The following is a 113,403-nucleotide window of genomic DNA, read 5'->3' as shown; positions in this document are numbered from 1 at the left end:
TCTAAAATGCTGCACATACATCACCCTTAAATTCTTTCTCAAAGAACCAACAGTAACGATTTTAGAAGTTGAATATCTTTCAACTTCATTATGTCACAATACCTTCACCACTCAGGCTATAATAAATCTTGAAATAAAATGCTAAGTATTCTAAATCTGAGAATGTTAAGAATTATAAATTGAATAAAATCACCAGCATCTGTTTTCCATATTATCTAATCAATCTGTTCAGACATGTTTGGAATTGGAGCAGGTAGCACTTGAGCCCAGAGTTTTCTGGTCCAGAGATCAGAACACTACCATTGTGCCACAAGAGCCCACTCACCGGTAAATGCACCATTTCTAATTAAAAATAACATGATAGACTTTAAATTATGACCTAGTTAAAGAACTCAGCTGATGTCCATGACTTTGATTTCATTGTCTGATGTCATCCAAAATTACTGCCTTATTTTCATTGCCTTCCATCTATTTTTATATGTATATATAGTTAGATTAACATTGCTGTACTTTTAGAAGGGGAGGGTGGAGAGAATAATTGGGAAGACGACAAGTTACTCACAAATCAAGTTTACCTGATTGCATAGTGCAAGCATGTATGTTTTGATAGAATCTGCAAGATATAATTTTCTAACCCTGATCTTTAAAATCCTAATATGGTGAATAGTAGTCAGTCACTTGAAGGTTGTTATTAAAGATTCAGTTTTTAAACAAGTTTTTTTTTCTCCAAAGTGCTTTCAAAAGTTCTGATCAGTATAATTGGAGACGAATATTGCTTGGTGAGAAGTCAGTCTGAGACCAGCAGAGACTGAGTGACATCTGTGATTCTGCAATATCATTTTGGTGTTTAAGATGTGAGCAACAAAGTTTCAAACATCAATTTTGTGAAAGGCAATGCAGACGAACAATCTGTTACTACCTACCTCTTCAGGGAGAATGTACATTTTGGAAACTTGTAAATAGATGATTTGACTTGAAGCTTGAAGACAATAGATTGTACAAGTAATGTCACTGGGATAATAATTCAGAACTTCCAGCTAATCTTCTCAGTACATGTGGTCATATATCACCATGCAGATAATAAAACTTAAAGACAATGTTAAAAAGGAATGAAATTTAGCCAGACACCATGTCAATACTTTCAATTGTTATAAACACCAACTCGTTCACTAATCTTCCATCCTTACTTGGTCTGGGCCATATGTGATTCCAGACCCGTGACAATGGTATTGCCTCTGGTCAATTAGGTAATAAATGCTATCCTGGCCAATAATGTCAAATCCCATGAATGAATAATTAAAAACAAAGTTTGGAATAATATCACAGAAATGCTGCACCAAATCTCTGAAAAAGCCACTAAATGGTGCCATTGCCTCACAGCCCTGCATTTTTCTTCACTTTTACTGTCATTCGAAACTGCTTATGAAAATTGTTGTCCATAATTAACTGACCCACAGCAACGTCATATTGTCATCACTTAAAAGGAAATATAAACATATTCAAAATGGAAGGATGTACAACTTCAAATTCAAAATCCAAAATGTTTAGCCTTTATACCTTCCACAATAACCGTCCAAGGAATTCTGCAGCTAAGATTTATGTAACCGCATTCTCATCTGCACCTTTGAAACCCTAGTCCCCATTCATACTCTTTCACCCAAATCAATCCTCAATTACAGTTGTTATCTGTAAGTGCAAGAGTCACTGGCTTCATTTAATATGGTGGACAATTGATAGAGTCCTGCTCTCCTCTGTCAGGACTGATCAGATTCAAAGATCACCTGAGAATTAATAGACAACTCTAGACTTATTTCCCCATTTCAAACTACTTTCTTAAAATTCTTTCTCCTGTCTTCTTCAGCCTCACCTCCAACAAGTGCAAGGGAATCAGTGACCTCTTTGTCAATATGATGGAGATCCAAACCTCTGTTTCCATCTTTCCCATGGCCATTTGCAGAGTTTGAGTAGCTGAGCAGACCATCGTCCTCAACTATGGTTCCAGGTTAAGCAAGGCATCGAATTTAAAATTATAACCTTATTTTCATGTTCTTCCATGGTCTAACTCACTTTAATCTCCACCAATCCTGCAATATTCCAAGGCTTTTGTACTCCTCCAATTGTAGTCTGTTGAACACTTCACATCTTCATTGACCAAGGACCTACCCTCAGCAGATTCCCCCCTAAAACTCTCCACCTCTTTTCTTTTGTCCTTTAATAGACTGCTCAAAATGTAGCCTTTTGGCTAAACTTTAATATGCCTTTTGTGACTGGCTATTTGATCCTGTTTCATAGTACCGCTGTGAAGTACCTTGTGTTATTTTCCTACGTAAAGATTTGATATTAGATAATCAGGAAATCTTCCTGCAAAGCCAGCAAAAGACATATGGCCAGACTTGAAAATCGTGCAGTGATCAGCCCATCCAGTTCCTGAGAATGTCTGTGGGTTAGAAGAGCCTAGGATCAGTTCCCATAATGAAAACCTTTATGCAGCAGTTATTCAAAAACTATCCAATGATCAGGAGAATTCCTCATTTGTCTTTCAAATATTCAGTAACCATATACTCTAAGACTCCAGCCAGTGACAACTGGAAATTTTCTGATGCAAATCCATTCCTAAGTCTACTTTCACGTTTTATTGCTATCTTCTTCTGTTGCTAAATATTGCAAGAGAAACAACAGATTTGATGGGTGCAGCTACATTGTTACAATCCTCATTGAAATTGATAACTTAAAAAAAAAAATGGTTATCTTCCAGTGACTGACTGAAAGGATCATACAAGATTTCAAGGTTCAAGATCAGTGTTTATTGTCCAGCCCTATTCGCCTTGGAAACGACGGTGGTGAGCCAGCTTTTTGAACTTCTCAAGTCTATTGCTACACTAACAATGCTTGTCACAAAGCTAGTCCCTTTCTTTCTAAAAGCAGTTCCTTGGCTCAAGGAGACTGTCCTTGGTTTTTCTCAGAGGGGCAATAAACCGGGCCAGACTCCAATCAGTCTGGTTTGATACAGATGAAAAGGACTTTGAGAGGCCTTTTGTTTGTATGTAAACAGATGAGACTTCAGGCCAAAGTGATCATGCTTTAGAAGTGACCTGTATAAAGAGAGGGGAGTGGTCAGCTCTATAGCTGAGCTGAGCAGTTTTAATTCAGTCTTGAACTGGGAAGTTCAATAGGGAGCAGTGTGGAAACTCTTTTCTGCCCTTCAACTTCAACCTGTAAGCATGTGTCCCATTTATATCTGGTTTTAAAGGGACTTTACTTATTGAGTTGTGTGTATTCGGAACAGTATAATTAAGTCTAGCTGGATAGGTTGAGTTCTGTAGGGGTTCTTTATTCTGTTCTTTGTGTTTCATTGTGTAATTTTGTGAATAAATTTTTGTGAATTTTAAAATCTAGTAGCTATCTTACTTTAGGTAATTTTCACTGTGGCAACACTGCACTAATACTGGAAGGAGTGAATGTGGAAAATAGTGGATGGAATGTCAACAAAGTGAGCTGCTTTGTCCCAGATGGTGTCAAGCCTCCTGGGTGTTGCTGGCAATGGAGTATACTTCATCACATTCCTGACTTGTTTTGTCAATGGTGGAGAAAGACTGTGGAGCCAGGTCAGATAGACACTGCAGATTTCTCAACTGCAGACCTGCTTCAGCAGCCAATGTATTTGACAGGCAAGGATTATATTTTTGGTCACTACTACAGCTTTAAATCTCAGAAATGCTCTAGCATATGTGGAGATGGTTAGATTCTCTTGTTGGAGATGAGCATTGCCAGGCACTCATGTGGTGCGAATGTTACGAGCCACATCAGGCTGGATGTTGTCCATGTTTTGTTGTAGGTGGGTTACAGACTGTGTTTAAATACAGTTATACTTGGAAGCATAGCACCTACACTTACTTATAGCAGACGTTGTGGAACAAAATTTGCTAACTGAGAATCCTGCACTCACTCCCTATCAGAACTGTGGGTATACCTGTACCACATGGACCATAGCAGTTCGAGAAAGCAGCTTACCACCACCTTCTGGTGGGCAATTAGCAATGGGCAGAAGTGTGCTGGCCTAGCCAGTGATACCCATGTCCCATTTGTGAATTTTTAAAAACGTGATAGACTAAGCATGAGTGAGCCACATTTTTAGTAAGGATCCTATTTCAAAATTCTTACTGAGAGAGAGTGTTTAACTTGTGTATAGAATGGGATCATAGTAAGAGATCACACCCATATCTGTGAAGTTGCAAACAATGCTAAACACAGTCCAGTGTTCGTCCCAACCTCTGCCCTTATAACAAAAGGGAAGGTCAATGCTAAAACAGCTCAAAGATCAGCATTTCATCCACTAGCCTAAACATTTCTCTGTTCAGCCATCAATGCACTGCAGCTGCAATGCATTCCGTCCACAGGGTGTACTGCCACAGTTCACACACACCTTTTTCATCGAGCACGGTGACTACACTCACCATGAAAAACAAAAACAGGGTCTGCAAGAAAACACCATCACTGTTCAATGTCTCTCTCAGTCAACACTGTCCTCCTAAGGAAATGTGTCATTGCCCCAATATTTGTTGGGTCAGCAACTTGAAACTCCTGTTTAACAGTATAATAAAGGGACTGACAGCAAGGTACAGAGAAATTTAAGAAGAAAACTCATCACTATTCTTTTCAGGGAGACTAGGCATTTGTAATAAATACCAGCTTTGGCAGTATGCTGAGAATGATTTTATATAAAGAAAAAAACCATACAGAAACACAGCTGAATGTCTGCAGCTGCATTGCTTAGTTGTGTCTCATTGTCAGCAGTAGCTTAGTCATGAGTGCTCTCATTTATAAGTCAATTCAAATCCAAGGAATTGAGCACAAAGTTTGGACTAACATTCAACTACAAAACTGCTGTGTTGTGGGAGCTCTGTCTTTTGGATGCCATTTAAACCAATAACCCATCTGCTTTATACTTCTGTTTGTTCACTGTTGCTGGGTCAAAATCCTAGAATTCCCTTCCTTGTGGGTCGACCTACAACACATGGACTGCAGTGGTTCAAGAAGGCAGCTCACTACCACCTTAAGGACAACTAAGCATGGGAGATAAATGCTGGCCAGCCAGAGGTGCCCACATCCATGATAGTTTAAAAAAAAGAGTAGAAGCAAATCATTCAGCACACTGAGTTTGCTCAGCCAATCAATGACATGTTGGGTGATCCGATAATCCTCAATTCTATTTTCCTGCCTTATCCCCATAACTCTTGATTGTCTCACTGATTAAAAACCTGTCTCAGACTTGAATATATTGAATGATGAAGCCTCTACAGCCCTCTTCAGTAAAGAAATTCACAGATTCAGTACTCTCAGAGGAAACTCCTAATTTTGTCTTAGATATGTAACCCCTTGCTCAGATTATGCCCTCTGGTTCTAGAGGGCCTCCCAAAAGAGGTAACAATCTTTTCATATTTACCCTCTCAAACCCTCAAATGGAAAGTTGATTGAGGTTAGTTGCTCATCCCTACTGTAATTGCCTTTGAATTGAGTGAGTGACTTGCTGAGCCATTCAAGAGAAGGGGAGGTAATCTGACCTTGAGTTGACATCCCTAATGAAGATTTCTTGCCATTGTTTCATTGTAATTTGAGAGGGAACTGGAGTCCAAATTATCTTCCATTTTTTTTTGGATGACTACATTTCAAAAATATTCATTAACTGTAAAGTGCTCTGGGAAGTCATTATTTCAATGAAAGGTGCTATATAAATACAATATTCTCTTTCTTTCTCACTTTGCAATTCTAGCACCTGCTTGACAAATATCAAAAGTTAATATTTCCATAGAAGGCAGTCACAGCAAAACAAAAAAGGATATTGCAAAACAATTTCCAATAAAATACTTTTAAAGATAACTATGATAAGACCTTTTACATTTGATACAGTTGAAGCTTTCTGTTCACTCAAAGCCTGGTCTGAATATTTAGTCCAATGCTTCATTACCAGGAGAGAGTTAGTGAGCGCTGCAGTGACATCAACAGCACGGATTCAATTCCCATACTGGTTGAGGTTACCACAAAGGTCTCTCCTTTTCAACTTCTCCACTTGCTGGAGGTGTGGAGAGTCTCAGATCAAACCACTACCCAGTCATATAAATCAGATTATGGTAATTTTACTTTTCACTCTAATAAGAGTTTTAAAATGCACTGTCCAATCAAAGCAGGAGTTTTCAGACTGAAATTTTCTGAATACTTGCTTATATGATTGTATTTCCATTTAGTAACAGGTAAATTCATTACCAGCCCCACAGCTTTAAAATTCCCATTACAGATTCACTTGATTCTAGAGTAGCAGCATAATCATCAGTTTGAACAAATTAGTGCCTACACAGAGGTAAAAACAATGACTGCAGATGCTGGAAACCAGATTCTGGATTAGTGGTGCTGGAAATAGCTTCGAAATCGACGTTTCGGGCTCACCTTCCACCCTACCAACCTTCGCATAAACCAAATCATCCGCCGACATTTCCGCCACCTCCAAACAGACCCCACCACCAGGGATATATTTCCCTCCCCATCCCTTTCCGCCTTCCGCAAAGACCGTGACTACCTGGTCAGGTCCACGCCCCCCTACAACCCACCTCCCATCCTGGCACTTTCCCCTGCCACCGCAGGAACTGTAAAACCTGCACCCACACCTCCTCCCTCACCTCTATCCAAGGCCCGAAAGGAGCCTTCCACATCCATCAAAGTTTACTTGCACATCCACTAATATCATTTATTGCTCCCGATGCGGTCTCCTCTACATTGGGGAGACTGGACGCCTCCTAGCAGAGCGCTTTAGGGAACATCTCCGGGACACCTGCACCAATCAACCACACCGCCCCGTGGCCCAACATTTCAACTCCCCCTCCCACTCCCACTCTGCAAAGGACATGGAGGTCCTGGGCCTCCTTCACCACCACTCCCTCACCACCAGACGCCTCATCTTCCACCTCGGAACACTTCAACCCCAGGGCATCAATGTGGACTTCAACAGTTTCCTCATTTCCCCTTCCCCCACCTCACCCGAGTTCTAAACTTCCAGCTCAGCAGTATCCCCATGACTTGTCTGGACTTGTCCTACCTGCCTATCTCCTTTTCCACCTATCCACTCCACCCTCTCCTCCCTGACCTATCACCTTCATCCCCTCCCCCACTCACCATTGTACTCTATGCTACTTTCTCCCCACCCCCACCCTCCTCTAGCTTATCTCTCCTCGCTTCAGGCTCACTGCCTTTATTCCTGATGAAGGGCTTTTGCCCGAAACATCGATTTTGAAGCTCCTTGGATGCTGCCTGAACTGCTGTTCCAGGACCACTAATCCAGAATAATGTCTACACAGAGTTCATCTCTTACTAGATAGATAGCAAAGTTACAATGATTTCTCATCTTGCTTGGGAAGAATCTGAGAGATAGTCTTGTAAAAATATGTTCAGAGAGTAAACAACAAGAATAGGCCCATGTAAAAGAAGGGCTTATGCCCAAAACGTCGATGCTCCTGCTCCTTGGATGCTGCCTGGCCTGCTGTGTTTTTCCAGCACCACATTTTTCAACTCTGGTCTCCAGCATCTGCAGTCCTCACTTTCTCCTCCATGTAAAAGAGAGACAAGGAACATGGATTCAAATTAATAAATGGTAAACTCAGTCTTGATACCAAAATTTTTTCACAAAAGAATAATAAATAAATGCAATAGACTCCCAGATCTAGACATAGAGCCAAAATTCCAAATCATTTAAAAACTAGTTGGGTGCTATAATGGACAGATGAACTATAAGATTGACATGCTTCAGTAAATCCCTAATAACATTAAACCACTATAATTGTGTTAAAGACAGTTATATTTAGAGGCACAGCATCTACACATCTTGTGTAGCATAGACATGGACACAGACAGTAGAACAAGATTTTTGGTTCCTTTGCTATCATTAGTTCAAAATCCTACACTCACTACTTGTCAGCACAACTGGTGTATTTGTACCACACAGACAAGAGCAGCTGACCATCACCTTCTCCAGGTGAATTAAGGATGGGCAAATAAATGCTGGCCTAATCAGTGACACCTAAACTTTTTTTAAAAATATGGTTTATATTAATTATGAATGAATGAATGAATGAATGAATGAATGAATGAATGAATGAATGAATGAACGAACCATATTTTCAGTAAGGTCTATTTTAAAATGCTTACACAGATGAAACCTTACTTGCAAATAAAATTGGCCATTGTGGGAAATTAGAATATGTTTGCTTTTAAAAGTTCTGATCCCCAGCACTTGGAAGTCCCTTTCCACGTGGCTCACAATATTTCTCACCTTCCAGCACTGACCTGTATATACACGACATAGAGCGTAGCTATGTAATAGAGCTGTTCAATAGCATAATCTTAGATGCAATTAGGATGTGCAATATATACTAGTCTTGTTCACACCACCTCAAACCCAATTAAGATGAAAGAACAACTCCACCCATAAACCTTTCATCTGCTCCCATGACAAATCAACAACCCTTGTTATTAGGTCGTTGGCTAATAAGGAAACTTGCCATAGGCTAATCGGTCTAATTTTATCCAATGGTATCGATCATAGTTTTACGTATGTATGTATGTATTTGGAGCGATGCTGTGTAAACGGATGTAGAGGCGGTGCTAGATTGTATTTGCGTAAACTGCATGTTACGGTTTCCCGTATTGCATTTGGTGAAACTCAGTCCCTTGATAAAGTAGCATGGCGTGGAAAGCCTGTTTCCTTGTAATTGTTGTATTCTGTCTCTTCATAGATGGTACGTATTTAAATGTAAAATGAACGTTCAAGGCTGTTGGGTTGGTACATGATTTAGCCCCTCTGCAATATTTAAAATGAAAGTAGGCGTACAGATCCCAAATACTGCAAAAGTGTTCATGCCAACAGCCGGGTGAGAGTGTCCGAACGGAAAATGTGTGTTCTCCAAAGCTATAGGAAATCGGTACTTTTTGCCCAATTATCGGAATTAGGAAGTTGGGTTTACACCGACCGGAACAAGCCGTTTTCTTTCATTAAGATACCAAAAAAAAGGTGACTTGAATAGTGAGTGGGTGAAATTATTAACCTGCTCTGTGAATAATGAACTTGTTAACTGGGTCAAACATGATATGGAGATGCCGGTGTTGGACTGAGGTGTACAAAGTTAAAAATCACACCCCATCAGGTTATAGTCCAACAGGTTTAATTGGAAGCACACTAGCTTTCGGAGCGGTCAAACGTAATGCAGTTCCGACCTTTGCCTTGGTCATGTGAGAGGCCAGTTAGTGCGGTCAGGCACTAGCTCAGATACTGAAACATTGGTGTTTATTTCACTTTCCATTTATTATCTCTTTCATTGGGAGGGAAAGACTTCATGGGCTTTTGAATTGTGTATTTGTATCCAGAAACTCGTGTTATAACCCATCAAATATTCTAAAAGATTGATGATGATGAGTGCAATATTTCCCCATCTCAGTCTTACGATCGAATCACTGACTCCGCCCCTAAATTATAAACCACCTTATTCTTTCCGAAATATACTGCAACTGTGCCCTTCAAGTAAACACCCAGATTCTCGGATGTTATGGAACATTACCGTTTTTTTTCATACTTATAGAGTCATAGAGATGTATAGCCCGGAAACAGACCCTTCGATCCAACTCATCCATGCTGACCAGATATCCCACCTAATCGAGTCCCATTTGTCAGCACTTTTTAAATGCTGTAATTGTACCAGCCTCCATCACTTCCTCTGGCAGCTCATTCCATACATGCACCATCCTCTGCATGAAAAAGTTACCCCTTAGATCCCTCTTATACCTTTACCCTCTCGCCCTAAATCTATGCCCTCGAGTTCTGAACTCCCTCACCACAGGGAAAACACTTTGTCTATTTATCCTATCCATGCCCTTCATGATTTTATAAACCTCTAAGTTCACCCCTCAGCTTCCGAAGTTCCAGGGAAAACAGCCCATCCTATTCAGCCTCTCCTTATAGCTCAAATCCTCCAATACTGGCAACATCCTTGTAAATCTTTTCTGAACCCTTTCAAGTTTCACAACATCCTTTCGATAGGAAGGAAACCAGAATCTTTTACCTACTTTTTTTTTCCAAGCCCTGTTGCTGATTCATGATTAATTTCTCCCAGACTTCAGGCGTGCTATCATCCTTTTCTACTACTCAGGCAAAATAATTATTCAATATGAGAGGGGAAAGATATAAAAGAGACCTAAGGGGCAACATTTTCATGCAGAGGGTGTTACATGTATGGAATGAGCTGCCAGAGGAAGTGGTGGAGGCTGGTACAATTGCAACATTTAAATGGCATCTGGATGGGTATATGAATAGGAAGGGTTTGGAGGGATATGGGCTGGGTGCTGGCAGGTGGGACTAAATTGGTTGGTCGGCATGGACGGGTTGGACTGACGGGTCAGTTTCCTTGCTGTACATCTCTATGACTGCAATCATTGGCAATATCCCCACTTTCAGTCTTTAGTGGATGAACATTGCTCCTGATTACCTACTTTCCCTTGTATAACTATAAAATTTCTTATTGATTTTGATGTCTCTGGCAAATTTCCTTTCATAATCCCTTTTAGTTACTCTTGGAAACTGCTTTGTGGCCCTTTGCTGGTCTTTGTATCTTTTTTATTCAGCAGGATCAGTGCTGGCTTTTGTATTTTTGTAAGCCCTCTCTGTCAGTTTGATGCTGTCCCATATTGGTTTAGTTGTTTGTTTTTGGGAAGTGGAGCTTTTCCCTCTCTGAGTTACCGTGGAGATTATTCGGTTGACCCAAACTCTGGCAGATCTCCCAGCTCTATTTTTAAAAAAAAAACTCTCAAACACGGCCAGTGTATCTGACCAGGGACAGGATTTGCCTCCAGTCCCACATACTCCACTGTTTGTTATCAAACTATCCCCAAAGTTCAAACATTTATAATTGTCACATTTATAACAGTGTAGTAAATCCCAACAATTCTGAACTAGTAGACCTGGCTTCTAGTCTCAACCCATTCACATTAACTCAACATGTTCGTGGTCCCTTAGTAACAGAGTGCTGAGTGGAGCCATTAATGTAGACCAAATAAAAACCAAAATAAGTGAAGATGCTGGAAATTCAAAATAAAAACAGAAATGGTTGGAAAATCTCAGCAGCTTTGGCAGCATCTGCAGAGAGAAATCAGAGTTAATGTTTCGGGTCTAGTGACCACCCTTCAGATCTGAAGGGTTCTGAAGAAGGGTCACTGGACCCAAAACCAAATCTCTGTTTATATTTTATGTAATTAACCTCATACTGTGCAAGTTCTGGGAATGCTTGATGGGGGACAGTGTAGAGAGAGCTTTACCCTGTATCTAACCCCATGCTGTGTTTGTCCTGGGAGTGTTTGACAGGGACAGTATGGAGGGAGCTTATTGTGGATTTTTGTTCTGCCTGAATCATCCTCACTTGAGACCTGAACAGAAACAATAGAGGACAATATCACTTCAGGGAACCATTTTTACAATGGTTAGAAATTAATCTCATTTGATTAAAATATTTTTAAATGACATGGCCCTGACTTGAAGACTGCTTCTGTTTATTAAACTTGTCTAAATCCTGACTTGGGGAGGCTAGAGAAAGTTTATGCCATAAACTTACACTTGCCTTAAATTTCGGGTAATTTGAAAATGGGAGATGAATTTAATGCCATGGCTGAAATTAAAGTGGCAGCTTCATTAACTATACCTCATGAAAAACAAAACCTATTAAGGGAAGATTTTCCATTTTTACTATGGTTTATAGAAGTAAGTGCATTGCTTTTTATTTAATGATGGTGAGAACTGCAGCTGAAGTGAAAGGGTGGGTTAGTAAGTTTGCCAATGACACGAAGTTTGGTGGAGTTATGGATAGTGTGGAGGGGTGTTGTATGATATAACGGGACATTGACAGGATGCAGAACTGGTCTGATAAGTGGCAGATGGAGTTCAACTTGGAAAGTGAGAAGTGATTTAATTTGGAAGGTCAAATTTGAATGCAGATTACAGGGCTAAAGGCAGGATTCTTGGCAGTGTGGAGGAACAGAGGGATCTTGGGGTTCACTTCCATAGATCCCTCAAAGATGCCACCCAAGTTGATAGGGCTGTTAAGATGTTTGGTGTGTTTAATTTCATTAGTTGGAGGATTCAGTTAAAGAGTCACGAGGTTATGCTGCTGCTCTGTAGACCCCTGGTTAGACCACACTTGGAAAATTGTGTTCAGTTCTGGTCGCCACATTATAGGTACAATGTGGAAGCTTTAGAGAGGGTGCAGAGGAAATTTACAGGAGATATGCCCTTCAGTGCAGGCAGTCTTATGAAGAAAGGTTGAGGGAGCTAGGGCTTTTCTCATTGGAGTGAAGAAGGATGAGAGGTGACTTGATAGAGGTGTACAAGATGATGCAAGGCATAGATAGAGTGGATAGCCCAGAGACTTTTTCTCAGGGTGGAACTGTCTGTCACGGGGGGGCATAATTTTAAGGTGATTGGAGGAATGCTTAGGGAAGATGTCAGAGGTAGGTTCTTTACATAGTGGCTTGTGAAATGCACTGGTATTAGAGTCAGATATATTAGGGATATCTAAGTGACTCTTGGATAGACATGGATGATAGTACAATGAAGGGTATGTAGGTTAATCTGATCTTAGTGGGATAAAAGGTCGCACAACATCGAAGGCTGGAGGGCCTGTACCGTGTTGTACTCAGAGTCAGAGAATCCCTACAGTGTGGAAACAGGCCCAACAAGTCCATACCGATGCTCTGAAGAATAACCCACCTAGATCCATTTTCCTACCCTGTTATCCTATATTTACCCCTAACCAATGCACCTAACCTACACATCCCTGAACACTATGGACAATTTAGCATGGTCAATTCACCTAATCTACATATCTTTAGATTGTGGGAGGAAACCAGAGCACCCAGAGGAAACCAACGCAGACACTGGGAGCATGTGCGAATTCTACACAGACAAGTCATGCAAGGCTGGAATTGAACCCAGGTTCCTGGCGCTGAGGGGCAGCAGTGCCTCGCCATTATCAGGACTGGGTTAAGCCTGAAGCATCGACTCTCTTGCTCTTCAGATGCTGCCCGACCTGCTGTGCTTTTTCCAGCACCACGCCTTGTCTGCCCATTACTTTTTTATTTTGCCAATCTTTAAGAATTTCTGATTTAATGTTGAAAGGAGAACCTCTTTTGCATAAGAACTTGGCCTTTACTTATCAAATTCTCATATCGCTAGCAAGATTCTTAATCTGTTGAAACAGAAAAAGTGCTGGAGAGACTCAGCGGGTCTGGCAGCAGAAGGGGAAAGAAAGCAGAATTAATGTTTCAGGTTTACTCTGTTTTGTCTCCATAGACACAGCATGACCTGCTGAGTCTCTCCAGCAATATTTTTGTTTTTTTTTCCCCCAGATTGCCAGCATCACCAATTCTTTAATTTCATTTCTTAATGTGCTGAGATTAAGAGGGCTGTAGTAATTGTAATGTGATCGCTGCCCCTTCTGTTATTATTTAATTGACATGGAAACAGGCAGCCAAATCAAATCAGCCTTTCCCTACCTCTGTATTTGCAACACAATAAAATTTAAACCGTCAACATTGAACCCCAATGGTTCCTAACCAGACTTTTTGAATAACCAATTTCTGATTGTGAAAAATCAATTCTAGATACTGATTCGCAGCTTAAACAAAAGATTTAGCAATTTACTGGCAATACACTAAACAGCACAGTGAAGTTAAACAGGTCATCAAATTGATGTCTGTTTAAACACAACCTTTGTTTTCAATCCCATTCACACAAAAGCCAGATAAACAGTTAAGAAATACGTAAAAGATTACTTAAATGGATTTCATGATGTGTTGTTCTACAGGCATAGATGCGTATTTCTTGGTTAATTTTCTAAAGGGACACTTTTTCCATTCACTCTGAAGAAGCTGAATTTCTATTCTCTAAATTTGCACTATGATTAGATTAGATTAGATTAGATTCCCTACAGTGTGGAAACAGGCCTTTCGGCCCAACTAGTCCACACCGACCCATTTCCCATATTTACTCCTGACTAGTGCACCTAACTCCATGGACAATTTTAACATTGCCAATTCACCTAACCTGCACATCTTTGGATTGTAGCTGATGAGACATTAGGCAGGGAGCTTTAAAAGTTTACTGCTGTAGTATCAACAGCCAAACTCTCCTCTCCATACAGTTCAAAACCAAATTCAAACTCTGATAAGTTCCTGACAAATTGGCAGTCTTCACACAATGTTCCAGTTACCATTTAACATTTAACATCTACTTGAGTGTAAGGTCTTTTCTGGTCTTGCTGGAACCAGTTTCCAGGTACTGACCTAGTTTATGGTCAAACGTCTACTGTCTGGTTAAACAAACTGTTCTTTGGTGTCAAGGAAATCTTTTGATTAAGAATCAACTGGCAATTAACTTCCAGGCCTGTCCCCTCAAACTACAACATGTTAGTGTTCTCTTCCTTATTTATTAACACAAACTGCTGCTCACAGATCAATTGTCATTTACAGTTCATTGTTCAAAGCACCGAGCCACAAGAATAAAATAAAAATGAAAAAGCAGTATCAGTTTAATAGTGTGGATAGTTAGACTAAATTTATGACCTGACACTTCCAATTTGGACCATCTTTACTCAGGGGGAAAAGTCTAAACATATTGCTGGCTAGTACACTAAACCGCATCAGAAAGTTTTAGGCATAACTCAAGCTTGGCCCACTTACCTTGGGGCAAGTCCCATATGGAGAATTGCTCCTCTCCATGAAGGATTTTGTGATTTCCTAAGCTTGTGAAACACAGTATTCAATGCAAATTTGTATTGCCATTAAGGGAACTGTAGCTTTTTAAAGAGGCAATGATTTACTTTGCACTTAATTTACTCCCATCAAGCAACGGATCTTTGAATTTTTAACAGGCCAGGCTCAGCAAATTTCAACACTGAAGATGCTGACCAGGGCAAACAACGACACCGACGGAGGGAAGACACCGTCCGGGGTAAACAATGACGCTGACAGAGGGAAGACACCGTCCAGGGTAAACAACGACACCGCCGACAGAGGGAAGGCACCGTCCGGGGTAAACAGCGACACCGCCGACGGAGGGAAGACACCGTCCGGGATAAACAGCGACACCGCTGACAGAAGGAAGACACCGTCCGGGGTAAACAATGACGCTGACAGAAGGAAGACACCGTCCGGGGTAAACAATGACGCTGACAGAAGGAAGACACCGTCCGGGGTAAACAGCGACACCGCCGACAGAGGGAAGACACCGTCCGGGGTAAACAGCGACACCGCCGACGGAGGGAAGACACCGTCCGGGGTAAACAGCGACACCGCCGACGGAGGGAAGACACCGTCCGGGGTAAACAGCGACACCGCCGACGGAGGGAAGGCACCGTCCGGGGTAAACAGCGACACCGCCGACGGAGGGAAGACACCGTCCGGGGTAAACAACGACACCGCCGACGGAGGGAAGACACCGTCCGGGGTAAACAGCGACACCGCCGACGGAGGGAAGACACCGTCCGGGGTAAACAGCGACACCGCCGACGGAGGGAAGACACCGTCCGGGGTAAACAGCGACACCGCCGACGGAGGGAAGGCACCGTCCGGGGTAAACAGCGACACCGCCGACAGAGGGAAGGCACCGTCCGGGGTAAACAGCGACACCGCCGACAGAGGGAAGACACCGTCCGGGGTAAACAGCGACACCGCCGACGGAGGGAAGACACCGTCCGGGGTAAACAGCGACACCGCCGACGGAGGGAAGACACCGTCCGGGGTAAACAGCGACACCGCCGACAGAGGGACGACACCGTCAGTCACACCGACTGAGGCGAGCAGTCACTTTGTAATTTACCTGATAAGTGGCTCTTTGTTTGTAGCAGTAATGTATATTCTCTACCACAACAAAAGCAAGGTAAGCTTGGCTTTTTATTTATTGTGGCTGTGAAATTTTAGTTTTCAAGATATGAAGTTAGTAATTTGCATTATGTCCAAGTTTTACTGCAGATGCTCGGGCTGATAATGCTGTAGAGTGAAAGTAATAATCAGATAGCATGGAACCTGGCCAACTTGTCCATAATGACCAGCTTTTGCCAATTAAATTAGCCCCACTTACCTGCATTTGACCCATTTCTTATTCATGTACTTATCCAAATGCCTTATGATTAGTAAGTGTAACTGTACCTGCATCTATCACTTCATCTGGCAGTTCATTCCACACATGAAACATCCACAGGAAAACGTTGCCCCTCAGGTCCCTTTAAAATCTTTTTTCCTCTCACCTTAAAAAAAAAATGTCTCCTGGTTTTGAAGTCCCATAGCCTAAGGAAAAGACCTTGCTATTCATATCTATACTCCTGATTTTGTAAACCTCTGTAGGATCATCTCTCAACTTTCTACACTCCAGTGAAAAGGTCCAGCCTCCCCTTGTAACTCAAATCCTTCAGTCCCAGCAACATCCTGGTAAATCTTCTCTGAGCCCTCTCCAATTTAATAATATCCTTTTTATAGCAGAGTGACCAGAACTATACACAGTACTCAAAGTGTCCTCACCAATGTCGTGTAGAACCTCAATATGATGTCCTAACTCCTACATTCAATGAACAATGAAGACAAGCATGCTAACTGCTTTCTTGACCACTCTGTCCAGTTGTGACACAACTTTCAAGGAACTGTGTACCTGAGTTGCTAGATATCTGTTTCACAACACTACCTAGAACCCTACCATAACTGTATAAGTCCTGCCCTTGTTTGTTTACCAAAATGAAATATCATGCATTTATCCAAATTAAATTCCATCTGCCACTCCTAGCCCATTGACCAAAAAAATTCCACATTTCAGAAAATAAAAACAGTTGGCTCCAGAACTAATGGTAGAAGCAAGAGTTTTAATGAGGCACTAAAAATATTTGAATTGGCTGCTTTGAACAGCATCACCATTATTCTGGTGAAATGCTAATCTGAAAATAAAATTGGCAAAGGATTTAAAAATGTTAGCTTAATTGTGGAGGTGGGGAGCATATTATGGGCATCACTTGTACACCTACAAGTTTGTGTACTTTAAAAGTGGCGATCATTATTTTAATTCTGCAGAGTGTGGTGCTGGAAAAGCAGAGCTGGTCAGGCAGCATCCAAGAAGCAGGAGAATAAATGTTTCGAGCATAAGCCCTTCATCAGGAATGACTGGGTGGCCCAAGGGGGCTGAGAGATAAATGGGAGGGGGCTTGGGGCTGGGGGAAGGTAACTGAGAAGGTGATAGGAAGGTGGAGTGGATTGGTGGGAAAGAAAATGGGCAGGTCGGACAGTCTTAGAGGGCAATGCTGAGTTGGAAGGTTTGATCTGGGATAAGGTTGGGGGAGGGGAAATGAGGAAACTGGTGAAATCCACATTGATCCTGTGTGGTTGGAGGGTCCCAAGGCGGAAGATGAGGCGTTCTTCCTCCAGGCGCAGGTGGTAAGGGTTTGGTGGTGGAGGCGGTCCAGGAACTGCATGTCCTTGGAGTGGGAGGGGGGAGTTGAAGTGTTCAGCCACAGGCCAGTGAGGTTTTTGCGTGTTTGTGTCCCGGAGATGTTCTCTGAAGCGTTCCGCCTTAGGTGCCATGTCTCCGCAGTGTAGAAGAGACCACATAGAGAGCTACGGATATAGTAGATGACATGGGTGGATGTGCAGGCAAATCTCTGATTGATGTGGAAGGCTTCTTTGGGGCCTTGGGTGGAGGTGAGGGGGGAGGTGTGGGTGCAGGGTTTGCAGTTCTTTCTCACTTCCTCGCAGTTGCTCTTTGACTCTGATCTCCAGCATCTGCAGTACTCACTTTCTCCCAGTTGATTATAATCTTACTGCAAAGCCTCTTCCAAGAATGCCAACCTTGGAGAAGTTCTCTTCCTCCCTCTACAAGGATCCCCTTGCTCCCCATCCACCTATGTTGTATAATTTGTTAAAATTGTGAAGAAATTCCTGAGATCAAATACTCTTGCATTCAAAGTAATTTACTCCAAACTATTATCAGATTTTCATTCTGCATCTTAGATGGATTTAGAATTATTACATTAAAAAATTACATTAGCGCTGATAGCAGGTTCAATTAAGAACATACCTGCCATAGACTATGTGAAATAACAATGAATCAAAAAGCTCTTTATAGTATGCAACATGACCGTGATTAGTTGCTAGACCATAAAATGTTTGATCAGAAGCAGACCGTTTGATCCATCAAGTCTACTCTCATTCAGTGGGATCATTGCTAATCTGATAACCCACACCTCCATTTTCCTGCCTGAGCCAAAGCTCTTGATTCCCTACTAGATTTGTGATTAATTTTAGCTTTGAATGTACTTAAGGACCCAACTTTGACACGCTTTCTGGTAAAGTAGTCCGCTGATTTGCTATTTTTTTTTAAAAATGTCCTCCTCTTCCTGGGTGACTTTAAATGGGTGACCCCTTTATTCTGAAATTATGCCCTCTGCTCTAGATTCTACTGCAAGAGAAATGTCTGAGCATTTACTCTGTCAAGTTCCCTAAGAATCATTTATATTCCAATGTGTCCAAGACCATCCTACTTAACCTGTTTTATAAGACAGTCCTTTACACCTGGTATTAGCCTACTGAGCCTTCTCTGGACTGCCTCCATTGCCACTATACCTTCCATTAATAAAGGGCCCAAAACAATTTCCATTATTTTAGCTGTGGTCTGAGTAGAACTTTGTGTGGTTTTCATAAGATCTCCTTATTTCTATACGCCATTCTCTTTGAAATAGAAGTCAACATTACTTTCTATACTGAGATGCTAGCTTTTTTGTGATTCGTGCACTAGCATCCTCCAAGCCCTCTGTAATCTTTTGCCATTTCAATAATATTTAGCTCCTTTATACTCCTTCTATCAAACTTTCCTACCAATTCCGTTCACATAATTTGTCTATAACACTCTTCATCCTCACCACTTGCCTTCCTCCCTATGTGTGTCATCTGCAAACTTGGCTAAAGTACACTCACTTTTCACATCCAAGTCATTCATGCATATTGTAAATACTTATGGCCCAGTACCCATCATCCTCATTGGCGGTCCCCCATAGGCTAGCATAACTCTCTTCTACTATCATGGTGGCTGTACAGTCCAATGCGGCTTTCACAGATGCTGCCAGGCTGGGAGCAGAAAGTGGTTGTGGGAAGGGGTGGGAGGGGCTTTGGTCTGGCAGTGTGCTTCTTACACTGTTTTACCTGGCTTCTACTTTTTCGTAATGGCAAGTCTCGAGGGGCTCGACACCTTCCCATATGCTGCTCCTCCATTTTGGTCTTGAGCCGGTGATTCTGAAGTGTCAGTGGGAATTCTGCACTTCCCCACTGAAGACTTGAGGATATCCCTGAAGCATTTTCCCTACCCACCTGGGGTTTGCCTGTCATTTTGGAACTGGAAGTAGAGCACCTGCTTGGGCAGTCTTGTGTCGGTCATGTGGACAATGTACCCAGTCCATTGTAGCTGATTAAGGGTAGTCAGTGTCTTGATGCTGCACGTGTTGGTGTGTCTTTCCCTGTGGGTTTGTAAGTTTAACTGTTTTTTTGTCATTTTATATAAATGATTTGGATGTGAACATACGAGGTATAGTTAGTAAGTTTGCAGATGACACCAAATATGGAGGTGTAGTGAACAGTGAAGAAGGTTACCTGAGAGTACAACGGGATCTTGATCAGATGGGCCAATGGGCCGAGGAGTGGCAGATGGAGTTTAATTTAGATAAATGTGAGGCACTGGAAAGGCAAATCAGGCAGGACTTATATACTTAATGGTAAGGTCTTAGTGTGTTGTGAACAAAGAGACCTTGGAGTGGAGGTTCATAGCTCCTTGAAAGTGAAGTTGTAGATAGATAGGATAGTGAAGGAGGCATTTGGTATGCTTTCCTTTATTGGTCAGAGCATTGAGTATAGGAGTTGGGAGGTCATGTTGCAGCTGTACAGGACATTGGTTAGGCCACTTTTGGAATACTGTGTGCAATTCTGGTCTCCTATCGGAAGGATGTTGTGAAACCTGAAAGGAGAGATTGACAAGGATGTTGCCAGGGTTGAAGGGTTTGAGCTAGAGGGAGAGGCTGAATAGATTGGGGCTATTTTCCCTGGAGTGTCAGAGGCTGTGAGGCATGACCTTAGAGGTTATAAAATCATGAGGACCATGGATAGAGTAAAAAAACAAGGATTTTTCCCTGGGGAGGGAGAGTCCAGAACTGGAGGGCATAGGTTTAGGATGAGAGGGGAAAAATTTAAAAGGGACTTAAGGGGCAAATTTTTCACGCAGAGGGTGGTGCATGTACGGAATGAGCTGTCAGAGTAAGTGGTGAAGGCTGGTACAATTACAGCAGTTAAAAGGTAGTTGGATGCATATATGAAGAGGAAGGGATATGGGCTGGGTGCTGGCAAATAGGACTAGATTAGTTTAGGATATCTGGTTGGCATGGACGAGTTCGTCCGAAGAGTGTGTTTTTGTGCTGTAAATCTCTATGACTCTATGTGCAGACAATCTTGGTGGTACTGCTCCAGCATCTTGAGTCCATGTCTTAGAGCCATATAGGAGGGCAGGATCCGACACAGCTCTGTAGACCATGAGCTTCGTGTCAAATCTGATGTACTTGAATATCCTTTTCCCCAAACGACTGAGGGCTGCCCTAGCATACCGAGGTGATGCTGGGTCTCTTCTTCAATAACTGCTTTGGCTGACAAGACACTACCAAGGTATTGGAAGTAGTCCTTGTGGTGCTTCACTCGTTACAGATTGCCATGTTGAAAATGCCCTCTTAACCCGATGCTGTCTTCTATTGTTAGCCAGACCACTGTCGATGCTAATCTTCAACCTCCATTACCATGGGCATTGTTTTAAATAGCCTTTGGTGGTATCTTATTAAATACCTCATGGAAATCCAAATGTTTGCATCTACTGATTCCTTTTATCTATTCTGCTTGTTACCTCTTAAAAACTGTGACAAATTTGTCAGTTATAATTTCTCCTCCATGAAATCTTGCTGACTCAGATTACATTTTTTTTCTAGAAGCTCTGCTGTTACATCCTTTGTAATAGACTCTAATAATTTCCTAATGGCATTTAGTTTAAAACCTGGCCTCTGATCTACTCTTAACCCTCCTTTTTCAAATATGGTTATTACATTATTAACTTCACGATCCTCCAGAAAGTTTTCCCAGAATCTTAATGATTCTTAGTAAATGCACTGGTTGTCATCTTCCATCTCTGTAGCTATTTCCTGCAATATCCTAGAATGTATCTCAGCAGCTCTTAGGGTTTTATTAACCTTTAGCCCCATTAGTTTCCCCAATGACTTTTTTTTTTCTCTAGTGATTGTTATTGTCTATTTCCTGTTGCCCCTCTTGACCCTTTAGCCACTTGTTTAATTGCTAATGGAGTGCTGTTAGTATTTCCTATTGGTGAAGACCGATGCAAAGTATTTGTTTAACTACTCTGCCATTTCAGAGTGTGTTATTTCTTGGGTCTCGTCCTCTAAGGGGGCCTATGTTGTGCCCCTCTCTTTATAGATAAAAAGAAACTCTTACTGTCTTCTTTTTTACTTGCTAGGTTATCCCCACAATTTATCAATTTTGATCATCTCTTGTTGGCTTTTACAACTTTCATATTCCTCTGATTTACCACTGATCTTTGCCACATTTTTTTTCCAATTTGATATTGTTCTCACCATCCCTGATTTTACGAAATGGTCAATTTATCCCCCTTCCTAGAATCCTCCTCTTTCACAGGATATAGCTCTGATTCACGAACTCCTTTTTTTAAACACCTATTATTCATCAACTTTTGTTTTTGCTATACTCCCTTCTCAGTTCACCCCTGCCAACTCTATCATTCCTACATGATTATCCTTATTTGCATTTACCCTAGATGTTTAAAATCCATGCTTCTCACACTCAGTGAATGCTAAATTGTTACCATTGGGAACAAGACCATAACTGGGCTTTTCAAGAATAATTTATTAAAACTACTTCATTACACATTACCATATATAAAATAGCCTGATCTCTGGTAGGGATCCACAACATATTGTAGGAACCATCCTGGATGCTGTCTATGAATTTTTTTTGATGCAAAGTTGCTCATTAAGTATTTAGTCTCACTAGGCTTGAGTTAAGAGGGTATTTTTTTAACCAGACTGTCAGTGAAATCACTATCAGCTATGACAATGGCTTTACGCTATTGGAATCCAAAGAGGTATAAAAATGTTGACCGGATGTAGCCAGTGTGCACCTGATGAGAGGTAAAAGTGTTCCCTTGGTCAGTTTTCAGATTTTAAAAATTACTGTCTTTAAATTGTGTACTCAGCAGGTTATTTCAATATTGGCTGAGCTTTTAAAGGAATCATGTACAGCATTTGGTTTATCTCCAGATCAGTGGATTGTGCCAGAAAAATGGGCCCAGTAGAAGTAAACGTCCAAACGTATCTGAATATCAACGTCTTGATCAGAATTTAAGTGAAGTAATTACTAGTCTGCAAAAGAGAAACCTTGACTAAAGAAATTTTGTTATAAAACCTCAGGTATGTGTTTTTCAAATGTTGTCTTCCATAAAGCTTTGAAGTTTTTTTTAGCCTAATGATTAATTTGTTCAATGGATGCATTGTAGTTCATTTTATTCGTTACCAGTATTTGGGATTTTGGGACTTAATTATTTTGCATTTTTGTAGTGGTGCATTTAGAAAGCTTATTGTTTGTCTGAGATTGGTTTAACATCCTGTAGGGTTTTTTTTTGTCTTTAAGTTAGTTACTTGCCTTTAGGAAACAGTAGAAAAAAAAATAGTTTGACATCAAAGCAACATTTGATATTTGGCATCAAGGAGCCCAAACAAAATAAATGTCACTTAGAATTGAGGTGAGAGAAAGCTCCCCACTGGTTGCAGTAATACCTAGCACCAAGGAAGATGACTGGTTGAAGATTAATCATCTCATTCCAGGACATCACTATAGGCATTTCTCTGAATAGTGTGTCCTAAGCTCAACGATCAGCTGCTTCATCAATGACCTTCCCTCCATCAGGTTGTGCAATTAACAAACTTTCTCACTTACAATATTCAGCACCATTCTTTGCAACTTGGATTCTGAAGCAGTCAGAGCCCATACTGGATAATACTCAGGCAGTGATCACCTCCACAAAGAGAATCTAAGCATCTTTTAATATTCAATGTAATCATGATTGCCGACTCTCTCAATATCAACATCCAGGGCTTTACCATTGTTCAGAAATGGGACTGGACCAACTTTATAAAAGCTGTGGTTGCAAGTCACATCAGAGACTGTGAATTCTGTGGCAAGTACCTCACCTCGGTTTCCCCAAAGCCTATCCACTATCTCCAAGTCAACATTCAGGCATGTGATGGAATAATTGGCACTGACCTGATGGTTGCAGCTCCGACAACATGAATTCAACACCATCCTGGATGAAGAAGCTGCTTTATTGGTAGCCAATTGATCACCTTCACTCATTTGCTTCACCCATGCACAGTTGCAACAGTGTGTCATCATCTACAAGATGCATTGCAGCAACTTACCAAGGTTCCTCTGTAGAATACCAGCTATAAGGATCAGGGCAGCAAATGCATTTGACTGCCACCTGCAGTTCTCATAGTCTCATGACATCCTTACTTCGAATTACATGACCACTCCTTTATTGTTGTGGAGTCATACTGTTGGGGCACCTTAACAGTGTGGGTGTTTCCAGTGCAGTGGTTCAAGAAGAGAGCTCACCACTTTCAAGAACAACTAATAATCAATAAATGCTAATCCATATCCCTGAACAAATTAGAAGGCATGTTTGCTTTTTCTTGACCTAGCAAAAGTGTTAAAAATGCAGTTTGCATCTAATCTAATCTGAAATATTTGTCTTGGTTTTTCTTTTGTAATTAGAAATTGTTAAACTGTCCTTTTAAGTCATCCATTGTGGCAAACTGCAACAGCTGCTATGGTGGTAATAACTGAGATTAAGTAAACTTTACCATTCATGGCTGTCAATGAACTAGAAGCATGCAGTTTATGAATTTCATCTGTCCCATGGAATTGGGGTTCGTGGGTGGAAAGAGAAAATTACCTCACTGGCTGGAAAACTTTGACTTCTCAGTAATTTCTTATTAAAGTAATTCATTCACAAGTAACTTCATATGTGACTGCCTTCACGTGTATGCTTTGAAGTGGGATGAGACCACTTCTACTGACTGATGTGAGTAATGCTGATGTAGCTGGAAATGTGTTGCTGGAAAAGCGCAGCAGGTCAGGCAGCATCCAGGGAACAGGAGAATCGATGTTTCGGGCATAAGCCCTTCTTCAGGAATCTTTCGGGCATAAGCCCTTCTTCTGAAGAAGGGCTTATGCCCGAAACGTCGATTCTCCTGTTCCCTGGATGCAGCCTGACCTGCTGCGCTTTTCCAGCAACACATTTCCAGCTCTGATCTCCAGCATCTGCAGACCTCACTTTCTCCCTAATGCTGATGTAGCCCCATACTAACATGCTTTTAGAAGTTTCACATTCTGAAGTGAGATAGCCAGGATTCTGAGTTAGATGGCTTGGAAAATGTTTATATTTAAGCAGGGTTCTGAGAGCAGTTTTTTAAAAACCAGTTTTGAAGGCAAGGATGGAATGGAGTGAAATTAATCTAATGCTTAGCTATGTCTTGTCTTCCATTAGGTTTACAACATTGTTTCAAAATACTTTGAAGTCCCTGCCTTAAAACTGAATTGTGAGGAATAAAGAAGTCAAAGCAGTTTTTTTTTAAATGTCTCATTCCATGTTGGAGATTTCAGATTTCACCTGTTCCTGCTAGTGAACTAGATGGAAGAAATGCACATTATCATAGTTCACATCTAATATCAGAAGTGCCTCTTATCCTGTACTTTAAAGCTTGATCTACTTAGTTTTGTACAAAATAATCCTGAAACAATGTCAAATTCATTGTAAAATGTTGAAATGTAATTTTGTTTGCAGAGCTGATGCATTTTGTACAAGCACTTATAAAACAGATTCTTTCAGATGCAGTAAGTTTTTAATGATTAAAGTAAGCTTGATGTATCCGAGACTACAAGAGTTTTCTGTGATCTGATTTAAGTGTACACTGGGTCCAAAGCCACAGTATAACTTAGCAATAACATCTACAAATGAAAACTGAAATCATCCTACTTATGCCCAATTCCCTTTGAAATAAAGGCTAACATTCCATTTTCCTCCCCTCTAACCCACAGAACTTGAATGCAAACTTACGATTCCTAGACAACTCCCAAGTAGATTTACTCTGTAGCTTTCTATGGTCTTTTTCAATTTAAATAATGTTCAGCTCCCCTATTCTTTCTACATAACTTCACTTTTGCACATTGTTTTCTCTCGGTCAAGTAATGTCTGCCTACTTGACATGTCTGTGTTTCCTCTGGAGACTGTGCTTTGTCTTAGATGGTGTCAAGTTTGTGTGTTGTTGGAGCTGCACCCATCCAGGCAGGTGAGGAGAATTCCATCACACTCCTGACTTGTGCCATGTAGATGGTAGACCAGCTTTGAGAGTAAGCAAATGTTTTACTTGCCGCATAATTCAAAACCTTAGCCAAGGATCCTCTACATGTTTTTTTTTAAAACAGCATTTTTAATCTGCCCTGCTACATTCAGGGCTTTATGAAAACACATCCCCATGTGCTGATGATGTTATATACAGCAATTTAACTTACTTTTTTCACAAATGTCTGATAAAATAAGTTGCTTCACTTTCTCGAAAGGGAAATTTAGTGTAGGCCCACCACTTATGCAATTATGACCCTCTTTCGTGCTGATAGATTCTGCATAGTCTTATTTCCAAATGTAGTTGTAACCACAGAGAAGCAGTTTGTTCTGCCTTGTGATCAGTTGGATATGGGGAAAGACAGACAATGACACAACTTCTAAAAGGAATTACTATAAATCTTTCTTGGGGATGGGGAAGAAGAGCAGCATAATATGGAAATATTTGCCAGGCCATACTATATACGGGCGGCCCGGTGGCACAGCGGTTAGCACTGCTGCCTCGCAGCGTCAGAGACCTGGGTTCAATTCCCGCCTCAGGCTGTGTGAAGTTTGCACGTTCTCCCTGTGTCTGCGTGGGTTTCCTCCGGGTGCTCCAGTTTCCTCCCACAGTCCAAAAAAAAATGTGCAGGTTAGGTGAATTGGCCATGCTAAATTGCCCGTAGTGTTAGGTGAAGGGGTAAATGTAGGGGAATGGGTCTGGGTGGGTTGCGCTTCGGCAGGTTGGTGTGGACTTGTTGGGCCGAAGGGCCTGTTTCCACACTGTAAGTAATCTAATCTATAATAATATAAGTAAGAAGGTGTGCTGCTTGGCTCAATAGGCAAGGTCTTGAATTAAAATCTGTTCATTAAGTTCCCCTTTTCCAGAATGGGTTAGAATGAGGAGAGGAAGAATAATTAACTTGGAGCCCACTATAGATGTGCTGATTTGGCAAAAGTCAGCAAAACCCAGTAGCTGAAAGACGACAAAGGCCAGATGCAAAGCATTATACTGCATTTTATGGAGCTGCTTGTGTACCCTGAGGAGCAGGAATGGTTTCTCACTACTGTGCCTCAAGCTAATCTCCCCTCCTCTGTTCATGTCTCTAGACAGGATTCTACTTGCTCTGTTGTTCTGCTCCTCTCCCCTTTCAGTCCTTTATAGAAACTATGATGTCTCAGTATCCAGAGAGTTGCTTGAGAAAGATCAGGAATGGTAGAACAGTTTTTAACTTTTTTTTAAAAACGGGTTATTATTCCATATATCAGGGTAGCACAGTGGCTCAGTGGTTAGCACTGCAGCCTCACAGCACCAGGGTCCCAGGTTCGATTCCAGCCTCTCGTAACTGTCTGTGGAGTTTGCACATTCTCCCCGTGTCTGCGTGGGTTTCCTCCGGGTGCTCTGGTTTCCTCCCACTGTCCAAAGATGTACAGGTCAGGTGGATTGGCTATGCTAAATTGCCCATAGTGGTAAAAACAATGACTACAGATGCTGGAAACCTGATGAAGGGTTTTTGCCCGAAACGTCGATTTTGAAGCTCCTTGGATGCTGCCTGAACTGCTGTGCTTTTCCAGCACCACTAATCCATAAATTGCCCATAGTGTTAGGTGCATTAGTCAGAGGGAAACTGGTCTAGGTGGGTTACTCTTCGGAGGGTCGGTGTGGACTTGTTGGGCCGAAGGGCCTGTTTCCAAACTCTAGGGAATCTAATCTAATCATATAGTGGGTATGTATAAACATGTGGCCAGCATAGTGTGATGAGTAATTTGGAACAGTTACATCAATATGAAAAGTCCAGTGACTGGAACAACGTTCCTTTCAAAAGGAATATAGACATGGACTGGTGGTGTGGTATACCAGGACGTTGTTGCCCATTATTTGTGACAATTGAAATAGAGATCAGTTCACTGGCAGAATTGATTGACTTTCCACAAAACTAGATAGGACTGTTCATATAGTTGGAGATGTGAAGAGAGGATAATGAGAATCAAAATGGTGCTTAAAATTGCTGAGAACAAGGATTCACTTGGTACAGAGACTGGAAGGAATGGTGAAAGAATCTGCACTAGGGAGTAGTAAGGAATAATTTTAAAGGAAACAAATTGACTGGAGGAAATGCTGAAAGGGGGAAGATGATGTTGGGATTAGGGCAAGGAGCTGGGACGTGACCTTGTGGTAAAGTTCACAGCCAGTGTTGCAGTTTGGGGCAGGAAGATGTACATTATAGCCAGGGGTCCCTATCACTACCTGCAATTGCAAATTTCAGTTAAATCCAAAATGACAATGCAATCACACATAGTAGCGTTTGGTGTAAGGTTTGAGTGTGTGAATACTCTGGAAGGAAGTACAGCATAGCTGATTATTTTCAATTCTCTGGCAAAGTGCAAAGCAGTAGATGAGGTGGCAGGAGGTTGGTGGAGCTGCTATGGCATACTGCGAGGGAAGAGCAAACAACTGTGGTTGTATTGAGTCAGCAATGGATGCCCAACTGGGCCCTGGGGCAGATGGTAAGAAAAGCTAGAAGCTTGTCTGTAGTGTTGGGAAGAGAGAGGAACTAGTAGAGTGGTGATAGAGTCAAGGACAAAGTAATGGAAGGAAAACAACTGAAAAGGGGTACAGCCAGGTGATGGAAATAAAGACTAGAGAGAAGGGTCATGGGGGGGGGGGGGGGAAGATGGCCAGAGAAGAAAAGAGTTTGGGTCTTTTGCAGCAGCCAGAATGTGTACAACAATGGACAAGGAGGGGAGTGACATCACAAAGCACAAAAATGATTAAAGACAATGTTCTGGTAAATAGATCATGTGATCTTGACAAGTTATATTGCAAAGTCAAAGACACTTCCTCTGGATTTGGCCTTGCTTCAGCATGTTGGCTATTGAAATCTTGAGGCAGAACTTTGCTGTCTGCAAACCTGTCTCTTTCCAAGTGTACATTGTTTTTCACACTCAATAAACTCCAGCTAATTCAAAGAGCAGTGCATCCTTTCCTATCTGGAACCCAAGGCTTGTTCACTCATCACCTATCTTTTCTGATATATATGGGTTCCCAGATTCCAGTTGAAAATGATAATTCTATCCAGGGAGTAGGTTGCTCGCTGAGCTGTAGGCTTGATATCCAGACATTTCATTACCTGGCTAGGTAACATCATCAGTGGCGACCTCCAAGTGAAGCAAAGCTGTTGTCTCCTGCTTTCTATTTATATCTTTCTCCTGGATGGGGTTCCTGGGGTTTGTGGTGATGTCATTTCCTGTTCGTTTTGAGGGGTTGATAGATGGTATCTAGATCTATGTGTTTGTGTTTGTAGATCTAGATGGTATCTAGATCTATGTGTTTGTTTATGGCGTTGTGGTTGGAGTGCCAGGCCTCTAGGAATTCTCTGGCATGCCTTTGCTTAGCCTGTCCCAGGATAGATGTGTTGTCCCAGTCGAAATGGTGATCTCCGCTATCAGGATTCATAGCAGAAGCAGTAATGCAAAGACTAGAACAAACAGCCCTACCACCCATCAAGCCAAAAATCTGGGTCCGCTATATAGATGACACATTTGTCAGCACAAAACGAAACAAGATAGAAGAGACATTTAACATCATCAACAACACCCTCACAGGCATACAGTTAACCAAGGAGGAAGAAACCGACAACAAACTCGCATTCCTGAACGTTACAGTCGAAAGAAAGGACAACAGAGAACAACAAACACTGACCAAATACTTAACTACACCAGCAACCATCCCAACACACACAAACAAAGTTGTATCAGAACACTATTCCAACAAGCCACCTCACACTGCAGCACAGACAAACTACGCAAAACAGAGGAGAACCACCTATACAACCTATTCAAGAAGAACGGATACTCAAAAAATACAGTGTGCAGATTCCTCAAGAACAAACCACGACAAGCAGACCAAACACAGCCAGAAACCCTAACCACCTTACCATACATCAAAGAAGTTTCAGAAATGGCAGCCAGACTACTAAGACCCCTCGGAATCCTAGTAGCACACAAACCCACCAACACTCTCAAACAAAAACTAACAAACTTAAAAGACCCAGTACATCCCATGGACAAAACCAACATCATCTACAAAGTTCCATGCAAGGACTGCCACAAACACTACGTAGGACAAACAAGAAGAAAGTTAGCCACCAGGATACACGAACACCAGCTAGCCACAAAAAGACATGACCCTCTCTCCCTCGTAGCCCTACACAGGACGAAAAAAGCCACCATTTCGACTGGGACAACACATCTGTCCTGGGACAGGCTAAGCAAAGGCATGCCAGAGAATTCCTAGAGGCCTGGCACTCCAACTACAACGCCATAAACAAACACATAGATCTAGATACCATCTATCAACCCCTCAAAACGAACAGGAAATGACATCACCACAAACCCCAGGATCCCCATCCAGGAGAAAGATATAAATAGAAAGCAGGAGACAACAGCTTTGCTTCACTTGGAGGTCGCCACTGATGATGTTACCTAGCCGGGTAACAAAACGTTGGATATCAAACCTACACCCTAAAGCTCAACCTGAGCTACAAACCTTGGATCATTATATCCTTTATTGCCTCACCCTCCCTGTGTGATAACCTTCAACGGGACAGTCTCTGTTGTAGCTGGTCCTTAAATCACCCAACACCCAAGTGAACTTCTCATTTAAGCTTTAAACCCACCTCCTAGTCGTCCAATGAGTCTGAGATAATTTGTGACTAATTTGGCAGCATTTAGAAACTAAATTGAAACAAATTGCATACTTCTGAAGAAGTCATACTGGGTCTCAAAACATTAACTGTTTGTCTTTCCACAATGCTACCAGATCTCCTAAGTTTATTTTAAATTGTGTTTATTTAATTCATACATTATGCACGTGACACTTGGATATCTGATAATAAATGTAGTCTTCTTTATAAGGTAGCAGCTTTTAGGTTTGCAAAAATATACTTTATTCATAAAAGAAATTATCAACATTCACAAGTACTCTAGCAGTTCTGTACAGTCTTTGGCATGAAGAAAACATTGGAATTTGACATTTCCCAAACCAAAGGCATTTCTTGCTCATGCAGAACGCTACTTACATACAGTGAAATAAATGAGGGTTTTGAGAACTGAACACACCCTCGTTATAGTTTGGAAGAAAGACCTTAGAGGTGGGTCTTTCTCTACTGAGCCTTGGCAGTTGCTGACCCAAGCTTTAATGCGCCCCTCAGCATCTAGACCCGGAACCTTGGAAGGTACCAGTCTGCAACTGAAAGTTTGAGTGAAAATCCTAATCGTGTCAAACCTGCGCTCTGAGCACTGTGCAGCACAACAGAATGCTTCATCGTCCCAGAGGATGATTGTATTCCCTGTTGGCAGGGAAAGGGGGGGGAGGGGGAATTGGATTTTCTGCAAGTAGATTGTTGGTGATGAATTGGAAAATCCCTGATCGCCATGGATGTGTTCGGGACAATCCCGCACGGAAATGCACAGTGGAAACACCCTCTGAGCCCACAGTAACTTGATCCGTTCCGGGAACTCAGGGTGGGGAGAAAGAAGGGACTTAGCCACCGAGTCCTGAAATCGGAGTTGATGCTAATGCCGCAACTTTTTATTTTTGCCGAAGAATTTTCAAATCTCTGGATATTTCAGTGGGCGGGACTGGTCACTTGGAGCCTTCAGTTTCAGATCCAATCATTTCCTGGTCGCTTGATCTCGATACAATTTGTAGCATTTTCACCGGCCAACCAACTCTGAAGGGAGTTGCTTCCTGTTCCTTCGCTCTTGTGCCGCCTGTAATCGCTTAGGCCGAAGGTACGAGCAAAAGTTTTCTCTTTCTTTCCAGTGTTTAACTCGAGCTTGTATAAACAAAACACATTTTGTTTTTTAAAAAGAAGCAGATGAGAATTGTGCCAGTGCGTCCCACAGATGTTAATTCAGCCCTTAGACCATCATTTTCCGTTTGACGTGTTGATCTGTGAAAACAAATTCTTTCAAAATATATAACTGTGTAAAGAACGGAAACATTTTCGCAAGTAAATACAACACTGGAGCAATCATATGTTTTCTACAACGGGAGTTGGAAAACTCGGTGAAATTAATCTCCATCGATTTCTAACGTGCTTTCGGTTTCTAATCTTGTTTTCAGAGAAGTGTTCTGAGTATAGCTGTTTATTTAAATAACTGATTATGGAAGAATGGCTCATTGGAGCTGACCGATTGAGAGATGTGATTTAATTGAGTGGCGATTAGGGATGCACTCCTTTGGTTTTGGATTCATGTTTGTTAACCACAACATACTCCCCACTCCTAAAAGTTGGTTACACAACTTCTCCATCTCCTCCAAATAAAACTGAAAGAACACCGGATGATGTAAATCAGAAACAAAAACAGAAGTTGCTGGAAAAGTTCAGCAGGAACTCAGTTCTGAGGAAGGGTCAAGAGTGTGGTGCTGGAAAAGCACAGCGAGTCAGGCAGCATCTGAGGAGCAGGATATTCAATGTTTCGGGCAAAAGCCCTTCATCCGAAATGAGGCTGGGTGCCTTGCGGGTGGAGAGATAAATGGGTGGAGGGGAGAAGGTAGGTGAGAGTGCAGAAGGTGGCTAAAGGTGGGGATAAAAGTGATAGGTTCGAGGGGATGGTGGAGCGGATAGATGGGAAGGAAGATGGACAGATGATGAGGACGGTGCTGAGTTAGAAGGTTGGAACTGGGGTAAGGTGGGAGAGGGAGGGGAAATGAAGAAACTGAAGTCCACACTGATGCCATGGGGTTGGAGGGTCCCGAGGCAGGAGATGAGGTGTCCTTCCTCCAGGCATTGGGTGGTGAGGGAGTGGTGATGGAGGAGGCCCAGGACCTGCATGTCCTCGGCAGAGTGGGCAGGGGAGTTGTAATGTTCGGCCACAGGGTGATGGGTTTGGTTGGTGTAGGTGTCCCAGAGATGTTCTCTGGAGTGCTTTGCAAGAAGGCTTCTAGTGTCCCCAATGTAGAGGAGACCGCATTGGGAGCAATGGACACAGAAAATGACGTGTGGAAGTGCAGTGAAACTTTGATGGATGTGAAAGGCTCTCTTGTGCCTTAGGCAGAAGTGAATGAGGAGGTGTGGGCACAGGTTTTGCAATTCCTGCTGTGGCAGGGATAGATGCTGGGAGGAGAGGGTGGGTTGTTAGGGGACATGGCCCTAACAAGGTAGTCGCGGAGGGAGCAGATTTTACGGAAAGCTGATGGGATGGGGACGGAAACTTATCCCTGATGGTGGGGTCTGTTTGTAGGTGGCAGAAATGTCGGAGGATGATGCGATGTATACGAAGGTTGGGGAGGTGGAAGGTGAGGACTAGGGGGCTTCTCTGAGGAAGGGTCACCAGACCCAAAACGATAACTTTGATTTCTCTTCACAGATGCTGCCAGACCTGCTGAGCTTTTCCAAAAGTTTCTGTTTTTGTTTCTCCATCTACAGATCATTGCACTAAATATTAATAGAAAACAACTGTCCCCTTTAAGTATTAAAGTAAATTCCTTTTTTTTAAAAGAAAAACCCTCAGATGGCACTGATGAATTCCTGTTGCCTAACATACTCATTTTTGTAACTTGCAACTGAGTCCTAACGTAAATGAAATAAAAGTAAAATACTGCAGGTGTTGGAAACCTGATACAAATCAAGAATGCTGGAGAAACTCAGGTCTGGCTGTGTCTGTTGGCAGAGAAACACTCTTCTTCAGAACTGCAGTCAAAATATTAACTTTCTCTCCCAACTGATGTTGCCTGACCTGCTTATAAAGTCATAGAGACTTATCATGGAGACAGACCCTTTGGCCTAATATGTCCATGCTTCCCAGTTTTCCACAATTAATTTAGTCCCATTTGCCTGTGTTTGATTCATATCCTTCCATACTTATCCCATCCATATATCTGTCTAAATGTTTCTTAAAATACAAAATTGTACTCTCCTCCATCACCACCCCTAACAGCCTGTTCCAGGCACTCATCACCCTCTGTATGCCAAATTGCCCCTCTGGATCCTTTTGTATCTCTCATCTTAAACCTATTCCCTCTAGTCTTAGAGTCCCCTGCAATGGGGAAAAGCTATTGGCTATCTACCTTATCTATGCCTCTCATGTTATAAACCTCAAGGAAGGTCATCCCTCAGTCTCCTTCACTCCAGGTACAAAAAAAGTCCCAGCCTATTCAACCTCTTCTTATAATTCAAACCTTCCAGTCCAGTTAGCATCCTATTAAACCTTTTCTGTGCATTTTCTAGCTTAATAATATCCTTTCTATAGTAGGGCAACCAGAATTGCTCACAGTACTCCAAATGTGGCCTTACCAATGTCTTGTACAACTGCAACAAGATGTCCCAACTCCTGTACTCAGTGCTCTGATCAATGGAAGCAAGCATGCTGAAAGCCTCCTTCACCACCCTATCTACCTTTAACTCCACTTTCAAGGAGTTATGAACTTGGCCCCTTGGTCTCTTTGTTCTATAAGACTCCCCAGTGCTCTACCATTGACTGTGTATCTCCTGTCCTGGTTAGACCTATCAAAATGTAACATCTCGCATTTATCTAAATTAAACTGCATCTGCCTTTCCTCAGTCCGATGGCCCAGTTGATCAAGATCTCGCTGTATTCCCAGATAACCTCCTTTGCTGTCCAATTGTGGTGTCATCTGCAAACTTATTAACCATGCCTACTAAATTGTCATCCAAATCATTTATATAAGTGACGAATAACAGTGGACCCTGTACCAATCGCTGTTGCACAATGCTGGTCACAGGCCTCCAGTCTGAAAAGCAATCCTCTACCACCACCATCTGTCTTCTACCTTCAAGCCAATTTTGTTTCCAATTGGCTAGCTCTCCCAGAATCCCATGAGATTTAACCTTAGCAACCTACCATGCAGTACCTTTTCCAAGGCCTTGCTAAAGTCCATGTATGCAATGTCTACTGCACTGCCCTCATCTACTTTCTTGGTCACCTCTTCAAAAAAATTCAGTCAAATTTGAGAGATACAATTTCCCATGCGCAAAACCATGCTGACTATCCCAAATGCCTATAGCTCCTGTCTCTCAGAAACCTCTCTGACAACTTATCCCACCACAGATGTCAGGCTCACTGGTTGTAGTCCCCAGGCATTTCCCTGCAATCTTTCTTAAATAATGGCACAACATGAGCCACACTCCAATCTTTGGCCACTTTACCCTTGGCTGTCAATGATGCAAGTATCTCTGCTAGGGATCCCACGATTTCCTCCCTCGCTTCCCACAAAGTCCTGGAATACTTGAGTACACGTGACAATAAAACCTTATTCTAATTCTAATTTGTCAAGTCAAAGGGATTTATCTACCTTAATATGTTTTAAGACTTCCAGCACCTCCTCTTCTGTAATGTGGAGTTTCTCCTGCTGAGTTTCTCCAATGTTCTGTGTTTGTCATAGCACATGAGTATTGTAGAGTGTAAATTGAGTGTGTGGCACTGGAAAAGCACAGGAATGATGAAGAGCTTACGCTCAAAACGTCGATTCTCCTCCTCAGATGCTGCCTGACCAGCTGTGCTTTTCCAGCACCACACTCTCGACTCTGCATCTGCAGTCCCCACTTTCTCCTGTTGTAGAGTGTGGACATCTTGAAGCAGTCAAGTGTTGAAGACAACTTCATAATTAGTTTTTCAGCAGTCATTAAGTATTACAAGTTATTAATATGCTTTTTTTAAGGTCTCATAATGTTAAATAGCATATTTAAATTGGAACATGTGAGATGTAAGTTATTCAGTTCCATAGTGCTGTCTGTAATTATGATATTAGAAAATATGTTGTTGTGGTTCTGTTCGCCGAGCTGGGAATTTGTGTAGCAGACGTTTCGTCCCCTGTCTAGGTGACATCCTCAGTGCTTGGGAGCCTCCTGTGAAGCGCTTCTGTGATCTTTCCTCCGGCATTTATAGTGGTTTGAATCTGTCGCTTCCGGTTGTCATTTCCAGCTGTCAGCTGCAGTGGTCGGTATATTGGGTCCAGGTCGATGTGCTTATTGATTGAATCTGTGGATGAGTGCCATGCCTCTCGGAATTCCCTGGCTGTTCTTTGTTTGGCTTGTCCTATAATAGTAGTGGATGAGTGTTGACACTACTATTATAGGACAATATATAGGGGCATGATCATAGTTTGCACATGACAGAAGCATTGGCAGCATGTTTGTTAGCGAGGAAGATAACTGTAGATTGCAGGAAATTATCAATGGTTACTGCAGTGGACAGAAGAGTGATAAATGAAGTTCACTCTGGAGAAGTGAGTAAGAGTCACTGCCCTTGACATAGAAGCAACGTTTAACCAAGTATGGCATGAACAGCCTGAAGGAGAAAGTGAGGACTGCAGATGCTGGAGATCAGAGCTGAAAATGTGTTGCTGGAAAAGTGCAGCAGGTCAGGCAGCATCCTGGGAACAGGAGAATCGACGTTTCGGGCACAAGCCCTTCTTCAGGAATGAGGAAAGTTTGTCCAGCAGGCTAAGATAAAAGGTAGGGAGGAGGGACTTGGGGGAGGGGCGTCGGAAATGTGATAGGTGGAAAGAGGTCAAGGTGAGGGTGATAGGTCAGACTGGGGTGGGGGCGGAGAGGTCAGGAAGAAGATTGCAGGTTAGGAAGGCGGTGCTGAATTCGATGGATTTGACTGAGACAAGGTGGGGGGAGGGGAAATGAGGAAACTGGTGAAATCCGAGTTCATCCCTTGTGGTTGGAGGGTTCCTAGGCGGAAGATGAGGCGCTCTTCCTCCAACCGTCGTGTTGTTGTGGTCTGGCGATGGAGGAGTCCAAAGACCTGCATATCCTTGGTGGAGTGGGAGGGGGAGTTGAAGTGTTGAGCCACAGGGTGGTTGGGTTGGTTGGTTCGGGTGTCCCAGAGGTGTTCTCTGAAACACTCCACAAGTAGCCGGCCTGTCTCCCCGATATAGAGGAGGCCACATCGGGTGCAGAGGATGCAATAGATGATTGTATCGGCGTCGCCTCGTGCTCCCACGAGGAGGTTGAACAGTTCATCCACTTCACCAACACCTTCCACCCCGACCTCAAATTCACCTGGACAGTCTCAGATTCCTCCCTCCCTTTCCTCAACCTTTCTATTTCTATCTCAGACGACCAAATCAACACGGACATCTACTACAAACCGACCGACTCCCACAGCTACCTGGACTACACCTCCTCCCACCCTGCCCCCTGTAAAAACGCCATCCCATTCTCCCAATTCCTTCGACTCCGCCGCATCTGCTCCCAGGAGAACCAGTTCCAAAAACGTACAACCCAGATGGCCTCCTTCTTCAAGGACCGCAATTTCCCCCCCGACGTGGTCGGCGATGCCCTCCACCGCATCTCTTCCACTTCCCGCTCCTCCGCCCTTGAGCCCTGCCCCTCCAACTGCCACCAGGACAGAACCCCACTGGTCCTCACCTACCACCCCACCAATCTCCATGTACAGCGCATCATCCGCCGTCATTTCCGCCACCTCCAAACGGACCCCACCACCAAGGATATATTTCCCTCCCCTCCCCTATCAGCATTCCGTAAAGACCACTCCCTCCGTGACTCCCTCATCAGATCCACACCCCCCACCAACCCAACCTCCACTCCCGGCACCTTCCCCTGCAACCGCAGGAGGTGCAAGACCTCCTCCCCCCTCACCTCCCTCCAAGGCCCCAAAGGAAACTTCCATATCCGCCACAGATTCACCTGCACCTCCACACACATCGGTGTTGGACTGGGGTGGACAAAGTTTAAAAATCTCACAACACCAGGTTGTAGTCCAACAGGTTTATTTGGAAGCACTAGCTTTGAGAGCACGGCTCCAAATTCTGTGTCCTATGATCCAACACCACAAACTACCCTACGAAGGAGCAGCACTGCGAAAGCTTGTACTTCCAAATAAACCTGTTTATACTATAACCTAGTGTCGTGTAAAGTAATATTTGGACCACACAAGTGCCAGGCAATGACCATGTACAATAAGAGAATTTAAACATTGCCCCTTGTTATTCAATGGCATTGCAATCACTGAATCCCCTACCATTAACATCAGTGGTAATTCTGAAGTTAGACCAGTCATGTAAATACTGTTTCAATAACAGTATGACTGAGACTAGGAATCCTGTAACAACTACTTTGTCCCCTATCTGCCACATGCCTGTCCATCATCTACAAGAGACATGCCAAGAATTTGATGGAATACTCTTCATTTGCCCTGGTACCATACAAGACAAACATGCCTGCTTGATACCCTATCCATTCACTCCCTTCACTATGGATACACAATGGCAGCAATGTGTACATTCTGTAGCTTTCACTGCAGCAACTCACTCAGGTTCCTCCGACAGCAAACTGTTCAAACCTGCAAACCCCATACCTAGAAGGTCCAGTGCAGCAGATACATGGGAACATCACCATGTGCATGTTCCCCTTCAAGCCACACATAATCCTGACTTGGAAATATATCGCTGCTCTGTCACTGCTGGGCGAATTGCTAAAACAGCCATCCTAACAGCACTGTGCATGTCCTCACTCCCCAAGGACTTCTGTGGCTTAAGAAGACAGTTCATTGTCATCATCTCAAGGGCATTAGGATGGACAATAAATGTTAGCCTAGTTACTGCCCACATTCCACGAACAATCTTTTTTAGAAGTATAACCACGCATCCCTGTGAGGTCAAAGAAGGCAAAGGAGTACATACAATACTGAGAGGTGTAGAAAAAGTGCTAGATTATGGGATAAATGCAGCTCCTTGAAGGTAGCAGAATAGGATAGTAAGGTGGCTTAGAAGGCAGATGGAACCTTGTCCTTTTATCAGTCAAGGTTTGAATATAAGGGATGTTATGCTGGAACTATAGAACTTATTAATGAGGCTGTGACTTAACTAATAAATGTAGTTCTGATCATCTCATGATAGAAAGGATGTAATTACATGAGAGAGAGAGGGAACGGGGAGGTTTACAAGACTGTTCCCAGGACCAGAAAAATGCAGCAATGTGGAATGATTGGATCAGTTCCTTGGAACAGGGGAAGGCTGAGGAGAGATGTATTTGTGTTGTACCTAATTGTAAATGGTCTAAATAGAATGGATGGGGAGGGTCAATGACTTGAGGCATAGATTCAAATTGATTGGTAGAAAGATTAGAAAGAAACTCCTTTCACAAGATGGTTGTAAGGAAGTTGGAACTCATTTCCAGAAAGGGTCATTGAGGCCAAAACCAACATATCATTTAAAAGATTTCTGGGCATGCACTTATGGTGTTGTAATCCTGTAGGGCTACCAGCCAAGTGCTAGAAAGTGAGATTGAGCTGGATTTCTTGTAGTTTGGTCAGCACAGACTCAATGGACCGAGTGATTTTGTCCAGTGTCATAAACCTTCTGATTCTACAGTTTGGTGTATATGCATGCCAGCAAGATTGTAGGAATGACATTGCACAAACAAGAAGTGATTTCCAGAAGCATTGGGCTTCCTCTTGATAATCATTCATTTTGTTTGAGCTAAGGTATAAAGATTAAGAATATTACAATTTCACAAGGTAAATGTAGCAAGCTTTTCATCTCACCTCAGTTAATCCATTCAGAAGGAGTTCTTGTGGTGCTGTGGTAGCGTCCTGTCTCTGACCCAGAATCTACAAGAAACTGAGAGAAAACAGAGAGACGGGGCAGCAAGTCTCTTACGCTACTCGGAATGTGGGTGGGAGCTCTTACTTGGATTGACTGTCAGTAAAAGTTAACCCAGCAAAGATGTATTGCCATCAGGCAAATTGGAGAAGGAAGTAATTGATGGAAAAAATGTTTTAAAACTGTTTGAATTTATATAATAAACATGTGTGTTCTTCACACACCAGAGGTTAGGGTCAGAAATTAAATGTGTCATTATGGTGTTGGTATTATTCACAGACTCAGTCCAGCAAAAGGAGTTATATTTTCTGGCTACATGTTGCACTCTATCCAGTGACCAAGAAGCATGAGAGTAAATGGTCTGTGTACATTAAAATAATGATCATTAAGTTTATTTAAATATCAATTAAGCTCTGTTTTGTCATGGACCAAGTCCTGGAAGTAGTTTTGGATCAATTGACTTTAAAGTACTTTGGAACCAATTTATTTTAATGACTTCTAAGTTTTAGATCATTGCATATCCAAAAACAAGCTGCATCAATTTTTTTTAACATTATTGGTTGCATCTTATTGTACATATTAGCCTTTTTGATTTTTTAAAATTACTTCCGGCTTGTGGCTGTGCACTGCAGATTTATTCTCAAATTATAGTACGTGAAACTGCAAGTTTCACAAACATGTTTTAAAGACAGCATATTCACATTGTAATGACAAAGATGAAGAAGAAATGGTATTTGGTGTGATTATTCCTCAGTTTATTAAATACATAGCTCTTTGTAAGGTAAATCAAGTACATTAGACCTCGTAACTGCAAGATATTTGCAGTAAATTTCTTAGCTGAAGCATTCTACAGAACTGTCTTCCCATCTTTATTACATGAAATTAATATAAAGAAAGAACCTCCATACAAGAAAGCAAAGAATAACTAATCATATTTTAAACAGACTCTGTAGCAGTTTAAATCTACCATAAAACAGCACTTGCCACAAAGAACAAATGCCCTGAATTGCTACTTAATTTGTTTTGCTTCGGTGGGTTAAAACAAATATAAATCAAGATATGGAAAAAGTCCCAGCTTTGACTAATCCTATTAGATCGCTTACAGGCAGATTAACACCTCAACCATGAAACAAAATCTGCCATTGCAACATATGCACAGAATTTGCACTGTAGTGTGTGCCTAGATTAAGCTCACAGAGTGGAGTTTGAGTTAATTGATAAAGTAGTTCAAGTGCTATTGACCAGGCCAAGCTGTGCCAATAGCTGCACTGTGGATCAGGGAGTGATGGGGAATTTGATTAGGATTCCAATTGTTTGCCATTGTATTGATCCCTGCTGTAAGTAGGTGAGTGGGTGTTGAGTCAAAATAAAATCAGACTTAAGGATTTTGCAAATATGTTGGGAATTAAACTTCATAAAATTATCCAAATTTTATTTGAAGAGACAATATTGTAAGTAGTGTATACAATTCTCCGCATCTGCATTATACATTTATTTGATTCAGATTTTGCTAATACTTATTGAATTGAGTTGAACAATTATTAGTTGGATATTTATTTATTTTAATTATTAACTGTTAGTATGGGGTACGGATGTTATTGAATTTCTCAGATTTAAATATTAGTATTACCAGCTTCTGTGATCACATGCCTTTCTGGATATTTACATTAAGTTCAGAGTATTCTGGTATGCTCAAAACTTACATTAATAACTCTTGTCATGCTTTAGATATGTCTGAAATGGAAGATGAATCCTCTCCCATGCCAGGAACAGAGGAAGATGACAAAGCATCAGGGGGGGATGTTGTTGATGCAAAGCCAGACAGATCATCAAGATTCCTAAATTTCAAGTAAGCTTTAAATGTGTAGGTGGTAAACTTGTCTTCACCAATGTTTCACTGCACTTTGTGAAATGCCTCATATAATGTACCTGCCTGCTAGTTATGGTGTCTGACATTCAGAAATCTCTGGCTATGTCTTTCCGAAGCTGTGCAGATGAGATGCTGATATCTATTTGGTTTCTCTGGCTTACCTCAAATTCTTCAAAATTCAAAGTTCAAATAGGATAGTTCAAATAGGATGATTTAAATCCTGACAACAGGGTTACAAATTGTTTGATTTAAGCTTTATCAAGCACTGCATATTTCCGAGAGTGATAAATAGAGATGTTAATTGAAGATTCTACTCTTTTGAAGTTTCTCTGATTTACTGAAAGAGTCATTTCATTAACTCAGTTCTCTCTCCACAAATGCTGACAGACCTATTGAGATTCTCCAGCATTCTGAATCCTAGAATCATACAGTACAGAAGACACCCTGAAGCGAATTGAGTCTGTATTGCCAAAACTACACTAAATCTATATTAGTACTGTTTTCCAGCACTCGGCCCATAGCCTTGAAAGTTATGACATTTCAAGTCCTAATTCAAGTACGTTTTACTGATTGAGGTTACCAACTTTCACTGCCTTCCTAGGCAAGGGGTCCAGATCCCCACCACCCTCTGGCTGATAAAGAATTTCCTCAAATCGTTGCTAAATCTTCTGCCTTTCACCTTAAAATTGTATCCTCTTGTTACTGATCCTCCAACTAAGGGGAACAAACCCCTAACCTTACACACCTGTATCAGGTCCCCTCTCAACCTTCTCTGCTCCAGAGAAAACAACCTGAGCTTATCCAGCCTATCTTCATTGTTGAAAAGCTGTATACCAAGCACCATTCTGGTGAATCTTCTCTGCACCCCCATCAGTGCAATCACATTCTTCTTATTGTGTGGTGACCAGAACTGCACACAGTACTGCAGCTGTGCCCTAAGTAAGATTCTGTACAGTTTCAACATAATCTCCTGCTCTTATAATCTCTGCCTCAATTTACAAAGACAAGTATCCCATATGCTGCCTTAACTACCCTATTAACCTGCCCTGGCACCTTCAAGTGTCCCACAATTCCTCTGTTCCTCCTGAACTTCCTACAGAATCCACTATATTTTGTTTTGCTTATTACTGATTTTCTTTGTTTTGTTCTGGGTGTTGCCAAACCAAAAAACTCTGTGTAAAAGGTTGCTGAACTGAAGTGGGTGAGAAATTCAGGAGGAGTTCATTCAGCCAATTGTGCTGGTGCCAACTTATTACTCTGGGAAATTCAAAACTAATCCTATTGCCCTACTCTCTCTTCCCTTTGCTGGATATCTTCCCCAGTTTCAAATATTTATCCAATATTTTTCTTTAAAGGATATGACAGCCTTAACTCCGCTCTGTTACAAAACCTTCTCAAACAATGTTCTGTGTAAAGTAATTATGCCTCACTTTTCGATTCAGTTCTTTGTTACTTGTTTTAAAATTTATTCTCTGATCATCGAATGTCTGGCAGTAGAGGTAGTTTTTGTTATTATGGATATTAGAATTCCTCAGATTTTTTTTCTTAATAGCCTTCCCTCCTGCAGTTGAAACTGTCCTACTTATCCTAAGTCTCTCTCACCTATAATTTTACTTTCCTTGATATCATCCTCCCTTTGTATTGCCTTAATGTCCACTACCGCTTGTAAAAGCTCCTAGGCCTGTATTTTCTCGAAGCAACACGTAGGCAATGGCAGAGTGGTATTGTCAATAGACTGTTAATCCAAGTCCCCAGAACAGTACCTGGGTTTGAATTCCACCATGGCTGATGGGATCGACTTTAGACAAGAAAACTGCCATGCTTACCTGGTCTGGCCCTATGTTTGATTCCAGTCCCACAACAATGTGGTTGACCCTTAGGAAACCTCTGGGCTGGAATACACAATAAAAGCCAGCCCAGTGATGCCCTCATTCTACCAGTGAATAAGAAAGGATCCTGACATCAGACAGTGTTGGGGTGTGTCAGGGATGGGGGGGGATTGCTGCTGGATTGTGGTGAATTTTAAAACTACAAACATTTGGAATTCATATTACAAATATATAAAAGCTTGTCAGACAGAAAAGAATCATATTTTGGCTAAATATTTTTCACGTCTGAGTTGGATGATTATTGGAATGTATCATTAGAAATTCGAGCAATGTATTTGCATTCTCACGAACGTCAGTCTTACTATTAGAAATCTGTAGTCACATTTTACGTTTTAATGGCCTCTTGCCTTTTCCAGAATGCCTCTACTTTTATATTTTCGCTGTCACATTTTTCTTTTTAAACTTATCCACCTTATGCTCAGGTATTCTCTTTTCTAATCAACCTGTTTAGAGATGTTGGTACACACCTCTGGAGCAGGTGGGACTTGAACCTGGGCCTCCCGGTCCAGGGCTAGGGATCCTGCCACTGTGCCACAAGAGGGCCCCCTTATGCACAAGCAAAACCATTTTTGAAAATCTGTTAACTTGAGTCATAAGAACATTAGAAACAAACAGAAACAGAAGTAGGCCATTTAGAGCTTTGAACCCACTCTACCATTCAATGAGTTCATGTCTGTCTCGTGACATGCTGACCACACTCTGCAGTAGGTCATGTTTGACGCAACGTATCCTGCCTGTGGTCAGCATTTAGACTAATTAATAAATTATGTATGAATGGATGAAGCCAGTATGGCTGATTCTTCCTGGTGCAGAGGTTAATGGAGATTAAACAAATTGCCACACCATGTGAAATGCACTTATCTATCCCTGCACTGAGCCAAATTGAGTGAGGACACTTTGCCTGGATTGACTTTTCGGATGCTTTGCTTCACCTGAGGCAATTGGCCATTTCAGCCACATGACCTTGTTTCATTTTCCTTTGATCCCTGGCCCCTCCAGGTATTGTTTGCTTTGAATCACCTCTATTAATTATACAAGAGTAGGTTAGACAGATAACTTATTGTAACTTTGATTCTATTGTGTCAAAAAAACCAAGTAAGTAATATTACTGTTGAATTACTGTTAGCAATTTTCACTAACTTTATTCAAAGCCATTGCATTATTTAAATGTAACTTGACTTTTTTGTTTTGGAGTTGACAAATTTAATTGGTGTAATGTGAAAGAACATCTTCTAACCTGATTTGGCCTTTTTGAATTGTTAATTTTGCTGCAAAACGTACATTTGAAAGGCTTGCTCTTTTTTAATGAAAGTAGGGAAAGTGAGATTTGTAAATTCAGTGATATCATTTGTTTGCATATGTCAGTCACATTTTGGAAGCCCCATTACCATTGTCAACCCCTTCCAATAGATTGAAGAGATTTTGCAAAATTTTGGAGTCAGGGAAGAAGCAGGATTACTGTTCTGTTGTTTTTTTTTGGTGTTGTGGAAAGCTAAAGGTCAGATGAACATAGAAACAGGAGCTGATTATCTTGTTTGACTCCATTCCCTCCTCACTGACAGTTGGATTGAGAGGTTGGCTAACAGGGCCATAGGTCTCTATAGGCTGCAGCCAGGCAGGACTTGAAGGCCTTGGTTGTAGATGGTTGGGGAAGATCGCAGTCCAGAGCCAGGTGAGGGTGAGGGAAGTAGAATAACACAGCCTTAGTGTGGTGAGAAGAGCACAGAGCCGGAAGGTCAGGCACGCTGAAGCATTGCATAAACAATACAGAGCCAAGCAATATTGGGGGTTGGTGGGGGTGGGGGGGCATTATTAGCTTAGGGCTCATCGGGGAGGGCTAGAATCGGGGGTCATTTAGGGCATTTAGGATCAGGGTTCGCTGAGAGGGGTTTTAACTTTGGCTTTGAGAGGTGTATTTTGACCTTTTTTTCACCTGAAGAAAGGTTGAGACCGAGGTGCTGATTGGCCTACTCAAAGCCAACAGAATAAATGGTTTGTGAGGCCTTGGGGTCTGTGTTTAAAAATTGGAACAATAGTAGCAACCTGAATGGGTGGGATTAAGCTCCCAAAAAAAAACAAATTTTTAATTTTAGCTTTTTAGTAGCAATTGGTGGGGTCTTGATACTGGATTTGGAAGCTGTAGTACAGCTCTCCCTGCTACTATCTCTCTGTTTTCTCTTGATGTCTTTTCCTCCTGGACTGAAGAATTGCATGTGACACAATCTATTTTACTGCTTTTGCCTTTGCCAAGGATGTGTATATGGGATATTACAATATTGGAACAGTTGCTAGTTAGTCATTAAATAATCTACTATTCTATAAAGTCTTCTAATAGAGCTACATTATTCCAATTTCTTATTTCTTTTGTTGGATTTTAACTATAGTGTATGACTGCAGTGGATTTTACTCCAGGACTGGCAGTTTGACCAGTTGAATTGCATCCAGAACACTATGCCTGGCATTTCATTTTAAAATTAAAATAAGTCTAGATTATCTTCTTAATATGTATTGAGGAGGCTTGGTCTGGTCCATAGCAGGTTAAGAGTGCAGTTTCAATTTGCAGGAGTGTTAGGTTCAGGGTTCATTTTGATGGGGGGGCTAGGCCACAGACCAGATATGATTGGAGATGGAAGCCACATGGAAAAGATCAGATGGGTCAGGTGAATCGAAAGTCGCCAGCAACCCAGAAGACTTTAAGATGCTCTCTCATTAAGAAAGACAGCAGGGGGTGAGTTTAACCTGAGGATCAAGGTTGAGAAAACATGGTGACTTCAGTCGTTACAGGATTTGAACCGTAGCTGTTGCCATTACTCTATGGCAAACCAGCAATCTGAGCTGAAGGATCAAGACAGACAGGATCGGAGATCGAGGGGAGAAGTTGGGGAGGTTTACGGATTGTTGGCCGCACGATGCTGGGAGATGGGTGATGAAGGAAAACCGATTACAACAGTTAAATGGAAAAGATATCAACCTCCTTTCGATCCGGGCTGTTCCCAAATTCTGGAAAATACAGCCATCCAGGATTAAATTTAAAATTAAACTGGAGACATGCATCCTAATTATAAAATGTGAATTGTCAACTGTCCTCCTTTGAGTAGATAGGTTGCCATCTCTATTTATCGCTGCAGTTTGTTTTAAAATATAGTGCCTCATCGCAAGAGAAAGAAAAGACAAATGTATCCTCTCCACCTGATAAAATAATGTGAATGTACATTTTATTGCTTTCTTCTCCCAGTTTACTATTGAGAAAATTGTCTCAATCAGCATTGCGATTGTCAGCAAAGGTGTAAGAGGCTTGGATGACCTCAGCAGCTTGTTAAGTCAGTGGGAGCCCTCTGAATAGTCCTATAGAAAAGTCCAGCGTGACCCGCTGCTGACTCGGGGGATTTGTACATGTTGAATGGCCTCACTTGAACCATTATTCAGTGTCACACAGAGTAATGGTAGAGCATGACCATTTTCTGGCCTGTTGCTGTTTCAGATAGCCAGATAAAGATTTGCAGATGCAGAGTGGAGTCCCAATTAATGTGGAATGCAGGTATGTGTTTGTAAACTTTCCGAGTGCTTGTACCTATGGACGTGCTTCAAGTTCATATTAAAATCCTTAAAACGGCACTGTGCAGCTAAATTCAGAGAGTGTTATGAGCTCTGGGCACACATGGATTCCTCTGAACAAAACTGAGCTGGACTGATGCCAAGAGACCGTGAGGTCTGTCTCCAAACGCCCATCTCTTTTCCTCACTTTTATTTGCAAAATGTTTTGAGCCTGGTCACATGTATTATGCAGCCATGTTGCCAGGATTTTGCCAAACTCCCATAATAATATGGCAAGCACATCAGAATAGTATCTCATATTGCTGTTCTGAATCATTGTTAATCTGCATGCTCTAATTGACAGCTTGTTTGGGTGTGTTTAATATCTTTTTGTAACAAAAATGAAAGTCGCCTATTCAAATGTGCTTACAACTGGAAAGCTCTTTGAATCCAAATTGGACATCGAGCTAATTATTATTTCTTGTTTGAAGCTACACGTTGTCACTGAATGGTGTTACTCTTGTTCAATTTTTTTTTAACTATTCCTTGCCTTTTTGGAAAATGTCAGTGCCATCATAATATTTCAGTCATTTAAATATGCCAGACTGAGCCTTTCTTTAAGAGTTAACATTTTCATTGTTCAGACTCTGGATGCCAGTTGTAAAAAGCTGAGTTTTCCCCTAATTTTAAAGGATATCTGTTACCTTTATTTAAATTTGACCCCCTGAAAATAAGTACTTCTTGTTGCTGAAGTACCACTTTCTTACCAGCAGTGGGTAATGCAGTACACAATCTAATATGCTGCTGGTGTTACCCATTTAAATGTTATTTTAAATGAGTAAAGTGTCTGGCTTTCAAAGCTTGCTTGGCTAACCACAGTAACTGTGTAGAGTTTGTCATTCAAGTACAAAGTAAATTAGAAAGTGCACTGTTTAGCAGGGAGGAGAAGGCATCATCTCTCAAATGCTGCGGAAACAGACTAACTGAACCAGCTGCTGTGAGACATTGCAGACCCATCCTGTTAAATTTGCAAAGGTCAGTGAAGAAGCTCTTAAGTTTACATTTCAGCATCAATCCACTACAGAATGTAGGGAGAGTTTGCTCAGATAACAAACCACTGATAAAGTACATGTTTCCTTATTGGGTTAAATTGTAGTTGCAGAAATCAATACATCAGGTGCATGAATAAGCAACTAAATTTAGAAAGCTCTGCATTAGTAATTCTGTGTATGGTGTTCCATGATATGTATACACAAACTAGGAGCACGCGTTCTGAACCATGCTTTACAACAGTTGTACGTTGTAGATGTGGATGCAGCAAATTTTCTGTATCTTTAATAGAGCTTTTCATATGCTTGCCACTTGAGTTTTTCTCATTTATTACTGCATTATTTCAAGATAATTTAATGTTTATCATACCATCTTCAATCTGTAATGAGTATTATTTTAAATCTGTGTTTAAAAAGTTTTACAACAGGCAGAATTTTCAGCCGCCACATCAGAGGCCCACGCTGTAAGGGAAATTGTCACCGCACTATAATCTTTATCAAATTGGTAATGCGATGGCGAGAGGCTGGACTCGTGTCTACAATGGCTCATACACTCAGAGATGGAAGATGTATAGTAGGCAGTCTAGCTGGAAAGTGGCAGAATGCTAAAATGGATGTGCCCTCTCAACTTTCTTAAATATTAAAATGAAGAAGTAGCCTTTGCAGCAGAGTCACCAGTGCAGTGTCACAAGACAGAGCTTACCACAGTGGGAGCCTGAGATGGCTGCAATGCTGGTTCAGCCAGGAAGGCCTCTCAGGAAGGCAGCAGCCTGGAAATTTCTAAGCTGCCATTAGGTAGTTCAATTCGCTGATCTCAGTTTGTGGTTACATAACCATGACACCTCAGAGGAAAAAATGATCAGTACTTAAAAATAAATGTACTGGCTCTCCATTACGAATTAAACAAGATGAGTTGGACCAGTGTTTCAGATCCACCTGTCGATAGGCATGATGGACTCAATTAAGCAGCATGTTGACCAGCAGCACTATTTTCAGTACATGCTGTACTTGTTTCTGGCCCCTTTGGGGACTCAAAAGTTCTGTCTTCTATTGCTGTAAATTTTTCCCATTTAGTTTCAAAATCCCTGTTCAGATCTGAAATTTAGAATCATGGTCGGTTCCATGTTTAACTATTCCTCAAGAAGGAAGGCACACATTTGCTCAAATAGCACAGCTCCGTAGAGGACTTGCAGTACATGTTGCGTTTAGTTGACAGGTAGCTGTATCACAGAGGTTATGATGTTTGGTTTGCTATATGGCACAAAGATTTTATTCTTTTTATATGAGATGTTACTCCTGTGATCCTGTGAGTCTATTGAGAAGAAACACTAGAGAACTTAGCAGGGAGTTATTAACCGAGACTAGAATGTCCCTCCCTCTGATGAAGAAGCCCAAAAATCTTCCCTAATCTCTTTCCTGCTTGAGAAATTTAGTTGGTGGACCATGATTGGCTGCCTTTGCCGTAAAAAGTAGCCAAATCTAACTGTTATGAAGGTCATTATGGCATTAGCGAAAAGATACTGGATAAACTGATATGCGAATGGCTTGCCTTCTTTAAAGGATCTCTCCCTATACCATTGAAAGAGACAGGGAAATATATTAATTGCAAACATTTGATTTGATTTACACTGAAAGAAAATTCTTGCAAACTATGCTATGGAGCTATTTATAATTTAAAATTACCACAAACAAAGACTTGCTCAGAGAAATCCAGGCAATGTATTGTTTTGTTTTGAAATAATTTTGCAACTGAAAAATAAGGTTTGCGCTGAACAGGGTTTACTTTGTTACCTTCACTTGAGGAATTTCCCCAAACTCATCCAGCAGCTGCAGCCAGGAATACTAGCAGCTTCCTTCTGCAAAGACTCATTGTCATAGTCAAACACCAGAGGAGTGGCTACGTTTTTAAAATCTCTTTCATTCTAGCTTAAGAAATCCTCCCCTCTGACGGTATGTTGTTGTCTGGCTGTGTAAGCCCCAGAAGAGGAGTCAAAATTTTCTGAATAAAGCATGTGTAAAGTGCAAACTCAGACTGTGTCAGCACTTTCAAGCAAAAGTGTTTTTGTGAAAAGGTTGAGGGAGTTACAAATTATAACTCTAGTTGTGACAACACGTGATGGCAGAGATTGGACATAAGTCTGTTTTATTAAACACTAATGCTACTGAAAGTAGGGGAGCTACTTCACAATTCATATGGAATTTAATGCCCTCCACTGTGCCAGGTTTGGTGGTTGAGGTCTCTGGCACCTTCCTACCTCTGTCCAGATTTAAATCTGTGGAGAAAAGGCCATGAAAGAGTTCATAAAAGGCTTAGTGTTGGGAGGGAGGGTTTATTAAGAGGCTTCAATGCACTGCTGCTGGTTCCTCTCATTCTTGGATGGGGGACTTGCCATACACAAAGCAAACATGTCTGTGGGTCTCCAAAGGGGAGCAAAGGTATCAATATCACATCAACCAAGCCAGCCCCTTCTGCACCTTCTCATGCTGCTGGGCTTGCTGTGTTCTTCCAGCCTCCTGCTTGTCTACCTTGGATTCCAGCATCTGCAGATTTTTAGTCTCTAAGCCAGCATTGCAAGACAGACCTGCTGAGAGCTTCATGCCCTACACTTACTGCTGGATATCACCAATTCCTCCAAGTCCTGGCTTGCATCCCCTATGGCTGGCCATCAGCAAAGGAGGCAAGGCAGAACAGTCTCCAGCTCTGAAGCCAGCAGAAGGGACCCTGCCATTAAATATTACCATTAAAGTGCTCGCTGCATTTGCTGCTGCCATAGGCATTAATTTTTTGCAATTCTTTAGCATTTGCACTTGTTTCAAGAATCATTTCGTAACTTTTTAACAACCTTAAATGTACTTCTGTAGAATAGAATGTAGTGATATTTTGGAATATCCCCTGCTACTACAGCTGCTGTTTGATGCAATGGTTCTTGAAGCTGACAATTCCAGTTCTAATAAGGTGATTGTATTATGCCCCTCAATCCCCATTTAATTTAATCCATTCTGTATAACCCAGAAGCAAGTTGATCATTCTGTTATTTGATTTTGGAGCTCTTCCTGTAATTACTATTTGCAAATTATTTGCAACTGATGCTTGGCAAAGATGTTGGTTAGTGAAAAAGCTTCTTTTTCTCCTCCAAAGCTATTAGCCCTACACTTCAAACAAAGGTTCTGTCCTTTGGTAGGATTTTCCCAACCGACATTTGAACTCTACTGTACATCATAAGACCAAAAAAAAAAGCCATTCGGCCCATTGAGACTGCTCCACCATTCACTCGTGGCTGATAAGTTTCTCAACCCTGTTATCCTGCCTTCTCCTCAGAAGCTTTGATTCCCTTACTAATCGAGAACCTATCTATCTCTGTCTTAAGTACACTCATTGACTTGGCCTTTACAGCCTTCTCTAGTAATGAGTTTGATAGATTCATTACCTGCTGGCTGAAGAAATTCCTCCTCATCTCAGTTCTGAAGGGTCTTCCCTTTGTTCTGAGACTGTAGCCTCGGGTCCTAGTCTCTCTTAGTGTTGAAAATACTTTCTCCACGTCCACTCTACTCGAGGCTTCTCCATATTTTGTGCTTTTCGATCAGATCTCCCATCATCCTTTTAAACTCCTTTGAGTTCAGACCTAGAGTCCTCAAGCACTCCTTCATCCCCAGGATCATCTTTGTAAACCTCCTCTAGACCCTATCCTTCCTTAGACAGGGTGCCCAAAACTGTTCTCAATATTTCAAATGAGGTCTAACCTGAGCCTTGTTCAGCCTCAGTAGTACCTTTCTGCCCTTGTACTCTAGCCTTCTCCAAATGAATGCAAAGAGTGCTTTCGCTTTCCTAGCTCCTAGCTCATTTCCTACCTCAAATGGGGGCCAGAAGCAAACTTTGAGTGTGGCATGACTACTAAACATTAGCCCCTTCTGGATGACCAATTAATGCTCAATTCAATGCAGGATAGTGGGTGGGTTCCGGTGACCAGCGGACCAGTTCCTTTTGGCACTGAAGTAGCAGCAAGATATAGGATTGTGGGTAAGTGGGAGAGGGCACTTCAGAATACAGGTACCCACTCTCCAATTTGTTTATGTTTTCATTTTAAGAAGAAAGCTAATTTGCTGCTCGCCCATTACTCCATATAAGGGAGAAGTTGCAGCAGGCAAGGGAGGGCCACTTGACTTGCCGGGAGTGCAGATCCCACAACCCAGAAGCTGCCTCCAGGAACTTGGAGATTAATTGTGAAATCCCGGTCAGCTTCCATAATGGGCCTTGAAAGACCATTAACAATTTCAATTGGATATTCGCCATTTGCAAACATACCTTGCTTCCCGTTCCATTGTACCTGCTCCCCACCCCTCTATCCCAGGAATCCAGTGTCCCTTCCTAGGGAAAGTGGCTGCTGGAGCTGTGGGAGGGAAATGGCCAATAAACTGGAATGCAAGTTGGTGCTACAAAAATTCCATGTCTGCCTCTTCCCTGTTCCTGAATAAAACTACCGATTTGTGTTTGATAACTTTAATCATCCTGTCCCAGGAGCATTGAGATGTCCATGTCAACCATGGGTCCGTACCTCAAAGCAAAAGTTAAACAGAACATTTTGGGAATGCGCGAGAGATTTGGAAGATTGGATGATCAGTTAGTGTCGAACATGCTTTGCTTAGAATCTTTTTGACTGATGAGCCATCTGTAGTTCTGTCAGAGGCAGGAGAGGAGTGATGTTAAAATGGACAAACCGATGAATATCTGTACTGTGATTAGCCGAGCATATGCTGTGTAAGATCAGTTTGTTTTGGTGTAATACTATTGTGCTGTGCCATGATGAATCATTTGACAGACAGCTTTGGATGTGTTGTAAAGGGTTAAGAGTTGATCAAGTGCAATAACCCCACCCACTGAGATGGTGCCAGGAAGATTTGTTGGGAGAGAAATTTGGTGAGAGACAGATCTGCAGTCAACAGTCTTTGTAGCAATGTAGAGCCTATTCTTATTGTCTGTAAATAATTTCAGAGAAGCAACACACTACACCATGTTTTCTGTATCAGTGTGTGTGTTGTGTTACACCTGAAGGTGGTCCTGTTCAATATTGTAAAGCTAGTAAAGAGCCACACACTGATGGAGATAACATACTCAAGAGTCTTTTTTTATTACAGGAGGCAAAGCTGCTACTAATGCAATCAAACATGCAATGTAAGCTAAGCATTAAATTGATACGTTGAAAGTGTCTAGCTTTCATTGGAAGTCAGCTGCCAGATACCATAAGGTTAACCCACTGTGTGATCCGTTCTTTATTTCTTCTGTTTTATCAGAAACTCATAGATATATTTGTTTGTGTTATCTAGAGTTTTTGTTTTCTCTTCCAGCCCTGTCATGTTACAAATTTGTATTTACACCTTGATTCTAATCATGATGGCTGGGTGTGTCTTTGGTTAAAAAAACTGGCTTTCACAAACAAGTGAAATATTTGCATATTTGGTCAAATTTCTCTTACAGTAAGTGAACAGGAAGTTGTACAGTTACTTAAATCCCAAACGCTTAAGGGATTGTTTTTCTTTACTGGCTCCTGATACTTAGAACAACAATGTCGGTACTTCTTTGTGTCAATCCCTGCTGATCGGAAATACTTTTTAATGTTCAGTTTTATTCAAGTGTCTAAGCAGCGGAAATGATATGGTCTGACATTTCTGCACACCAGTGGCTGGTCTGGTGCAGCATATAATCACTTCCTCATATCAACAGATCTGCCTCGGGCAACCTCATCTGAGTGCACAGTCTCTTCCCTCAAAATAATCGCTCCTCAATAAAGGCCAATTTTACCAAATAAAGTCAACTCCTGTTACACGACTGCTAAATTTCAACTCTGAAACTGAGGACAAAATGCCAACGTAACAAATGTGACTGGAGCAGAGTTAATGTGATGTTTCTGCTCAGGAATTGCAGCAGAATGTACTTGCATTATGTTGTTCATGCATCAGCCTATGCCCATCTTCTGTATATGTTAAATTAATTTTAGCAAGCTAGTCAGTTCTCTCTGTTGTATGGCTGCACATTGTGTTGATTTTGCCATAGACAGTGCGATGAGGTATTACATAAATGCATCTAATATTTTCTCTAACTTGGCATCATCTGTTAAGTTGTTTCAATAAAGTATAACAAGTATTTGAGCATAAGCAAATATTTAATGGTTTTCTAGAGTTCATTCCAAATTAAAATTAAAATTTGCATTTGTATGCTTTTTATAACCATTGAACAAATCAAAATGTTTTATTGCTGATTCAAGTTCATTTTTGAGAATGCAGTCACTGTTGTAGGAAATGCAGGAAATTTGAGCCGAGGCTCCTGCAAATAGCAGTGCGATGATAGCCAGATAATCTGTTTCTTAGGGCAGTGGTACCCACGCGGACTTGCAGGTTGGGTTTGTCACTGCCTGGTTTCTCTTTGCTGTGTGGGAGAATAGCAAGTTGTAGGATGAGAATAAGTAATGATGAGATGTTAATGCATGCAAATTGGACTCTCGCAGTCCACTCGTTTGGGTGCAAAATTGGACTTTTTTTTTCCTTCTTGATATTGAGAATTATTTTTAATCTCACTATATTTTCCCAACTCACTCGCTGTGGTCCAATCACTCAGAGGGTGAAATTTTCCCAGTCGATGTGCTTAACGAATACAATGTTTATTAGAATCATAGAATCCCTCCAGTGTGGAAGCAGGCCACTTGGATCATCGAGTGCACACTGCGCCTTCAAAGAGCATCCCACCCAGACCCAGTCCCTAATCTATCCCTGTAACCCCACATTCTCCATGGCTAATCCACCCACCAGGCACATCTTTGGACACTATGGGTAATTTAATATGGCCAGTCTATCCAACTCACACACCTTTGGACTGTGGGAGGAAACCAGAGCACCTGGAGGAAACCCATACAGACACGGAGAATGTGCAAATTCCACACAGTCACCTGAGGGTGGAATCGAACCTGGGTCCCTGGCGCTGTGAGGCAGCAGTGCTAACCACTGAGCCACCAGAAAATTGAATCAGTGAATAATCCCTAAGAATATGACTTATAAGTGAGATATAAGCCAAGTATCAGGATAATTGGCTGATACATTGATGAACGGTTTCTGCCCAAAACATCAGTTCTCCTGCTGCTCAGATGCTGCCTGACCTGCTGTGCTTTTCCAGCACCACACTCTCAACTGTGATACACTGAGCACATAATCCAATCCACACTCCCACATTCTTCTTGATCTGTACATTGTAGTCCACAGCATCAATGTTAAAGATGATCTTAAGGTTGATCTGTCACAGTTCAGTCAGAGCCAGTGCGAAAAGTTACAGTGAGCAACTACAGAAGATGCAAAAGGTCACTATGCTGGGGCGGCCCGACAGTAGTTAAAGAAATACCTAAGATCGGGTGTTTGTTTTGGCTGTAGGCAGATGAGCTTGGTATATCACAGCAAGTCATTTTCAAGGGCAAGCAAAATCTAATACCAAGTGTATTACACCAAGATATGATGTTCATGTTACATCAGGAACGCCGTATTCAATGCACAAAACAGCCAGCATGTGAATCCATACACCGGCCAAGGATTATTCAGGATATTCAATAACTTGTAAATGCATGTCAGGCATATCGAATGTATCAACCCAAGAAGCAGAGGGAGCCTTTACATCCACATGATGTTTCGTAAACTCCTTGAATGAAAACATCAACACACCTGCTCATTGTGCAGGGGAAGATTCATCCTTTTGGTGGATTATGTCTCTCTGAGTTTCTGATGGTTTGACACCTTAGCAACATAAGAAATATGGCCATTGCTGAGAGGACGAGGACTGTTTCAGTTGGGTCGGTGTCTGATGACAGACCACTGTTTTATCATGTGTACTAAGTACGCAATGATCCATATCGTGGTCACCTGCTATCCATACTCAAATGGTGCACACAGTCAAATCAATTACCATATTGTCAAGCAGCAAAGTAAGATTTTTGCATTGCATTACTGCACTCATATCTCATTGGGTAAGAGATTACTGTCCGCAGCACAACCTGTGCTCAGAAGACAAGTGCAAATGACTTAGCTGAGCAACCAATTGTCTAACCATTCTAAGACACCTGACCCCCTTCAATAAAAGATATCCATGATGGAGCAGGTAGGTAGAGAACTAACAGACCAGGCAGAGAGTGAGAGCTAGAAATGTAAATACTTGGCCGTTAACAAAGGTTTCCAAAGCATGTAATCACCCACATTATGCCAGATCATCACTGATCTTAGTGCTCCATTACAAAGAAACAGAAGTCATTCAGGCCAATGTATGACACACCAATGATTAAAAAATGCAAAATACTATAGATGCTTGAAATCTGAAGCAAGCATAGAAAATGCTGGAGAAACTCTAAGCTACAGCATCTGTGGAGAGAGAAACCCAGTGAATATTTCAAGTCTAGTATGACGATTCTTCAGAACATTCCAAAGGAAAGTGATTGCGACTTCAAACATTAATTCTGTTTCTCTTTCCACAGATGACGCAAGATCATCTGGAGTTTCTCAAGCATTTTCTGTTTGACTCTGATGACTGCTGAGTGCAAGCAACTAAGTTGTTAACAAAGAGAAACGCGTACTCTTCAGATGACTATCATTACTAGATCGGGATGAGTTGTCAAACCTCCAAAGTATTATTTTAAAGTTTGGAAATGTGGTCCTGCTAACTAAATTTTACTCATATAATTATTGTGGCTATGTGAAGCCACGCATGTCTGATTGAGATTATGATTTGGAACGGGGTACGATGCTCAACTCATTGACCGCCAGTTCTGACGTGCCACAGCAAGGAACCGTAATGACTTCCTCAGGAGATAGACACGTGCTGCAACCGACAGGGTACCATTCGTTGTTCAGTACTTCCCAGGAGCCTAAAAACTACGCCATGTTCTTCGCGGCCTGCAACACATTATCAATTAGGGTGGGCACCTCGCCAAGACCTTCCCCACACCTCCACTGCTTGCCTTTAAACAACCACCAAATCTCAAACAGATCAATGTGCGTAGCAAGCTGCCCGGCTTTCAGGACAACTCCATACTACTCTGTCATGGTAGGCGCTGCAAGACGTGTCAGAGTGTGGACATGGACACCACCATTACACATGGGGACACCTCCCACCATGTACATTGCAAGTACTCGTGACTCAGCCAATGTTGTCTATCTCATATGCTGCAGGCAAGGATGCCCTGAGGCATGGTACATTGGTGAAACCAAGCAGAGGCTATGGCAATGGATGAATGGGCACCGCACAACAATCAACAGACAGGAGTCTTCCCTCCCAGTTGGAGAGCACTTCAGCGGTCCAGGACATTTGACCTCGGACCTTCAGGTGACCATCCTCCAAGGCGGACTTTGGGACAGGCAGCAGCGAAAAGTGGCCGAGCAGAGGCTGATAGCTAAGTTTGGTACCCAGAGGGAGGGCCTCAACCGGGACCTTGGGTTCATGTCACATTACAGGTGACCACCATGCACTATATATACACACACACACACCTATACATACGCAGACATGCACACAGACACTCGCACACACTCCTACAGGCACACCTGCTCCCACACTCTCACATGCATCCTCTCACAGGCTTAGACCACTTTACACCTCTCTCTCTCTCTCACACTCTCTCTCTCTCTCTCTCTCTCTCACTCACTCACTCACTCACTCACTCACACACACAGACACATATACACTCTCTCACAGACTCTCACAACCCCCCACCCCAGACATACACGCACACACACTCCTACAGAGACATACACTCCCACACTCTCACATGCACACTCTCACAGACTTAGACACTTTACACTCACATACACACACACACACACAATCACTCTCTCTCACACTCACAACCCCCGACCCCAGACAGACAGAGACACACACACAGAAAAACCCACATGCACACATATACGTTTGTGGGGTGAATTTGTACTTGCAGAGTTACATTGTACTTTGCTCAAAAACTGCATGAATCCATGTCAGACTCTGTCAACTCACTTTTTAGATTAGAATCAGTCTAAACATTATGGCACAGTCAGGGAACATGGGGCTCACACCTTCAACATATTATCTGGCTGATACCAATTGTTAGTTAACCTGAGAATGTAACTTTTAGAAAATGTTTTGTGATTTGCATATGAAAGAGGTGAAACTGTCATGGTTATTCTAACTGATGAAAGACTCAACAAACAATCAAGGTATTTTTCAATGTATAATTTCAGTTACATCACACTGTAAACTTTTGATATAAATTCTGTGTCTTATAATTGTGTACTCTACAAGCACCTGATGAAGGAGCAGCGATCCAAAAGCTAGTGCTTCCAATTAAACCTGTTGGACTATAACCTGGTGTTGTGTGATTTTTAACTTTGATTGAGATTATGCAACATTCCTCGTTTCCAAAGATGCACAGTTATGTCTTACTGTTGTTAGACACAGTGTGCCATTATTTCTTTGAGATATCCTCATCTCATCATTGTTGTGACTGAAGGAGAATGAAGGGCTCATAGCCCATCTTATCTTTGATCGCTTGCTGTGTGGCACACGCTGTACCCACAATGAATTGATTTTGTTTCAAAGCAAAGCCTGAACATTGTTACCTGAGATAAAATACCCTATGGGAGGCGAAACCACAGCAATGCTAAATGCTAACCTTGAACAAAATCCAAATGCGAAATCTGGAGACTTTCTCCAGCAAATTTTTGTCCCCTCTTTGTAACGTTGTTTAATGGGGATTCTCAGCCTGGAGCTGGCCCAGCAGCCAAATCCATTAGAGAATTCTTACCAGCCAGCAACCAGGAAATGAAAAGCACTAATAATTTGATCATTTTTTTTTTAAATGTTTTACACAGAAGATTATTAAAATTTGGGGTATAAAAGCATATTCTTGAAAAAAGGCTTTTTTTCATATTTATTTACATTTAGTTTAAAAGTTCTAGAAATTAGTTATGAAATGTCTGTTATAATCAAGATATTTTCAGAACCAGTTCTGTTTAAAAATATTTCTGTTATTGAAAGTTTAATTATACCTGACGTTCCAGCTTTAATTGCGTTTCTAACTGCAATGTAAGATTACATCAATAGGTTTCAATAATTTCTGGCTGTGGTTTGGGGATCCCACTGCATCCAATAGCAGAGAATGAGTGACCACATCTTTTGAAGTTTCTACCTTTAATCTGCCCATGTGCTAATTCCTGAAGTTGTACTTGATATGTGAGCACTAGCAACAGCAAACGTTGACATCTGCCCATCTAAAAAATTCTCAAAATCCAGGCTAGTATTGTCGGCTGTAGAACTAATTAAAAAAGCATCTTGTTTCTTAAAATATTATCAAAGGATAATATCTACTTCACTGGATTGGCGTTATTCACATTTGAAAATGTGTTGCTGGAAAAGCGCAGCAGGCCAGGCAGCATCCAAGGAACAGGAGAATCGACGTTTCGGGCACAAGCCCTTCTTCAGGAAACACATTATTCACATTTGCAATGCTCGCAATGGTAACAGTTGACTCTGCGATTGGGCAATATTAATACTTGCATTTTCTTGTTTTTAAGAAATACCTTAGCAGATCATCTTTTATTTTTCAGTCAAGCCAAACATTGGGTAATTCCTTTTCCATAGAATCCCTACAATGTGGAAAAAAACCATTTGAACTAATAAGTCCACACCTATCCTCTGAAGAGTATACCACCCAGATCCATCCCGCTACCCTATCCACGTAACCCCACATTTCCTATAGCTAATCCACCTAACCTACACCTACGGGTAATTTCCTATGGCCTATCCACCTACCCTGCACATCTTTTCCTTTGGTGTTGTGGGGCCAAGAGTGTTCTTGCACTCCAGTGAGAGAACCAGTGAGAATCCCACTTCATTTCTGTGCAGGAAAATCCTGCAGGTACTTAAAATGTCCACCATTGGGTCTTCTTTCCAGTTTGAAGTCCCAGTGATGGATGCCCTGTCCACCAAATGCTGGCACCAATGTGTTGCCCCAGAGGCTGAGAATTGTCTTGGGATTATGGGCTAGCAGATTGGGGTAGCAGAGTAGGAGTCATAGCAGATGGATGTGAAAGGCAGTGGAGGTAAGGTCTGGAACTCATAGGTTTCTAGGGCATATTTGACCCACCCTCTCCCCTAAATTGCAGTCCAGTGATAGAGTGCCTGAAATTGAAGGATTTCCCTGCCCCTCCAGGAGACCAACCTGACAGGGTTTGTTAGGTGGCCTACTGTGCAGGCCCATTGCAGTTAAGGCTTAGCCAACACTATTATGGTGGGCTGAAGGATAACAGGTCTCCTTTTGCTTATTATTGGGAAGTCCCACATCAGCCCTTTCCTCTGATGAGAGGAAGAGATTTTGCTGTTGCTGGGAGACTGCCCCACAGCCTCTAATACATCAAAGTGGACTGGACCACAATGTTTCCCAACTTGTTGGGCTGCAATCAAACCAGTTCATTGAGTTTGAAAAGACATCTTTGTTCTCAGTTCTCCACAGGCTATTTTTGTTTGTCTTGAACCTCTGCAAATGAATTCTTTTGTTGAATTAATTTTGGATCTGGGCCATAGATCTACTGATCTTGGATGTACTCACTTCCTTTTCAGTAATAGCAAAGCAAAAATATTTATTTATAATTTACCAGACTTGCATTGTAAAATTTTGGAATGTACCAATAAAACATATGTTAGTAAAGCTGTCAAAAGGTTGATCTGTTAATTGTGTTCTGCCCAGAAACAAATCTGGGTATTTGATAATCTTTGAACATTTTCTCCTGAGATTCAGCCCAACTTTGACTATGCAGCCTCACAGGACATTATATCCTGCTTTTTGTATCTGTTATGGGAACAAACTGGTTTTCAGTGGGTAAAAAGTTCAACTTCAAATACCAGTATTTCATTATCGAATGAATTTACCATACACTGATATCAATGCCTGGTAGCAATATCACCATAATTTGAAGCTGTAACAATTGACAATAATCAGAAAATTAAACGTCGGGAAAAATTGGCCAGAATATTCCTGTGGGAAGTGTAAATCTGGAGCCTGGGAAATTCCTAGCTAGTTTTACTTAATTTGTTTCTTGAAAAAAATCTTCCATCTTCTTATTTCAGAATACAGAACAAGATATTTACACAAGTAGTGTGAATGCTACAGTTTAGTCATGACGTTGAAGCATGTTAACAAGAAGTTCACACATGCCAAAGAATTTTTACCATGAATTTGGCAGATCCGATTATCTATAGAAACACAAGCTAGAGTATATACTTTGATTAAGGATCAATTTTGTTTTTAGAGTCTCCGATATGATGAATAAAAGTTTACTTCTACAATAAATTTTGGTAGTTAAAAGACCTGAAAATTCAGTATGGTGTTTGTCATGCTGATGATAATTCATTAAAATTCACACAACACCAGGTTATAGTCCAACAGGTTTATTTGGAAGCACTACCTTTCGGAGCGCTGCTCCCTCATCAGGTGGTTGTGGATTATAAGATCATAAGACTCAGAATTTAAAGTTTCAAAGTTTACAGTGTGATGTAACTGAAATTATATATTGAAAAATACCTGGATTGTTTATTAACTCTCTCATCTTTTAGAATGAACATGTTGGTTTCAGTTCTTTTGTATGTAAATCGCAGTACCTTCAGTGAACTTTGACAATTCGTGTCATGTTGGCCCAGATAATGCATTGAAGGTGTGAGGTGCCCTGTGTGAGACTGTCTGTGCCCCAATAGTCAGACTGATTCTAATCTAAAAAATGGATTTACAGAATCTCCGATGGATTCATGCTGTTTTTGAACAAAGTAAAATATAATTCTGCAAGTACAAATTCACCCCACAAGCTTATATGTGTGTATGTGCATGTCGGTGTGTGTTGGCGGGTGGGGAGGGTGAGGAATGTGTTGAGTATCTGTGAGACAGTGTGTGTATGTTGGTGTGGGAGTTTGAGTGTAAAGGGGTATAAGTCTGTGAGAGGGTACATGTGTGAGTTGTGGGAGTATACATGTGAGTATATGAGAGAGGGTCTGCGTGTGTGTATATAGTGCAATGGGATCATCTGTAGTGTGACATGAACTCAAGGTGCCGATTGAGGCCCTCCCTATGAGTACCGAACTTAACTATCAGCCTCTGCTTGGTCACTTTTCGTTGTTGCCTGTCCTGAAGTTCGCCTTGGAGGACGCTCACCCGAAGGTCCGAGGTCAAACGTCCTGTACCACTGAAGTGACTCTCTGACTGGGAGGGAGCACTCCTGTCTGTTGATTGTTGTGCAGTATCCATTCATCCGTTGCTGTAGCCTCTGCTTGGTCTCACCAATGTACCATGCCTCAGGGCATTCTTGCTGCAGCGTATGAGATAGACAACATTGGCTGAGTCGCATGAATACCTGCCATATGATGTCCTCACCTTAAATGCATTATCTGGTTCAACATGACACCAATTGTTAAAGTTCCCTTGAGAATGTAAATTCTAAATTTTCTGCGATTTACATATGATCGAACTGAAACCAACATGCCTATTCAAAAAATAGAGAGACTTAACAAACAATCCAGGTCTTTTTCAATATATAATTTCAGTTGCATCACACTGTAAACTTTTGCTATAAATTCTGTGTCTTACAATCTTATACTCCACAACCACCTGATGAAGGAGCAACAAGTGCTTCCAAATAAACTTGTTGGACTATAACCTGGCGTTGTGTGATTTTTAACTTTGTACTCCCCAGTCCAACACCATGATAATTAGACTAATCATCAATTATTTGTCAGAGATTGATTAGCTCTGTGGCTAGTTTTAGAAAAGTCAAACACATTGTAGATTATGAAGCAGGCATTTACGGCAACCAATTAATTTCAGTACATGAGCAGCCTGAAGACTGACTGCCAGGCAGAGTCACAACATTGCATCTACACAGCATATGGAGTCTTTAAATGTGAACCCTCTTAAACACTAGGTACATGTACAGCAGCATTATATTTAATTCATATTATAGAGCAATATTTCCCAGAAAGCAATGCCAATGGGTGGCATGGTGGCTCAGTGGTTAGCATTACTTCCTCGCAGTGACAGGGCCCCAGGTTCGATTTTAGCCTTGGGTGACTGTCAGTGTGGAGTTCGCACATACTCCCCGTGTCTGTATGGGTTTTCTCTGGGTGCTCCAGTTTTTTTCCCACAATCCAAAGACATACAAGCTAGGTGGATTAGCCTTGGTAAATATGGGCTTATGGGCGTAAGGTAAGGATCGGGATGGGATGATCTTCGGAGGGTCAGTGGTGTCTTAATGGGCCAAGTGACCACCTCCTGCACTGGAGGGATTCTGTGGTTCTACCACCCTTCGGTATTGTGATTGCCAGAATATCCAAGGATTGTAGTTTAATTATGTAACTAATTGTAATATAATTTTTTTTAAGTTATCTAATATGTAGAACTTACTTGCTAAAATATATTGATGCTATGTTTTAGTCTTGCAAATTGCCTTTGACTTTACATCATCCTCGAACTTGTATAGCGGACATTCAATCAAATATGTCTGTGCTACTCCCTCATAGGAACAGCTCCATAAATTGGCAAATATTTCCTCTCCACATAATTATCCAATTTTCTTCTGCAAACCGTGATTCAATCTGCTTCCGCCTCTCTCTCAGATGATGCATTACAGATTCTAACCACTTGTTGAGTGATTAAAAAAACAAGAGGTTTCTTTATATCAACTTTGGTTCATTTACCATGGTGACCTCTTATTCTCAAACCGTCTGTCAACAGAAACAAACTTTTTTTCTATCCACCCAGACCTGTCAAAAGCCTTTTAAGCCGAACAGCCCAGTTTTGCCATCTAAGTCCCTCAGTGCCAGAAACATGTTTGTAAATCTCTTCTTTGCCTTCTCTAATACTTTCACTTTTTTCTTAAATGTTGGTGGTCAGACTTGATTATGACAGTCCAGTTAGGGCTGAAACAGTGTTTTATGAAAGTTCACCTTAGCCTCATTACTTTGTGACCTGCCTCCTACAACAATCTGTGCAGCCATACTCCCAGGTTCCTCTGTGCCTGCAACCCCTTTCGATTCATATCCTTTACCTCATATTGCCTTTTGTTGTGCTTCCTAACAAAATGTTACTCAACACTTATTTAACAATTCTCTACATTAAATTTAACCTACCAGATGACTGCCTAAATCCAGAGATGTGCAGTTAGGTGGATTGGTTCTAAATTGCTCCATAGTGTCCAGGGTTGTGCAAGCAGGGTGGATTAACCTTCGTAAACATGGGGTTACAGGGATAATTTGGAGAACTCAGTCTGGGTGGGATGTTCTTTTGAGGGTGGGGGCAGACTCAATGGGCTGAATAGCCTGTTTCTGCATTGTAGGCGTTCTATGATTCTAAATCTACCAATTTGTTTGTCGCCTCTTGAAGTCTATCACTATCCTACTCCCAGTTAACCATATTTTTAAGTTTTGAACTTGCCTTCGCATCCCAGTCTGGTATGTCAATTTTCCAATAATTGGTGACAACTTCATACACACACACACACTGATACTGCAGGCCCTTGCAAGAAGAAATATGGACTGATGAGGTAGCAAAACATTCTGATAGGGTAATATTTGGTAGTGCTGAAAATGTATTGCTAGAAAAGAGCAGCAGGTCAGGCAGCATCCAAGGAACAGGAGAATCAACGTTTGGGCATGAACCCTTCTTCAGGAATTCCTGAAGAAGGGCTCATGCCCGAAACATCGATTCTCCTGCTCCTTGGATGCTGGCTGACCTGCTGCGTTTTTCCAGCAACACATTTTCAGCTCTGATCTCCAGCATCTGCAGTCCTCACTTTCTCCTAATATTTGGTAGTAATCGTTTTTGTTAAGGTATATAGAAAATGAAATAAATTATTTTTAAAAAGTGAACAAATCCAGATATCAGAATGAAACTATAGATTATGTGTGGCTTTAGATAAATACAGAATTGTGCACTAGTTGATGCTCAATTAATGGTAAAATAAAACTGATTTTAACACCTGTATGCCATAATTGCATAAACGCCTGTTAATTGGTGAAAAATAATGTTAAACCAGCTTGTGGGTGAAACATTGTAAGGAAAATTGTTTGATTGTTGATTATAAGGGTACAATTTGTAATTTGTACCACCTAGAACATTTGATATTTGTTCTTTGTCTCAGGTGTTGTTTCTGTAGATGCAATCGTGGTTCAGGATTACAATTCAATCTTCCTCTGCCTGTTGTATAATTCAGGCCAGTAGTCATGAATTTCTGAGGAGCTCCTTCCTCAGTTGTCCATGTAGCAGTCAGTTTTGTGCATTTTCATTCCCGGGGAAGGACCATTTGCATTGGAGAGCATAGATGGCTAGGGGCTTGCTGGAAGTAGTGCAGTCATCTTCCTTCTCAGGTACCAATAACTTCTCAGCAACCTCTTGCCATTCTACCTATGGAGCAAGTAATTCCAGATAAAAGACCTGTGGATAACTTGAATTTAAGAAAATGATACCCTTCAATTTAGGCCATTAAACCATTCAAAATCTAGAAGGTTGAGCTCCTTTCCTCCAGGATTTATTCTGGCCATTACACAGGTGCACCTTTGCAGTGAGGATACTTTCGAGATTTCTGGCAGGTGACATTCTGTACAAATCCTCTTCTGACATTGACATAAAGTGTGTTTGGCCACAGGAAGCCCAATTCAACTTGAGGCAGAATTTCGCAACCTTAGAAAAGTGAAGAGATCTGGTAGAGCTGAGCTCTACCCCAAATAAAACTCCCTCACCTGTTGGTTATGCATTGCTACATTGTTTTACCCTGCCTAGGAATTTTTCATCTGGTAGGTCTAGTGAATATTTCCTCCCCAGCCCACTTCCTGGCATGATTCAAAAATGAAGGTGGTTTGGATCTTGAATTGCTCAAAACAAATTGGCTGTGGAGAACCAATGGGAGTCCTTAGCACCAATGTCTCAAGTTCAAAACCGTTCTGAGTTACATTAACAGAAGCAATTAAAAGATTACATTGTGAATTTGACATAGCAGTATTCTAAATGTTGGGAACAGCTAGATGACCGAAAGGAGAAAAATCAAGTTAAAGGATTGTTGTAGGCTGATGACCAGTACTCTGATTTCACCTGCTCACTCACGAGCATTCATGCTCTTTAACGAAGAAAGGTTTCGTTGGCAACTGAATAACTTTGCATTGCATATGAGAACTTGTATAAAATTGTGTGAGAGTCCTCATTCAGCAAACAATGTCATTTGATATTTCCTAGCCTCGGCTGAATCTCCAACCTCAGGGTCTTTGATAAACTCAAGATTGGTTCACTATCCAAATTTGAAATGAAAAATAGTCAGAGCAAACTTCCTCAAGTTGCTGATAAAATTAGAAATTTGTTGTCCTTAACTTTCATTCTTCCTGGAGCTCCGCATGCCAGTGGTAATAATAGATAGCATGGACCCTGTGAAGTAGTGTGCTCCAAATGATCTGCTATCCTTGTTAGTTTAGATGGTTGTGATTGCGGGGTTTGGATGTTGAAGGAGCAAGCTTTGGTAAATTCTTGTTGTAAACTTTGTAGCTACTACTTACTCAAGTAGATATATTTAAAAAATCAGAAGAATCTTTTAGAGCCTAATCGTTTAAATAAATAAACAAGCAATTGTTTTTATTGGATAGTAATTGAGTGAGTTAATTCCTCCAGCATTCTCCCATTCATAATTATCTGAGATTACCCATAAGAAATTTTCAAGTGGCTGCCAATCTACAGACAAGTATTCCGAATGACAGCACTTTGCCTCTGGATAGACAAATGTGGAGCACATGCCAAATCATAGAATCCCTACAGTGTGGGAACAAGCCATTTGGCCCAACAAGTTCACACTAACCCTCTGAAGAGTATCCCATCCAGACCCATTTGCTTACCCTATTGCTGTAACATTTTCCCCTAACTAATGCACCTAACCTACACATCCCTGATCACTATGGGCAATTTAGCGTAGCCAATTCATCGAACCTGCGCATCTTTGAATTGTGGGAGGAAGCTGGAGCACCCAAAGGAAACTTATGCAGATACGGGGAGAATGTGCAAACTCCACACTGACAGTCGTCCGAGGTTGGAATCAAACTCAGGTCCCTGGCGCTATGAGGCAGCAATCCTAACCACTGAGCCACCATGTCACCCTGAGTTCATCTTGAGAGAAATAGTCTAGGTGAACACATTCCTCAGCAAGAACTAAATTTCATAAACAGGTTTCTGACTATATGCCATTCATGCACGACGCCAGATGATGTCTGTTAATCTTCAAGAAGACCTGCAAGTGGGCAGCTCAGTGGTTAGCACTGCTGCTTCACAACACCAGGGACCCAGGTTCGATTCCCACCTCAGGCGACTATCTGTGTGGAGTTTGCACGTTCTCTCTGTGTCTGCGTGGGTTTATTTCGAGTGCTCCAATTTCCTCCCACAATCCAAAGATGAGCAGTTTAGGTGAACTGGCCACACTAAATTGCCCATAGTGTTAAGGTCATTAGTCAGGTGTAAATATAGGGTAGGGGCACGGGTCTAGGTGGTTTACTCTTCAGAGGGTCGGTGTAGACTTGTTGGGCCAAATGGCCTGTTTCCATTCTGTAGGGAATCTAATCTAAGTAGCATTATTGGAGCTTATAGCAGTAAATTAAATGTATGGCAAATGATCTTGTTTTTATTTTCCAGGAAAAAAACAAAGGATGAACGAGAAAAGAATCCAGAAATTTCTGATTGTCACACCCGGGTTGTTGCTTCTACATTCCTGTACAATATGAACTTCAAAAGAGTAGGAAAATGCATTATTATCAACAATAAGAATTTTGATGACAAAACAGGTATTGAGTCACTTTCATGACTCCTCTTTCTTTGTCTAATGGATACTATGCCACACATGTCAAACTGCATAGATTGGTTCTGAACAATAACAGTAATTATTTCCATTATTATTCTGCATTAAATAATTTATTAGGCTTGTTTCCACATTGTACATTATTAGTTCCTTTTTCCTCTATGATGTATCAAGGCTTTTTTTTGGAAAAAGGAGAGATGAAACAGTGTAGATGAGCCTCAATGGGTTCCATTAAGTTAATATTTTGGGGCCTCGTGCTAATGCATGCAGTGAATGAGCTGGAACTGACTGGATGACACCAAAATAGGAGGTGTAGTGGAGAATGAAGAAGATTATCTCAGAATACAATGGGACCTTGATCAGATCGGGCTAGGGAGTGGCAGATGGAGTTTAATTTAGATAAATGTGAGGTGTTGCATTTTGGTCAGGGCAGGACTTATACAGTTAATGTTAGGACCATGGGGAGTGTTGCTGAACAAAAACACCTAGGGATGCAGGTGCGTAGTTCCTTGAAAGTGAAGTTGCATGTCGACTTCAGGATAGTGAAGAAGGTATTTAGTACGCTTGCCTTCATTGGTCAGTACATTGAGTACAGGAGTTAGAATGTCATATTGTGGCTGCACAGGGCACTGGTGAGGCCACAGATCTGATCATCTTGCTAAGGAAAGATGTGAAATTTGAAAGGATTCGGAAAAGATTTACAAGGATGTTGTTGAGATTGGAGGGTTTGAGCTACAGGGAGAGGCTGAATAGGCTGCAGCTATTTTCCTTGGACTGTTGGAAGTTGAGGGTGACCTTTATAGACATTTATAAAATCATGAGGGGCATAAATAGAATGAATAGCCAAGATTGTTTTCTCTGGGTAGGGGAGTCCAGAACTTGAGGGCATAGGTTTAAGGTGAATAGGGAAAGATTTAAAAGGGACCTGAGGGGCAACTTTTTCACGCAGAGAGTCGTGTGTGTATGGAATGAGCGGCCAGAGGAAGTGACGGAGGCAGATACAACATTTTAAAAGGCATCTGAATGGGTAAGAGGGTTTAGAAGGGGTATGGGCTAAATGCTGGCAAATGGAATAAGATTAGTTTAGGATATCTGGTTGGTACAGACAACTTGGACTGAAGGGTCTGTTTCTGTGCTGAATAACTCTATGACTGCATACAGTGGTCATTCAAATGAACAAACTGCAAGCAGTGGGCATGCTGCCTTCCTTACACAGATAAATTTGCATCACAATCCCTATGCCTCTTTTCAGGGCCTAACCAGTTTAGTCTTGTATGTCTCCAGAGTTATGGCCCGTTTCTTATGCTTGTTTTCTGAAGCCATGTAACTTTTTGCAAACTATAGAACCTTAAAGACAAGAGTTAGTAAAGCCAGGCACAGACTGGCAGCAAGCTTTCAATTTAATGTTGTATTATTTTGCTGACTGAAGTAACTGTGGAAAGGCACTATAACAGTTGTTATATTGTTTGTTCCAGAAATGAATGTGCGTAATGGCACTGACATTGATGCTGGGAATCTGATGACATGTTTTAGCTCTTTGGGTTTCAACGTTGTTGTTTTAAATGATCAGACGTGTTCTCAAATGGAGAATATATTGCATGCTGGTGAGTAAATGCGTAAAACAAATGGGACTGAAGATTGCAATTTAAATAAATAGATGATGTTTACCTTTTTTATAACTAGGTTTTAGTCATTAAGCTCCTCAAGTCCAAACTACCACATTGTTATTACAATCTATTGTAGAACTAAGAAAAGTTTTATATTCATTGATTGTAGTTTCTAAGTTGACAGCATTTGCCTCGGTCAAAATGACCAAGGCTCATTTAAGCTAGTGCTTATATGATGGAGGAGAAGCTAAACTCCTTTCTATGGGGGAATGGTAAATGTTTATACAATTGCTCTTGATGACAGCACTGCATATTTTTATGGCTGTGCACCTTCCCCTACTAAAGGAAATTAAGTTATCAAATGCTTCCTCCCAAAACATTGTAAATGTTGATATGTTTGTTTACCACTGCTGGAATATAAACACTATTCCTGAAAATTGGTACAAGATGGGGATAAATTGGTAAGATCACCTTTATGAAAAGTGCAGGTATATTGAATTAAGTTCAGCTGTGATTTGTATCTGTTGACGTGTACTGTCTAATCACTTGGTAAGTGCCTATTTAAGTTAAAATCTCTCTGGCCATATCTACTAGTACTACTTTGGTTAAAACAATTTGGGAATGTGACAGTGGTTACAATGCTGTCACTGTCCACATCTGTTGGCTTAAGGTAGCAGTGGTCTGGAAATTATCCTTCCTGAAATGAGAAGCACAATTAGGTATCATAACAAAGTTTTAATATTTCTTTTGACGTTTCTGGCATGTGTTGTTGGGAAGGGCCATGATTTGCAAATAGATTTGCTATTTTAATTTTTGGTAACTCAACAGTCAGTATGTAATTCTGTACTGATCAATATAAGTGATGACACACAAAGATTTTTTTAATTCAATGAAAATATTTCCTTTGGAATAACACAATTTTGTATTTAAATACTGTGACTTGTTTTAGTTTCTCAGGAAAACCACTCCAACAATGCCTGCTTTGCATGTATCCTTTTAAGCCACGGTGATGAAGGCATGATCTATGGTACAGACGGAGCAATGCCTATAAAGAGACTCACTTCTCTCTTCCGAGGGGATATGTGCAAGACCCTTGTGGGGAAACCGAAACTCTTTTTCATTCAGGTAATGTGATCATCCATGACTTTGCTCCAATAATAGACTTTCTGATAATGTCCTCACAGATAATCATGAAGAATTTTTTTAATCTATTTAGAAAAAAGACAGGTTCAATTTTCCTTCTTGTGTACCTGAGAGCTTGTTATTTCCCAAGTGGAATATACAATCTGAAGAGGTACAGTCATCTACATTGCTGCAATGTACAAGGTTTCTAGGGACTTCCCCAGGTTTTGTGCTATGCCTTTGGAATGAAGCAGAAGTGGGCATTCCAAACTTCCTTCAATTTTGTCTTGTTCTGTGCATTAAGTGCTCTGATCAATGAGAGCAATCCCTTTAGCAGTAGTACCTGTGCTCTCCTGAGGTAACAGCAGATGTCTGTAGGGAGTATTCTTTCTTAGTTGTTGTATAATGAATTTCTTTTCCAACCCACCGCTTCATAGCTCAAGTGTCTTTGGTACTTAGAACATAGAACATAGAACAGGCCCTTCAGCCCACGATGTTGTGCCGACCACTGATCCTCATGTATGCACCCTCAAATTTCTGTGACTATATGTATGTCGAGGAGTCTTTTAAATGTCCCCAATGACCCTGCCTCCACAACTGCTGCTGGCAATGCATTCCATGCTCTCACAACTCTCTGTGTAAAGAACCCGCCTCTGACATGCCCTCGATACTTTCCTCCAACCAGCTTAAAACTATGACCCATCATGTTAGTCATTTCTGCCCTGGGAAATAGTCTCTGGCTATCGACTCTATCTATGCCTCTCGTTACCTTGTGTACCTCAATTAGGTCCCTTCTCCTCCTTTTCTCCAATGAAAAAAGTCCGAGCTCAGTCAACCTCTCCTCATAAGATAAGCCCTCCAGTCCAGGCAGCATCCTGGTAAACCTCCTCTGAACCCGCTCCAAAGCATCCACATCTTTCTTATAATAGGGCGACCAGAACTGAACGCAGTATTCCAAGTGCGGTCTAACCAAAGTTTTATAGAGCTGCAACGAGATCTCACGACTCTTAAACTTAAACTTGAGCTCACTAACCCAGTGTCAGCAACAGGATGGTGAGAGTTGTGCCTATTTGTAGCAAGTCTAGACTAGGGGCTGCTGAGTGAGTGAGTGAGTGGAGAATCCAAGGGGTTTTAGGAAGAAGAGCTGCTGACTGAGGTCAGATGGTTGGTGGACTACTGACTGACTGAATAGGATGGGGAGGAAAATCATTGATATATCTCTTAGCTGGCAAATGTTCTTACAACACGTTGATCAAAAGTTTGCAATTAATTTCTTCAGCATATTGTTAAAAACGTCACTGGAGTACTTTATTTCTTTGTAAATGTACCAGAGGACAGTGAACACAGAAAAATATCATGCACAATTTACATCCAGTGATCATACAACATGACTTCAAATTGTTTGCCCTTATTATAACTTTTTTGTTTGTGATTTTTTTTCTGATGTATAGTCATTAGTGAAATAACTAAAGCAGGGACTATCTGTTGGGGAATTTAAAAATCTGCCATAAGCAAATACAATGAGACACTTTTAGAAACACAATTTTGTTAAAATTTGTTAAATGATAAGCCATAATTTATTTGAGGGAGAGAGCTTGATGCAGATTGAGTTGTGCAGCTCAATGTTGTTCTGTTTCCCTGTTCACCAATGCTGCCAGATTTGTTGTGATCCTCCAGCACTTTGTTTTATTAAAGCACTTTAACTCAGTATCCTACAAGAAAACAGTTGTGAGAAATCTAGTTTTAAAAATGGCTGAAAATTATATTTTTTAAAAGAAGGTACAAAATTATTTCCTGTTTGTTTGGAATACAGTGGCCAGCTCCTGAATAATTATTTACTAAAAATGTCAAAAACCTTTCAAAACATAGCTGTTATGTCAGAAACAATATACTATAAATGCTAGAAATCTAAAATAATTGCTTGGTAATACAAAACATGATTGTTGTGATCATCTGAAATTTAGCATTCTTGTAGAATGGAAGCAGGCCATTTGGCCCAACTAGTTCACACCGACCCTCCGAAGAATAAGAGCTGAAAATGTGTTGCTGGAAAAGCGCAGCAGGTCAGGCAGCATCCAGGGAACAGGAGAATCGACGTTTCGGGCATAAGCCCTTCCTGAAGAAGGGCTTATGCCCGAAACATCGATTCTCCTGTTACCTGGATGCTGCCTGACCTGCTGCGCTTTTCCAGCAACACATTTTCAGCTCTGATCTCCAGCATCTGCAGACCTCACTTTCTCCTCCGAAGAATAACCCTACCAGACCCATTCCCCTACTCTATTATCTTATATTTACATCTAACTAATGCACCTAACCTACACATCCCTGAACACCATGGGCAGTTTAGCATGGTGAACTTACCTAACCTGCATGTCTTTACAATGTGGGAGGAAACCAGAGCGCCCGGAGGAAACTCACGCAGACATGGGGCAAATGTGCAAACTCCACACAGACTATAGGAATTGAACCTGGATCCCTGGTGCTGTGAGGCAGCAGTACTAACCAGTGAGCCACCATGCCACCCCATGTGTTTGTCCTGATGAATCCACTATTAAAAGCTTCAACAATTTGTCCCTTTTCAACAATAAGGATGAACTAAAATCCTCATCAGTGTTTCTCATTAGAAAAACAATGTCAACGTTTCAGGTTTGGGAGAACCATCCAATTGAGTGGATACATTAAGCTCAGAATTTATTTGAATTTTGATGTTTATGCACTGTAATTTGAAGCCTCAGTGTCTTATTCAATTATATTATGACAGATTATGTATATGCTTGAACTAACCACTGTTTTTCTGGTTTGCTTCAGGCTTGTAGAGGTTCAGAATTTGATCAAGGAATTCAGACCGATTCTGGACCTGCTTGTGATGTAGAAACTGATGCAAATCCTCATCACAAAATCCCAGTGGAAGCTGACTTCTTGTATGCCTATTCCACTGTACCAGGTAATGCACAGTTTGTTGCCCTGATGTATAATATTTCCATCTTTCATCAATTAATTAAATTAAATTAGCGCCTTTTATTTTAAACTAGTCCTTTGCCCCATTTCTCTTGGTTTATTTTAACCTGATTTTAATGGGTGAGAAATGGGATGTCACTATGGCCTCAAGGGCAGAATTAATTTGGCTAGAGCTCAAGAATAAAAAAGGTGCAATAATATTTTTCGGTGTAATCTATAGACTATTAACTGGTGGGAAGGATGTGGAGAACAATCTGCAGGAATTTGATTACCCAAATATGGACTGGGTTATGGTGGTGTAGGGAGAAGCAAGGGGCACTGTTCCTAAATTTGCATTGAGGAGAATTTCCTACAATAGTACATGTCCAGTCTAACAAAAAAGGATGCACTGTTGAATATAGTACTTGGAAATGAGGTTGGCCAAGAGATTAAGTGTCAATGGGAGACCGTTCAGGAAACAGTAATCATTGTATTGCACGGTTTAGGATGATCGTGGAGATTGACAATTCAGGTTAAGAAAAATCAGATGGCAGAGAGCTGGTTTCAATGGTGAAAGAAAAGAGGTGGATAGACTGGAATGAAAGGTTGTAATTGAGCAGTGAGCTACCTTTCAAAGAGTTGCTTTTTCAGATATTGTCAAGGTAGATTCCCTCGAAAGGAAATGGTAGGACATACAAGTCCAGAGGTCTTGGAATGACAAAGGTGATAGAAATTAAGATGAAGAATAAAGTCTGTTTATGACAAGCGTCAGGTAGAAAATATAGTTGAGAACCAAGAGGTTCAGAGGGAGGGGCAGAAAAAACCTGTTAGAGAAGCAAAGAGAAATTATGAGAAAAAAACCTGCCAGACAACATAAAGGAAGCCTAGAGTCTTTGACAGCCATATAAATAATAAATAGTGGTAAGAGAAGAAGGAAGGCCAATTTAAATAAACTATCTTTGCTAAGATCAACTTACAACAGAACAACCTTTAGCTAAACAATTGTTAATTTGTGAAATATAAAAAGAGAGGATATGAAATTTTCTGGATGACCTTCAGTCTGCTGATCTTGTCCATGTAGCTAGGACACCAGACAGTTTATTCAGGAGATGTAAAGAAGTCATCGTCCAGGAGTTTCTCAGGAGAATTGTTGTCAGTTTATTTTTTTTCAGTATTCACATTAATTTATCAAAAGCTTTACTCAGAAAGGTGAAAAGCGATATCTTTCTCAGCAGGCTAATCACACCAAACCCCAAGCAATATCCCAAAAACCCAACACTTAACTGGCATAAAGCCAGCCATGTAACTTGTAGTAAACGAGGCTATAAAACCTTGGCTGTTTTTTTGCTTAAGAAATACTTCCAGGAATTCTTTTTTAGAAAAACATCCACAGTGACCTTTCTTATTAAAAAATGTCTAGGCATCTCCTCCATTTTCAAAGTGACCAAAAGTTCTCAAACTTTTAATCATAAGTTTCCAAAAGTATTTGTAATGGAAGCATCTTCACAGCAATTCACACACAAACTTGGTCAGTTTACTGAAGAACATTTTGAAGATGTATAAATGGTTGTTCATGATAGTTAAGAGTAGAACAGATTTGACAGTATAAAAATAAGGGTCAGATTACAAAACCTGTTCAGACGATTTGAGTGTTTTTCTCCTTTGTTATAAAGACTGTATGTTTTCACTTTTTTGTGTATTCTTGATTGGAGACTAAAATGGGAAAAAGGCTCTTAGCAACCGAGGATTATAGAAAAATTTAGTGCACTTCCTGAAAACAAATTACCTAACACTCATTGTAGATTACGTTTACACAGCTATTTTTTCAAGCGGTGGGAAGGTTATTACACATGAGCTAAGGCCAAGTGGTGACCTGTTGCTACTTAGATTAAATTACCTACCGTATGGAAACAAGCCCTTCAGCCCAACAAGTCCACACTGACACTCTGAAGAATAATCCACCCAGAACCATTCCCCTAACTTACATTTATCCCTGACTGATGCATCTAACACTATGGGCAATTTAGCATGGCCAGTTAACCTAACCTGCACAACTTTAGATTGTGGGAGGAAACTGGAGCACCATGCAGACACAGGGAGAATGTGCAAACTCCACACAGACAGTTGCCCGAGGCCAGAATCGAACCCGGGTCCCTGCCACTGTGAGGCAGCAGTGCTAACCACTGAGCCATGATAAAGGTCTTCTGCTTCTGTAGTTATGTGATTAGTTCCCGGGTTGCTTAGCAGCTTGTGGGTATGAATGTTGGCCTGTAAACCATCAGACCTCCCAAAAGGTACGAGCTGTCCTTTTCTGTGCAGTAGCGAATACTTCAAGCAAGAAGAAAGCCTATTTATTTCCCTTGTCAGTTGCTGTAAGATATTGTCTTAGCCAATAAGTCAGAGACTTTTGTTGTGTATACCAGTCATCCTGTGCCTCCCACAAGCAAGTGAAAGTATGTGGAGTTGAAAATTCAAGGGAGAGCAAGTCCTGGCAAGCCAGCAGGGACAGGGACCACTGAACTGCCATCTCAGTCTTTTCCTCTGCCCAGAACACTCATTTTCCTTTGTCTGTCCATTTGTGTTTAAATGAGTTTTAATTAATACAACTATGTTTGTAGTTCATAATTGCTTATCTGTAGATAGAATATAATTACTTGTAATAAATAGTAAAACTTACTAAGTGCAAAAACCTGACTTCTGCTTTCTGTCAATCTGTATCTAAAAGACAGGTAAATTGACAAATTGCACATACTTTCATAAAATATTTAATTTTATGATGACTCCAGAAATGACAGGGTTTGATTTCCAGTGTGCTACTCCATTGAGGCATAATCACGTGCACATAATTTTTTTAAAAAATTACGGGACTACTAATTATCCAATGGGAGCAATGTTAAACCTAGATAATACACTTGAAGTTAATTATTTATATGGTTACAGTAAAAACTTGATTTATTAATTGAAGATTCAAGATGAAAGTCTTAACTACTGTGCCCTTGCTCAGCATATTCTGGAAGTATAAAATGTGGTGTCTGTCATTGCAGGCTATTACTCATGGAGGAATCCAGGCAAGGGTTCTTGGTTTGCACAGGCCCTGTGTAATGCCTTCACAGAATATGGTAAAGAATTTGAGATCATGCAGATCCTAACCAGAGTCAACTACATGGTGGCCATGCATTTTGAGTCTTGGTCTGAAGATCCACGATTCAGTGAAAAGAAGCAGATACCCTGCATTGTCTCCATGCTGACAAAGGAACTTTACTTTAAAAAGAAATAAAGCACAACATCCTCAGTTTACATTTCAGGGAAGTTTTTAATTTTAAGGTTTAAATTGCTCTTTAGGTCAAACTTTTTAGTGGAGCTTTCAAAATAAGCTGAAGCAAAATGCAGAATTCAGAAGAACCATTTGCTATCTGTGAGTGACCACTTACTACTTGTGTTTCATATTCTGAAGCATGACAAAACATAGATAATGAACTATCAGCTCTGTTATTGTCTGTATCAATACACAATGCAGCTTATAAATGGCAATTCTGTGCAACTGCAAAATTCAAAGCATGGTTGACCTGGATTCATGTCTCAAATTTGATATGACTTCTTGTTTGAGTTATTATTTAAACCTCAGCAGGGTGAATTCCATATGGTTTTTTTGATGAGCCAAGAGCTTTAAACTTGAACAAAGACATTCATCAAATATATTTCGTTTATGTTTCTCAACAAAGTTTTGAGACAGGGGATTTTTAAATGCTTCATATATATCTCAGCAATGTTCATATTTTTTTCAGCCAATACAGTATTTTTCAGTTTTGTTTTTTTCCTGCCAAGAAACATTAAAATCCATTCTCTACAAAAGCAAAGAATAAGTTCTCTTGCCTTATGTTTATGTACTAATGTTGATGTATTTTTTTAAAACTTACTTTGTCAAACTCTTGTACCTGAGGCTCTTAGGAAACAGTCCTTACTTTTAAATGAACATGCTTTTCACTGATTTTAATCAATTTTCTGTATTTCACAGCATGTTGATAAATACTGAAAATGGAATTGAATTGGAACTTAATTTTAACAACATTTAGCCTATTATTTCTTGGACCTTTGGTTTCCTTTTGGACAGTGAACGCTTGTACTCATTTATTGCTGTACGTAGCATTCCCCTTAATGAACACCAAAGCAGACTAACTCTTTTATTACTTGGTTACTGATTGGATAATAGTGGTGCAGATTATTAGCTCACATATTTCTATTCACTTCAGAAATAATGACTTATATAAAGAGTATTGAGTTTTGATAAAGAATTATGTAAGTATTAATAGCTAGAAAATGTGTGACAGGAAATAATAATTTATCCAATTTAATAGCAACTATTACCCTAAAAAATATCAAGGCTAGATTTCCCAGCTGTTATGTATTTAATGCTCAGAGTAACTAATCCTGTAATCATGACCTCAAGACCTGACCACTTGAAACTCAATGAATAATTTCGGTCTGCCAGATCAAAGCTATGAGTGCCGTTGTTATATAGGACATGATTGCCACAATCTGAGTGTACAGCTGCTAATGCTCTGTCATAATCTTGCTTGAAAATCTCATTAAAGGGAACCTATTTTCCTCAACATTCCAGGTCATTACTGAAAGAATGGGGATATTATAAAAACTTAATTAGTGGCTGTGTAATTTCAAGTTCCCTTGTGGTTCTGGCATTAATATTTCTTAGTTATCCACCAAAGGTGGCCTAAAGTGTCAGATTAAACAAAGGTATTCGCCACGCGCCGAATTTCAAAGTATGCTCGATTTGCATTTGTCAGTATTTACTGTTTTAAAAAATATTATCATTTACCATTAGGGTTATTTTGCTTATGGCAAGCACAAAGATATGTAAATTGTGTACACTTCATTTCATGATCACACAGAATTGATGGAATACAGAAAACTGTTCACAGAAAGGTCAGTAATGCAGATCTAAAGTAATGGGGAGGCCATTCAGCCAAATTTCATAGAATCCCGAAGTGGAAGCAGGCTATTTGGCCCATCAAGTTCACACTGATCCTCCAAAGCACATCCCACCCAGACCCATCCCATACTGTATTCCTATAACCCTGTATTTCCCATTGCCAGTTCACCTAGACTGCATCCTGGGAAGTATGGGCAATTTAGCATGGCCAGTCCACCTTGCACATCTTTGGACTGAATAAGTAATTTCTACTGACTAAATAATGTCAACTTAATACCAAATTCATTTGCAAATATGATGTGGTCTACAGCTTCATTTTACAACCTGAGATTGTAACCAGCCAGAATTTCTGATCACTAACGGTAAAATTTGTTGACTTGGTCTAAAATTCATAATTTGGTATGATTTCAATATTCAAAATAGCAGCTCCCTCCATTGAGGCACAACAGAAGCCTTCTCTCACTAAGTATGTGATAGGGAAATTGCAGCACTGAATACAGGAGTAACATAAAACAATATTCCATTAAGAAAAGTGAATGAGTTTATAATTTTTAGATGTGACAAGCACCTTTCATTTCATCCCCACTGCCCCAGTTGAGGTGAATCACAAATCCTTATTGGGATATGGGGGATTTAATTTTTTTTAATTCCTCATCTTGCTCTGCAACATTGTTCCCTATTGTCTTCAGATTCTCTCCAGGCATGAACCAGAGGGCACTGTGGAGTAGTCTGGGAATGTCCTCAAACATGTTCAGAATGATTTCTGAGACACACCAGAGAAGGGAAAGACTTCACAAAATGATATAGCACAGAAGGAGGCCATTGAGCCCCTTGAGCCAGTGCTGGCACTTTGAAATTTTCAATGCACTTTCTTCATAGGCCGGTAATTTTTCATATTGAATTTCTTTTAGAAACATTATTATTGAATTCATTGTTGATCACAACAACTCAGTGTATTGACTTTTCCATGTGTCACCTCTACTTTTTCCCATTACTTTAGATCTGCATTCTCCAATTACTGCAAACTGTTTCCTGTATTCCATCAAAGCCCTCCAAGAACTTAAACAAATCTTCCTTTAACCTCTGTTTAAGGAAACCATCCCTAGATTCTCTGGCCTGTTCTTTATCTCCAAAACACATTAGGATTATTGAAGGACAAATGAAAAGAAAATCCAGGTTCCTGTCATGTTCCTTCCCGTCAAGAGATCATCTGCCCAACCTCTGCTCTCTTCTGTTTCTGGGCCCATGACATACAGAAGCTATATGAAATGGTTACATTTTATGATTATAGAATATTGCTGTCAGATGCACTGATAATGATGGTGGATGCACTGATAATGATGTTACATGAATTGTTAGAAACAGCCAGTGTAAAACCTTTATTCAAAAGGGAAAGGAGACAGGTGACAATAAGCCAGTTAGTTTAACATCCACTATTGGGAAATGTTTTGAGTCTGTTAGACAGTATGTAATAGCAGAGCATTCCGAAATACATAATAAAATCAAACAGGGTCAGCATGGCTTCATGAAGGGGAAATATTACAATGCTTATCAACAAGCCTAATTGACGTAATTATTCATTTAAATATTTTGGGCAAATTTCAGTGTCCACCTATCTTGTATATTTGGTTTGGAGGGGAAGCTTGTAGGTGGTAGCCTGAAATGTTTTTTTCTCACTGGAGAGAAGGAGGAAGAGAGGTGACCTGATTGAGGTGTACAAGGTAATGAGAGGCATGGATAGAGTCAATAGCCAGAGACTTCCAGGGCAGGATTGACTGGCATGAGGGGTCATAGTTTTAAGATATTAGCAGGAAGGTATAGAAGAAACGTCAGAGATAGGTTCTTTACGCAGAGAGTTGTGAATGCATGGAATGCGTTGCCAAAGGTGGTGGCGGAAGCAGTCATTAATGGGCATCTAAGTAACTGCTGGACATGCACGTGGACAGCAATGAATTGAGGGGTGCGTAGATTAGGTTATTTTATTATAGATTAGGAATAATCCTTGGCACAACATTGTGGTCTGAAGGGCCTGTTCTGTGCTGTACTTTTCTATGTTCTATATATGCCTCCCACCCCCAGGCCTAAGTCACATTGAGAAGAAGTGCATAAGATTCAATCCATTGGTTGAACGTGTTTCTGTACCTTGGTAATGGTGGCGGCTGTTAGGTAGTTTCATTGGAAAATTGGCTGCAGAGACAACTAGTTCAATCAACAAAATTTCTGAGCACTTTCCCTCACCAGACTGAGGACATCATGGTGAATATTAATGTGACAGTAGAATTCTGGCCATTAAACCCTTCAGATTTATTTATATTAATTGACAATCTATAATTTTGAACTTATGCAAGACTCTCGGCGGATCTTGGCTGGAATATTGTATACAGTTGTGGGCATCACATTATTGGAGGGATGTGAACACACTGGAGAGAGTGCAGAAGCAATTTAGAAGAATGGTTCCACACTTGAGATACTTCAGTTCAAATAATCAGTTAAGTAATTGGGACTGTTCTCCTTGGGGTTTTCAAACTCTTGAGTGGTCTGAATAGAGTAGATCGGGTGAAACAGTTCCCGCTTGTAAATAGAACAAAAACAATCAGGGGCATAGACATAAAGTGATTTGCAAAAGAAGCAAATATGTCATGTGGGGTAAACAAGTCACTCAATGAGTAGTTTGGATATAGAATGCACTGTCTGGAAGAGGGTTGGAGACGGGTTCAGTTGAGACATTCAAGAGGGCATTGATGGTCATTTAAATAGAAATTGTGTGTAAAGGTATGGGGAAAAGCAGGGGATGGGAACTGGGTAATAATGTTCCCTTGAAGAACGGGTATTGGTGTGATGGGCCAAATGGGCTCTTTCTGTAATTTAAAACACCTATGATTCTGAGTTAAAAGGTAGTTGCTAATATTATTTCTCAGAATCTAATCTGCTGTGTTCATGGCTGAAATTGCAATCTCATTGTGGTCCTACATTTTTCAACCAACTGGAAACAGCTTAAAGTATCTCAGTTATGATAGCTATTGTACTTTACGTGCAGAGCTCTAACTACAATGCAATAAGCCATAATTAGTGATTCATTATAATTGAATGGTGCCTCCATGCCAAAAGCTAAGATTGCACAATCCAGCTAAAAAAATGCAAAAAAGTGCTCAATATTCAACAGCTTTGGAGTGGAAATATTTTGATCTTGTTTTTATTTAGATAGCAAGAGTCATGTTTTTGATTTTATTCAGAATGAACTTTGTATTCCTCAATGAATGGCTCCTTTGTAAGATCATTGTCTTGCAGTTTCAAAGGTATTTTGACTACTGAAGCTGTTTGGTGATCTATGATTAGTCAGAAAAATCTTCTATGTCAGTGTCAACAGTACAGATTTCCACACATCTGTTATTGGAATCTCTAAATCCATTTGCAAAGGTATGCGCATAACTTGTGTTATTTTCTCAGCAATATAACACAGACTCATTTTACTTGAGAAACAAATCACCATCTAAGAAAAAGAAAAGCTTTATTAACTAACCTGAATTCATACCCAGGTTCCAGGATTAAATCTTTAATGACTAGAACCAGATTGTTCCCACAAATGTTGTAATTTATCATTTTTGTTGTATCAGGAATAAATACTCAATAAAAACCGAAAGGACTGCTGATGCTGTAAATCAGAAACCAAAGCAGAAATTATTGGAAAAGCTCAGCAGGTCTGACAGCATCTGTGGAGAGAAATCAGGATTAACGTTTCGGATCGAGTGATCCTTCCTCAGAATCCTCAAAATGTCCACTGTCCTGGCAAATCCATTTGGAAGTAAACCTTTTGCCTTTTATGAAATTGACTGCAATGTGTCATTTTAATGAACAAGTTGGACTGCAGCCTAGACCGAATTGATAAAGGCCTTCTCTTAAGCTAATGGCTAGTTGTCAAATGTAATATTGATTGATTTATATCTGCAATACAGCGTATATGAACTTAAATATAGGGCCTAGCTAAAACCTAGATTCCCCTGAAATTGATATTGGGATGTTAGGAAAGGGATAGGACAACTGCAGAATTTGGCAGGTGGGAGACATGGCACACGTCTCTGCTGGCTACATCTGCGGGAAGTGCACCCAACTCCAGCTCCTTGAAAACCGTGTTAGGGAATTGGAGCTGGATGAACTACGGATCATTCGGGAGGCTGAGGGGGTAATTGAGAGGAGTTACCGTGAGTTGGTCACTCCTAAGGCTCAGGACAAGGATAGATGGGTTACAGTTAGGGGGAGAAAAGGGGACAGACAGACAGTGCAGATTTCCCCTGTGGACATTCCCCTCAGCAATAAGTATACCGTTTTGGATACTGCTGGGGGGGATGACCTACCAGAGGAAAGCCATAGCAGTCAGTTCTCTGGCACTGAGCCTGACACTCTGGCAAATAAGGGAAGGGGGCAGAATAGAAAAGTGCTCGTGGTAGGGGACTCGATAGTTAGGGGAATCGACAGGAGATTTTGTGGTCAGGATCGGGGTTCCCGGAAGGTATGTTGCCTCCCTGGTGCCAGGGTCCGGGATGTCTCTGATCGGGTGTATAAGGTTCTAAAAGGGGAGGGTGAACATCCAGAAATCGTGTTACATATTGGCACTAATGATATAGCCAGGAAAAGGATCGAAGATATAAAAAGTGATTTCAGGGAGTGAGGATGGAAGCTGCAAAGCAGGACGAACAGAGTAGTGTTCTCTAGTTTACTACTGGTGCCACGAGATAGCGAGGCGAGGAACAGGGAGCGGGCACAGCTTAACACGTGGCTGCGCAGCTGGTGTAGGAGGGAGGGCTTCAGATATGTAGATAATCGGGATGCCTTCTGGGGAAGGTGGGATCTGTACAAGAAGGACGGGCTGCATTTGAACTGGAAGGGGACCAATGTCCTGGGTGGAAGGTTTGCTCGAGTAGTTCGAGAGGGTTTAAACTTGTATGGCAGGGGGGTGGGAACCTGAGCTGTATACCGGAGATGAGAGTTGATGCAGATGAAGCAATAGCAAGAGGTAGACCAGCTAGTGGGAAGGATTTTCCTGGGAAGGAACCAAGGTATCAGTTAAAGTGTATTTGCTTTAACGCAAGGAGTATCAGGAATAAAAGTGATGAACTTAGAGCATGGATCAGTACCTGGTGTATGATGTTGTGGCCATAGCGGAGACATGGGTTTCTCAGGGGCAGGAATGGTTGCTGGATGTTCTAGGGTTTAGAGCATTTAAAAAGAATAGGGAGGGGGGGGGGGAAGAGGAGGGGGTGTAGCACTACTAATCAGAGAGGGTATCACAGCTACAGAAGCTTCCATTGTCGAGGAAGATCTGCCTACCGAGTCAGAATGGGTGGAAATTAGGAACAGTAAGGGAGCAGTCACCTCGTTAGGGGTTTAGTATAGGCCCCCCAATAGCAGCAGAGAGATTGAAGAAAGCATAGCTCGGCAGATTTTGGAAAAGTGTGGACGTAGTAGGGTTGTTGTAACAAGTGACTTTAACTTTCCTAATATTGATTGGAACCTCCTTCGGCAGAAGATTTGAATGGAGCTGTTTTTGTAAGGTGTGTTCAGGAGGGTTTCCTAACTCAGTATGTTGACAGGCCGACGAGTGGAGAGGCCATTCTAGACTTGGTGCTCAGAAACGAGCCGGGACAGGTATCAGATCTTGTGGTAGGAGAGCATTTTGGTGATAGTGACCACAACTGCCTCATATTCCACATAGCTATGGAGAAGGAGAGGATTAGGCAAAATGGAAAGATATTTAATTGGGGAAGGGGAAACTATGATGCGATTAGACATGAGTTAGGAAGCATGGATTGGGAGCAATTGTTCCATGGTAAAGGCACTATAGACATGTGGAGACTGTTTAAGGAACAGTTGTTGCAAGTGATGAATAAATATGTCCCTCTGAGACAGGCAAGAAGTGGTAAGATAAAGGAACCTTGGATAGCAAGAGTGGTGGAGCTTCTCATCAAAGGAAAAAGGTAGCTTACATAAGGTGGAGGAAGCTAGGGTCAAGTTCAGCTCTAGAGGATTACAGGCAGGCGAGGAAGGAGCTCAAAAATGGTCTGAGGAGAGTCAGGAGGGAGAACGAGAAAAGCTTGGCAGAATGGATTAGGGAGAACACAAATACATTTTACACTTATGTGAGGAATAAGAGAATGGTCAAAGAAAGAGTAGGTTCTGGATTAGTGGTGCTGGAAGAGCACAGCAGTTCAGGCAGCATCCAAGGAGCTTTGAAATCGACGTTTCGGGCAAAAGCCCTTCATCAGGAATAAAGGTAGTGAGCCTGAAGCGTGAAGAGATAAGCTAGGGGAGGGTGGGGGTGGGGAGAGAGTAGCATAGAGTACAATGGGTGAGTGGGGGAGGAGATGAAGGTGATAGGTCAAGGAGGAGAGGGTGGAGTGGATAGGTGGAAAAGGAGCTAGGCAAGTCGGACAAGTCCGGACAAGTCATGGGGACAGTGTTGAACTGGAAGTTTGAAACTAGGATGAGGTGGGGGAAGGGGAAATGAGGAAGCTGTTGAAGTCCACATTGATGCCCTGGGTTGAAGTGTTCAGAGGCGGAAGATGAGGCGTTCTTCCTCTAGGTATCTGGTGGTGAGGGAGCGGCGGTGAAGGAGGCCCAGGACCTCCATGTCCTCGGCAGAGTGGGAGGGGGAGTTGAAATGTTGGGCCACGGGGCGGTGTGGTTGATTGGTGCAGGTGTCCCGGAGATGTTCCCTAAAGCGCTCTGCTAGGAGGCGCCCAGTCTCCCCGATGTAGAGGAGACCGCATCGGGAGCAACGGATACAATAAATGATATTAGTGGATGTGCAGGTAAAACTTTGATGGATGTGGAAGGCTCCTTTAGGGCCTTGGATGGAGGTGAGGGAGGAGGTGTGGGCACAGGTTTTACAGTTCCTGCGGTGGCAGGGGAAAGTACCAGGATGGGAGGGTGAATTGTAGGGAGGGCGTGGACCTGACCAGGTAGTCACGGAGGGAACGGTCTTTGCGGAAGGCGGAAAGGGGTGGGGAGGGAAATATATCCCTGGTGGTGGGCTCTGTTTGGAGGTGCCGGAAATGTCAGCGGATGATTTGGTTTATGCGAAGATTGGTAGGGTGGAAGGTGAGCACCAGGGGCGTTCTGTCCTTGTTACGGTTGGAGGGGTGGGGTCTGAGGGCGGAGGTGCGGGATGTAGACGAGATGCGTTGGAGGGCTTCTTTAACCACGTGGGAAGGGAAATTGTGGTCTCTAAAGAAGGAAGCCATCTAGTGTGTTCTGTGGTGGAACTGGTCCTCCTGGGAGCAGATCCGGCGGAGGCGGAGGAATTGGGAATACGGGATGGCATTTTTGCAAGAAGTAGGGTGGGAAGAGGTGTAATCCAGGTAGCTGTGGGAGTCGGTGGGTTTGTAAAAAATGTCAGTGTCATTGTCTCAGCATCCTCCTGCCCCACTAAACTCATCTCTACCTACCGCGACACTATCCTATCCTCTCTAGTCTAGGAACTCCCCACATACGTTCATGACACCACCCACGCCCTCCACCTCCTCCAAGACTTCCGTTTCCCCGGCCCCCAACGCCTCATCTTCACCATGGATATCCAATCCCTCTACACCTCCATCCGCTATGACCAGGGCCTCCAAGCCCTCCGTTTTTTCCACTCCAGATGTCCCCAACAGTACCCTTCCACCGACATTCTCATTCGTTTGGCCGAACTGGTCCTCACCCTTAACAATTTCTCCTTTGAATCCTCCCTCTTCCTCCAGACCAAAGGGGTAGCCATGGGCACACGTATGGGCCCCAGCTATGCCTGTCTCTTTGTTGGCTACGTAGAGCAGTTGATCTTCCGTAATTACACCGGCACCACTCCCCACCTCTTCCTCCCCTACATTGATGACTGCTTTGGCGCCACCTTGTGCTCCCGCGAGGAGGTCGAGCAATTCATCAACTTCACCAACACATTCCACCCTGACCTTAAATTTACCTGGACCATCTCTGACACCTCCCTCCCCTTCCTGGACCTCTCCATCTCCATTAATGACGACCGACTTGACACTGACATTTTTTACAAACCCACCGACTCCCACAGCTACCTGGATTACACTTCTTCCCACCCTACCTCTTGCAAAAATGCCATCCCGTATTCCCAATTCCTCCGCCTCCACCGGATCTGTTCCTAGAAGGACCAGTTCCACCACAGAACACACCAGATGGCCTCCTTCTTTAGAGACCGTAATTTCCCTTCCCACGTGGTTAAAGATGCCCTCCAACGCATCTCGTCTACATCCCGCACCTCCGCCCTCATACTCCACCCCTCCAACCGTAACAAGGACAGAACGCCCCTGGTGCTCACCTTCCACCCTACCAATCTTCACATGAACCAAATCATCCGCCGACATTTCCGCCACCTCCAAACAGACCCCACCACCAGGGATATATTTCCCTCCCCACCCCTTTCCGCCTTCTGCAAAGACCGTTCCCTCCGTGACTACCTGGTCAGGTCCACGCCCCCCTACAATTCACCCTCCCATCCTGGTACTTTCCCCTGCCACCGCGGGAACTGTAAAACCTGCGTCCACACCTCCTCCCTCACCTCCATCCAAGGCCCTAAAGGAGCCTTCCACATCCATCAAAGTTTTACTTGCACGTCCACTAATATCATTTATTGTATACGTTGCTCCCGATGTGGTCTCCTCTACATTGGGGAGACTGGGCGCCTCCTAGCAGAGCGCTTTAGGGAACATTTCCGGGACACCCGCACCAATCAACCACACCGCCCCGTGGCCCAACATTTCAACTCCCCCTCCCACTCTGCCGAGGACATGGAGGTCCTGGGCCTCCTTCACCGCCGCTCCCTCACCACCAGACACCTAGAGGAAGAACGCCTCATCTTCCGCCTCGGAACACTTCAACCCCAGGGCATCAATGTGGACTTCAACAGCTTCCTCATTTCCCCTTCCCCCACCTCATCCTAGTTTCAAACTTCCAGCTCAGCACTGTCCTCATGACTTGTACGGACTTGTCCGACTTGCCTAGCTCCTTTTCCACCTATCCACTCCACCCTCTCCTCCCTGACCTATCACCTTCATCTCCTCCCCCACTCACCCATTGTACTCTATGCTACTCTCTCCCCACCCCCACCCTCACCCTCCCCTAGCTTATCTCTTCACGCTTCAGGCTCACTACCTTTATTCCTGATGAAGGGCTTTTGCCCGAAACGTCGATTTCAAAGCTCCTTGGATGCTGCCTGAACTGCTGTGCTCTTCCAGCACCACTGATCCAGAATCTGGTTTCCAGCATCTGCAGTCATTGTTTTTACCTGAAGAAAGAGTAGGGCCGATCAGGGATAGCATAGGGAATTTGTGTGTGGAGTCTGAGGAGGTAGGGGAAGCCCTAAATGAGTTTTTTGCTTCTGTCTTTACGAAAGAAACGGACTTTGTAGTGAATGAAACCTTTGAAGAGCAGGTGTGCATGCTAGAATGGATAGAGATAGAGGAAGCTAATGTGCTGAAAAGTTTGTCAAACATTAAGATTGACAAGTCACTAGGCCCGGACCAGATTTGTCCTCGCTGCTTTGGGAAACGAGAAATGCAATTGTTTCGCCACTTGCGAAAATCTTTGCATCCTCGCTCTCCACTGGAGTCGTACCTGAGGACTGGAGGGAGGCAAATGTAATTCCTCTCTTCAAGAAAGGAAATAGGGAAATCCCCGGCAATTACAGACCAGTAAGTCTCACGTCTGTCGTCTGCAAGGTGTTAGAAAGGATTCTGAGGAATAGGATTTATGACCATCTGGAAGAGCATGGTTTGATTAAATGCAGTCAACACGGCTTTGTGAGAGGCAGGTCATGCCTCACAAACCTTATCGAGTTATTTGAGAATGTGACTAGAAAAGTTGATGAGGGTCGAGCTGTGGATGTGGTGTATATGGACTTCAGCAAGGCATTTGATAAGGTTCCCCATGATAGGCTCATTCAGAAGGTCAGGAAGAATGGGATACAGGGGAACGTAGCTATCTGGATACAGAATTGGCTGGCCAGCAGAAGACAGCGGGTGGTAGTAGAAGGAAAATATTCTGCCTGGAAGTCTGTGGTGAGTGGTGTTCCACAGGGCTCTGTCCTTGGGCCTCTACTGTTTGTAATTTTTATTAATGACTTGGATGAGGGGATTGAAGGATGGGTCAGCAAGTTTGCAGACAACACAAAGGTTGGAGGTGTTGACAGTATAGAGGCTGTTGTAGGCTGCAGCGGGACATTGACAGGATGCAGAGATGGGCTGAGAGGTGGCAGATGGAGTTCAACCTGGATAAATGCTAGGTAATGCATTTTGGAAGGTCGAATTTGAAAGCTGAGTACAGGATTAAGGATAGGATTCTTGGCAGTGTGGAGGAACAGAGGGATCTTGGTGTGCGGGTACATAGATCCCTTAAAATGGCCACCCAAGTGGACAGGGTTGTTAAGAAAGCATATGGTGTTTTGGCTTTCATTAACAGGGGGATTGAGTTGAAGAGTCGTGAGATCTTGTTGCAGCTCTATAAAACTTTGGTTAGACCGCACTTGGAATACTGCGTCCAGTTCTGGTCGCCCTATTATAGGAAAGATGTGGATGCTTTGGAGAGGGTTCAGAGGAGGTTTACCAGGGTGCTGCCTGGACTGGAGGGCTTATCTTATGAAAAGAGGTTGACCGAGTTCGGACTTTTTTCATTGGAGAAAAGGAGGAGGAGAAGGGACTTAATTGAGGTATACAAGATAATGAGAGGCATAGATAGAGTCAATAGCCAGAGACTATTTCCCAGGGCAGAAATGACTAACACGAGGGGTCATAGTTTTAAGCTGATTGGAGGAAAGTATAGAGGGGATGTCAGAGGTGGATTCTTTACACAGAGAGTTGTGAGAGCATGGAATGCGTTGCCAGCAGCAGTTGTGGAAGCAAGGTCATTGGGGACATTTAAGAGACTACTGGACATGCATATGGTCACAGAAATTTGAGGGTGCATACATGAGGATCAGTGGTCGGCACAACATCGTGGGCTGAAGGGCCTGTTCTGTGCTGTATTGTTCTATGTTCTAACTGTATTTTAGATATAAATTGCTCTGAAGGAAATTCAACTTTCTGTTAGGATAAATCTAACTTGTGAGACAAAATATAAAACTCCATTGCAGATATTTATTATCGCAACTGAAATATTGAGAAAAGAATTGTGGTTTAAAGTTTAGCTGTGGTGTGTCACGTTATTTTCAGAACCAATTTTGTTTTCACTGGTGGCAACGAAAAACTTATAAGATGAGAATAATCTTTAAATGATGGTTGTGTTTTAGCTTTTACACTTTTTTAATGTACAGCAATGAAACAATGGTTACATCAGTGAGCAGTATGTGAATGTGTTTTGTTCTTTTGGCCCCTGGGTCATCAGACCCATAGTGATGTGGTTGAATGTTGACTGCCCTGTCAAACGGCCTAGCAAGCCACTCCGTTGTATTAATCTCTAAACTCGCAACAAAAAAATAAAACTAGACCGACTGCTTGGCATAAACCAAGGCACTGACAAGCGAGAAAATAGCCCTGTTGACCCGGCAAAGTCCTTCTTACCAATATCTGGGCATCAGGGCCAAAATTGGGAGAGCTGTTCACAGACTAGTCAAGCAACAGCCTGACATTGTCTATAAGGTATTATTCTGTGAGTATGTGCCAGACACCACCATCACCATCCCTGGATATGTCCTGTCCCACTGGTAAGAGAGATCCAGCAGAGGTGGCAAAACAGTGGTATACAGTCAGGAAGGAGATGCCCTGGAACTCCTCAGCCAATGACAGCAGATCCCATGAAGTCTCATGGCTTCAGATTAAACATGAGCAAGGAAGTCTCTTGCTGATTGCCATTAACCGCTTTCCATCAGCTGATGAATCAATATTTCTCCATGTTGAGCAACACTTGAAGGAAGCACTGAGGGTGGAAAGGGTGAAAAATGTATTCCAGATGGGGAATTTCAATGTCTACCACCAAGAATAGATTGGCAGCATTATTACTGATTGAGCAGTAATCAGTAAAGGGCATAGCTACTAGACTGTGTCTGCAGCTGACGGTGAGGGAACCAAAAGAGGGAAAAACACACTTGACCTCGTCCTTACCAATCTGCTGGCTGCAGATACACCTGTCCTTGTGAGTGTTGATCAGAGTGACCACTGGACAGTCTTTGTGGAAACAAAGTCCTGCATTCACATTGAGAATAATCTCCACTGTCTTGTGTGGCACTAGCACCATACTAAATGGGACAGATTTTGAACAAATCTAACAACTCAATTGGGCATCCATGAGGTGCTGTGGGCCATCAACAGCAGCAGAATTGTACTCTAGCACAATCTGTAACCTCATGGTTCAGCATATCCCCCACTCAACCATCACCATCAAGCCAGGGGATCAACCCTGGTTCAATGGTGAGTGCAAGAGAGCATGCCAGGAGCAGCATCATGCATACCTGAAAATGAGGTGCCAACAGGCTGAAGCTGTCAAGCAGGGCTTTTTGTATGCCAAACAGTATAAGCAGTAATGATAGACAGAGCTAAGTGATACCACAACAAATGGATCAGATCTAAGCTCCGCAGTCCTGCCACATTCAGTCGTGAATGGTGGTGAATAACTGAAAAACTCAATGGAGGAAGAGGCTCCACAAATATCCCCATCAATGATGGAAGAGCCCATCAGTGCAAAAGATAAGGCTGAAACATACACAGTAATCTTCAGGCAGAAGTGCCGAGTGGATGATCTAACCCGGCCTCCTCTCGTGGTCCCCAATATTACAGTTTTTGGTTTTTGGTGATACATGGCAGATTTCATGAAGAGCAAGGAGTTGGTTGGACAATATTCCACTCTCAACCAATACCACCTCAATGCAGACTAAATTATTTATTTCCCCTCTGCTGGAGCGATCTTCTTATCTTGGTTCCTATTGGATCTTGAAAACTAATTCATCTGGTAAAGTGTGTTAAGTATAATAAAATTGTACAGAAGTACGAAATTATAATTTATCCCTTGTATGACATAGACATCTAATCGTCAGCAGATTCACAGTGTTGAAGAACAATCCTTAAAATAGTAATACTGTACGGTTAAGGCTGTTACCTGATATGAAGATTTGTTTGTTGAGAGGGTTTTATAACAGGACAGTGTTTGTAAATTGGGTTTATTTTCTTTGGGGAGAAAGTGAGTCTGCAGATGCTGGAGATCAAAGTTGAAACTTTATTGCTGGAACAGCACAGCAGGTCAGGCAGCATCCAGGGAACAGGAGATTCGACGTTTCGGGCACAGGCCCTTCTTCAGGAATGAGCAGAGAGTGTTCAGCAGGAGAAGATAAAAGGTAGGGAGGAGGGACTTGGAGGAGGGGAGTTGGAAATGTGATAGGTGGAAAGAGGTCAAGGTGAGGGTGATAGGTCGGAGTAGGGTGGAGGCGGAGAGGTCAAGAAGAAGACTGCAGGTCAGGAAGGCGGTGCCGGGCTGGAAGGATCCGGCTGAGACAAGGTGGGGGGAGGGGGGATGAAGAAACTGGTGAAGTCCAAGTTCATCCCCTGCGGTTGGAGGGTTCCCAGTCGGAAGATAAGACGCTCCTCCTCCGACCGTCGGGTTGTTGTGGTTTGGCGGTGGATGAGTCCAATGACCTGCATATCCTCGGTGGAGTGGGAGGGGGAGTTGAAATGCTGTGCCACAGGTTGGTTGGGTTGGTTCGTCCGGGTGGCCCAGAGGTGCTCCCTGAATCGCTCCGCAAGTAGGCGGCCTGTCTCCCCAATATAGAGGAGGCCACACCGGCTGCAGCGGATGCAGTAGATGATGTGGGTGGAGGTGCAGGTGAATCTGTGGCGGATATGGAAGTTTCCCTTGGGGCCTTGGAGAGAAGTGAGGGGGGAGGTGTGGGCGCAAGTGTTGCACCTCCTGCGGTTGCAAGGGAAGGTGCCGGGAGTGGTGGTTGGGTCGGTGGGGGGTGTGGATCTGACAAGGGAGTCGCGGAGGGAGTGGTCTCTACGGAAAGCTGATAGGGGAGGGGAGGGAAATATATCCTTGGTGCTGGGGTCTGTTTGGAGGTGGCGGAAGTGACGGCGGATGATGCGCTGTACATGGAGATTGGTGGGGTGGTAGGTGAGGACCAGTGGGGTTCTGTCCTGGTGGCGGTTGGAGGGGCGGGGCTCAAGGGCGGAGGAGCGGGAAGTGGAGGAGATGCGGTGGAGGGCACCGTCGACCACGTCGGGGGGGAAATTGCGGTCCTTGAAGAAGGAGGCCATCTGTGTTGTACGTATTTTGAACTGGTCCTCCTGGGAGCAGATGCGGCGGAGACGAAGGAATTGGGAGAATGGGATGGCGTTTTTACAGGGGGCAGGATGGGAGGAGGTGTAGTCCAGGTAGCTGTGGGAGTCGGTAGGTTTGTAGTAGATGTCCGTGTTGATTCGGTCTCCTTGGTGCTGGGGTCTGTTTGGAGGTGGCGGAAGTGACGCCACCTCCAAACTCCACTATTTTCTTTGGAGTTTACAAAACACAAATGATCTATTCAAAATCTTCTAAGCTCTTACAGCATTTGACTGGGTAAATACTGAGACTGTGCTTCCCTGACCGATTCTCAGGATAAATAGTTGACCATTTAGAATTTGGGGAGAAATTTCAAAAACAGTGGCTTTTTTTAAGATTAGATTTATATATTTTTGTCACACATACTGAACTGTGGAAGTACAGGAATACCGTGAAAAATGTATAATAGAGTCTCTACAGTGTGGAAGCAGGCCATTCAGCCCATCATAACCACATTTACCCTCCAAAGAACATCCCACCCAGACTCAATCCCTACCCTACTCCTGCATTTCTCATGGCTAATCCATCCAGGGTACAAATGCCTGGACACTGTGGGTGATTTAGCATGGCCAGTCCACCTAACCACATCTTTGGACTGTGGGAGGACATCAGAGCACCTGCATGAAACCCACGCAGACACGGGAAGAATGTGCAAACTCCACTAAGTCAGTCACCTGAGGGTGGAATGGAACCTAGATCCCTGTGCTGCGAGGTAGCAGTGCTAACCATTGAGCCACTGTGCTGCGCTTCAGCACTGTGCCCACACATGGTGACATCTTAGGTACAAAAGTACCTAGATACAAAAAACTTAGGTATATTGTAAAATAATCTTATAAAAGTTGTGTTACCTTCATAGAATAAGTAGAAAAATAAGGCAGCTGTTGATGATTAGTCATTGATTGAATGTACACAAAAATGAAACAGAAGAACATTTGGACATTGAAGGTTCAAGGAACATGGGCATTGGCCAGTCTCTTCAGCTAGCATATCAACAATGATCTTATTGCATAATTGCACAGCATTGTGGGGCTACTCCTTCCATTTCTGGTATCATATCTGTTAAGATTGCATTTCCTAAGGTAGAATCATATTTGTATGATTGTTTCCCATTATGTCAAGATTAAACAGATATAAATTCATAATTTCTACCATTTTATGATTGGCTTGATAGATGACCCAATATTTATCTGTAGAATATAACCAGTTAAAAAATCCATGATTGAACCAAATCCAGTACATAGTAGACTGAATGTATCACATTATTATCCCTCACCTTTTGACTGTTCTACAGCCACGTAATGTGAGTATTTGATGTAGAGCTACTTTAAGTAACTGTAGGTATGACAAAATAGCATCATAAGTTCAAACTTTTAGAAAATCACTAAAGTTCTACTCTGCCATGTATGTCAATCACCGGAATTGTTTGAATAAGAGTGTAATCAGAAAAGTATGAATTACTTCACAGTTTTAAGAGAGGCGAGTAGGAGACTTTGTGTTACCTGCCAAAAATCTTGCATGTTCAAAAGCTATGTCAGTTATATCCATATGGGATTGTGAGGGAACAAAGGTTATATGAGCATTAAACATTAACTAAATTTTGCAGTTGCAGTGATAGTTTAAGAATATAAGAAAATAGGAGCAGGAGTCGGCCATCTGGCCCACCTAGCCTGCTTTGTCATTCAATAAGATCACGGCGAATCTTTTCATTGACTCAGCTCCACTTACCAGCCCATTCACCATAACCCTTAATTCTTTTACTGTTCAAAAATCTATTTTTGTCCTAAAAACATTCAACGAGGTAGCCTCAACTGCTTCACTGGTCAGGAAATTCCCCTGATTCACAACCCTTTGGGTGAAGAAGTTCCTTCTCAAATCAGCCCTAAATCTATACCCCCTTGTTTTGAGGCTCTGCTCCCTAGTTTTAGTTTCATCTGCCATTGGAAACAACCTCCCTGCTTCTGTCTTTTCTATTGCCTTCATAATCTTATATGCTTCTATAAGATCCTTCTTCATTCTTCTCAATTCCAATGAATGCAGTCCCAGTCTACTCAATCTCTCTTTATAAAGCAACCTTCTCAAGTTCGGAGTCAACCTAGTGAACTTCTTCTGCACCCCGTATAGCATCAGTATATCCTTTCTCAAATAAGGACACCAAAGCTGTACATAGTTATGTAGATGGGGCCTCACCAGCATCATATACAGCTGCAGCATAACCTCACTATTTTTAAACATCATCCCTCTAGTAATGAAGAATAGTATTCCATTTGTCTTCTTAATTGCCTGCTTCACCTGCAAACCAACATTTTGCGATACATGCACAAGAATACGCAGGGCCCTCTGCCCAGCAGCATGCTGCAATTTTAAATAATAGTCCATTTTGCTGTAGTTCCTACCAAAATGGATAACCTCACACTTCCCAGCATTGTACTCCATCTGCCAGACCCTTGCCCACTCACTTAACCTGTCTATGTCCCTCTACAGACTTTCAGTGTCATCTGCACACTGAAATTGTCAAACCATGACCATCGATAGGCTGTGAAATTGAGACCAAAGTCTGGAGGCCACATATGTACAGTTAGATGTGGAAATCCATATGTTGCTGTCAGTGATTCCCTGCTCTTCCAAAGATTGCACTGTTGATCTCTCTACAGAAGGCAATCTTATGAAATGACTGAGCTGAGTGGTATCCCCGCATATATACCAAAAAAGAAGCTGCACCATTGTTATGAACATTACATAGAACAATATGGCACAGGAACAGGTCCTTTGACCCACCACATCTGTGCCAAATGTGATACTATTCTAAACTAATACCATCTGGCTGCAAATGGTCCTTAACCATCTATACCCTACTTGTCCATGCGTCTGTCTAAATACCTCTTAAACATTGCTATAATATCTGCTTCCACCACCTACCCTGGCAGTACGTTCCAGGCAGCTAACACGCCCTATGTTAAAAAAAACTTGCGTCACACACCTCTTTTAAATTTAAACGTCCAGTATTTCAGATGTATAATTTTTGCTGGTTTATTGAAACTTACAATTCATAAGGGGCCAGTTAAAACAAAGTTTGCTACTCCAAATGTGGCCTATCTAAAGTATTATGCAGCTGCAACATGACTTGGAGAAAGTGAGGACTGCAGATACTGGAAATCAGAGTCAAAAAGTGTGGTGCTGGAAAAGCACAGTAGGTCAGGCAGCATCTCCTGGTCCTCGGATGCTGCCTGTCCAGCTGTGCTTTTCCAGCACCACACTTTTTGACTCTGCAACATGACTTGCCAACTTTTATATTCAGTACTCTGACTGATGAAGGCAAGCATGCTATGTATCATCTTCAACACTTTCTTCACTTGTGTTGCCACTTTCAGGATGGACTTGTACGCCAAGATCCCTATGTATGCTCTTAAGGGTCCTGCCATTTACTGTATACTTTCCTCTTGCATTTATAAAGTCATGGAGCTGTACAGCATGGAAACAAACCCATCAGTCAAATATGTGCATGCCGACCAGATATCCTAAGTCAATCTAATCCCATTTGCCAGCACTTGATCCCAGATTCCTCTAAACCCTTCCTAATCATATACCCATCCAGATGCCTTTTAAATGTTGTAATTGTACCAGCCTCTATCACCTCCTCTGGCAGCTCATTCCATAAACACACCACCCTCTGTGTGAAAAGGTTGCCACTTAGGTCTCTTTTAAATCTTTCCCCTCTCACCTTAGACCCATGCCCTCTAGTTTTAGACTCCCCCACTCTGGGGAAAAGACCTGGTGTATTCACCCTATCCATGACCCTCATGATTTTATAAACCTTTATAAGGTCACCCCTCATCCTCCGACACTCCAGGGAAAATAGCCCCAGCCTATTCAGTCTGTCCCTATAGCTTAAATGCATCACCTCATATGTCCAGATGAAACTCCATCTGCCATTTCTCCACCCAACTTTCCAAATGATCTATATCCTGCTGTATCCTTTGACAATTTTCCTCATTATCCACAACTCCATCTATTTTTGTGTCATCTGCAAATTTACTAATCACACCACTATCATTTCCATTCAAATCATTTATATATATAAACAGAGATCTCAGCACTGATTCGTGCAGAACACCACTGGACTCAGACCTCTAATCAGAAAAGCATGTCTTCTTTCCTGCCCTCTGTGTTCTATGACAAAACCAAATTATCAACTCACTGTGGTCTCATGTGAGTTAATTTTCTGGACTAGCCCACCATGAGCGAACTTGTCACATGCCTTAGTAAAATCCATGTAGACACCATCCAATGTTCTACCTTCATCAATCATCACTTCCTCAAAAAACTCAAGTAAATTTGTGAGACAAGATTCTCTCTAGAGAATTCATTCTTTTCTAAATGTGAGCAAATCCTGCCCCTAAAAATCTTCTCCAGTCCGTTCCCTACCACTGATATAAGGCTCACAGGCCTAAAACTTCCTGGATTGTCACTGTCACCCTTCTTGAGTAAAAGCACAACATTGACTATGCTCAAGCCTGTGACTAAAGACGATACAAAAATCTCTGTCAAGGCCCCAGCAATCTCCTCCCTTAGTTTCTGTCAGTATCCTGTGATAGATCCCATCAGGCCTTGGGGACTTAGCTACCGTAATGTTTTTCAAGACACCCACCACCTTCTCCTCCCTAATATTGACATACCCTAGAATGTCAAAATACCCCTCCGTAATCTTGCCATCATCCACGTCCTTCTCCTTAGTGAATATCATTGTGAAGTATGCATTAAGGACCTCACCCACTTTCTCTGGCTACGTGCTTAGATTCCCTCCTTTATCCTTGAGTGTACTTACCCTTTCCGTAGTTACCCTCTTGCTCCTAATATACGCATAAAACATCTTGCAATTTTCCTTAATCCTACTTGCCCAGGACATTTTAGCCTTCCTAATTCCTTGTTTAAGTTCTTTCCTAATAAAAGCAAATTACTGCGGACGCTGGAATCTGAAACCAAAAGAGAAAATGCTGGAAAATCTCAGCAGGTCTGGCAGCATCTGTAAGGAAAGAAAAGAGCTGATATTTCAAGTCTAACTGACCCTTTGTCAAAGCTGGTCAGACAAAGGGTCAGTTAGACTCGAAACGTCAGCTCTTTTCTCTCCTTACTGATGCTGACAGACCTGCTGAGATTTTCCAGCATTTTCTCTTTTGGTTTAAGTTCTTTCCTGCTTCCTTTGTATTCCTTGAGGGCCTTGTCTGAGTAATAACTCCAGAGATCCTATATCCCATCACCAAGTCACATTTTATGTACACAAAATCAATCTTTGACTTTAGTACTGCCCCTTCAGAGTCAGCTCTCAGAGTGCCAGTATCTTTCACACTCCCTTTTTATTCTGTCAGCCCAGGTTCCCTAATTGGACCAGATTAACAGCCCCAATCAGGGAATTTGTAATTCTCAATGTCCAGCTGGCTGACCTCACTACAATCACTACAGTCTGATTTCAGTTTCCCAAGCGTTTTTTTGTTTGCTTTTTTGTCAACTAAACTTTCAATCTCGTGTCACCCAGGTCCCCCAAATCTTGCCCTCCTCACCTTTCATCCTCACGAGAACATGCTGGTCCTGAACGCTGATCAATTGACCTTTAAAGACTCCCATATCTCAGTCACACCAATCTAATTTCTCCAGTTCCTAACTAATGGCGTATTAATTCCCCTCAATTTAGGACTTTCATCGAGGACCAGTCTAATCCTTGTCTATAACTATCTTTAAACTCAGAATTATGATCACTTTTGCCAAAATGGTCCCTCAGTTGCCTGGCCTCATTCTCCAATACAATGTCCCTTCCCTAATTGGACTAGCCACAGGTTGTTTCAAGAAACCCTCTTGGATGCACCTAACAAATTCTGCAACTATGCTCCTGGCACAAAGAGAGTCCCAGCCAATATTGGGGAAGTTAAAAGCACCCACTAGCACAAGCTTGCTGTTTTTACACCTTTTCATGACCTGCCTATATTTGTGTTCCTCTATCTCCCACTGGCTATTGGGAGGCCTATATTATAACACTACCAATGTGATTGCAGTTTTATTATTCCTCAGTTCTGCCCATGTGTACTCACTATATAAGCCCTCCCAGATGTCCTCTTTTAGTCCAGCTGTGACACTCTCCATAACCAGTAATGCAACTCTCCCAACCGTTTTATATCCTTATTTATCTCACCTGGAAATGAGCTGCCAATCCTGCCCTTCTTTCAACCAAGTTTCTCTAATGACTACAACATCATAGTTTCATACACTAATCAAGGCTGTAAGCTCATTGGCCATGCCTGTTATACTCCTGTCATTACAATAACTACACTTCAGACCGTAGTCCCACTATGTCATGAACTGGATATTTAATGACATGATAAGTCATGATGGCTACTGAACCTCTTTGGTTTATATTTGTGTAATACCAATTTTGTGATTATGAAAATAATTCCATAGTATTACAATAAAATAAAAATGTATTTCTTTTAAAATTTATAGTAATTCAGTTCTAATGCTGTGACCCAACCTTTATTTTGCTGTGTGTAAAATTTACAAAAAGCACTTCCAGGTTTACTGCATGTGAAATCTTTTCTGTGAGATTTTCTTTTGACCTGGGTGATGTTATCACCATTATTTGGACATTTGGAGGTTCTATATAGTTGCTGCTAGATTCAAGCTAAGATCAAGAAAGCTGAAAACCACTCTACAGAGATCACTAGACTGAAGTTCATCTCTGTAGAATCCCTGTAGTGTGGAAACAGACCATTTGGTCCATCAAGTCCACATCAACTGTCCAAAGAGCATTCCACCAGACTCACCCCCTACCCTATCCCTGTAACCCTGCATTTCCCATGGCTGGACAATATGGGCAACTTAACATGGTCAGTCCACCTAACTTGCACATCTTTATAGAGTGTGGGAGGAAACTAGAGCACCCAGAGGAAACAGGGAGAATGTGCAAGCTCCAGACAGACAGTCACCTGAGTCTGGAATTGAACCCAAGTCCCTAGCACTGTGAGACAGCAGTGCTAACCACTGAGCCACCATGCCGCCCTGTAGTGTTATCACACTACTGAGTATAAAATCTAGGCTGCTGTCATTAGCAGTCCTGAAGCAATTGAATGCGTCAAGATAATACTTGAAATGATTAAAAACATTTTTTGGATGATTGTGTAGACATTGTAATGCTGCCACTTTGAGAACTATAAAATAAAGCAATGTAGACAAGAGGCAAACAAAAATTGGGAATATTTTTAAAGTTTTAAATAATATTTGTTATACATTACTGGACTGTAATTAACCATGTGGAAAATAGGATCTTACCTTGCCGCCATTTGATACTCAAGAGGCAAAACCATTTTTGGTAAGTGTATTTGCAATTTTAAATCTTGCTCAGAAACCACCTTATTTCCCACATTTAATGCTTGAAGTTGCACAAAGTCAAGGAAAGCAGCTGGCATCAGACCCAAAATGCCCAACCATGACTGACAGACTGACTTGGTGATGGCCTAAAATAACTATCTTTACAGATTCTGTAACAGCTCAAAGACAGTGAAAAAGATGTGCCATTTGACAGTAAGATACTTGTATCAGCTACAGTCAAAATGACCATCAGCTTCTTCTCCCTTCCAACGTGATATGGATTTCATCAGTAGTCTCAGCCAATTGCTTTTGGTTTTTCTTTGATAAACATAAGTAATAGGAATTGATTGCTCACTTTCATCAATGAAAGATATCACTAATATCACTCCTGGACACTGGGTGAAAAAGCTGGACTTAAATAAACTCAAGGTGTTCCATTCCATCAACATGAAGCTGATCAATAACCAGGAACATTGCATCATTTACCCGCACATCAAATTTTAAAGGCAATGACACACTTAAAGATGATTGAATAGATACCAAAGCCATCATCTTCATTCTTGTTTAATATATCAAGACAACTGTTAGATAATCTTCTTCACTATAAAGGATACAAGTAACATCACGGACACAGCTCTATATCAGAAAAAGGAAAAGAGGGAAAATCATTGGAAAATTGTAAACACTAGGAAAGTGGTACAGGTCATTCTGCTTTAACATATGTTTTGTTAACGTGAATTTGCTGTAATATGATTGACAGGTTAGGGACACTGTTTCTAAAGCACGAACATTTAAAGCGTGTGTTGGCTGTTACGCGCTTACATCGCCAAAACTTATAGCGCTGTTTCAAATGCATGATTTTTCTATAATGCAGCATTGCACATGAATGTAACCATCACATTATAGAAGGACTGCCTGCATTGGGTAAATTGGTGGAGCTGCAGGCTGATAAAGTGCCCAGGCCCTGACAGACCTCATCTGAGGATCTGAAAAGATGTGGCTATTGAAATAGTTAATTTTTTTATTTTAATTTTTCAAAACTCCCTAGATTTGGGGAAAGTCCTATTGGATAGAATGACAGCAAGTGTAGCACCTCTATTCAAAAAAGAAGGGAGGTAGAAAGGAGGTAACTACAGGCCAGTTAATTTCACATCTTTCATAGGGAAAGTGTTACAAGCTATTGAATGAATTATATAGCAGGAACAAGTGCCCAGAAGTGATGATCACCAACAATCTGTCCTGGTCCACCCATGTTGACTCAATGGTCAAGAAATTACAATAACGACTCTATTTCCTCAGGCAGCTAAGGAAATTTGATATCCCTCAGGACCCTTACTAATTTTTATCGATGCACCATAGAAAACATTCTGTCCAGTTACATCACTGCTTGGTATGGCAACCATTCTGTCCAAAAAACACTACAGAGAGTTATGAACACATCCCAGTCCATTACACAAGCTAATCTTCCATCCATTGACTCCATCAATACCTCTCACTGCCTCAGGAACATAGCCACTATAATCAAAGGCCCTCTAATCCAGATTATAATCTCTTCAACCTCTTCCGTTAGGCAGAAAATGCAAAAGCTTAAACACATGTACCAACAGATTCAAGAACAGCTTCTTGCCCACTGTTATTAAACTTCTAAATGTACCTCTCAAAATTTTATATCTAATGTTGATCTTGCTCTTTGTGCACTCCTTTGCAGCCATAACATTGTATTCCTCACTCTGTTCTATTATACTAATGCACTTTGTAAAGTATGATCTGCCTGTACTGTACACAAAATAAAGCTTTTCACTGTACCTAAGCAGATGTGACAATAGTATTTCAAATCAAATCAAGACAGGGAGGGCGACTTCCAAAAGCAAATGAGGGAGGGAATGCAATGCTCCCAAAGAAGACAAAGCAGCAGCAACTCACTTCAAATCCAACAAGTTGACATCTGCACTTGTTGCATGCCATTGAATCTGAAGGAACATATTTCCCATTCTTGCAAAGTTTAATTAGAACAGACAAATTGTAAGTGTAATGGTTCGTGTGGATGGGGCTTTCCAGGCAGTGATGGAGAGAGAGAGAGAGAGAGAGAGATGTTCCTCAAAGACAGGGTTGGTGCAGTTAATGGTGTGGGGGCTTGGGGATTAGGAAATGTGCTGACAATGTGTTGCTGGAAAAACGCAGCAGGTCAGGCAGCATCCAAGGAACAGGAGAATCGACGTTTCGGGCATAAGCCCTTCTTCAGGAATGAGCCTCATTCCTGAAGAAGGGCTTATGCCCGAAACCTAAATTCTCCTGTTCCTTGGATGCTGCCTGACCTGCTGCGCTTTTCCAGCAACACATTTTCAGCTCTGATCTTCAGCATCTGCAGCCCTCACTTTCTCTCAAAGATTAGGAAATGTGCACAGGGCTGTGGTGGGAGCCAACTCAGTGATAAGGGGTAAGGCAATGTGATTGGGTGGGTTTTCCAAGGTCCTGATCAGCTATTCCATCTTGTGAGGAGGTTCACGGAATCCAGTTGGCACGGGTAATGGAGGATTCAGAATCAGAGTGGTCTGGGAACCAGTAAGATGTATGGGGCAAAGAGGAGAAAAGGGCTGTGGAGAGGAATGGTTATAGGCCCATGGGTAATGGAGCAGGAGGTTTAGGGATAAGGAGGGGAAAGGAATATTTACTTAGTTGGGTCCAGGATGATGGGGGGATGCTGGTGTGACAGATTGAGGGCGAAGATGGTGGAACAGGTTATGCACCATGTTTAATGTAATCTTTGTAATGTAATGTAATAAAAATGCAGTCAATCAGAAAATGCAATTCCTTGAAATGGGAGGAGAGTTATTTTGAATGGATAAGTTAAAGGTGAGCACAATTAACCAAATGAAGTGACAGCCTAATAATGATGAGTTACATGGATAGGAACCATCGTCTCATCTCTATGGTCACCCTCAGAGGAGCATTGCTGTCTGGTCCATAGATTTCATTTAAATGAGACCCCAAAAAAGGAGAAGGGGAGGGGGATAGACGTTGGATCGAGTAGGAGACAGGTGCACTGTGGGAGAAGCTGGAGAATGGGCGGAGAACAGTGAATGCAGGGAACTTTGCCGCCAGAGCCCAAAGTGCCATTGTTGATTTTAAATAGATTGAACTTAGGCTTCATCTAGCTGGGAGTGCAAATGTCCATCTGGATCCCCAGTATTTGTTGCACCTGTATAATCCCAGTAACTGTAGAAACAGGAAAATTTGTTCTTTAAATTGCAGGAGATGAACACTGTGTGCACATGTAACCATTCATACATTCCGCTCTGAGAATTCCAACCAAACAAACAAACCAGGAGTCCAAACAGCATTCCACATTCTGAGATCGAGAATTGAAATGCAGCTGAAACTAACCTATATCATTCATCATAAAATAACACTTCTTTGTATCTCACTATTGCCTCAGTATACCATTGTTCCAGAAGATCCTTTGAAAGATTCACTAAATTCATTAGTTGTTGTGTCATTGTCAAAACTTCTTTTAGATAAATCCACATTTTTATTCGATTTGACCAAGCATATAACAACTGTGGAGAATTTCTTCCAACCCCTCTCCAGGATCTGAACAATTCCACTGTGTAATAAATAATATAGTGGAAGTCTTAACATCCTCAAAGGTCATTAGTTTCTGATAAAGTTGCTTTTATGACTGTATGCTCAGTCTGTAGATCCAATAAGTTTTAAGTCAATATTTGCTTATCAACTGACCTTTATTCCTATTTTTATTCTTACTTTGAAGGTCATGCCTTCAATATTAGCTTCAAAAAATTGTTCCATTCCTTCACAGTTTTCCATGATATTTTCTCTCAGTTCATGTAGTATTCTGTAATAGCCATTTGAAAATGCAAAGAATACAAATGACTAATGGAATGCTTTATAACTTATCCTCTTGAAAGCTATGCAACCTTTTGATCAGAACATTGACTTTTTGGCATTTTTACACCTTTGCTATTTCATTTTGCTGCTAGTTTCCTCCCTTTGCTAAACATTTCAAAATTCATTTCATAGCTGGAATGAGAACAGTTCTCTATCAGCCAGCATTTTCCATTTCTTGTCACCTTTGCACCTGTTACTTTCCTCATCGTACTGATCGTCATGATAACTGACATAATTGGACTTGGTCCTCATTTCATGGGAAATCCAACAGTCATCCAATATGGTACTGGCACTAAGACATTTATTTTGTGTCCCAACCATTTGTATTACATTGTCACAGAGCAAATTACTCCTAACTTCAATTTTTTTGTCTGACACTTGCTGCCTTGTTCATGTTCTTTGGCTTATACTCCAAATTAATTATATTACTTGTAAATGTTCTATTGAAGCATTAACTTTTATCTCAACTGTATTTCCTCCCTCAGGTTTTGCAATAAAAGCCTTGCTCACCTCTTCTGAAAGGTTCATTAATCAGTACGTTTTGCCAAAACTTTCCATCAATACTCCCTCAAAAAGCACCTTGAAACTAGACAGGTTACATTATTCCAGCATCCATTACCTTATTCCCAGAGATGATAGCACTGCTTTCAGAACAATGAGAAACCACATTTGGACTGAATTTGCTCTTAGAATAACACTGAGGGTTTTGTATGTCTGTTATTTATGGATAAATGTTACAGGAGCTTTAGACAAGGCAAAGGTGTATGGCTAAAAGCAAGTATTGTTCTATGAGTTGCACTGCTGCAGTGTAAACCTCAGTAAATGTTTTCATCACTATTGAGAAAGCTTGAATCTCCTGAAGGAAATGTATTTGCATGAATGAAATCCCCTCAGAGATAATGCATGTGAAAGTGCCTTGTTAATACGATAATTGGTAATAACTGCCAACAAGTTTTGAAATTTATTGAGATGATTTCAAAAATGCTAACCTTTGTTTTTGTCATTCCTTTATGTCTCTTCTGTCTTTTAATCTAATTTGTCATTCTGTCTCTTTCTGTATCTGATTTGACTGAAATCATCCACTGTCTTTCACTTCCTTTTCTATCTTACTACTGTTTATTCTTCAATTGTTCAGTCTTACTGATATCGAGTTGATTGCCCTGTTCACACCATTCAAATCCCAGATGCCCTGTTATCTTTGTTGAGCTGCTTTCAGTCATATGTCAACTTTGAAGCTGACAAGGCAAGCTACTGTGTAAAAGGTAAAAACAAGGACTGCAGATGCTGGAAATCAGAGTCTAGATTAAAGTGGTGCTGGAAAGCACAGCAGGTCAGGCAGCATCCGAGGAGCAGGAGGAGGACTGTGCCTAACTGTTGACACCCTCAATTAGATGCCACAACAAAATTCTAGACATAATAAACAGAATCTTCCCAGCTCTGGAACAGTGTGGGCAATGACTGGTCTATTGGGAAAATATGATGAGATTGTAAAAATATGATACTTGTCATGAGTCCGAATTTCTAGTCAAGGTTTTAAAAGTATGATGGGAATCTTGCTAACGAGAGGCAAGGTGCTTACTATCTCTGTGAAGCAAGCCACAACTCACAAAGGCAATCCAAAATATGATAGACTTTAGAAGGCTTGGAGCTGAATTCCTTTCACATTCAAATATAAGTATTTGATAATATGCTCTTGTATGCAATGCTGCCTTTCTTGGGTGATGTGAGGGATGGGGATGGGAGGACAAAGTTTTAGTAATCCCACCAGACTTACAACATCCTAAAGCATTGGGTGACATGGTTTGTGCTGCATAGATTGGAATAAGATCCGTTATGTCAAAGGTCCATGTACAGGCATTTTATGGCCCTCGTTATCAGAGTCTTCCATGTCCCACTATATTGAGGATTGTGCGAAATGGGCATTTGTATATGATGTGAAAGCTGACTGCTCACATTACTGAGGGTCTGTACTGTTTCTGATATTCCCTGCATTGGTTCAGTGGAACTGCTACTAACAGATCCAGCAACTGCAAGTGTCATTGTGACTCTGACTACTGTACAATGAAGGTCGTAGTGTCACAGAGTTGTACAGCACTGAAACAGATCCTTCAGTCCACCTCATCCATGCTGACCAGATATCCTAAACTCATCTAATTTCATTGCCAGCATTTGGTCCATATCCCTTTAAACCCTCCCTATTCATGTATCCATCCAGATGGCTTTTAAGTGTTGTAATTGTACTACATCCACCACCTCTTCCGACAGAGGAATTGGGCAGGAAGAAATATCTCAGCAAACCCAAGACCAGCAAAAATTTCCAGAAGCCTCTACGTGAAGATGTCACAGCTGAAGATTCCCTCAGGATGCAAGGAGGTACAGGAGGCCCAGAGGCTATCATCCACTCTGACATTTCCACCAGGTGAGTGAGTGCATTGTGTGGATGTCCTGGGACACCGTCACAGAGCCAGGAGCTGAAGCAGGACTTGCTGCCTGACGGTGTTGGTGGCCATCTTATCCCAGTGGTTGTCAAGGTGACAGCTGTGACTACCTGACTACCTGATTCCAAGGATCCACTGGGAAACTATGTGGGATCTCAATCATCATCCCAGCCTGTTACTGATGCAATTTGTATACAATCATACCATTTCATCTAGTTTCCCTGTGATAAGATCAGTGCTGCAGTCTGGGCAGTAGACTGTCACCAGAGCTGGCAGCCTCCCAGGTACAAGATGGTATGGACAGTACACACGTCATGTTGAGAGTACCAAATCATAACACAACTGAATTCATCAAAAGAAAACAGTTCCATTCCATCAATGTATTGACCATTTGTGATCATCAGGATCCAATCCAAGAAGCCTGAGCCAGGTACATTGAAAGCTACCATGATGCTTACATCCTAAGGACTCTTGGGTTCCTACTGCATTTCAAGGGCTTGATGCTTTGCAAGGATGGTTACTGGGAGACAATGACTACTCTCTGTAACCTTGGCTGATGGTTCCATTACGCAACCAGATAACCCAAGGCTGACTGTACACACAATGCTATCCATTCTTCCATAATGGAGCAGATGATAGGTCTCCTCAAGATGAGCTTCTGATGCTCTGATCAGTTTTGCGAAGCCTTGCAGTACACGTCAGATAGAGTGTGCTACATGACCATGGCATGCTGTGCTCTGCAGGCAGGCAAAGACAGGAGCTCATGGTTACTGAAAAGCTGGGAGAGTGGCAGGACATTGAGCAGGAGGAGCAATAACTTCACCGTGCTAAAGCACAATGGCATCAGGTCAAAAAGCCAGATAAGACTTCATTAACACTTGCTTCCAATACATGTGAGCTCTATAAAGTCAAGATTCATTGATTGTAAATTTGTTGTTGGTCAAAAGGCAAGTGATCCCTGGTTAATCCCAGAAGCAAGTACAGCTTTTTTTTGTCTTTCTTTTTCTGTTGTAAAATAAACATTAACAGTAACAACTGTCTAAATGTTTTCCATCATGTGAAGTTACTATATTCAACAATGATAATTCAACAATTCAACTCTGCTGGGTTTTAAGGAAAGAGACGCATTCCCTTAGACAGAGTTCTAACATGTTGTGGTGCTCAGGAAAGGTAGCTTCATGGTTGTAGCTGCAGCTTCACATAAATACGGGAAATAGGAGCAAGAGCCAGTCAGCTCTTCAAGCCTGCTCCATCATTCAATGTGATCATGGTTGATCATCCTACTCAGCACCCTGTTCCTATTTTTGCCCCACACCTTTTAATTCTTTTAGCCCTCAGAGAAATATCTTTGTCCTTATTAAATGTTTTGGCCTCATCCATTTTCAGTGACAGAGAATTCCACAGATACACAACTCTCGGGGGAAGAAATACCCCCTCATCTTAGTCCTCAATGGTCTTCCCTACATCCTTACACTGTGACCCCTGGTTCTGGACTCCCTGGTCATTGGGAACATCCTTTCTGCACATACAATGTCTCATCCTGTTAGAATTTTATTTTTTTGTATGAAATCTCTCCTCGTTCTTCTCAACTCCAGTGAATATGGTCCTAACTGATCCAATCTCTCTTCATACATCAGTCCCAGGAATCAGACTAGTAAACCTTCATTGCACTCCCTCCATAATCAGAACATCCTACTTCAGATAAGGAGATCAAATTTGCACACAATACTCCAGATGTGGTCTCATTAAGTCACTGTACAACTGCAGAAAGACATCCCTGCTCCTGTACTCAAACCCTCTCACTATGAAGGCCAATACACCATTTGTCTTCTTCACCGCCCACCTCATCTGCATGCTTACTTTTAGTGACTGGTGAACATAGATACCCAGTTCTTATTGCACATCCCCCTTTCCCAATCTATCACCATTCAGAAAATTCAGATATCCACCTTCCTGTTTTTGCTATCAAAGTGGATAACTTCACGCTAACCCTAACATTAGTGTGTGGGTGGCACGGTGGCACAGTGGTTAGCACTGCTGCCGCACAGTGGTTAGCACTGCTGCCTTACAGTGCCAGAGACCTGGCTTTGATTCCCACCTTGGGCTCCTGTCTGTATGGAGTTTGCATATTCTTCCCCGTGTCTGCGTGGGTTTCCTCCCCAGTCCAAAATTGTGCAGATTAGCTGAATTGGCCATGCTAAATTGCCTGTAGTGTTAGGTGAAGGGTTAAATGTAGGGGAATGGGTCTGGATGGGTTGCTCTTTGGAGGGTCAGTGTGGACTCGTTGAGCCGAAGGGCCTGTTTCCACATTGTAAATAATCTAATCTAAAAAACCCACATTCTGGTTCATGCCAAGTGCTTGCCCACTCATTTAATTTGTCCAAATCACAAAGGTAGTCAATCAGTTATGTAAAATGCCAATATATTTACTAATGTGAGAATCCATTTCCAATTAACTGCCCACTGTGCCACCTATATTCCATCAGAAGCTTTTCTATTTCATTTATTTTCCACAAAATGGCTATTCCTGGCTGGCTTCAATTGACCTGGTGCACAGATGGGCATTAAATATGGTGCCACTGGCATGAATCCATGAAGGTCCTGGCAACAGTGAATCCTTCCATTGGTGTGAAGGCACATTAACATGCGTGTGTTCCATTGTAGCATGATGCTTACAGAATGAGCTGAGCAATGGAGAATTGTGTGAGACAATGCACTCGAGCTTAGTTAGAGAAACCGTCGCAATCTCCTCAAAACTGACACTAAAAGCTGATGTTTAGTAAAATTCACCCTAATGTCTTTCAATAAAATTAGAAAAATAAATTGATGCTTTTGAAGTAGCAGAATTTTAAAAGCCTATTATATACCTACATATCAGATAATTGTACAAGAGCCAATTAACTGAATCACACTAACTGGAATATGAGTCATTCTTGTTTCTCAACATTCTTCAGTGGATTTCACATGCGGTAAGCAAACCATACTAAGCATTTTGGTGTTCCAATTAACCATTTGACTGCCTGCTACTATTTCTGCTTGCACTATCTTTTGAAGAGAGATTGAGCCTGAGAAATGGTGATCCTCAGGTATAAATCACCACCAGACATCCTCTGGAACAATGGCAACTTTAGTTACTTCTTTCAAAATTCAAGCCCTTTCTGTAAAATAAATCAAACCATTATACCTTTCAATAAGTTACTGCTATTATTTCCTTTTGTGTTTCACCATTTTTTTACGATCCAAAATATATTATCTGGAAAGCCAACAGCCACAAACTGGGAAGGCGATGCCTTGTCGTATCATTGTTATAGAGTCATACAACATGGAAACAGACCCTTCAGTCCATGGTGACCAAGGTCCCAAACTAAATTAGTTCCACTTGCCTGCATTTAGTCCATATCTCTTTAAACCTTTCCTATTCATGTGCTTGTCCAAATTTCTTTTAAATGTTGTAACTGTACCTACATCCATCACTTCTTCTGGCAATTCATTCCACATGAGAACCATCCTCTGTATGAAAGAATATTGCCCCTCAGGTTCTTTTTGAATCTTTTCCCTGTCACCTTAAAAATATTCTTTCTGGTTTTGAACTCCCCCACCATAGGGAAAAGATCTTTGCTATTCACCTTATCTATCCCCCTTATAATTTTATAAATTTCTATAAGGTCACCTCTCAACCTCCCATGCTCCAGTGAAACAAGTCCTAGTCTATCCAGCCTCTCCCCATAACTCAAATCCCCCATTCCCAGCAACATTCCGGTAAATCTGAACCCTCCCCAATTTATTAATATCCTTCCTTTAACACTGTGACCAGAGCAGCATACAGTACTCCAAAGGTGGCCTCACCAAAGTCTTGTACAAACTCAACAAAATGTCCCAACTCCTATACTCAATGGGGTCTGAGCAATGAAGGCAAGTATGCTCAAATGCGTCTTTAACCACCCTGTCTACCTGCAACTCAACTTTCAAAGAACCATGTACTTAGATCTCTCTGTTCAACAACATCACCCAGAGCCCTACCATTAACTGTATAAGTCCTGGTCTTGCTTGTTTTATCAAAATGCAACATTCTGCATTTATCCAAATTAAATTTATCCATCCATTTATCCATCAGCCCATTGGTCCAATTGATAAAGATCCATTTTTAACCTTCTCCATTGTCAACTAAACCACCAATTTTGGTGTCATCTGTAAACTTACTAACCATGCCTCCTAAATTGTCATCCAATTTGTTTATATTAATGGAAAACAATAGTGGACCCAGCACCGATACCTGCGGAACACCACTGGCCACAGAACTAGTTTGGTAATGTTCTGGAGGCTCCGATTCAAATCCCGCCAAGGCAGATGGTGGAATTTGAATTCAATAAAAATCTAGAATTGAGAGTCTAATGATGACCATGAATCTATTGTTGATAGCTGGCAAAACCTATCTGGTTCACTAATTTCCTTTATGGAAGGAAACTGCCATCCTCATCTGATCTGGCGTACATGTGATTGCAGACCCACAGCAATGTGGTTGACTCTTAACTATCCTCTGGGCAATTAGGGATGGACAATTAATGTTGACCTAGCGATGCCCTCATCCTGTGAATGAAGTTTTAAAAATTCAAAAGGGAATTGGACACCTGCTTAAAATTTAACAAGTAGTACAATGGTCTCGAAGAATGGAAGAATTGAGAAAATAAGAAATAAGTTTGGACCCTAAGAACAGAAGAACTAAGAGCAGAATATGCCATATTGACACTGCCATACATACTTCAACTGCTGGACAACAATATCCCTATTACTGAAACATGTCCTAAAGAAGGGTAGGAATGAAAGTGCATCATTTTTGATTAAAAGGTTTTCAGTTGGGAAGAGAAGAGGATAGAAGGAATAGGTTGTTGCATTATTGGTTAAAGAATATGATGATATGCTAGAAAGAGGATTGGATGAAGCCAAATGGGTTGAACTATGAACAAAGAATGGCTTGGATTGTACACCAAATATTTAGGCTGATACATACGAGCAACTATTTAGGCAAATTGCTAATAAGTGTAGAAACAAATGTTTGGGATTGGTGGGGAATTTAAATCACCCTAGGATTTATAAATTGGCATAAAATCAGTCCAACAATGATGGAAACAGATTAAAATGCATTTAAAAGGACTTCATAGTCAATGTATATTCAGCCCAACAGAAGAAAGTACTTCTGAATTTAATTTTCAGAATCTATCTGGGGAAGTAGAGGGTGTATCAATGGGAAAGTTTTAGTAGTGGTTATAATTCTATTCGATTTAGTGTTGTTGTAAAAAATGATAAAGGTAGACCAAGAAAATGAATTGAACATTTTAAAAAGGCCAGTTTTACTAGGTTGAGATGTAATTTGACAGAAGTTGATTAGAAACAGCTACACAGTGATAAATCAGCTTCAGAGAAGCAGGAAGCAGTTAGCAAGCAGATTGAGAGTGCAGAACAAATATCTCACCACAAGAAATTATTAGAACCTAATAGGACACCTGGAAAGTCAAAATGCAATCCATCAAAGTCCATATGGCTTTATGACAGGAACTCATATTTGACTAAGTTGCCAGAGACTTTTGTAAAGGTAACAAGCAAGGTGGACAAAGGAGATCCTGTAGATGTAAATATCTGGACTTCCCGAGGCATTTGGTAATGTGCCACATAAAAAGTTATAGGCAAGAATGAAATCATATGGTATTAGAGCCAATTTATACAATTGGATCGAGATAACTTGCTAACCAACAGAAAACAAGTGTCAAGATTGTGGCTCAGTGATTAGCACTGCTGCCTCACAGTACTAGGGACCTGGGTTTAATTCTAGTCTCAGGCAACTGTCTGTGTGGATTTTGCACATTCACCCCGTGTCTGCTTGAGTTTCCATCAGGTGCTCTGGTTTCCTTCCACAATCCAAAGATGTGCAGGATAGGTGGATCAGCCATGCTAAATTGCCCATAATGTCCAGGGATATGCAGACTAGGTGGATTAGCCATGGGAAATTTAGGGTGAAAGGGATGGGGTGGAATGCTCTTTGGAGGATCAGTGTGGACTTGATGGGCCAAATTGTCGGCTTCCACACTATAGGGATTGTATGATTCTAAAAAGGTCTTTTCTGGTCGGCAAGATGTAATCAGTGGGGTATCACAGCAATTGATCTTCAGGCCCAAAATATTTGCAATCTATATTAATAACTTGGATGCAGGGATAGAATGTACTATAGCCAAATTTGCAGATGACACTAAAATTAGATGTGAAAATAAGCTTCAATAAAGAAATAAGAAATTCATAAATGGGTATGGATAGGTTAGGTGAATGGACCAAAATCTGATAGCTGGAGTTTAATGTTAATAAGTGTAAGGTTATCCATTTTGATCAGAAGAGTAGGAAGGCAACTAATTATTTAAATGGAGAGAAACTTCAGAATACTTCAGTGCAGATGGATCTAGGTGTCCTTGTACATAAATTGCAGAAAACTAGTGTACAGGTACAACAGATAATAAGGAAAGCAAATTCAATTTTAGCATTTATTGCTAAATAAACAGTGTATAAAAGTAGGGAAGCATTGCTGCAATTGTACAAGGCATTACTTGTGTATAGTTGTGGTCCCCTTACTTAAGGAGGGATGTGGTCACATAGGACGCCATTTAGAGGAGATTCACTGTATTGATTCCAGAGGTGAGGATTTGTCTTCTGAAGAGACATTGAACAGTTTCAGCCTATACTCTCTAGATAAATATAGGGAAATCTAAATGAGATATACAAGATGTTAAAGGCAATTGACAAAGTAGACATAGAGAGGATTTTTTCCTCATGTGAGACAACCCAAAATGAGAGGTCATAGCTTTAGGATAAGGGGTAAAAGATTTAAAACAGAGATGAGGAGAAATTTATTTTCTCAAAGGGTCATGAATCTGTGGAATTCACTAAATCTAGAGTGTGATGGATTCAGGGACATTGAGTAGATTTAACAGAGATAGTCAGATTTTAGTGATGGGTTGAAGGATTATGGAGAGAGCAGGAAAGTGAAATTGTGACTAAAATGGTATCAGTCATGATCATATTGAATGGTGGAGCAGGTTCATGAATCTAAATTGCTTATAAATAGAATCCATAGGATCCCTATGGTGTGGAAACAAGCCCTTCGGCCCAACAAGTCCACGCCGACCCTCCAAAGATTAATCCATGCAGACCCATTTCCCTTCCCTAATATCCTTTATTTACCCGTATCTAGCGCATCTAACCTACACATCCCTGAACACTATGGGCAATTTAGCATGGCCAATTCACCTAACCTGCACATCTTTGGATTCAGCTTACTCCTGTTCTTAATGTTCTTGAATAGGATGGAAGAGGCAAGTCCTGTGAGTCAAGAAGCTTACAACTTCAGGTGAAGGCAAAAAAAGATCAGATGCCAAGCACTCG

The 113,403-nt window shown here is 41.6% G+C and overlaps 2 protein-coding genes across 3 annotated transcripts; both read left to right on the top strand.

Annotated features, from left to right (window-relative positions):
* Window positions 1–8,664: 8,664 nt before the first annotated feature.
* On the top strand, window positions 8,665–25,105 carry LOC122561201 (uncharacterized). The gene is made up of 4 exons (XM_087998877.1): window positions 8,665–8,783; window positions 14,955–15,961; window positions 22,437–22,586; window positions 24,725–25,105. The coding sequence occupies exons 1-3, from the start codon at window positions 8,729–8,731 to the stop codon at window positions 22,560–22,562; spliced, it is 1,188 nt and encodes a 395-aa protein (XP_087855003.1). The 5' UTR covers window positions 8,665–8,728; the 3' UTR covers window positions 22,563–22,586; window positions 24,725–25,105.
* Window positions 25,106–30,963: 5,858 nt separating this feature from the next.
* casp7 (caspase 7, apoptosis-related cysteine peptidase) lies at window positions 30,964–77,073 on the top strand. Of its 2 annotated transcripts, none has more exons than XM_043712781.2 (7): window positions 30,964–31,354; window positions 40,890–41,010; window positions 67,204–67,352; window positions 68,842–68,970; window positions 69,923–70,098; window positions 72,904–73,039; window positions 76,077–77,073. In XM_043712781.2, exons 2-7 carry the CDS (start codon window positions 40,892–40,894, stop codon window positions 76,307–76,309), a joined length of 942 nt encoding a protein of 313 aa, XP_043568716.1. In that variant the 5' UTR covers window positions 30,964–31,354; window positions 40,890–40,891; the 3' UTR covers window positions 76,310–77,073. The 2 variants fall into 2 exon arrangements, with proteins under 2 accessions (XP_043568716.1, XP_043568717.1); XM_043712782.2 differs by lacking the exon at window positions 30,964–31,354 and adding an exon at window positions 46,402–46,458.
* The last annotated feature ends 36,330 nt before the right edge of the window (window positions 77,074–113,403 follow it).

Source organism: Chiloscyllium plagiosum, unplaced genomic scaffold (genome assembly GCF_037043375.1).
Source record: "Chiloscyllium plagiosum isolate Xiang-an unplaced genomic scaffold, Cpla_swu_hap1 HiC_scaffold_22, whole genome shotgun sequence".
Classification (NCBI taxonomy): Eukaryota; Metazoa; Chordata; class Chondrichthyes; order Orectolobiformes; family Hemiscylliidae; genus Chiloscyllium; species Chiloscyllium plagiosum.
The sequence above is the reverse complement of the archived record's forward strand: the minus strand, read 5'-3'. Positions and strand labels throughout refer to the sequence as shown.

Coding starts and splice junctions, on each gene's coding strand:
- LOC122561201 (XM_087998877.1), top strand. CDS start 8,729: ATGGCGTGGAAAGCCTGTTTCCTTGTAATTGTTGTATTCTGTCTCTTC. Junction 8,784..14,954: donor ATTCTGTCTCTTCATAGATG/GTACGTATTTAA, acceptor AATTTTTAACAG/GCCAGGCTCAGCAAATTTCA. Junction 15,962..22,436: donor TCTACCACAACAAAAGCAAG/GTAAGCTTGGCT, acceptor GTTTATCTCCAG/ATCAGTGGATTGTGCCAGAA.
- casp7 (XM_043712781.2), top strand. CDS start 40,892: ATGTCTGAAATGGAAGATGAATCCTCTCCCATGCCAGGAACAGAGGAA. Junction 68,971..69,922: donor GGAGAATATATTGCATGCTG/GTGAGTAAATGC, acceptor GACTTGTTTTAG/TTTCTCAGGAAAACCACTCC. Junction 70,099..72,903: donor CGAAACTCTTTTTCATTCAG/GTAATGTGATCA, acceptor GGTTTGCTTCAG/GCTTGTAGAGGTTCAGAATT.